The sequence below is a fragment of the Micromys minutus genome (genome assembly GCF_963924665.1).
Source record: "Micromys minutus genome assembly, chromosome: 2".
In the NCBI taxonomy this organism is placed as follows: Eukaryota; Metazoa; Chordata; class Mammalia; order Rodentia; family Muridae; genus Micromys; species Micromys minutus.
Window position 1 is genome coordinate 60307627 of NC_137971.1, and position 144179 is coordinate 60451805.

Genomic DNA, 144179 nt, shown 5'->3' on the forward strand with positions numbered 1-144179 from the left:
TTCATTTATGTGTGGTTTCTAGATTTTAAAATTTTTATTTTTTATATGCATAGTGAGTGCAGTTCCCAAGGAGGCCAGAAGAGGGCGTCAGATACCCTGGAGCTGCAGTTATAGGTGAGCGGGAGCTGCCTGGGTGCTGGGAACTGAGCTCTGATTCTCTGAAAAAACAGAGTGCACCCCTAATCTCTAAACCATCTCTCTCCACTCACCCCTTCTACACACCTTGTGTGCATGTGTGTGCGTGAATGTGTGCATGAATGTACGTGAGTGTGCGTGTGTGTGTGTGAGTGTGTGTTTGTGTGTGGGGGGGGTCAGAGGAATAATAAATGGACTACAGAGAAGTGGGAAAGGAAGAGAGGAAGACTCTGGAGAGTGTGCTCAAAGAACATTATGCACCTATAGGAAAATGTCCTTATGTAGTACAGCACCACATACAATGAGTGTATGCTAGTGGGATAAGACTTTTTGTTTTTTTGTTTTGTTTTGTTTTGTTTTGTTTTGAGACAAGACCTCTATATAGCTTGTTCTGTCCTGGAACTAACTATGTGATCTCCCCCCCCCCCCCGTCTTTGTTTTCCAAGTGCTAGAATTAAAGGTAGGCACCAGGCTGGAGAGATGGCTCAGTGATTAAGAGCACTGACTGCTCTTCCAGAGGTCCTGAGTTCAATTCCCAGCAACCACATGGTGGATCACAACCATCTGTAATGGGATCCAATGCCCTCTTCTGGTGTGTCTGAAGAGAGTGACAGTGTACTTAAATATGTAAAATAAATAAATAAATCTTTTTTAAAAAAAGGGAGCACCACTATGACTGGCTTTCGCAAATCCTGCCATAGGGCAAGGGGCATTCTTGTTATAGACCAGGGAGAATGGGTGAGAGAAAGAGCAAGTCTAGTTGGGTGATTCACTGACGTTGTTAGTCTGAATGTTCTCATCGTAGTTAGTATGTGTGTGGGGGTGGGGTGGGGCAGGGATGACTCCTGGACTGTGTCGTGGCAGCTGGGGCTGGAAAAAGCTAGCTAGCAGACTCTGAAAGCCTTCTATCTCTCTAAAGATGATATCTGCCAATTCATTGTGATTAAAGCCCTTCGAGAAGGTAAGAAGCTTGGGACCAAAGCATCCGAGTCTCAGTGTTCTATTACTCCACTGTCTTTCTTCACAAACGCCAGTGTATTTCTCTGAGGGAACAACTCACTAAGAAAAAATAAGATGGGGGCTGCATTATACACTACAATTTTGTACAAGAGAGTAAAGGAGGCCAAAGAAAAATGCCAGGAACAGATTGCCAAGCGACATAGGCTGTCCTCGTTTAGAGCTTCTGCTTCTAAATCCAGTCAAAAATAAGAATCCTTAAGAGCAACAAAGAAGTTGTCGGATCTTAAAAATCCATAGAGGGGCTGGAAGGATGAGTCAGGGTTGTGGCTTGCAGTGCCACAGTGAGGATGTGAACTCAAATCCTAACAACCATGTAACTCTGATGCCCAGTGTTTTCAAGTTCAGAGAGGAGAGTTCCTGGCTAGCAAGCAAAGATAGCAAGCTCTAGGTTCAGTGAGAGGCCCTATCTCAAAAAAAAAAAAAAAAAAAAAAAAAAGAAAAGAAAAGAAAAGAAAAAGAAAGAAAAGAAGACATCCACTTTAGACCTCTAGCCTCTACGTGCATGCATGCACACGAGTGGGCACACCACACACATTGGCAAGTGAATGCTCCAACCTAATGCATGCATACAACACACACATACACAGATACATACACGTGCATGCGCACGCACACTACCATTCAACTCACAAATTTCAGGCACATTTATTAAAATGTATCAGATATTTTAAAATGAGAGGTTTTGTAAATTCTGTGCCAATAAATTTTGAAAATTAAGGACATAATGAAAAACTCTGGAAACATAACAAAATTAGCTTTGAAAAAGATTTTTAAGATATTGAATCAATGGATTAAAAAAAAAAAAAAAAAAAAAAACTTTCCCCAAATAAAATTCTAAGCACAGATGGCCTCATTGGCAACTTTTACCAAACCGATGTGCAGGGGCGAAGATGAAAATCTGTGTGGGTTTGAGTTTTGTGTTGGGGGAATTTTTTAAAAAATGTTTTGGAGAGTGTGTCTCTCTATGTAGCTTGGGCTGACCTAAATTCTTCTGCATCAACTTCCTGAATGCTAGAATTATGGATGTATGCTACCATTTCCCGTTCAAAACTTACTGAATACAAAATGCTTACTAATGTGAAAGCACACAACAATATCAAAATGCTCCCAGCCCCTGTGGGCTGTAAAAATGTTGATCCAAGGGCTAGGGTGATATAAAACACGTGACTGACACTTTGAAGGCCAGAGATCATGACCTGCATTATCTATAAAACCGCCAAGCATCTTCGGAATGAATCTAATTTCTGAAGTACAAACTCAAATCTACACAGCACAGATATGAGGCACAGATGGTACTTTTCTAGGTTGTGTGATAAAATTATTATAATGTCATGGAGCTTTTTATCAGTCGCTTTTATGTCGCTGTAATACAATGCTATTACAAAAGAAAAGCACGTTAGGGAAGAATTGATTTTGGCTTATGGTTTCCGAGGACTTGAGTCTGCCATAGGCAGGCATGGGGGCAAGAGCAGGAAGCTGGGAGATCACATCTTAACCTCACAGAGGAAACACTGGAAACTGAAAGTGGAGCCAGTCTTTGCACTGTCCCTCAAAACAGAAACAACACCACTTAACTAACCAAAAGCAAGCCAAACAAACCAAAAACAAAACAACAACAAAAACACCTCACAAAAAACAACACGAACATCCACCAGGTGGTGCTGGTGCAAGCCTTTAATCCCAGCATGTAGGGAAGCAGAGGCAACTAGATTTCTGAATTAGAAGTCAGCCCAGGACTCGGAACATCTGCCACCAGGAAAAGCGGAGACCCAGACACACAGGACTGGCGAGAACCAGGTGAGAACGGATTCCGACTCTCAAGGGGGCAGAGAGATCCCAGCAGAGCACTCGTAAAGTGTGCGCCTGCCCGGCTTGATCCAGGGATCCAGGAACCCGGCAGCATTGGACCCTCTGATCCCAGCCACCAGGCACTTGGACCATCTGCCACCAGGAACAGTGGAGTTCCAGGGACACGGGCCAGGTATAAGGGAAAGGCGAGAACCAATCACTGACAACAAGATGGCAAGGGAAAAGTGAAAGAACATACCCCAGGGAAACCAAGACAACCTGGCAACACTAGAACCCAGCACTCCCATCACAACAAACAGCAGAATGCCAAACACTCCAGAAAAAAAAGACTCAGACACAAAATCCTACCTCAAGATGATGATAGAGATCCTTAAACAAGAACGGGAGGAAAAGCATAAAGAATTAGAAGCTTTTAAAGAAGAAACAAGAAAAACACTCAAAGAACTCAAAGAACTAGAATAAAACAGAACCAAAGAGATGAAGGAATGGAAGAAGGAATTTAAAATGGAAATAGACACAATAAAGAAAACACTAAAAGAGACAACCCTAGAGGTAGAAATCCTAAAAAAGAAATCAGAAGTCACAGATGCAAGCATTTTCAACAGACTACAAGAAATGGAAGAGAGAATCTCGGGGGCTGAAGACAACATTGAAAACATAGACAAAACAGTCAGAGAAGACACAAAAACCAAAAAGGTCCTAACCCAAAATGTGCAGGAGATCCAGAACACAATGAGAAGACCAAACCTAAGGATAATAGGAATAGAAGGGGGCAAAGAATATCAACTAAGAGGTACAGTAAATATCTTCAACAAAATCCTGGAAGAAAACTTCCCTACCCTTAAAAATGAGATGACCACCAGCATAAAAGAAACCTACAGAGCTCCAAATAGGTTGGATTAGAAAAGAAATTTCTCCCGACACATAATAGTCAAAACACCAAGTGCCCAAAGCAAAGAAAGAATACTAAAAGCAGTAAGGGAAAAAGGTCATGTAACATATAAAGGCAGACCAATCAGAATCACACCCGATTTCTCAACAGAGACTATGAAAGCTAGAAGAGCCTGGACAGGCATCATGCGAATCCTAAGAGAGCACAAGTGCCAGCCCAAGCTGCTATACCCAGCAAAACTATCAATCACCATAGATGGCAAGACGAAGATATTCCAAGACAAAACTAAATTCACATAATATATCACCACAAACCCAGCACTACAACGAATTATAGATGGGAAACCCAATACAATGAGGGGAACCACCTCATAGTAAAAACAAGAAAACTTCTAAGCAAGAAAACCAAAAGAAGAAAGACACACAGGCACAATTCAACCTACCCAAGCAACAATAGCAGGAAACAGCAACCACTATTCCTTGATATCTATTAACATAAATGGACTCAACTCACCAATAAAAAGATATAGGCTATCAGACTGGATACATAAACAAAACCCAGCATTTTGCTGCAAACAGGAAACTCATCTCAGAGACAAAGATAGACACTATCTCAGAATAAAAGGTTGGGGAAAAAACCTTCCAAGCAAATGGCCCCAAGAAGCAAGCTGGAGTGGCCATTCTAATATCGAATAAAGTAGATTTTCAACCAAAAGTTATCAAAAAAGATAAGGAAGGACATTTTTTACTCATTACAGGGGAAATCTGTCAGGAGGAACTCTCATTCCTTAACATATATGCTCCAAATACAAAAGCACCCATATTCATAAAAGAAACCCTACTAAAGCTCAAAAAATACATTTTACCCCACACAATAATAGTGGGAGACTTTAATACCCCACTCTCACCAATGGACAGATCATGGAAACAGAAACTGAACAAGGACACTCACTGTAAAAGTAGCAGAGACTATAAACCAACTGGAATTAATAGATATCTACAGAACATAACATCCTAAAACAAAAGAATACACCTTCTCAGCACCTCACGACACCTTCTCAAAAATTGACCACATAATTGGACACAGAATGAGTCTCAATCAGTACACAAAGATCGAAATACTCCCATGCATCCTTTCTGATCACCATGGTCTAAAGCTGGTCTTTAATAACAACAAAGACAACAAAAAGCCCATATACACATGGAAACTAAACAATGCTCTATTAATTGATAGCAGGGTCAAAGAAGAAATAAAGAAAGAGATTAAGGATTTCCTAGAATTCAATGAAAATGAAAACACAACATACCCAAACCTATGGGATGCAATGAAAGCAGTACTGAGAGGAAAACTCAGCTCTGGGTGCTTCCAAAAAGAAGCTGGAAAGAGCATACACTAGCAACCTGACAGCACAGTTGAAAGCTCTAGAACAAAAGGAAGCAGATACACCCAAGAGGAGTAGATGGCAAGAAATAATCAAACTTAGGGCGGAAATAGACCAAATAGAAACAAAAGAACCATTCAAAGAATCAACAAAACCAAGAGCTGGTCCTTTGAGAATATTAACAAGATTGGTAAACCCTTTGCCAGACTAACTAGAGGGCAAAGAGAGAGTACCCAAGTTAACAAAATCAGAAGGGAAAGTGGAGAAATAACGACTGAAACTGAGGAAATTCAAGAAATCATCAGATCCTACTACAAAAGCCTATACTCAACAAAGCTAGAAAATCTGAAGGAAATGGATGAATTCCTAGACAGATACAAGATACAAAAGTTAAACCAGGACCAGGTAAACCACCTAAACAATCCCGCAACACCTAAAGAAAAAGAACCAGTCATCAAAAGCCTCCCAACCCCCCCCCCCCAAAAAAAAAAAAAAAAAGCCCAGGTCCAGATGGGTTCAGTGCAGAGAACTTTATCAGACATTTATTGATGACATAATACCAATAATCTCCAAACTATTCCACAAAATAGAATCCAGTGGAACACTACCTAACTCATTTTTTGAGGCTACAATAACCCTCCTTCTAAACCACACAAAGACCTTACAAGGATTGAGAACTTCAGACCAATCTCACTTATGAACATTGATGCAAAAATACTCAACAAAATCCTTGCAAACCGAATCCAAGAACACATCAAAATGATCATTCACCATGATCAAGTAGGCTTCATCCCTGGGATTCAGGGATGGTTTAATATAAGGAAATCCATCAATGTAATACATCCACCATATAAACAAACTCAAACACACACACACACACACACACACACACACACACACACACGGTTATCTCACTAGATGTTGAGTAAGCATTTGACAAAATCCAACACCACTTCATGTTAAAAGTCTTGGAAAGAACAGGAATCCAAGGCCCATACCTAAACATAATAAAAGCAATAAAAGAAAAGAAAGTCAGCCCAGTCTTCAGAGTGACTTTGAGGACAGTGAGGACTAAACAAAAAAACCCATCTTAAGAACAAAACAGGGGCTGGAGAGATGGCTCAGCGGTTAAGAGCGCTAACTGCTCTTCCTGAGGTCCTGAGTTCAATTCCCAGCAACCACATGGTGGCTCACAACCATCTGTAATGGAATCTGATGCCCTCTTCTGGTATGTCTGAGGACAGCTACAGTGTACTTACATATAATAAATAAATCTTTAAAGAAAACCAAATAAGATATAGTTTTTTAAAAAAAGAACAAAACAAAACAAAATTAGCAAAAGAATAATAACATGAACAGTAAAGATTTTTAAGTATGCTGGATAACAATGTATACAATTATAAATATATAGCACTAGATCATATTTTAAAACTATCTTTTAAAAGCTATCTAAAGCAATACACTATATGTCACAAGCATGATTGGATACAAAGATAGAATAAAAAGCAATGGAGAAAGGCTGGGTGTGTAACACAACGGTGGAGTGCCTGCCTAGCATACAGCAAGCCCTGGGCATAAATTGGGTATGGTAGCATGTGTGGTAAAGGCTATGTATAGAGTTTGAAGCCAGCTGGGCTACTTCAGACCTTGTGTCCAGGTTTTGTTTCTGGATCAAATACCCTGTCAAAAACAATTTTGAGGGAGAAAGGGTTTATTCAGTTACAATTCCAAGTAATGACTCACCATTATTGGGAAGTCAAGGCAGAAACTTAAGTGGCTAGTCACACCTACAGTCAAGAGCATATGTGGAAACTAAGGCACACAGCCTGTATCAGTCCAAAGCCCAGTCTGTTAAAGCTGACTGGTGTCTTGTGGATCTATGAACAGGACGGCTATTCGGAGGTTCCAGGTCTGGATGGTGTGTCATCTATATGGATGACTGAAGTTCTTGGAGAATCATTTCCTTCTAGGTTTCTTTGGTCTTGTTGGTTTGTTTTGTTGTTGTTGTTGCAAGTGCTCTGTCACTGAGACACCCCAGCAGTCATTTTCTCCTGGGAATATTTCTGGTCCTCTGGTTTCCAGTGTGTCTCTCTCCAACCTAATCCACTTGTGATTACATTTGCCAAGGAACTCAGTGCACTCAAGAGCAGCTTTGTTTGCTGTTTCTCTGTAACCCATCCCTCCAACTATCCATTCCCTCTGTTTCTTCATCCCTTCTTCCTTCTCTCCCCTCTGCTCCTCGTCTTTTGGTGACTGCATCTCTATATCCTCTTCATCTTTTCATCTCTCCAGATCCCTTCATCCTTTCATCCATTCCCTATCCTCCATCCTCCATTTTCATCATCCATCCCCATCCTTTATCCTTCATCCCCCACCCTTCATCCTCCATTTTCATCCTCCAACCTCCACCCTTCATCCTCCATTCTTCATCCTTCCATCCTTTATCCTCCATCCTTCCATCCTCTATCCTTCATCCTCTATCAACCATTCTTCATCCTCCACCCTTCATCCTCCATCCTCCATTTTCATATTCCATCCTCCATCCTCCACCCTTCATCTTCCATTCTTCATCCTCCATCCTCTTTTCTCCATTATCCATCCTCCATCCTTCCATCCTCCATCCTTCCATCCTCTATCCTTCCATCCTCTATTCTCCATCCTTCATCTTCCATCCTTCATTCTTTTGTCTTCTATTCTTCATCCTTCATCCTCCATCCTTTATCCTTCCATCTTTTCTATCCCTCATACCCACCATTCCTATCATGATTTTCCCCTTGATTTGCTTTTATTGTGGCAGTTGTGGCCTTTTATAGTGGCAACAGAAAAATAAAATAAGCACTGGAATGTTGGTCAGTGTACCAGAACTTCCTAGTATGTGTGAGGCCTTGACTTCAATACAACACTAAAAAAATAAGCAAATAGCAATTTTTTGAAAGATTTATTTTTATTTTATGTTTTATTTTATGTGCATAGATATTTGGCTGTATATATGTCAGCATATGACATGTGTACCTGATGCTGGTAGAGGCCAGAAGAAAGAGATCCTATAATAGTGCAGTTACAGATGGTTCAACAGTTGAGAGCACTGACTGCTTTTCCAGAGGCCCTGAGTTCAATTCCCAGCAACCACATGGTGGATCACAACCCTCTGTAATGGGATCTGATGCTCTCTCCTGGTATGACTGAAGACTGTACTCACATAGAATAAATAAATCTTAAAAAAAAAAAAAAAAAGAGCAGTCTACAATGCTAGAATTGCCTAAATCCTCTGGAAGAGCAGCCAGTGCTTTTAATTGCTGAGCCATCTGCATCTGTTTAGCCCCTTATTTTTGTTTGTTTGTTTAAATTGTGTGTCTGTGCGTGTGCGTGCATGCACATGAAGGAAGCACACGTGCACATGCTGAGTTCAAGTACCTACAAAGGCCAGAAGCCCTGGATTCCTCCAGGGATGAGCTGTGAGCCACTTGGCACAGGATTGGACTCTGGTCTTCTGTGAGAGCAGTACATGTTTTAAATATCTTCAGTGTATCAAGAGTGGTGACACACACCTGCAACTAAAGAGCCTGGGGCAGGAGGATTGTACACAGCCATGAATCTAAGGACAGCCTACCTGGGCCAAGGCAGTCAAAGAGATAAAACAAGATCCTGTATGTATTGTCACTTTCCTTACTGCTTTGACACAAAATCTGACCAAAGCAACTTAAGGGAGGGAAGACAGGTTTGGCTCACACTTCAAGGGAAGTCTAGGGAGCTGAGGGAGCGAGGAAGGCAGGAAGCAATAGAATTAAGCTGCTGGAGGCATTGTGCCCATATCAGCAAACAGAGGATGATGGAGACCTGTGCTCAGCTCAGAAAACAGCTCAGAAATCTGTTTCTCCTTATCAGTCCAGGACCCCAGTCTATGGAATGATATTGTCCACACTTACAGTGACTTTTCTCATCTCAGCTTAACTAATCTATATCATAGGCCCAGAGACTTGTCTTCTAGATGATTCTAGATCCAGTCAAGTTAACTATATCAATCACCACACCATCTTAAACAAAACAGAATTTCAACTTGTGGTTGATTCCCACCCTACCCCCATTTCAATTTGTGATTGATGCTCAGCCCCAGACCTTACAGGCAATAGGTTAGCTCTCTACCACTGGGACTTGGTTCTGTGATTGACTGAATCCATGGGTTCAGAAGCAGCAGATATGGAGAGCTGATATGATCATGAACATGTCTAATTGCTGCCTACTTCTGTGGTTTGTTCTTATTTATGGCTAGGTGTTGTAGGTTGAGCATAAACTGTCCCCAAAGGCTTGTGTTGAGGGCTTGGTCCCAGATGGTCAGAGGCCTGTAAGTTCACCAGCAAAGCAATCCACTGACCAGTCCACAGCAGGATGGGCTAGTGAGGAAGTAAGTCACTGGGACCAAAAAGGGTTTGTATTGTTCTAGATCGCTCTGCTCTGCCTTTCCTTCCTGAGCCCCTTGTGATGAGAAGCTTTGCCCACCACGCATTTTGATGCTGTACCTCTCTTCAAGTCCAAAGTCATGGAGCAGGATGTCCAGGAGCCAAAATAACTCCTCCTTCTCTGTTATTTTGCCGAAGTGATGGAAAACCCTAAGGCACCAGATATTGTGATGCTCCGTGAAGTTCCCATTGTTTGCATATTTTCCTGTGGAGGGACACTGAGAAACATTCTAATCTGTGTCTGCTCTGAATAAAACGCTATGGACATTTTTGCACACAGCTCTCAGTTTTGGGCACTTTCTTGTGTTATTTTCAGATTTCTGCATCTCAGACAGCAGGAGGTGGCAGCGAGCCACAAATGGCCACCTGGAGAGCTCAGGGCTCAGATTTTCCCAGGAGGAAGCAGGGATCAGTGGTCCAACCAACATCATATCAGTTCTGAAACTTAGGAAGAATTAAGTACACAAATATGAAAGAATTCTGACAACTGCAGAATTTTAAGTAATGTTATTAATGTATTATCTTGCTTTTGTTTTCTGGGTTTTTTACTGCTGTTTTGTTTTGTTTTGTTTGAGGGTATCTCTGGGTAGCTCTGGCTGTCCTAGAACTCACTCTATAGATCAATCTGGCCTCAAACTCAGAGATATGCCTGCCTCTGCCTCCACAGTGTTGGGATTAAAGGCATGTGCCACCATGTCTGGCTTAATTTATTCTTTGAAAACTCCATCCATGCTTGCAACATATTTTGATCATATCCACCTACACTTCCTGCTCCAGCTCCTCCAAATAACCCCTCACTCCCCTCATATCTCCCCCAAACTTCATGTCAGTAGGTAATGTCATATGTCCTCCCAACCCCCAACTCTCTCACCCCTGTCTCTTACCCACTGAGTTCATAGTGCTACCGTTAAGCTCACTGAGGCTCCTTCTTTCAGGATCCAACAAGCCAATAGATTCTCAGCTCAGGGAACAGCCCCCTCCCATTCCATGCTGGAATGTTCAATTGGTGGATCTTACACAGGTAGCCACAGCTGCTGTGGGTTGATGTGTGCAAAAGCAATGACATGTCATGGCTTCCCTGCACTCTCCAGCACTTAGACTTCTTTTTCTGACCCCACTTTTGAGATGTTCCCTGAGGCCTGGGTGTGGTGACATTGATACACATCAGCATCCACAGCGAGACACTCACAGTTATCATTGCATGCTGTGTGGCCATTTTTCTTATCTTTCATTTGCACTTCTTTATACTGAATATCTCCCTGTGCTTTGTTTCTTCAGGGATGTCTTTTTCATCCTTTTCAGTCACGAGTCCATCGTGCAGCAGGAGAGCTCGTACGTGGGCAGGAACACAAACTCTCTAGGCAGGATCTGAATTCTCAAGTGCTTTGCCCACCTGGATGTGTCTAATGGTCAGAGAATAATCTATGCCTAAACCTGAAGGTCAACATTACTCCTGGCTTTTTCCTTTTCCCCTTGAGACAGAGTCTCATTAGGTAGCCTTGGCTGGTCTGGAACTTTCTATGTAGAACAGGTTGGCCTTGAACTCACAAACATCATCCTGCCTCTGCTCAGGAGTGCTGGGATTCAACACATGAACCGCCATACCTAGCTACCCTCTGTGTTTTTAAGTGTATGCAGCCAGTGATCCAGTCTATCCCCAGTATTTGACCTGGGCACACCTATTCCCTACGTACACTGCTGTCACACCTCTAGAATGGCACACCCTACCTTCAGAGGCTTGATGGCTTTCCTGACATGTGGACCCTTGATAGCTCCACAGTTATTTTTAAAGGGAATAAGAGGAGTCAACCCTTTGACTTGCATAATTGTGTGTTGTTTCTGGGGAAGCATTTACTTTCCAGGGTCACACAAGGTGCTTACAGAAAGATGAGCTGTTTCTGTGAGCATCTTTCTCATGGAGGCTGCCCATGCACCCCCCTGGAATTTTCAACTATGCTTTAGTGGGTCTATGCAGATGAAAGGCTTGGGTTTGTTTGGGTTGCCTGGATGTTTCTCATATCATATCTTCTTTGAAGCATTGTGTCCCCTGTCACTCCTGATTCCAGAGACTGGGAGATATTAAGATGGCTTCTGCTGCAGGGAAGAAGATCTGGAGTCAGTGGCTTTGACAACAGGAGTGGAGGAGCACTGCCCGTGGCCTCCAGAATCATCACAACCTTGCAGTCTAGACTCTGGAAGACTTCTAAACTCCAGAAGACCTGGGAATTTGTCATTTGAACAGGTACACCAGAAGAGGGTGCTATGCAGCCAAGCTTGGAAGCTGCTGCTCTGTGTGCCTGGTCCATGTGTTAGGGGCTCTGGATTCAGGTTCCCACAGAAGTAGTCAGGAGGGTACTGGCCAATGTTTTCTGGGGAGCTGCATCTAAGTTGAGAAGTGGTCTAGGGGAGAGACACATGAGGAGGGTAGAGGCAAACTGTCACAGTTGTGGGACACAGCTGCTGCTTGTTCTGCCCCCCCTCCACCCCTGTGTCCCTTCTGCTTCCTACTGCGCTTATGCCAGAGCAAACAGCGAGCATCCTGGGGATGTCTTCCTTCCATGCTGCCTCCACTCATGAGCAGGGAGGGGCCGTGCTTCGGTCTCCATCAGAGATCTGGCAAGCTTTCGAAGTGCAGGCTTCCTACCCACCCTAAATCTAGCTGAAGCACCAGCATTAGCAGCTACTTCCTCTCAGCTGGGTGTTATCTCTAACGCCCAAGAGAGGATCTGGAATGTATGGCCTGGGGAAGCCTTGTGCGGCCCTCTTTATCAGCCTCTGCTGCCTGGGCTAAAAGCAAAACAAAAACAAGGTAGGGTGTGGTGAACAGGCCTTTAATCTCAGCCCTGGGGATGCAGAGGCAGGCAGATCTCAGAGTTCAAGGCTAGTCTGGTCTAAAGAGTGCAGTGCAGTACAGCCAGGACCACACAGAGCTGCCCTGTTTCAAAACAACAACTAAACCCCTACTGTAATACATAAACATCAGAAACCATTACTTGTGCTTTTAAGATTTCTGGCCTGAGGCTGAAGAGATGGCTCAGTGATTAAGAGCACTGACTGCACTTCCAGAGGTCCTGAGTTCAAATCCCAGCAACCACACTGTGGCTCACAACCATCTGTAATGAGATCTGATGCCCTCTTCCTGTGTGTCTGAAAACAGCTATAGTGTACTTATATATAATAAATAAAATTTTAAAAAATTATCAAAAGAGTCAGGGAGGGTAGATAGGTGACTCAGTGGTTAAGAGCACTGACTGCTCTTCCAGAGGTTCTGAGTTCAAACCCCAGCAACCACATGTAATGGGACCTGATGTCCTCTTCTATTGTGTCTGAAGACAGCTACAGTGTACTTATATATAATAAATAAATAAAATAAGTAAATTAACTTAAAAAAAGATTTCTGGCCTGAGATCCTGTGACATCTTCTTAAAGACAGCACATAGCCAGAAATGCAGTTAACAAGGGAACCGTGCCAAGGAGTTGGGAAAATGCTTACTACTGTGTCTGGGGCAAAGGGCCAGCCTGTGGCCTGGGCAGGGAAGAGTTCTGTCAGGGGACTGGGACAAGACTGGGTGGGAGCAGAGTAGGGATAGATGAGGGAGAGCTCAGAGGAGGGTGAGGTGAGGAAAAGTAGAGGCTGCATTCTCAGAAGCTGTACACTCATGTTCATGAAGGCTGTGGTGGTCACAGTCAAAGCTCGGAAGTACCGAAGTATCCTTCAGTGGGTGAAGAAGGGTACGTTCTGTTCCATTCAGACAATGGAAAGGTGTTCAATAATGAGGCACAGAGCCAGGAAAAGGCAGAATAATATTACTGGAAGGCACCAGAGTTCAATGCCCAATAACCCACTTGGTGGCTCACAAATTTCTTTAACTTCAGTTTCATAGGATCTGATGCCTCTGGTTTCCTCGGGCATTTCATGCATATGAGGTACAGGTGGACACACATGCAGGCAAAACACCTACCCATAACCATGAAAAAATTCCTGAAGATAAAAGAAAACACACATTTAGGCTGAGCATGGTGGCACACAGCTTTAATTCCAGCACCAAAAAAGCACAGACCAATCTTTGTGAGTTCAAGGCCAACCAGATCTACATAGTGAGTGGCTAGCCAGGCAGGGCTACATAGTGAGACCCTTTGTAACATAAACAAACAAAACCCAAACAAAATACTGAGAGATGCTACTCTGATGCTGTAGATTCCTCCTGTCCATGGTACTCTGGAAAAGACAAGTCTGTGGAGTCAGGAAAAAAAAAAGTGAGGTTGCTAGGGGATGGGATGTTGGAACAGAGGGCAGGACTTAAAGTGGTAATCCATGTTATTCTGCACACATGCACACATCAGGTCCAGACAATAGGTACTAAAAGTAACATGGGCTGTGGCAGGCCATGGGTGCCAATGGTGACTCCATAGGTTTGTCGTTTAACAAAGATACCACTCTGGTCAGGATCTTGATAGAGGGACTCTAGTGTGTGTGTGTGTGTGTGTGTGTGTGTGTGTGTGTGTGTGTGTGTATAGGAGGGGGGTCAGGGGCATTTGGGAAATTTCTGTACTTGATGCTAAGTTTTTCTGTGAAACCGAAAGGTTTGTTTTTGTAAAATAAGCAAATGACTGGGATAGGAAAGGGGTAGAGTGGAGCAACCAAGCATCAACAAAGCCCTGGTTTGACCCCCTAGCCCCACATCAACTGGGAGTGGTCAGGCCTCCAATCCCAGTACTCTGCAGGTTCGCGGTCATCCCCCACTAAGCTGTGAATTCATGGCCAGCTTGGCATATGAGAAACGAACTAAACAAAAAGGCAATTATTACTGAGCCAGGCAGGGTAGGACACGCCTGTGATCCTGGCGCTCTGGAAGATGAAGCAAGAAGACAGATTGCAAATTCAAGGTCAACTGGGTTATATATTAATACTGTCACAAACAAACAACAAAGCGAAACAAGAAATCAAGCAAGCAAACAAACATTTGTAAAAAAGAATGACAGGAATTTGCCTCAAGAGATCAAGGTCATTGAAATGTTGCAGGCAGAGAGGAAAAGATACTTTTACTGGGGCTGGAGACTGCCTAGTTGCATCTTCTGGCTCACAGCCACCTTGTATCTATCTTTTCTCCCTTTAAAAGCCCTTTCTTTAGATAATCTCCTCCCATTTCACCACGTCAAGACCACCACGTGGCGACGCGGCTAGGGGCGTGTGCCCTGAGAGGCTTCATGACAGATCTGCGGCTGGGCACGTTTCGTCCTGAGACAGATGTTGGTCTCAGGCCACCTGACCTGTTACTCCACTTCTGCAATCTCTGTGAAGCAGGCCTGGAGCTATTGCCTCACCTACCAGGGACAAATAACCAGCAGCAGCCACAGCCCAGCACGCCCTCCTGGGTCCTTGGGGATACGGTCCGGCCTCAGCTTGGCTGTGCCTGACTCTCAGAGCTGGAGCTGCTTCCTGTTTTGAACATTCTCTGGCAACTACCGTCCAGGCTTTTATCAAAGAACACCCTTTCCCTCCCCAGGGATCTCACTTTGCAGCCAACTGGGGCGCTGCACAAGTACACTCGGGATCTAAAGCGTGTGCATGTTGTTTACAATTCTGAATATTTCATCACGCCAGTTTCTAAAAATAACTTCGTGTGGCACAGGCGTCACTGTGAATTCCTGGAAAAGTGGGTGCTTTCCTGGAGGAGGGGAGGAGGCAGAACAGAGTGGTCAGTACAGTCCGTTGCAAGAGGCTCCTGCCAGAAAGGCAGAAGGAGCCAGAAAGGCAGAAGCCTCTCAGAGGGCTCCTTGGAGCTGAACTGCCCTTCCTTCCTCCAAGACAGACGCACACCTCCTGCTCACTGCCAGCAGGGACTGCATTCATTTCAGTTTCCCACCTCTGATGTTTTACTACAGAGAAGCACATCCTCTTTATAATTCCCCCAATGCCCGGTGACTTCTCCCAGCTAGGTGAAAGTCACATCTGTCACTTCTGCAACCTTTGGGTCCACAAGCCATGCCTTTTTTTTTTTTTTTTTGCTCTGGGCTCTCACTACAGTAATTATACGTGTGGCCACCCAAACCCTCAATATTATTCTGGCTCTGAGTTCAGGCAAACTGTCCAGTTTATTAGAGAGGGCTACCGTGGTGATTAGTTTTATTTTTTTATTTATTTCAGAATTACTCTTGTGGGTATATACCTATGTAAGAGTCTGTCATGTGGGTGCAGGTACCTTTGGAAGCCAGAAGAGAATGTGGGGTCGTCTTGGATTAGAGTTGCAGGTGGTTTGTGATCTACCTGATGTGGTGCTGGGAATGAAACTGGGGTCCTCAGCGAGAGCAGCAAGTGCTCTAAACTGTTGCGCCATTTCTCCAGGGCCCCCTCTCTTAAAATATTTTATGTGTGTATACGTGTTTTGCCTGAATGTGTGTATGCACAACATATATGTGTATTGTTTATGGCGGTCAGAAGACGGCATTGGATCTTTTGGAACTGGAGTTACAGGTGGCTGTGAGCTGCCCCTGAGAACTGAACTCAGATCCTAGAAGACAGTCTAGTGTGTTTTTTTTTTTGTTTTTAAAGATTTATTTATTTATTATATATAAATACACTGTCGCTGTCTTCAGACACACCAGAAGAGGGCATCAGATCCCATTACAGATGGTTGTGAGCCACCATGTGGTTTCTGGGATTTGAACTCAGGACCTCTGGAAGAAAAGTCAGTGCTCTTAACCACCGAGCCCCAGTCTAGTGTTCTTAACTCCTGAGTCATCTCTCTAGCCACAATCTTAATTGTCAACTTGATACAACCTATAATTATGTGAGAGCAGAGTCTCAATGAGGAATTTGCTAGGTGGGGTTAGGCTGGTGGGAATGTCTATGAAGGATTGTCTTAATTGCCTTAGTTGATATGGGAAGCCCCGGCCTGAAGGTGCAGAGCAAATTTCTTGGTTTGGAGCCCTAAACTATATATGAATAGGGAAGTCAAGCTGAGTGTTAGCTGCACACATTTATTGTTCTCTGCTCATGATATGGCGTGACTAGATGCCAGAAGCTCATGCTGGGACTCCTTGGCCGTGATAGACCATAACCTGGAATTATGAGCTAAAATAAATCATTTCTTCCAAAATTGCTTTTTTTTTTGTTTGTTTGCTTTTCAAGACAGAGTTTCTCTCTGTAACTCTGGGTGCCCTGGAACTCACTCTGTAGACCAGGCTGGCTTTGAACTCAGAGATCTGTGCCCTTAGATTGAAAGGCCGGACTCCCAGGTCGGGTTCTCCGCACCTTCCAGGAAAGGCAACACCCCAAATTACTCACAAGAAATGGTCTTGATGCAAACTGCAAGAGGATTTTTATTCTGAGCGCACTTGGGGCCCACAACCTGTATGCCATGTTGGAGTAGAGGGCTGTGGACCACGAGGGCAGAATTGGGACAGATTTTACATGGCTCACAATAAAGCCTGCCAATCACGGCAAAGCCCGCAAATCACAAACCAATCATTGCAAAACCTGTGAATCACAAACTAATCATTTTTCTATAGTCTCCGAGGTCTGTATTTGCGTGGTCTCCTGGGTGGGGGTGGCAATGGCGGTCAGAAATCACTAGGGCAGGGGGTTCTTAGCGCGGGGCTAAGGCTCCTTTAGCTTGGGATCCTTGGAGCTATATTTTTTATTCTTTCAAGAGCTGGAATTAAAGGCATGCAGCGCTACCACCCAGTGAGTTTACAGATCTTAAGTGGCATTGTTATTTTTGATTCTAGGGTCCGACAACACCTCCTGATAACATAGAAGAAGTATGCAGAGGAGCTGGTCAGAGGAGCTGACTTTCAGAAGGGCTGAAGGGAGCAGAAGAAACAGAACTGAACATGTTGGTTACTTTCCCTTAATGTAGAGAAGAAGAGAAAAAAAAAATGTAGAGAAGAAAAGGTCCCCAGGAGCAGTGAGATAATCCAGCTGGCCAAAAATTACTAACCTGAGTTTTAGTCTTTAGAACCCACTACAGTAGGAGAGGGTGTACTCCACAGAGTTGTCTTCTGACCTCCACGTTCTGGCAAAACCCACCCTCCCTGCCAACCACCACAATACTACTACTACTAAAACAATACCAGACAAGGTAGGTCCCCTGTTTTTAACTTATCGAGTTTGGTTTTGCCTATTCATATGTTTTTGCATCATGTGCTTGCCTGGTGCCCAGGGAGGCAAGAAGAGGGTGTTAGATCCCCGAAACTGGAGTTCCCGTGACGAGCCTCCACGGCAGCCGTTCTCAGCTTGTGGGGGCTTGAAAGACTCTTTCACAGGGCTTGTAGATCAGATATCTACATTATGATTCATAACAGTAGCAAAATCACAGTTATGAAGTATCGAACATTTTATGGTTGGGGTCACCACAAGATGAGGAACAGTCTTAAGGTATCACTGCATCAGGAAGGTGGAGAACCACTGTTCTATGAATTGAATCTGGGTTCTCTGCACGAGCAGCCACCGCTCTTAACCAGTGAGGCACCAATCTCTCCAGCCCTTTAACTGCTATTTTCACATGGGTATTCCTAGGATAAAGCCTAGGGAGCGGAAGGGAAGCAGAGCTTACATTAAAGATCCGGGCAGGGCAGTGTCTGGCCTTGGCTGAGAACACGTTAAATAGGAGATAGAAAGCTGTGGGTCGTGAGCCAAAATGACCTTGGGCTATCTTTAGCTCCCAACATGTATTTACTAACTACTATCAGAACTGCCCTAACATCCTCCAAATTAAAGATAAAACTCTAGGAATGTGTAGCTGCCTAGCTTTCCTGCCCTCTGGCAGGAAAACTTGACAAAGATCAGAGATTCTACCCTCAAACCTCCTCACACCCAACTCTCCACCCATGTATTTTGTAAACACATCTATTTATTTTTGCCTTTCTTTTTGGAGACTGTACTGTCAAAGTTCCTGTAGCCTTTAGCCTTATCTGGGCATGGGAGAGCCTGTGCTGAACTCCTATGGTCGGAGGTCACCCATGAATTGGGAGTCCAGCACTGGCTTTGTATAGAGACCTTGATTCAAAAACATAATTAATAAATACATGCTTCCTTTGTGATAGGATGCCATTTAGGATAACTTGGTTATTGTTTTTGGTCTGTTATTGCTTTGCCTTTTTCTTTTTCAAAGTTAAATTTTGAACCCAGAACCTGATACACACAAGGGAAGAAATCTATATTGAGCTACATCCTTGGTCTTTCTTTTTTTTTAAGACTCATGTAACTTGGACTTGATCTTGAACAGTGGATGGCCCTACCTCTGTCTTTCACCTCATGCTTCAGTTACATGCGTAGGCCCTGAAACCTAGTTTTTTTTTTTTTTTTTTATTCAGGACTTCCTGCATGCTAGCCAAGCACCTACATTCAGAGCCCCTAATCCTCCTTTTACTTTCTGACACAAAGCCTCACTAAGGTCTGTATTCTGTCCTGTACTTGGACCTACTGTATGGCTCAGGTAGTCAGGATGGCTCCTCAGGTAAAACCACCTGTCAGCTTCTTTAAGTTGTCCTCTGATCTCAATACATGAGCATGACAGGAATATTCCTGCACAGGAGTAAATAAATAAATACATTTTAATGAGCTGATGATTCTGTCTTGGCTTCTAGAGTGTTAGGATTATAGGTGGAGTTACCACATTCAGTTAATAATTTTTTTAAAAAGAATTATTTATTTTATGTATATGAGTACACCGTCATGTCTTCAGACACACCAGATCCCATTACAGATGGTTGTGAGCCACCATGTGATTGAACTCAGGACCTCTGGAAGAGAAGTCGGTGCTCTTAGCCACTGAGCCATCTCTCCAGCCCCAGTTAATTATTTTTTTAGAATATATTACTAGCAGGGTGGTGCGGCATACCGTTAGTCCCAGCACTCAAGAGACTACATAGTGAGTTCAAGGACAGCCAGAACTTTACAGTGAGGTCCCATCTCAATAAATGAATAAATTAATAAATAAATAACAGCACTTATTGCATTTATTTTAAACATTTTATTACTGTTTGTATATGCATGCCCTTGGTACATATATAATTTGGTCAGGGGATAACTCAGGGGAGCCAGTTCTTCCACCATGGGGACTGAATTTAGGTCTTCAGACTTAGTGACAAGCTCCTTTACCTGCTGAGTCATCTCTGTTAAGGCTCCTGTTTTATTTACGTAATTTGTTTATTGAAACAGGGTTTCATGCAGTCCAGGCTGGCCTCACAATGTGGGTAAATCTCAGCCTAGGACTCATCCTTCCGGCTCCACATCCCAAGTGGTGGGGTTACACGTGAGCCTGGTTAGAGGTTGTTAATAATGTACCAGGCTTCTGAGCCACACTGGCATTATTTGCTCAGTCATGAATGGAGTGTGTCTGAGGCATTGCAGCAGTTGAGGGACAGATTCATTGAGACTTTCAATGGGGTTAAGGGTAAGTTAGGAAGGTCACTCTGGAACCTTCCATTTTTCCCAGACTGCTTTCCACAGACCCAGCTGGCCTCACACTCAGAAATCCACCTGACTTGAGGTGGAAAACCTTTTTCCCTTAAAAAAAACAAATGTCTCCAGAACTCAGGAGGCTGATGCAGGTTGGATCTCTGTGAGTTCGATGCCAGCCTGGTCTACATGTGCATTCCATGACAGCTAGAGCTATACAGAGAGACTCTGTCTCAATAAATAAATAGCCTCATACACACATATATAGAAAATAAAGAAGGATAAATACAAATCTCTACCTATAACATCCCTAAACCTTTCAAGTCCACACGTTCCTATTTCCTTTTCTTAGACTGGTGTAGAGAATTTCCACGGTTTGGGATTGAACCCAGGACCTTGGATATGCTGGACACGGAGCCTATCACCAAGCAGTACCACAGCTCATTTCTTTCTTGCTAGGTGTGCTGTATGCCTGTGATCCCAGCACCTGGGGGTGGGGGGTTTGAGCAAAGGTTCGGTGCTGCAGCTCAGTAGCTCTTAACTACTTGGAAGGGCCTAGGTTGCATCTCCAGTGCAGTAAGAAAGCTTTCAGTTAACCACAGGGAAGGAGGGGCAGGAAAACAAAAAGTTGAAGACCAGAGTAGGTTACAAAGTGAATTGGTCTAAAAAAAAAAAAGAAAAGAAATCAGATTTGGTCTGGTGACAGGGCTCAGTGAACTTGCCCAGCATGTGCAAGGCCCTGGTATAACCTCAGCACTCCAAACAAAACAAAAGAGAAATCAAGGCTGCACAGCTCAGATCCCAGCTCTTGGGAGGCGAAAGCAGTAGGATCAGAAATTCAAGGCTAGCTTTTGATACACAGCCATTCCACGGCCGGTCTGAGGTATGACACACTGTCTGGCAAAAAAGGAAAAACAAAACAAACAAAAAGCAAAACCAAAACACCAAATGAAGTTGCTTCTTGTGACCTGACCCACTGCTGCTAGCTAAGACAACTTCTTTTGATGGTCACACGCCCCTTCTCTATCCCAGAACTATATCAAGAGGGAATCTCAACCTCCAAGTACAGAGGATCTACTGGGTAGGTTACAGAGAGGATGCGGAATCCTTAACACCAGCCCTCTTAAAAGTCTCTCCAATTCCGTTCCTGTCCAAAAAAAAGCCCTATCCTTCCTTCCCTGCACGAAGCTTACCACAGCACTCCACAACTCGCCATTGGTGCTACAGAGGCATGCTGGCGATTTTTTGTTTTGCTTTAAACAGCCTCATACTTTGCAGCCCAGCCTGGCCACGAACCAGGGCTGGGACTAGAGTTATACATAAGCACTCCCGGACTGCATTTTATTCTTAAAAATGCAACCAAAAAACCCATCTGTAAGCGTGCGTAGAGACAGTGAGACCAGGCGTGCTCCCGTCGCTGACGCCCATAGGTTCTAGAGATTGGGGTACTGTGTAGGTCAACCGAGAGCAGGAGGGGCAGGACCTACACCCAATGCCAGACGCCCAAGACCTGGGCGCACGTCCTCACGCCACGCCTACCTCAGAGCCCGCCCACATCGCCCACTTCAGCCTGGCTTCAAGACCCGCCCCTAGGGCCTCTGCCCTGCGCGCACCTCAGAGTCCCAGGGCTCCGACATCGAGCTCCGCCCACAGCTCCTCCCCAGTCCTCCCAGGTCCCAGCTTCTCCAGCCTCAGGCCAAGTCCCCGGTCCTCCTCTGCACTGGATCTTAAAAACAGCCGCCCTCCCGCGCACTCCAGCCTCAGGCCCCGCCCCTGCTGCGCGCACGCGCCGCACGTGCCACACGCGCCCCGCGGTCCTCCTCCACCTTCAGGCCCCGCCCTCCAGCCAATGGGCTCCGCCGCTGTGTGCGTCCCGCCCCGCCCCTCCCCTTGTCCCTCAATCCCGTGTCGCCTGGCCTCAGAGCTGAGCGGTGCAGGCTACCCTGCTACCTCTCAGTGACTGCCTCTTAGGCCTGTCGCAGTTGGGCTCGGGCTCCTTTTCCGAGCCACCATGTCGCAGAGCGGGGAGGAGAACCTGCAGGGTAAGGCTGTGGACCGAGAGGGACCGCGGAGGCGGTAGGGTCGCGGGATGGGGTGCGGTGAGTGGAGGCCGCGATGCAGTTCTGTGCGGCCGGGGCTGGGCGGTGATCCTCGGTGCATCTTATAGACAGTACCTTCACAGGCAGGCCGGGCCTTTCTTTTGTGGTCTGTTGTTCACACTGTCATAATTATGAATTTTCACAGTCTCTGTAGGTCAGGGAAGTCTTGAACTCTGCGATCCTCCTTCCTTCCAGAGTAGCTCAGATTTCAAGCCTTTGGCTTCTCTTACGCCTTGTTCAGCGTTGTTTAAGTGAGCCTGAGGTTGCAGGTTGAATTTTCAGTACTTTGATTGAAGTCATTAGTATTTATGACTAGTGCGTCTCACTTTTCCCACTTGGTACTGGGGACAGAACTAGGTCTGAATGTGCTGGGCAAGTGCTCATTCCCAGAGCAACACTACTAGATTTAATTTTATGCTTTAGGACACTCTGGCTTTGAACTTGGGATCCTCCTTGTTCAGCCTCTAGAGTAGCTGGAATTTGGAATTTATAGGCTTGCCGCCGCGTCCCCCCATTCCCATCCCCCAATCTTTACCCCTGGCTTGCTTTGTCACCACTTCCTGATGGGAGAGGAGAATGTAGAGCTTCAGACCTCTGCCAGTTCTTAGAGTTAAAAGATAGGATAGCCAAGCAGTGGTGACCAAGCCTTTAATCCCAGCTATCAGGAGGCAGAGGCAGGAGGATCTCTAAATTCGAGGCCAGCCTGGTCTACAGAGTGAATTCTGGGACAGCCAAGTCTACAAAGAGAAACCTTGTCTTGAAAAACAGAGCGGGTAGGGCGGGTGGTGCAGCTCAGTGTGGAAGAGCTACAGCAGCTCAAAAAGGAGGGTAAATACCGTTCAAGGCAACCAGAGAAGTGATTGTAGGTTAAAATGGAAGTGAGGCTGGGTGTGGTGACACACCTTAAATTCTCATCATGTGGGTGGGTGAAGCTGAGTCTTGACAAAGTTCAGGTTAGCCTGGACTACACAGCAATACCAGGCTAGTTAGGGGCTCCGTAACCAGACCCTGCCTCACAGACAAAAAGCTCTCCCGCCTCCCAGCCTTTACTTGCTGATAAGCACTGAGCAGACAGCTGTTAACTTTTCAAGGCCACCCTGGGTGCTGTGTGCCACCTGATGGGACTGAATTGAGTCCTAATCCTGAGGACCAAGGAACTGAAGGAGGATCCTGTTGACCTTTGTGTTCTCTGAAGCAAGAGTTCACTAAGAAAAAGGAGCAGTAAGTAAACATGCTCTAGTGCTAACTTTTTTTCTGAGTCAAGTCTTTCAGTGAACTCCAGAGATTTGCCTGCCTCTGCCTCCCTAGTGCTGGGATTAAAAGTGTGGGCCACAGTACCCACTTCAGTGTGAAGATTTGTTCTTTACATTTTTTGAAAAGACGTGGTTTTTCTGTATAGCTCTGGCTGTCCTAGAACTTGTGTAGACTAGGCTGTCCAGAGATTCGTGAGATTCACCTGCTTCTGTCCTATAGGGCTGGAATAGAGTAGGGTAGTATTAAGAGTTTTTAAAAACTTGTATTAAGATATATTGAGTGAGCTGCATTTATTTAGTACCCTAAACGAGGTTTTAGTAGGCAGAATTTAATCAGCCTCACACATTACAGAATCTGTATTTTCAAACTACAGCCACATTTAAAAAAAATTCTTGTAATTCAGGTTTTACTCCCTAATGTTAAAATGTCAAACAGCTGGAGCTTTTTCTTGCTTGACAGACGGTTTTTGTCTTTTAAGTTTCTGTTTTCTGTTAAGTCACTTTTGTAGCTAGTTGAAATTTTATTTCTGACACTGTATATTATTAAGATTTCATCCATGGAAGTTTCCGAGTATTTCTGAGAGGTCTCAGTTGACATACTCGCCAGACTGCTGAGTCATTGGCAAATCGAGGTTGTCACTTGATGTTGCAAGGGTTAAGATTTGTGTTTTTCTGTTTTGCTTATTCTATAAAAAGATGGTTACAGTGTGGAAACTCGGGCTAAGGATTTGGGCCATTGTTTGGGGTGTACGTGCAGCCCGGCACTGGCTCACTGTCTGGCTCAGGGTAGGAGGGGTCACTTAAGTCACATGGGGTATCTCAGCTGTCCTATGAAATGTGAATCCCGGCTTGGAGTCCGAGCTGAGGCAGCTCCTCTGTTTGCCGATTCATGTTTACTTCTGGGGCTGAGAGCTGTGGAAGCCTTGTTGGTAGGTGGGACAGCAAATATTCCCCATAGCAACCTCTGGGACCAGTTTTCCTGAAGGTGTTACCCACAAAACTGACTGGTTCCGTTCCCTTTTTACCTCTTATCCATCTTACTGAAAGGTGTTGAAGAGCAGGGCCAGCTCTCTGTATGATTTCTGGCGTGCTGGAGGCCTTGATACTTATGTGCGTATTGCTGCCCTTACCTGACAGGTTCACTGTGGATTCAGTAAAGTCTTCACTCAGCCAGCTGCCCTGTCTGCAGCTGGTTCTGTTGGTTACAGGCAAACCGTCAAGGACAGGCTTGCGTGAAGAGAAGAACATTGGTACCCTGGAGGGGTTTCTCCTTGGCCCTAGCTGAACCTCCACAAGTAGTCCCAGTGAGATCCAGAGGTTAAGTGGAAATAAGGACAGGCCACAGATTGCTCAGTACCAGAGGGTTACCTGGAACCACCTGACTCAGGATGTATGAGACAGGCACCTGGCAATCGGCAGAGAGACAAGTCTTAGAGTCCAGTATGTACAAAGATGATGCAAGCCTGTATGTAGTCCCAGTGTTTGGGAGTTGGAGGTGTGTGTGTGTGTGTGTGTGTGTGTGTGTGTGTGTGTGTGTGTGTGTGTGTGTGTGAGACTGAAAAGGAAGCCAGCAGTCTAGGTTACGTACCAGGCAGATTCTGTTCAGAACCATTTGCAAACCAAGTCTCTTGTTCTCCTAAGTTAACCCAAGGGGCCTTTTAGGTGTTGAGACAGCAAAGGCCAGTTCTGGAGAAGCCCTGTGTGGTTTGGGGCAGTGCTTCCCCCAGACTTGGTGCTCCCTTGCTTGACTTTCTTGAAATGCTATAGCGAATGCATTGTTCTCCTGCGGCTTTATGTTCCTGTTTGGAGGTTGTTGGGTACCTGCTCCTCTCTGAGGACTACCAGCTCTTGCTGGATGCTGTCCCTGTTTGGGCTTGTCAGCATATTTGCTTGAACCTCTAACTCTGTCTTCAAGTTGGGCTTAGCTTCTGGAAACCTATGGGAAAAATCACAGAGGTCATTCTCCTTCCACAGCCGTATGCGGGAAGTGTACCCATAGGGATCCTGTGTTTCCTCTGTCTTCATGGGGTTCTTTTGGGTATAGTTACTGTTAGGCATCCACAGTCTCCAACTTTGCCTTGGGATATAGAGGTTAATACAGAGAAGGGGATCACTCCTAGGTTGTCATTATAAAGCAGTTTAGAAAGCAGGCTGGTAAAGCAATCCTCTAATCTCTGTACTCCAGAGTCTGATTGAGGTAAAGATAATTTAAAGATGAATTAAAAACATTTTTAAGGTGGTCTTATGTATCCTAGGCTGGCCTTGAACCTAATAAGTAGCCAAGGATGACTTTAAACTTTTATTCTTTCCTCAACATGGAGAGCACTGGAATTACAGGCATGTGCCAGCACAGCATTTATGTGGTTTCATAAACCTTAGCCATAAATAAGCATGCTAGTCAAACACCCTAATCAACTGAACTACACTCTCAGTCCCAAGGAGGATCCTAACTTGGATAGTTGTCCTAGTTTCACTTCTGACCAAAAGCAGTTTATGAGAGGGTTAATTTGGCTTACACTACATCGTTGAGAGGAAGTTGAGGGACCGATTCAGTGAAGCTAGGTACATCATACCAACAACCGGGAGCACAGGGAACTGAGCGCACCCATGCTGCCTGCTTGCTGGTTTTCTGTTTAGTGTTATCTGACTTTTAAACTCTTCAGGACCCCTTGACTAGGTAATCTTCTTTTATCAATTAACAATCAGGATAGTGCTCTTATGGGTAAATAAACCCATAGGCCAACCTCATCTAAATTCCTGTGGGTTTAGCAAGATAGCTAAGCAGGCAAAGGTTCTTGCTGCCAAACCTGTTGATCTGAGTTTGGTCCCTAGAAACCCACATGGTAGAAGAGAGAGCCAGTTCAAATCAAATACTTCAAAAAACCCTCTCTTCTCAGTTATTTCTTTCTTATTTTAAAGATTTATTTATTTATTATATATAAGTACACTGCAGCTATCTCCAGACACACGAGAAGAGGGCACCAGATCTCATTAAGATGGTTGTGAGCCACCATGTGGTTGCTGGGAACTGAACTCAGGACCTCTGGAAGAACAGTCAGTGCTCTTAACCACTGAGCCATCTCTCCAGCCCCTTCTCAGTTATTTCTAAGCTGTGTTGATGGTACCAACTAGCACAATGGCCAGCCTGGCTTATGGAGTGAGCTTCTGTCTCCAAAACCAAATGAAGGATTAGAGAGATGGCTCAGCAGTTATGAACACTTGTTCCCAATGGCCTATAACTTCAGTTCAAGGAATCTGACACACTCTCACCCTCCCCCCCCCCCCATGGGCACCACTCACATACATGATACACAAACATACATGCAGGCAAAACACATAAAATAAGAGCACATTTTGCTTAAGAGAACCTGAGTTCAGTTCCCAGCCACTGCACACTCAGGGAGATCTAAATAGGACTTGATCTTGTTGATCTAACTCAGGAGTGGGAGAGTGGGGTGGGAAACAGAAATGAGGGCTTTGGGGCCAGCAGTACTGCTTGCTGTCTTGAGGCCCAAATGTATTAAATTACATAAAATAAGCTGTGTGTTGACTGATGAAAGTTTTTCTTTTGTTCTTTTCCTTTTAAAAACATTAAAAAAATTCTTTTTAATTAACTTTTTTTTTTGAGACAAGGTCACACTCATGTTGCCTGGGCTGGCCTTAAACTTGCCTTCAGCTTCTAAGTGTTACTAGGATCGTAGGTTCACACTCCCACCTTTCTTGCTTGTTTAAAAAGATAAAACTGCAGGACATATGTAAGGGAATAGTCTTCTCTGTTTTCTAGCACTTACAGTTCCTATGCAGTTACAGGTTAATGATAAAACTTGTGCTTTAGTAAATCATTCCTGGAGCTTTTAGGCTCAAGGTTTTTGCACCAGGTCATTCCGAATGGGAGTGTTTCCCCCCTCAAACCTTTTGAAGATACTTGCTGCAGATCTGTGCCCTCTACTTACTCCCCCAGAGACAGGATTTCTCTATGTAGCTTTTATTGTCCTGGACCTTACTCTAGATTAGGCTGGCCTCAAAATCAGATCTGTGTGACACTGCCAGAGTCCCCTGGCCGTTTTGAAAGCACTGCTATGACATGTCTGTCTCTCCAGCAATGCTGCCAGTGTGAGGAAAGTGGAGCGGAGCGAAGTGCCCTGTGATGAGCCAGGGGAAGGGCCTGGTGGAGGGGAACTGGCTTCCTGACAGACAGCAAAGAGTTTGGGTTTGTTGGCTTCCACAACTTCCAGAGATGACTTTATACATCACCCAGCCTGTGGCTTATTGTTACAGCAGTATAGATCTGGATAGATGGTAGGATACCTGCATTTTTGGTTGCCTCTTGCTTGGGCAGTAGTAAGTGAACATTCATCTGCCTGTTGGCTTAGTTCATTATACAAGTTCCCAAAACTTGTGGGATTTCCCGAGTGTCTGTTTTTTTTTTTTTTTTTTTGATTGTTTTTTTGTTTTTAGTCTCCCTCCCTCTCTCTCTCTCTCTCTCTCTCTGAGAGGTCTTAACTTTATACACTGATTGGGTGTGTGTATGTGTAGATTAAACAAATTGCTTAGCTAGGAGTTTTATCCTGTTACTCAGTTCCACTTTGTAAGGAGCACCCAAGAATGAAATGACTTATTTGGGACCCAGAAGAGCCTCAGGCTAAAGTTTGGTAACTAATAAGTTGTCAGAGGGTGGAAACTTAGGGCAGGGGTTGGGGGGAGTTGGAGTTTGGGATATTAAAAATATAAGAAAATGCCACCATATCCCACCTTTGAGTTGGCAACAGGAAGGCGGTGGTGTCTGCCCTGTGTGTATACTTCCATGTGTCTGCTTCTGAACTGTGTTAGAAACCAAGCAGCACGTTTTCTTGAGTTCTGAACAAAGTATTAAATCAGAGAGGGCTGCAGAGACTTGAGATCACTCGTCTTTCTTGTTTTTGTGTTTAAGTTTGTAATGGAGCAGAAGTGTGGCTAGCCTGTGTATTCTGCCTGTGGCTGGTGTGTGATATGCGGCATTCGTGTGGGTTTCAGCCTTTAATTTATGGGATTTGCTACTAATCGTAGGAGATATAGTGGGAATATTGAATTCTTGGACTCCCCTGGTTGATTTTGGAAAACTGGTAGTTAGTGTAGAAAAAACTACATTTAGCATCAGGACTGGGTACTGGGAAGAAAATGACATGCTCTCAAACTGTTAGACACTAATGGGTAACATTAAAGCTTCATCACATAAATTGGGACAGTCTCAGATCTGAATACAAGATTGTCCTAGACAAAGGGAACTGCCCATAGCTGAGCTCTGTACTATGTAGTAGGCTAGGTTTAGGAGCTCACACTGTTGCCTAGGCTTGTTTTGAACTCACAGCAACATTCCTGTCTTAGTGACTTGGAACTGCAGGGACTCTAGGTATGAGCCAGTATCCCTGGCTTCTGGATGTCATCAGACGGTGAAGGGAGTGGGTATAGGATTTCCAGATCCCACTGGGGTCTGTGTGCAGCAGCAGAGGGGCTCTCAACCGTGCCCTTCTGATTTGGTGGTGTGTGCTTACTGTGGGCTAGGCCTACTTCTCTGAGGCAGTCTGACAGGCTAATGAGGAAAATATTTGTAGTGATTTGGAATGCTCTTGCTTCTAGAGAATATGTATGTGTTCTTTTGCTTTTAAGACTCACTGTGTAGCTTTGGCTGGCCAGGAACTTGATCTGTGTAACAAGCCGGCCTCAAACTTGAAACGGTTTTGCTTCTGCCTCCTAAATTTTGGGATTGCAGATACTCCATTGTACCTGGCTTTTCAAGGGAGGTATTGTTGGCTTTAGAGAGGTCACACATGCTACAGGGTGCAGGCTTCCTTGAACTGTAGCTGGAGGTGACCCTGAACTCTTAAGAACTCCCACTTCTACTGGATTATAGGTATGTGCCACCATGCACAGCTCCTTTTTTTGAGACCTGTGTGTGGGGTGGTTTATAAACAAAGTCACAATGTAGCCCAGGGTGGCCTTGAACTTGAAGCAATCCTCTTGCCTTTTTCTCCCCTTCCCTTTGGTACTGGAGATCAGAACTAGGGTCTCTTACAAGCTCTACTTCTGAGCTATATCCCCAACTCCGAATGAATTGATCATAAGTGGTTCTATTTCTTTCTTAGTTGCATCATCAAATTGTGCCATGCTAGCTGGGAGACAAAACAACTCAGTAATTACTACTGTACTTAGTAAAATTATAGTGGCCACATATTTGTTTCTTCAGGTTCTCTAGCACATATGTTCTTTTCAGTGATTGTCTTTACCCTTTTTCTGTTCTGTGTGTTACCAGTTATTTAATGTTTTTTTGTTAGGGATTCTCTTTGCAGTCCTGGCTGTTCTCCAATTTGATGTGTAGAACAGGTTAGCTCAAAATGATTTCCATAGGCAAATGGACCTGTGAGTCAAAATGGAGGCATAATCTTGGGCCCAGAATGAGGCATCGATACACACTCTTACTCTGCCAAAGAAAGTACCAGGGGCCAGTGAGGTGGGGCCCTGAGTTCAATCTCCAGGGCCCAAACGTTGGGAAGAGAGAACCCAACTATTGCAAGTTGTCCCAACTTCCATATGTGTACTGTGTGTGCACAGGTGCCCAAACACTGGATAAGCAAGTAAGCACCACAGGGTGGGAAGCAGAGGCAGTCTACAGTAAAAGATGCCTGTTCTAGAACATGTCATTCAAGTTAGACCGAGAGTGAAAGACTAGTAATAATCAAGGGTTGGCACAGCGTGTCGTAGCACACATGTTGGGATTACTTGCAGTCTGCCCGCATGGCTTTTAGTAGCACAAACTGACCTCAAGCTTGGCAGTCCTCCTGCCTCAGCCTCCTAAATAACTGGGATTATGGGTATGTACTACCATGCCCTGCTGAAAAATACACATGTACGCACACATTTGGCAGTATTGGGGATTGAACCTAGAGCCTTGGGATTTTATAAGGCACTCACACTTCTGTTGAGCTTTAGCAAGAACCCTTAAATATCTTAATAAATGCATTCAGCAGACCAAACTGAAAGCACGCCACAGATGTAGCAGTGCAGAGTTCATTTATTTTTGTGGTGTTGGAGAACCAAAGTGTACCCGGAGAGTTCGTTTTTAATGTGTGTTAATGCTGTACTTCTATAGAGTAAGTACCTGTGGACTTGAAAGGTAGAAAGAACCCTTTAGAGAGTGAAATGTAACCAGAAATTAACTATTTTGTTTTCAGAACTTGCTAATCTGATTTCTGGTATAAATGCAGAGCAGTAATCAGAATGAATTTTATAGAACCCCAGGGTCACGTGGTCTTCAATGTGGAAATAGCTTGAGCCTAAGCCTTTAGCTTGGCATATTAGCCTATGACTGTAAGCCTAGCACCCAGAAGGCTGAGGCAGGGGGCTGGACCTCTAGTTTTTATGCCAGCTTAAACAAGATCCCAATATTGGCCTCTGGTAAACCCACAGGTTTGTAGAATACCTGCATGGAATAAAGGAACAGCAAGAGATACAAACAGTGTTTCAGCCTATGAACTTTGCCTACTGGGCCTAAAAGAGAGGCCAGCAGACCAGAAATGCAGGGTCTAAGGTGGCATTAAAGTCGGGTCTAGAGTGATGGTTCATGTGCCATCTTTGGTATTTCCTGGGAATGTGAGTAGGCAGGTCTGTCTGTCTATCTTTGTTTGTTTATTCATTGATTGATTGGGACGAGTACTCATTGTGTGGTCCTGGCTAGCCTTGAACTCAGTACTGGGATTAGTCATGGAGCCCCATGAGTGGCAGATTTCTAAGTGCCCATGTTGTCCTCTTCAGGCTCCTGGGTGGAACTGCACTTCAGCAATGGGAATGGCAGCGCACCGGCCTCCGTCTCTATCTATAATGGTGACATGGAAAAAATACTGTTAGATGCGCAGCATGAATCGGGACGCAGTAGCTCCAAGAGCTCTCATTGTGACAGGTAGGCTTTCTGGGTATCTCTTACAGTGCAGATGTTCCTAGTAGATGGATAATCAATCACAGTTGTGCATGCTTTTGTGGGTGGGTTTCCAGGTCTGAGGCCACATTTGGGAGTAACTCTTAAGGAACCCTGGAGTCTGCTGGGAGGAAGTGGTTTGGGGTGCAATCTGGAGGGGCTATATTAAAGCTAGAGACAAATAAAACTGTTCACTGTGAACACAAAGCCTGAGCAGTTTTGTTCATGCCCCCAGCTGGCTTCTGTTCCTAGGCAGCACCACTAGGGAGCGAATCCAAGGTGTGTGGCACAGAGTCAAGTGATCAAAGGTCAGACGCTGCCAAGGGCTATGCCACAGATCATGCAGGGGGTGGGGCTTCTCTTTGGAACTGCCTAGCTCAGCTCAAAAGACTGAGGAATTGTTTGACACTGGTCTGGGGATAGGCAAAGGGGAAGAGACATGCTTTAAAGACTCCTGCCACCCCTTTAATGAGGTAAGAGCCCTTGCTTGGAATTTATGCATCTTATGACACAATTGACATGCTGCTCGTTTTGTCCGTTTCTTAATCAAGCCCACCTCGCTCCCAGACACCACAGGATATCAACAGAGCTGAAATAGACACCCACAGCTTTGGCGAGAAAAACAGCACTCTGGTAAGCATAGATAGGAACATGCTATAAGGTTCAGCACATCATCAGTCTGGTGACTCCTATACTTGCAACATATGTGAGTCTTTGCTCTCAGTTTTTGAGGAAGGGTGTCCCATTGAACATGGAGCTTACCAGTTTGGATAGATCACTGGCTAGTGAGTTCCAGGGATCTTCCTACCTCTCTCTGCCTTCCAGGCCTGGGATAACAGAAGTGATCTATCTACTCTGCCTGGTATTTTACATGAGTGCTGGGTCTGTTTTTGTTTATTGCTTATTGTCACATTATTATTATATGTTCTTTATGCTTATGTGTGTTTGAGAGAATGCCATATTATGGAGGCATTTTAAACCCTATCTTTTAGTTTTTATTTAGACAGGAAATCCCTATTCACCTGTCTAGCCTGGAACTTGCTATATAGACCAGGCTCATTTTGAACTCACAGAAAGCCACCTGCCTCTACCTCCAGTGCTGTGAGTAAAGGTGTGCACCAACTTATCCACTGTTGTTGGGGATCTGAACTGAGGGTCCCAATGCTTGTGCAGCAAGCACTTCATTTACTGAGCCATCTTCCCACCCACCACTTCCCCTTTCTAATAGAATTTCTAAAAAAATTTTTTATTGTGTGTGTCTGTGTGTCTGTATGCTATGTGTACATGAGTCCAGGTGTCCAGAAGCCAAAGGCATTGGATCCCTTGGAACTTGAGCTACAGGCGAGCTACAGGCAGTAGTCTGCCAACAGGTCTGGGTTCTGGGAACTGAATTTGGGACCTCTGAAAGAGCAGCAAGGACTCTTAACCACTAGGCCATCTCTCCAGCCCTAGACAGCTCATTTAAAAAACAAAAAACAAAAAACAAAAAAAAAAAAAACTTAGAAATTGAGGAATCACTTCTTTAGTGCTAGGGTGGTCACAAATATGTACAGCTACACCTGGCTTATGTAGTGTGTGCATGCGCGCACAAGTGTGTGCAGGGAGAGTTTTGAGCCCAGGACCTTGTACGTTCTGGGAAAGCACTCTGTAAACTGAGCTATATCCCAGTCCATGAGCTCACTTTTCTAATATTAACTCAGTAGAAACTGAAGAGCACCTTTAGCATTGTTATGAGATCAGAGCCTGTCTTAGTCAGTGTTCTACTACTGTGAAGAGATACCATGACCATAGAAATCTTAAAGCAAATCTCAAATTGGGACTAATTTATATTTTCAGAGGTTTAGTCCATTCTCATCATGGTAGGAAACATGGCAGATATGGTACTGGGAAAGTTCTACATCTGGATTTGTAGGCAGCAGAAAGAGGGAGAGCTTGGTTTGGGCTTTTAAAACCTCTAAGCCCATACACTCAGTGAGACACTTTCTCCAGCAAGGCCACACATCTTGATCCCTACCGAGTGGCATTTCTAGGTGACTAAGCATCCAAATGTTAAAGTCTGGGGGTGGCATTCTGTGATTTATAGGGACCTGTCAGGGGTCCCAAACAGCGTCCCTATCTGCTACAGACACCTCAAGAACCATTTGTCTTCTGGATCATAGTGTCTAAGTGGTGGAGCAGTTTGGACCTGTTGAGCCTTCTGCTGCAGGCTCCACTCAAAGCTGGGCTGGAGTAACCATAATACCCAAGAAAGGAATGTGCCATTTCCAGATTTTTAAAAGGCCCGCTAAACACTGTGTTCTTTCTTGGTGCTGGGAGGGGCCAGGTGCAGTTTCACCTTAGAAGAAATATCTCATGCCTCACATTACTGGACTTATACTTCACTGAGGTAGAAAGCCCTTGAATTCTGGATTTATTTCCCCATTCTCTGATGCATTTATGTGTTACAAGTCCAAAGTGGTTAGTTACTACCCCCTGCTTACTTCATCTAATCAGCATGTCATCAATATAGGGAATCAGTGTGCTATTTTGTAGAAGGGATCAAGATCTTTTTTTTTTTGTTTTGTTTAAAGATTTATTTATTATATATAAGTACACTGCAGCTGTCTTCAGACACACCAGAAGAGAGCATTAGATCTCATTACAGATGGTTGTGAGCCACCATGTGGTTGCTGGGATTTGAACTCAGCTCAGGAAGAGCAGTCAGTGCTCTGAAACACTGAGCCATCTCTCCAGCTCCCCTTCTTTTTCTAACTTCAGGATTATAAAAGGCTAGAATTATTGAATGGGAATGACCTGGGACAAGCAGGATTGGGCAGTACAGGACTAAGAATCCAAAGCCTAGGCAGCCCACAGCTCTCCACAGCCCCTTTCTGAAGGACACAACTGCACCCTCTTCCGAGGCACACATCATAGACTTGCAGCTTCCCATCGGACTAACCCACTATTCCTCTAAATTTAAAAATATTCTTTCATCTTCCCTGTAGTGGAGTCTCAGTCCGTGGTCCTTGTCTAGCACAGGTGCGGAACTGCTTTGTTGATCTCAGGATTTGTCCAGTTGCTCTGAATGTCATCTAGGTGATTATCAAAATCTACAAGTGTTTCATAGGAGCGGCTGTCTAGGAGTGAGGCTGAGGTCCTCCGCCCGATCTTTACAGTGGTTGTGGTGTGGGTCACCTGTTGTCTCTCATCCTGCTCGTACATGTGGATCGTGGGTGCTGCACAGTACATTGTGAACTTGGCAATGCCCACAACGATGAGTGCAGTATCACTGAAGCCCTCTGCGATCCTGGAGGCACCGTCTCTGCCCCCTGGTTTGGGCTGGCATCCTTCACAAGCTCTTTAGCTTGGTAATGAAGATCCCTTCGAATGAAGCCTGTTATTGGGCTGTAGTGGAAATTGAACATTTGACAATGGGCCACCAAGTTACCAGGTGACCTGAGTTGCCTATCATGAGCTGGTGTTATCTGACCCACCAAGTGATTGTGCACAGCAACAATCTATTATCAAATGGAAGTGCTATCTATATACATGATGGGGTCCAAGTAGGTCCTCAAGGCACAAGCAAGTGACATGAAGAAGCTGCCAAATGCCCATGGTTTCTACTCCTATTACCATACCATCTGCTGCCAAAGCATGCACCTATAGCCTTATGGGGTGAGCCTTACGATTGGTTGACGGAGGAAGAAAGTAGGACCTGGTTTACTGATTATTTATTACTGGTATATTATTTAGGCACCATCTAGAAGTGGACAGCTGTGGTGTTATATCCACTTTCTGAGACAACTCTAAAAGACACACCAATGAAGAAAAATATTCACAGTGAATGATCATAAAAGATTGAAAGACAAATGGCCAGAGAATGTGGGATTGTTAACAGTTCATGGGCTGTAGCTAACAGATTGGATTCGGAAAGAACATGATTTGAAGATTGGTGAGAACAATATCTGGGGAAGAAGTACGTGGATTGATCTCTCCAAATGGACAAAGAAAGCAAAGATACTTGTCCGGTGTAAATGCTCATCAAAGTGTGACCCCTTCTGTAGGGAGTCAGCCTCTTCTCAGACACCTCGCCACTGATCAGTGGGCTGTGAATAAGACAGCCATGGTAGAAGAGATAGAGGTTATTTGTGAGCTCAACATGAACTCCATTCACCAAGGCTGATTTGGCCATAGCTGCTGCTGGGTACCAGATGTACCAATAGCAGAGACTAACCGAGCCTCAGACACAGCACTGTTCTCTGGGGTGGCCATCCCGTGACCCAGTGACAGGTTGACTACATGGATCCACTTTCTCCATGGAAAGGACAATGACTTGTCCTTACTGGGGTAGACATTTATTCTGGCTGTTGATTTGTCTTAACTGCACATAACGCTTCTGCCAAAACCACCATCCATGGACTTTCTCACTTCCTTATCCACTGTATTCTTCTACATAGTATTGCTTCTGACCATGAAACTCACTTCACAGCCCGACAAGTGTGATCATGGAATCCACTGGCATTACCATGTTCCCAACCATCCTGAAGCAGCTGGCCTAGCAGAAATAAACTTTGAAGACACAGTGCCAATTAGGTTTCAGTAGCCTGGAGGGCTGATACAAGGTTCTCTAAAAAGTGGTATACTCTTTAATTCAATATCCAATATATGGTACGGTTTCATAACCGGGATCCAAGGGTTCAATCAAGGGGTAGAAAAAGGAATAGTTCCCAAGACCACCCCTAGTGACCCACTAGAAAATTATTTGCCTCCTGTGACCTTTAAATTCTGCTTGCCTTGTGTGTGTGTGTGTGTGTGTGTGTGTGTGTGTGTGTTAAGGTTTTGGTGGGGTGGGATGGGGGAACTTATGCCAGGAGACAAAACAACCATCCCATTGGACTGGAAGCTGTTTCTGATGTTTTTAAATGAACAGGCTAATAAAGGAATGACAGTTTTAAAACTGATTGATCCAGATTACCAAGGGGGAAATTGCATTGCTTCTTCACAATGGAGACAAGAAAGATTATGTCTGGGGTCCAGAAGACCCTTTAAGGTGTCTCTTGGTGCTACCTTGTCCTGTGATTAAAGTCAGTGGGAAGCTCCAACAATCTAATCTAGGTACAATGACAAAGGGCACAGATTGTTCAGGAATGAAGGAGTGTTTCTGTTTCATTTTCTTAAAAATGTGTTTATACAGATTTGTGTTTTCCTTTACCCAATTTATCATGTAATATCAGTTAAGAGAATATCAATGGTTTTATTTTAGTTTGAGATATTAAAAGAATATCCCTAAAGGAATTACCTCCTCAATGTCTAAATTTGCAATGCTGTAAAGTTGTGTGATACCATGTCAGGTAGGGTGCATGTGAAAAGCTCACCTGCTTTATTTAGTATTTACTTTTCCTTAGTCTGAGGAAGATTATATTGAGAGAAGAAGAGAAGTTGAAAGTATCTTGAAGAAAAACTCAGACTGGATATGGGATTGGTCAAGTCGGCCAGAAAATATTCCCCCCAAGTAAGTCTGTTTTCAGTATTCTTGGTCAAGGTTTTTTCTTTGACAAGGGGACACTGATTGGCAATTTCTTTCTACCCCAGGGAGTTCCTTTTTAAACACCCAAAGCGCACAGCTACGCTCAGCATGAGAAACACAAGCGTTATGAAGAAAGGGGGCATTTTCTCAGCAGACTTTCTGAAGGTTTTCCTTCCATCTCTGTTACTGTCTCATCTGCTGGCCATTGGATTGGGGTAAGTGATATCTCTATGGGAATATGTATACCCTATGACAGGTGGGCCTTGGTGATTCTAGGCCCCAGCATTTTATTTCTACATTGTTTATGGAGAGAGAGAGATAATTACAGGTGGGTGCATTTTCACAAACCTACTCCCAAGTCACTGTTAAGTAAAGATCTTGTGCCACCTCTGCAGTGGGTGGATGACCTGTCTCATGACAGGAACAATTAAGGCCTTTAGGTTTCTGCTTTTGTATCTAGTTTAGACTAAAACAGACCAGGGGACCAGGGTATACAGCTGTGAATTTTCTAGACGGGACCAGTGCTAAAGAGCAGGTCACCAAAGGGACACTAGGGACTAGGACTCATGTATTCTGGGCTGGCCTCACAGGGATGAGGTTAGGTTTCAGATCCTCCTGTGTCCACCTCCTGAGTGCTGTGATTATAGATGCCTGCCCACCCAGGGCTATATAATCTCATGGTCAAACACTACAAGCTGAGCTACATCCCCAGCCATTCTTCTTTAGACCCATCCATACCCTCTGTCCATGTCAGGGTGAGCTCACTATATGAAGCTAGTGCTTTTTGTCTGCAATCTATTAGAATGGCTGGGATGCCACTGTGGGCTTCTGGCCCATGTTAGTTGGGAATATGTTTGGGGCAGAAGGCTCTGTAGTCTGCTTATTCTTTTCCTTAGAAGCTGTTCATGTGGATGACGCTCAGTCTGTTTCATGTTTGATTTCTCGGGAGTTTGTGTGTATCATAGGTATATCGAGTCCCAGTCCACCTTGCCCTTTATTTCCTGTACTGCAGACCCTCAGTATGCCCACCTATAGAGCTGCCTATAGAAATGAAATGAAAGGTGTCCGAGGCTCCTCTTAGCTTGTTGGGCTGGAGCCCTACCTGCCTTCACTTCTCCATGTGTGGTTCTCTCCTGGCGCTTGGTCTCATGGACAGGTGCATCTCCATCACCTGAACCTTTTTCTCAGAACTAGCAAGCAGTAGGGTTCAGTGGCAATTGGAAAGCACAGGCAGGGGAATCTCTGAATTACAGGCAAGTCAGGGCTACTTATTGAGACCTGGTCTCAAAAGACAATAGAACAGAACCAGCAAGGGGAAAAACCTGTGGACAGAGCCTAGGAAGCTGAGTTTTCCCTCAGGGAATCATTTCTGGATCTAGTCCTATCTACTGTCTGTCTTTCATCCATCCCAGTCTTAGACCTTGATGATGACATCCCACCCAAGATCTCTTGGCAACCTCTAGTCTTTCATGAATACTACTCTCTTTAGGCCAGATAGCTCACTGCCCAGTCTTAATTCTCCTCAGTCCACACGGACCTGGCCAGGTAGAATTCTTATCTGTCTCCTTTCCTAGAGATTGTAGAGAAGGGAGGCTTCATCACTTATTCCTTGGTTAGTCTTTGATGTTAGTGGTAAAGGACTAGCTGGAAATGAAGCCAGCCTACCCTGAGCAGTGTGGCTCACTCTGGACACAGATGGTGTTGTGAAAAGATGATGATCCAAGTCACTGCACCAATGTTAGGGGAAGGATGAAGAGAGTGGGGGGGGGGGGCATATGGCCCATGGAGGCGGCGAGGCCTGGGGGCAAGGGAAATGCCTCTGGGGGGGGGGGGTCCATGTTGGGAATCCCTTCCCCCTGAGGGACCAGCCACACAACGGTATAGTACAGAATAGAGTTTATTCAGGTCATGGGAGAGTTAAGAGGGCAGTAGAGGTAGAGAGGGGGGAGGGGGAGGGGAGGGGAGGGAGGGAAGTAGAGGAGTAGAGGCCGGCCATGAGCACATGGGAGAGAGGGGGGAAGGGAGGAGGGGTAGGAGTGGGAGAGCAAGGCTGTAAGCACAAGAGCAGGAGAGAGAGGAGGGGTCAAGTAGCTCCTTTTATAGTGTCAGGTCACTGGGGAGGAGCATACCTGGCCATTGCTGGGTAATTGAGGGGACCTGGGTCCTTGTACATGGTAGAAGGTACTACATAATTGACTTTCAACTCCTGTTGTTAATATATTATTTTTTTGTACATTCAGTCTCTTGTACCATTAGAATAATTGAAACAATTTAAATTATTTTTTAAAGATTTATTTATTGATTTTATGTGAGCACACTGTCACTGTCTTCAGACACACCAGAAGAGGGCATCAGATCTTATTACAGATGGTTGTAAGTCACCATGTTGTTGCTGGGAATTGAACTCAGGACCTCTGGAAGGAAGAGCAGTCAGTGCTCTTAACTGCTGATCTCTCTAGCCCTAAAATTAAATTCAGATTTAAATTTAAATTCTAAGTAAGAAAAATTAGACCAATATGAAATACATATTAGATCTAAAAACACTTCATAAAGATTGCAGACATTTGGGCTGGAGAGATGGCTCAGTGGTTAAGAGCACCACTTGCATATCTGGAGGACTTGGGTTTAATTCCCAGCACCTACGTGGCAGCTCACAACTGTGTAACTCCAGTTCCAGAGGATCCGACATCCTCACACAGACATACATGTAGGCAAAACAACAAAGCACATAAAAACAGTAAATAAAATCATAAAAAAAGATTAGACAGTCATACTTTATCAAGTATAAGGTGGCTAGTTCCCTTCCAAAAGCTGTAACCATGCTGGCCTGGCTGAGCCATGCAAAGTCACCTAGGAATTGTGAGGCCTGATTGATTGCCATTCCTTTTCTGTCTAGGATCTACATTGGAAGGCGTCTGACAACTTCCACCAGCACCTTTTGATGAAGATTTGGATCTGACTTCTGTTCACACAGTGAGGATTCACGTCTGAGCAGTGACAGCTGACTGAAGAGCTAGCATGATCCTTGGGTGTCTGCACTGTGTGTGTTTATTTGTTCTGTAAATGCCGTGTTCCTGACTTAGTGAGACAGAATAGACTCTTACCATGACATATAATCATACCTGTGGGATCAATTAATAAGCATGTCAGACTGATGCCTATTGTAGCATTTATTAGTAAATTTCTTTGAATATTAGATATAAAAAGTATAAATAATTTTAACATAGTAGCAATGGTGTATTTAAAACTGATCTGTAGTCATAATCCAGTTAAGACACTTTACACTTCCAAAAGAATGACTAAGTGATTAAAATCATTAAAGGGTTTCCCCAAAGGAATTCTGTGGCCTTATAATCCTACTACATAGTATAAAATATAAAGGGTGTGGGTTATCTGTAAAGGCCTCTTTGTGAATTAAGTAGCAAGCAGAAGCTAAGGTTACCCACAGACCCCACCTTGCAGTCCCCCCTTTGCTTCAGGTTAAGGATTCCAGCCTTGCTGTCCACAATTACCTTGTGGTCAGTTTTGATGTGGGCGCCTTTATCACTCTGCTGGATTAATTCTACTGTTTGTACTCAATTTTGAGTGCTTTTAAAAATCAGCTGTATTGTAAGCAAATCTGTCTACTTTAAAAGACTGGAAATGAAAAAATAATCTTTGTCAAATCCTTTGGAGAATACAGGATTTGCACATGCATATAGTATCCAGAGCTTCTGTTAAATCAGGCATCCTCAGTCTTTTCTATAGCATGGTTTTAAAGCCTGCCTCCTTTACATGCTGTATATATTTATTCTGTCATTTGTTTCATTGTCCCACACTTAACTCAGGTGTGCTAAAATAAAAGTAACATTTTAACAGTCTTTTGTTTCTGTTTACATGATTACTGGACATAGGTATAACCCTTTCATTTGGATCAAGATGGTGATCTCTTGCAATCAGATCTCTCCCCCAACCCCACCTCTTTCAACTCATACTTGCTTCTGCTCTCATGGTTCTGAATGACAGAAATATACTTCCAAATGGCTGGAGTGAGATGACTTTTTATTTTTTCTTGGGGATAGGGTTACTCTATGTATCCTGGAGTTCTTTATGTAGATCAGCTGGCCCTGAATTCATACCTGCCCTCCTCTGCCTCCTGAGTGCTGGGATTAAAGGTGTGAGCCACCTTGTCCTGCAAGCTTTTATATTTCCATTCTATGTACATGTGTTTTATGAGATAGTTAGAGCTAACATATCACAGAAAGTGACACTGCATCAGTGCAGGTGGTTACAGCTGAGAAGACCTAGTGGGCAGAACCTTAACAGTAACATAGAGCAGGCTGGAGAGATGCTCAGTGTGGTTAGGAGCTCTGGTGCTGTCACCAAGGACTTCATGGCAGCTCACAGGACTCCAGTTCTAGAGGATCTGACACCTGATTTTTGTCCATACTTCATGCATATGGTATACAAATGTAGATAGATATAGCTAAAAGAAAACAAGCAAAACAACAACAAAAAACCCCAGCATATCTTTAAAATGTTAGAACTTAACCCTGAAGACCTCAAGAATTAGAAAGACTAATTCCAGCATTTGGAAGATAATGCAGGAGGACCACAACACTGAGCCAGTCTGAGAAAGTACTAATTAAAAAAAAAAAAAAGACTTACTTTACATGTAATGGTGTTTTGCCTACATGTGTGTCAGATCTAGAACTGAAGTTGAAGACAGTTGTGAGATACCATGTGGTGCTGGGAATTGAAGCCAGGTCCACTGGAAGAGCAGCAAGTGTCATCTAGCAGCAGCTACTAGCCATCTCCAGGCCCAGTAAAATGCTAACTTAAACAATAGATATTTAAGCCTCTGAGGTACCTGGGTTGGATGATGAGGCTGGTTCATGAAGCTGTGGCATAGGCAAAGGAGCTGCTAAAATACAAGGAACTGATTGACTCCCAGGATATAGCAAGTAACATGAAAAAATACAAGCAAAATAGAGTGCCAAAAGGGTGTTGAAGCTGAGTGTTTGGTCTAAGAAATCTGATGGCTCTAAAGCAGATTCACTCCCTGAAGTTCTGATGGGTGTACATGTTCCCTCCCCTGAACTCTGGACAAGTTGAGAACAAGACAAAAAGTGATGTGGCCCAGTTCCTGGGTCTATCCAGATTTAATGCTGACAGCTGCTACCTTTCTCTTAGACCCCAGACTCCCATTGCTGGGAAGAAGCCAGACTGCTCAGTGAAGAGGAAGCTTGCTGGCTAGCTCACCCTGCTGACCTAGCCTCAGTCTTCCAGCTCCAGCTCATGCTACATGGATCTGGCTCACAGTACTGCTCAAGCCAAAAGACATACTCAATCTTGGGAGAAAAGAGCTGGAATCAGTGTAGTACATTTCCTCATTTGTGTCAAAATCTGAGGTGAAAAAGAGAAATAAATGAGCTGTGATGGGTATTTGAGTGGCAGGTGGAATGGGCAGGCAGGAAGGGGTGGGAGGAGGAAGAGCAGACTGTTTGAATGGCAGTGGTGCTTGACTGGCTTTCAGGTACCAAGGATGACACCAGAGTTACAAGTGACTAGCAAAAGTATGCTGTAGATAATGGGAGACAACAGCAGGAGCCCACTTTGGCAAGCAGTATCTGGACTAGATCCTACAAGAATGTAATAGTTAAAAAGTTTTCTTGCTTTAGTAAAGTGTTTTTTGTAAGGGAATGCCCTATGAAATTAGGTTGCATATATTGATACTCAGCAAAAAAGTTACAGGTGGTAAAAGGCCAGTCTTCTACCCGATTTAATCCTTACACACCAAGAAAACTTTGACTAATTCTGGGTTACATCCTGTTTTACATGTACTTTTTGCTCATTGTAACTGTAAGACCTTAATGCACACTATCAAATCTTTGGGGGGGGGGGGAAGCCAAGCACTGACAAAAATGTATTTGTATACTTTTATGCAAAAATGCTTAAAATTTGTTCTTTTATCTTTGTTTTTTAAAATAAAGTTGTTCAAAAAAAAAAAAAAAAAAAAAAAAGTCTGGCTGGAGTAGGCTGCTTGAAGCCTTGATAGAAACTAGTTGGATATTTGAAAAGTAGGTGATGAAATGAGTTGAGCTAGCTCTGCTCCAGAGAACCCAGACACAGAGACACTAAACACTAGATTTGACACTTAGTATTGTACTCTGATGAGAAAAAAACACGTTTTCACCATAAAATGCTCAGTCAGAAATAATAGCTATATCCTGAAGAAAGTTGGTAGCGTGTCAACTGCCCATTTGATGAGGAGGCCCTCAGGTTTTTTTGTTTTATGTTTTTTTTTTGCCCAAAATGCATAATTGTAATTTAATCATAAAACAAAATTAGATAGTACTAAATTTGTCTATGAAACAGTTGTTTGTAGTCTTCAAAGTTGTCAAGCTCAGAGACAGACTGGCAGACAAGAAGAGATAATGCAGTGTGCTCCAAGACCAAGGACATTTAGGAACTGGTAAGACTAAAGCTGTGGTCCGAGTGAGACAGCGCTCCTCTGACACTACGGAAGCTGATGTTCTCTGACACTTAAGACAAAGGGAATGGAGCCCTTTACTCACAGTGGTCCTGGGCCAGTGGCAGCAGAGCTGCCAGGGACATTTCTGGAAATGGAGATTTTGGGGCACATGCTCTCTGGTCTGAGCTGTGTTCTGAGCTGCTGTAGAGAGTGGAGAAGCTCTGTGAAGTGACGGGTACTGTCTATACAAAACTGGGTTGTCAAAAAAAAAAAAAAAAAAAAAAAAAAAAAAACAAACAAAAAAACAAAAAAACCAAAGCACATTCAAGAAAGAAACAGTTACATGGGTCAGAAGCGGGACAAGACAGTACCAAACTCCTTTAGAGATCTCCAAAGTCTATACAGTATTTATTGCTATTTCAAAACTTAAAAACTGTCAGGTGGTAGTGGCCCACACCTTTAATCCCAGCATTTAGGAAGCAAGGGCAGGCTAATCTACATAGTTCCAGGACAGTAAGGGGTTACACAGTGAAACCCTGTCTCAAATCAATCCAACCCCCCCTCCCCAAGCCCACCCCCCTACCCCAGGCCAAACAACCAACCAACTAGACAAAAAGCACATCTTGGCACCTGCTTGTAATCTCAGTACTTGGGGTGTGTAGGTAGAAGGAACACAAGTTCAAACCAGCTGTGGGAAGCACAGCCAGATAAAATAAGGACTGGTGTATGTAGCTCAACTAGCAGAGTGCTCAATTGGCAGTCACAAAGCCCTGGGTTTGATTGCCAGCACCGAATAAACCAGGTGTTCACACTGAGGAAGTTCAGTCTCATGCTTGCTTTACATAGTGAGCTTGAGGGTGGCCTGAGATAAAGACTGTAAAAGGGTTTGAGACAGGGTCTCTCTGTGTATCCCTGGCTGTCTTGGAACTTAAACACAGACAAGGCTAACTTCAAATTCAGAGATCTCCTAGCATCCCAGAGTGCTGGGATTAAAGGTTTGTGCCACAATGTCCAACCTCCCTATTCCTCCATTTTTTTGAGACAAGATTTTATTGTATATCATACTGGCATCAAACTCACTGTGATCCTCTTGCCTCAGTCAACCAAGTAGAGGCATACATTACAATACTCAGTTCAGCCAATAACCTGAAAATACGCATCACTGTAACTGTGGAATTGGGCCAAGAAGGTGATGGAACATCTGGTCTGCCATTGCTACTATCCCAGTCTTGTGTCCTCCCAGGGTAGCATATGGTGTAGGGCCACTGCACAGTGCCCTCCAGGTCACAGGAGCCAGAGCCATGCTCCTCAAGCCATGCCATGAAGCCTGAGTGGGTGGGACAGAGTTCGGTGCCTACACACCTGAGATGTGAAAGACTCAAAAGTTGCAACACAAGCTTTGCAAAATCAAAAAGTTGTTAAAAAAAAAAAAAAAAAGGCAAACTGAACAAGTTGCTTTCAGTCACTCCTGAGCTCAGGATTGCCACCAAAGTTTATTTTACTTACGTAGCTTATCAAACAGCTTTCTTAAGAATAATGCTCCTGCACACCAAGACTGATTTTCAACATTAACACTTTATTTCAAGACACCTCTTTTAGTTCTATCCAATCAGTCTGATAGTGCAGCTTCCTGTCTGCTAGGGGCAAAGTTAGGTACTAGTTCCCATTTTTGAGGTGTTAGTTTTTTACTTAAAAATGTACACAAAACCACTGTGTAGGACTTTGGGGGAGAGCTCCAGACCACATCAGCTTTTCCCTGGAGAGATTACCACCCTTTTGCCCATTTCTTTGTTGCTTTGCCTCAAAATCCTTCTCCTGGGCCTGAGTGACATATGAATTTACTCAGACACTGTGTGACTTGAGGCACAACAGCTGATGACAGGTAGGAGCAGGCAGACTGGGTTTGAATGACAGGAGCATTGTTTTTTGTTATCTTTGACCGTCTGTGTAGTTCGGGCTATCCCCAAACTTGCTGTGTAGACCAAGCTGGCCTCTTAACTGCCTACATGCCAGTCACTACAAACGCCACTCAGCCCCCAGAAATGCAGCTACCTGCACCATCAATGCCCCAGTGTGGCCTGGCAGACAGCTTTCCTAACCCCCAGAATGGAACTTTTGCCCTTTTGCTTCCCCAGCCAGCACTGTGCTATGCCATGCAGTACCCTTGGACTAACTAGCAGCTTCAAGTCACATTAAATCAGACTTTAAAAGCATGGCAGCTGGGAACAGGGCCTCAGTACTGGCCTACAAGGGTGTCAGGCATGCAACAGATACTCACCATTTGTCCAGTGGGTCACACCGTGGGCAGCTCCCACCTGAGTGAGGCCCTCAGCTAAGAAGAGCAGTGCGTGACTTCTGCCACACTCAATTCTGCAGAGGAAGACTTCAGCTATGGCAGCTGAGCCAGGACCCAAGAATAACAGCAGAGAACAGCCTCAGGTACCCACCATCCCTCCACGTTCAACAGCAGGGAAGATGGTCCCAGGACCATAGCGATTATTCCCACTTGGCATGTTTTACTGCAACTGATGAATGCAACTATCAGTGTCTTGTCAAATGGCACGATTAATACATACCTGCATCACAGAAGCACAACTTTAATTTTCTTTTTTTAAAAGACAGGATTTCTCTGGCTGGCCTCAAATTCTGAGATTCACTTACCTCTGCCTCCCAAGAGCTTCGATTAAAGGCATTTGACACCACCCACCAGCAGAAAAAATTTAATTAAAAACCATTAGAAAGACAATTTAGTACGTATGAGTGATTAGCTTGAGTTTAGATTATGTGTATATGCATGCCTAGAACATCCAGAGCACCGGATCCCCTGGAACAGGTTGTGAGCCACATGTGGATTCTGGGAAATAAATCAAGGTCCTCTGCAAGAGAAGCAGGTGCTCTTAACTGCCGACTCATCTCTTCAGCTCTTCTTTTAATTAATTAAAAAAAAAAAAAAAATTGAGACAGGGTCTCACTTAGTCTTGGCTGGAACTCAAGAGATCCAGTAGTTCTCTACCTCTTTTGTGCAGGGATCAAAGGTATGGGTCACCATGCTTAGGTTCCCCCCAGATCTCATGTAGCCAATGTTGGCTTAACCCAACTCATGTTATCTGCCGGTGGAAAGCTTGTACTGCTCCTCCCAAGTATGTGGACCACATGCAATCAGGAATAATGATGTTTAAATTCTAATGTATAGTGTAGTTGTGGTGGAACACACCTTTGATCCCAGCACTCTGCAGGTGCCTTGGCAGGAAATCTTGACAACCTGGTATCTGAGGTGTTTTAAAACGAGCCAATAGGTACAGGTATCATACAGCCCATATAGCCCAAGTATAGTTGTTGAGTTCTGCTGACTGAGGTGCAGTATGAAATCTGGTGTGCATATAATTTTAGCAATATTTGATAAGTATCTTTTATTAGTTGTGGTGACTCTGGGTTGTACTTTAAGCCGGGTGTCTGCTCTAAGAGCAGCATGTCGGTTGCTCTTTCATGCACATTTCCTTTCCAGAGACTGACTCCATTTTGGCTTCCCCAGATGGAGTTTCTACAGAAACCAAGTGGCAATCTGGGATAGTTACAGTTAGAATCTTAAATTCTGTACAAACTCAACCATCCTGCTAAAGGAAAAAAGTTCTCAATTTATTCCAAAGTATAAATATCCTGAATAATTTCATTATGTGCAACTGAAACAAATAAAGACTGCAGTGGCATCTGGGTTCAAAAACACTTCACAGTGTGTTGTGTTTATTAAGTAGCTCCACAGAAGGTGTGATGGCAGGTGCAGTGGGTGAGTAGAGCTGCCTGAGCCTGCTCGGGCGTATCCACGCACTACGCACCAGCGGTGGGTGATGCAGCCCACTGGGGCTCCAGGGCGAGAGGAACGTGGGTGGTGGCCACACCATGTCCGGGATAAGGCCAAGGGATGGATGGCAGAGACAGAGGTAAGAGCTGGAGAGATTTGATGAGATATTTTTCCTCTCAGATGTTAGGTTTTTTTGGTCAATAAACTGGAAAGGAAGGCTCAGACTTAAATAAATACATTTGAGTAATGGCCTTTATTGAGCAGAGTCCACCAATTCAGCTTCGAGTAGGTTTTCCCTTCGGCAGCAGCACTCATCTCTCCCAAGACTCCAGCTGAGACCTTCTTCTCCTGTGTCTATGTGGAAGTAGAAGTGCATCACTATTCTCAATGGAGAGGACAATGCCTTTTTTTGACAGGAAAACAACCAGCTTATGTATGCAAGACAACACTTGGTCCTCTAGTCAGTTTCCTTAATTAATTTTGTCCTGGAATATATACAAGTTATTGGTGGCAGCTACAGCAATAATGCTCTCCATGGGGTGCCAGGCTGTGTGAAGGATCTTCTTATTGAAGTCCAAACTGTCCACGCTAATCTCATCTTTCTTTCTCTTACCCCCAGTACATACTTTCCGGGGCTTCAGGCTGGCTCGGGGTTTGCTGTTCTCTCTTGAGGCTTCCAGTGTAACATCCCTCCGAGTGTTTCTATCAAACATTCTAAAGAAGTTGTTGTAGGACCCCGTCATAATGGCACTGTTCAGGAGAGAAAAGAGGGGATACTCAGTACCCAGCTGGATCATGGCAATGGCATGAACCAGGGTAATGGCATGAAGTTTGAACCCTCTATAGGCTCCAATTTCTACATTATCAGGAAAGAAATGCAGTACAGATTTTGTAGTGAGTGTCACTTATTTTCATGTTCAAGTAAGAAAAGTATAGGATCGATAATTTAAATACATGCTCACCAAGGCCAGAAGAATGTGTCTGATCCCCTGCAATGTGTCTTATAGGTGATACTGAGCTGTCCAACAAGGGGGCTGAGAACAAAACTCCTCCATCTCTCTTGTCTAATTAATGTATAGAAGAGTTGGAAGAGAGAAAGGAGAGGCAGATTGGGGCGGATGAGTAGAAAAGTAGGAATGAGGAAGAAAGAAGAAAACTAATTCTGTCCAAATCACTTTTAGTCTAGCACTTAGGAGGCAGAGGTAGGAAGATTTCTGTTGCGTTTGTGGCCAGCCTGATCTACACAGTGAATTCCAAGACACACATCTGTAATAGAGATTCTGTATCAAAAAAAAAAAAAAAAAAAAAAAAAAAAAAAAAAAAAAATCTGTCTTAGTCACAAACTGAGTTTACCATAAGCCCAAGCTTCTCATTAACAATTAAGTTAAAACTGGTTATATTCTAGTCACATTTCCTAAGAGGTTAACTCAGTTATTAAATGTGACTAATTTAGTTTTTTCAAAGCTAAGTACAGTGGAGGTGCACATCTGTAATCCCAACATCAGGACAGCTGAGGCAGAAGGCTGTTACAGTTCAATCCATGACTTTAGAAGGGGTCATTTTTATTTTCTGTATTTTGGAATGTGTATGTGGTTTGCAAGTTGGTCCTAGTAGTGGGATTACAGGCAGTTGCAACACTGAGGGCCACCCCTTCTACCCCCAGGTGTTTTGTGTTTAAAAACAAGATTTCATATAGCACAGGCTGGCCTCAAACTTGTTATATACCAGAGGATGATCCCAAACTCCTGATTTTCCTATAAGTACAAGGAGCACAGCTATGTGCCTCCATGCCTATTTATACAAGTTACAGGTCAGCTTGAACTACAAAATACATAATGACGTTTCAAAAACAAGCAAACAAAACAAAGCAGAGCTGGAGAGTTGGCTCAGTGGTTAAGAACACTGACAGCTCTTCCAGAGGTCCTGAGTTCAATTCCCAGCAACCACATGGTGGCTCACAACCATCTGTAATGGGATCTGATGCCCTAGGCAGCAACAGTGTGCTCCCATACATAAAATAAATTGGTCTTGCTGTCTTATAGCTGCATGGATAGTGGTCTTTACAACATTAAGACTTAAGTCCTTCAAGTTCTATATTCTTCAGGGCTCTTCCTAGCTGCCTGTAAATATTTAAGCATCCAGTTCACCTTATCTCAAACTCCATACCAAATACAATTAGAAAAACCCTGTTACAACTATTCTTATATATTCAGATCTGTTTAAACAAGTGGCATCAGGGAGGCTGGAGACGAGAGCCATGGTTCGGTGCACTCTGGAGATAGCACCTGAAATGAGTGTGCAGAACTGTGTATGCAGCAGAGAGCCCACTGCTGCAGTCCTCTCCCATTTATTTCCATATGGAGTGCAATGCTTATGGGGGTGGGATGGAGCCAATAGCAATTGCAACAAGAATGCAGAGTACAGTGACCAAAAGTCTTTCTCAGGAAAAAGTGTCATCAGCATGGGCATGAACTGCTGGTGCACTATAACAATAATAGCAGGTGCCTGCACTGAGGTGGGCATCTCGTCTACCCAGGACCTGAATGCAGCAGGAGAATCAATGGTTCAGGTCTTCCCCATCCAGGGACAGAACATGGAGCAGGTGCTGTCTTTTTTGCTGATTAAAATGGAACACTGAAATGCAGAGCCTCATAGCAGCAGGCTACCAGACGTTGATAGAGACTGCACCAAAGATGACACTCCACTCCACTGAGACTCAAGGGAGAAGCTCCACAAGAAGATGGAAGAAGAGACTGCAGGCAATGAATGGATGGAGCAAACATTACTAGAACTTTCCATATTCTTGGGGATGTGCTGCAGTAGTTCAGATACAATAAAGACCATTAGCTATAAAAGCTCTCTCTGAGATGGTTACTTTCTATTAAGTATCTTCTAGAAAGATACCTTCCCAGAAAGGTTCAGCAGATGCTTTACCACTAAGCTGCATCCCTCAGTCCTGTTACTAATTCTGTGATTCAGGCCAGTCTAGTTTACTGATTCCCAGTGCCTTTTATGACACACATAAACAATTTAGCTGTGGTTCCCCAGTAGCCAATGAGCAGGTCGGCTGATGTTTCAGGTTTCTGTTTTCTTGTCTTTATGTGTAAGATCTTCCCAGCATACTGATGTTAGCAGAGTGCCACAGGAGGAAGAGGCCAGGCAGTACCATTAGCCTCATTCCCCTCCTCACTGTATTTTCCACTGTTCATTCCCACTCGTGGTCTTTATCATCACCGTTTTCTTCTTTTTTGAGGCAGGTTCTTATCGTGTGTAGCTCCAGCTGATCTGGAACTCACCTTGTACATCAGGGTGACCTTGAAGGCAAGAGGCCCACCTGTCTTTGTCTCTTAATTGGTAGGATTATAAATATACAGACACTATAGCCACTCTCAAACTTGTAATCCATATATTATGGGCATTATCACCATGGTTACTACTGTTGTACGTATATGTTCACTTATGTGTTGGTACATGTTGGCACATGCCCCTGGAAGCCACTGGTTGATCTCATACCCCTTTCTCAATCACTCCATTAAAAATATATTTCATGGGCTAGAGAGGCGGCTCAGTGGTTAAGAGCACTGACTATTCTTCTGGTAGGTCCTGAGTTCAATTCCCAGCAACCACATGGTGGCTCAAAACTATCTATAAGGGGATTTGATGCCCTCTTCTGGTGTGTCTAAAGACAGCTACAGTGTATCACATACATAAAATAAATAAATAAAATATTTCCTATGTGTGGATGTTTTGCCTTTGAGTCCACCTGTGCACCAATTGAGGCCAGAGGAGAGCTTCATTTAGATCTCCCTAGCAAGGAACCTTGTTCTTCTGGAAAAAGAAAGTGTTTTTAACGGCTGTGTAATTTCTCCATCTCTTCCCCCTTACTTTTTTTCCCTTAGGCAGCGTCCCTCACTAAATGTGGTGTCCACTGATTTGGCTGGGCCCACAGGAAGTGTTGGGATTACAATGTGTACTGCTATGCCTGGCCTTTAGGTGGGTGCTGAAGCCACAAACTCAGGTCTTCATGCTTGCATGGGAAGCACTTTATCTAGCTATCTCCATAACAATTTGTTTCCTTTTAAGAGAGTCAGGGTCTCTCTATGTAGCCCTGGCTGTCTTTGGCAGAAATGTGTCTGCCTCTGCCTCCTCAGTGCTGGGACTAAAATGTGTGCCATTATTCTGAGAGAGCTACTCTTTTTATTTTAAAAGTATTAAATTGTTTTGTGTGTGGGTGTGCCTGTACATCATATACACAAAGGAGTCTAAGGAGATCATTAGTTCCCAGTGGTTTTAAACTGCCAAATGGATGACAGGAAGTGAACTAGACTCTTTTGCAAGAGCACTGAGCACTCTAACCTGCTGAGCTATCTCTCCAGCCTCATGGCTACTACTTTTAATGTAGTTAAATTCTGTTTTTCCTGGGTTTCTTCCATCTCCAGACACTGCAAAGGTGCTCTCCTGGATTTTGCCCCCATTTTTTACTGCAGTGTGGGGAGGACTCTGTGTTTTTAGTGTTTTTTTTTTTGTTTGTTTTTTGTTTTGTCTGCCTAAGACAAGTTCATTTTGTCCATGAGGTCACAGGCATCAGCTTTACTTGCAACTGGAAGTCATGCTACTTAACAAGATCTCTGTCCTGTTGCATGACATCCCAGGGCAACTTTCTTCAGCTCTTACTACAAAACTTTCATGAAGAGTACTAGGGTTTCTTAACCCTTGACATGAGTTAGTTCTGTGGAAACAGGAAGTAAGTCTGGCTTTGCTTGCTTTCTTTTTCGTCTTGCTATGTGATCTCTGACATCTGTCATGTGATGCTCATTAGAGGTAGAACAGATAACGCTACCTCATCTACGACTTTCAGTTTCTAAAACTGTGAGCCAAACTGGAGACTAAACAAACCTTTTCTTTATAAAATCACCAGCCTCTAGGATTCTGGTGTTACACAGAATAGTCAGGCAGTTCCTATGGAGATACATGCTCTCAAGCCTCAACACCCACTCCGCAGAGACTATGTTTTCTTTTACATACCACTTTTAAGATTTCTCTATTTTATGTCCTGTAATTTTATGGTGATGTGGACAGGTTACCTTTTGCAGTGGAGTTCTGTACTTCCTGGATAAGCTGCTGAAAACCTCTGGTCATCATCACTATGTTTGAATTAGGATGTACTAACCACATAGTAGAATATTTAACATAAGTTTAATACAACCTTTCCACAGTCCTGAACTTTTAGGGACTCCTCTCCACTTGGCTGTACGGCACATCACATCTTCTCTGTACTTTATATTGTTTTCTTCTTTAAATTAAAAAAAAAATTATGTGCTAGGGTTGTTTTGCATGTGCACCTCTTGTATACCTATGGCTCAAGAAAGCCAGAAGAAAGTTTTCAATCTCCTGGAGCTAGAGTTACAGATGGTTGTGAGCTGCCTGGGAATGAAACTGAGATCCTCTGGAAGAGCAGCCAGGGATCTTAACCATCTCTTCATATTCAGCACACTGTTGTCATTTTTAGGACAGGCTCTTGGTATGAAGCCCAGGCCTCAGCTCCCCACTGTTGGCGTTAAAAGCATATTCCATCAGGTCTCCATATTTCATAACTTTCATGTTCCTGGCTCTTTGGGTTTTAGGGCTGTATTCTGGGTAACTTTTGATCTTCCTTGCAGTTCATTAATCTCTAGTTAGACTTTGATCTATTGTATCTTTCATTTCTAAAAAGTATTTGTGCTAGAATTTCTTAAAACATTTTATTAGTCTTATGATTATCTGCTCAGCTTTTTGATTCTGTTCTTTAATTTGTAACTATTTCAAATATTTATTATTTTATGATGTTACTTAAATACTTACTACATTTGAACTCTTAAGATGTTATGCCAGGTGTGGTAGTGCATACCTCTAATCCCAGCACTTGAGGTAAAAAGATTTTGAATTCATGGCCTTCCAAAGCTACAAACCAAGAAAATCTGTGCCAAAAATAAAAAGGGCTGAGGATGTACAAATATATCTTTGTTGGTAGAATGTTTGGCTAGAAAGCATGAAACCCTGGGCTGGATTTCCAGTACCACATACACTAGATGAGGTAACACATCTATAACCCTAGCACATGGGCTTAGGTGCTCAAAGCCACCCTCAACTAAATATTGAGTTTGAAGCCAGACTGGGATTCACCAGACTCCGGCAACTCAAGTAAAAATAAGCAAAATGATTCTTAGAAATTTGTTTCTGTTATCTGTGATATCATTTTCCTGAATATACATGATAATTTCCTTTTGTGAACTTCTTAACTGATTTCACACTGTAAGAGACCCGAGTCAAGCTGGGGAGGGGTAATAGTGATTGAGGCAGTCTTGCATGTTTTTCATTGAGGCTTAAAAGATCCATGAATGCTTTCTACCTGGGAACCTTAAGTAAGTATGAAATATAGGCTGCTTACTGTAAAAGCAGAGGATCCTCCAACAATGCCAGACTCAGTGCCTCAAGGTTTATAGCAGACCCACAAGTTACTTTGGGAGCTGCTGCCTGAAGCTCATGCTGTAGCCCAAGGACAGCAGTTTTGTCATCTGAAGGTCTAAACTGGAATGCTAGTTAATCTGTGAGCAGTCCAGAAAAGGTTTGTATAAGGGTGCTCACTTTGTCTCTGAGGAGGCATTTAGGTCTTTACTGTGAAGTCTCTCACACCACACAGCTAGGACATACCTCAGTTCTGCAAGTGTTGAAACAGAGACATACTGTAGGAATAAGCATGAGACTGAGGAAGCAATTCTAGTTTGTGAGCTCAACTATTACTTATAGAAGCTAATGTAGGCATTTAGAAAGTTCTGAGACAGGGGCATGCTATACAACCCAAGCTAGTTCTCACTTGGTGGTTCTCTGCCTTATTGCCCAAAAGCTGTGGTTAAAATGGTGCCACCACATCCCGAGCTATTTATGTTGAAGTGTTTGACAATGTCTAGTCACTTAAATTCTCAACAGATATTCTACAAAAAGATGACCCAAGAGAATCTGCTTATATCATGTGAAACATGTCTTCTTATGTGATGTTTCAAAGACTCTCAGCAACACTAAAAGCCAATGTGATCGGTACAGGAGATAAATGATACAGCCTATAGGAGGGCTGTGCCCTAGAGGCTTTTCCTTAAACCTCTCTAAACACAGAGGCAAACTGAATAGTGGCCTTTTGGACTAGTGAATGACGTGCTGCTTCCTTTCTTTCACTTGTCTGAGTACTCTACAAATATCATGAGCCACAGTGCACTGTCAGTGAGGAAAGGTCTGCTCAGAGATCTGGTTTTCTCTGGGATACCTCATGGGAAAATAAAAGGCCTGGAAAACACAATCCTGTCAGCATATTGCAACTGACCGAGTGAGATGCCTTCCCAGTCTGAGGGGCATGCTGGAGATCCTAAAGGAACCAGCACTTCTGAATGCCAGTGTGCTATGATGCTGGTAGCCTCACCTGTCTGAACCATTCCAGCAGCACTCAAACTTGTCAAAGATGCAGTCATTCTCATACAAGGAGCAGAGCTTGCTTCGTAGGTACTCATGTACCTGGTGGGTCTCGACAGGCCTGCCCTCCATGTTGAGGTCCCATACCTTCACCGACAGATAGTCTCTAGTCATCATGTATCGACCACTGTGGCTGAACTTGACATCAGATATAGATGAGATTATTTCTGAGAAAAAGGATCTACTGCTGGGATCTTCTGGTTCTTCAAAAACTGAAAAACAAAGTGAATACTTTTAGCTACTGTGCTAAATCAGAAGACTACCATCCTAAAATCAGCAGGGTCTTCTCAGAGACCCTGAAGGGCTCAGTGTCATCCTTACTTCCCTAGCTTTCTAATTGTCTTCTTCTTCAAGAGCAGTACACACTTAGGTGAGCCATCTCTTCAACCCTTTATTCATACCCTCTTTTTACAATAAAGTCTCTTCCTGGTCCTCACATGATCCTGCCTCCGTTTTCTGAGTAGCTGGGACTCCAGGCACACGGCACTGTATCTGTTTGATATAGACAACACAGTGGAACGTACTCTGATGGCTGTAGCCCAGGTCCTACTACACAGAAGAGGCTATGATGACAAGTGTTCCGCTGGAAGGACCCAGGTCACAGAGAGCTCACTGTAGAGGAAAGCTGCTGGAGTACTTTATTAGCATAGTCCATGGGAGCCTGCCCATGCTCCAAGCCTGCAGAAGACATGGAGGACCTCTATCAGTACTAACAGGAAAACTAGGGCATTCCCAGAAGACTTACACTTGGCATGCCTGTCACACAGGGCAGAAGAACGCATGTCACACAGTCTGATGGTCCCTTTGCTGCTGCTGTAGACGAATACGTTGCACTGGTGTGGGTGGAATTCCGCGGCAGTGATGACTTCTGTCAGCTCCTCCATGTTAGCTGGCTTGATGTCCACAATGTCTGGAGCATGATGTTAAGGCGCAGTGCTTAGCTGTCCAAGGGAAACTTGATAGAAAACTGTGCAGTGTGGCCTAAGGGAGGAGCTGCAGGAGAATGGCCATATACACTGTCACAGAGAAGCCCATGGCAAAGGATTTCAGGTGGATGCAAGACGTACATAAGACAGAGCACACTAAATGATGTCTACAATGAAGGCAAGCAGTGCCACCTACACACATATGTCTATGTATAATTAAAAAACACAGACAGTATCAAATTATAAATGATTTGGTCTTCCTAATTATTTGACTTTTAGAGGATGGGTTGCTAGAGCAATACAAACACAACAGAAAGTCAACCATGAATCAGCCAATGGAAAGGAAGGGAAAATGTTTCCTCTGGGCCATTGTGAAAAGTTAGTAGACAGATTTCTCTATGCCAGGAGAAAGAACTAATAAACAAAATACATACAATGTATGGGTCATGTATCTCATCACTTGATGCCACAATGGAGAGACAGGGACTCATCAGAACTAGAGACAGCATGAGTCTCAAGCTGCCCAGTCAGTGCCAGGGTGCAGTAGAGGGAACCCTGCCCAACTCTGATAGCCTCAAGTTAAGTAGATGAAAGTTGCTGGGGCTATAGGGTAAAGCACCACAGAAATAACGGGGAGCCAAGGCTCTTGAGATCTCACAGAGGTAGGTGACAACTCAACACAAGAACAGCAAGGCAGCCTGGGGGCAAGAACAAGTACTGTGATCTCTATGGTGACAAGAACTAGAGTGTCTAGAGTTCCCATGAACCTGATGGCAGAGCAACCAGGCAGGACATGAATGGTTCACTGAAGGGCAAAAGACAGGAGGCATACGGCAGTATTAGGAGCTAGAGGTAAGGCAGTGACTGATCCAAGGAGACTCAAAGTTTTTCACATGAACTTTCAGGCAAAGGTTTGTATCTTTAGGGACACTCAATGCAAAGACCTTCTGTTACCACTACTCTAGAAAATATTGCATTCAAAAGGTCAGTGGTCTGAGGGACAGGGATATAGCTGTTCATGAGAAGTAATTATACAGTAACCAAAGAAAGAGGCAGCACTTGGTAAAGGATACTGAAGCTTCTATCTGTGATTTCTAAATGCCATAGGTTAATTCTCAGATCATCTGCAGAGAGATATGTTTCATGATCACTATTTACTGAAATGGAATTTATGTGATATGTATGAGCATTTGCAAAAATTCGTCGTGGACTTGCTTCTACCATAAGGTCCATGGGCTTCAATATTGGAACCTAAAAATGGAATGGAGAAAGGAATTTAAAACAAAGGTCACAATAGCATAAGCGTCTGGTATTTAGACAAGAAAAGGGACAGGTTTCCTACAGCTGTGCAACACCTCAAACCAGAGGAGAGCTGCTAGAGAGTAGAGTGGAAAGATGTCTGTTCCTAGCTATTCCTCCTTGTTCCTATTACAGAAGCAATATGGTCTTGTTCTTGTCAGAAAAAAAGGTAAACCACCCTACCCAATCCTCTCTAGGTCAATGAAGCATCACTCTCGTGGGTGCTCTCTGGTGGCCACAGCTGAGATTAGACAGCAATTCCTTGTCTTTGTAGCTGAGGGCACAAATTTCCGCTCTCATGGCACTGGTGCTTTGATTCACAGTGTCATAGATTCAGTGGTGGGGTGTATGTGTGTGTAGGGATCAACAGACATTATGCAAGGGGTCCTTTGGGCTGAGACACCTGGACTGAAGCATTTATCTGTGATTTTTAAATGCCATAGATTAATTCTCAGAGCATCTGCTGAGGTCTGATATGTAGATCTGGCTATAGTCTGAACTGAAGTACAGCTAGTAACCTGATGGTGTAAGGGCCTTGGCGCCACAATCCCACAGACTTCTGGGGTATCAGTTGCTAGGTGCAGAGAAAAAGAGAGGGAGGGAAAGAGGGGGAGAAAGAGACAGACAGATAGGCAGATAGGGAGAAGGACCTGGCCAGACCTTGACATAGGCATACGAGTTAGTCTAAAGGAGCACCACCATGAGACAGAAGAGGAAAGGGTTCCCCATTTCTCTATTATTCAGGGAAGGAAAGCCTAAGGTTCCAGAGAAAGCCAAATATTTGAGCAATTTTTATTGCTGTAATTAGATACCAAGGTTTAGAAGAATTTTTTTAACTGAGTCTTCTCTAGCCAAATTCTTTAAAAATGTGCCCGGATAAATGTGTAGTGATGCTGTTCTCATTTTAGCCTAGGTAGGTGCTGACTATATCCTGGGTTTCATAGAACAGAAATGCGGGTCTAACATACACACCTGTCATAATCCTCTACTGTGTCCAGCTAAGCAAGACAGCAGTAACCACAATCCTAACCGAAAGAGCCCTTTTAATTAAATCCCTTTTCGTAGAATTAAAATAACAGAAAAAAAAAAAAAAAAAATCCTTAAAAAAAGGAGAAACTACAGTCTGGACCCAGAATATCAGAGTTGGTAGCCAATGACTGTCCTTATTCTGTGACAGTGCTGCACTCAGGCCACCAGACAGGTTTTATTCTGGTTAATTCTGTCAAGGAGGCCTGGTAAGACCTGAGTTTACCCAAACAAGTACATGAGCTTATAGAATATGCAGGAGTCTGAATGAGATCATCTCAGTGTGTGGAAAGGCTGTGTGTGCAAGTAGGATGAAGCTGGTGACAGGAGAGGTAAGAAAAAGGTTTCAGAGAACTTGTCAATAGCACCTTACAACATGGGAGATTTAAAAATATGTTCACACTAAGTCACAGATGCAAACACAGCCACTATGTCAGAACTGACCTATGGTATGGAAGAGAACAACTGAGTTTCTATGACCTGAACAAACAGCATCTCTTCTCTTGGCCTGGTATGAGGTTAAGTGTTAGTGGCGTAAGATTGCCTTTGGATAGACAGCCCAGCTCTCCTACTGTCTGTGTACAGGGACAGCTTTTACTTGGCTGTCACCTCTCTCTAGCTTATACATTCCAACTGCTGGGCTTGAGACATCATAGAGAAGGCATGTCAGAAAAAGGCTGCCACACCTCAGCAGCACCAGAGATGGCTATTTTCAAATAACAATACCACACGTTCACCTGGTTAACAGTATACAAAACCTGTTAGCCACTTATCTCAAAACACAGCTGTGGTGTTGTTCCTACTCAGGTACCATTGTTTGTGCTGAGCCCAGCATTGAAAGTATTACTGATCAATCCAACAGGTAAAGAATTAAAAAGACATCAGTATGCTCAAGAAGAAATTAACTCAAGAGGACATTTCACCAGCTCCACTGCTAATGTCTCACTGGTTTACCAGCCAATCCACCTACACTGTGTTACTACACCAGCTAGTACTCTGAATTCTACTACAAAAGCTCAGTCAGTCTGGGCACTTCTCAACAGAAGCTCTACCAGGAAACCAAATGCTAGATTTTCCCTCAGCATCATCTCATGACCTTGGTGACACTAAAGCATCCCATTTTCAGCAAGTACACAGCAACTAGGGCCACTACAATCGTTACAGATGAGTCAGGAAGGTAAAGCCTGTTACACTTGAGATAGTATTCTCAACAGCTGATGGAACTGTTTTGGATTATTTCTGAAAAGTGCTGGAAAGGTTAAAGAAAATGCAGCATATACCCGTAGTGTCGTAATTCTAAATGGGTCTCGAAGCCGTCCGTCTTCATCTTTCAAGTTATAACCTTCTGCTCTTTTATCCCGTTCACTTATTTTCCATAATTTAATAGTTTTATCTGAAAATAAAAACCTTATTCTTTATATTAGAAGAAAAATCATAAATAACATATATCATGATTATTTAACCATTCTAAGAAATTCTTGCCTGCCTAAGTTGTTGTCTAAGCTTAGGAGGCTGGGGAGATGGCTCACTGGATAAGAGCAGTTGTTTACCAAGCATGAGATTCCAGGGTCACATCTTTAGCCAAGTCCCTAAAACCTCAGTGCTGTCTGGGGTTATTCAAATGAGTAAGAAAGTGACAGTGCAGAACATCCAATGGCTTCCTCTGGCCTCCAGAAGCATGCATACGTAAGTATTCACTGCCTAAATGCATATGTACCATACACACACATACAGAAACTAAAGATGTAAACAAATATACGAAGTAATACAGGTTTTCTATACAGAATTTGAATTTTCTAGCTATTGTTTTTACTCTAGCTGACAATTCACCTTCTCCAAAGTTTAAAGTAGAAACAGCCTCTAGAATTATTTAAAATAAGAATCCATCCACACTAAAATTAAAAATAAATCAAACAGTCATTTACAATTCTCACCATTTGTAGAGAGTAGAAAATGAGCAGCATTCTGTTGCGGTAACCACCTGATTTTATTAATTTTTTCTTCAATTTCTAGACTTTTCAAATAGTCAAACTCTGGCTCATGACTCTGAAAGGTACTGTAAACATTGTACTCTCCCCTAGAGTGAGCGCGGCCTTTATTCTGCAAGGAAACATGATAGCTTCTTTAATTAACTTAAAGCACAAGGCAGATAGATTTTGACTATCAAATAAGCATTAAATGATCACACATTTTTAAGTTAAAAAGGTCTTGACACAAAAAACTCTTGACGAAGCTGGCATTGATGCACTTGGAAGAATAAAGAGCGCGCAGGCCTTTTCTGCACACTTAAGAGCCTTCTCTGACGTGTACAAGTGGTTTTGTGGGACATGACTAAGCCTGTCTGTGGAAGTGGTCCCTCTTCTACCTTTTTATTCTTAATTGTCAAGCTGGCCCCAAGTGCTCTGTGCTTACAGTGTAACCAAGCTTGAGGGCCCCTCTGGTAGCTCCTGCCAGTTAACCTTGTCTACCAGTTCCAATGCCAGCACAAATGAAAATGAGGCAAGACAAAGAAATGTAATGTGGCCATATTGGGGGAAGCAGAGAAGTCTAATGGCTAAAAGCTTATTTTTGGTATTGATATGAGTTTTAAATTTTAACAGAGGAAGGAAAAACTGAATCAGGGCACAAGAGGTATGTGTAGTCTGGCAGTCTTAGTCAGGGTGTTTTTGTCTAGTAATTTCCATTCTGGTTCCTATTGCTTGAAGAGATGGACTAGTTCTCAGGAGATGCTGGATTCTGCTCCATGGTGCAGCCTTCCCCTGTGGATGATTGTACATGCCTGGGGCGGAGTACTGTCTGTCAGCTCTGCTGTTCTCAGAATCCAATATATATAAATGACACTTATCATTGTGACTTAATCTTTAATGTGCGTATGCACACATGGAAGCAGGGAACCCAAAGGAAAGTAGTCAAATACAAGTGACCCAGAGATACCATATTCTTATACTCTTTCCAATGGCCTTATGGACCCACATAAGGAATGCATTTAAACAAAAATAGTTTCTGAGTGTTTATTGCAGTAGGATGAGGACATCGTCCATCAGCTTAGGAGTACTCACAGAGAGAAGATTTCTTCCTCATCTACCAAGGTAGTGCTCGAAAAAGTATTCTACATAATAATTGCAACAGGACTGAGTGTTAAAGAAAACTGGATACTGAACACTTTGCTTCCTTTCTGGTAAGCAGTATGTGTGGCATATAGTGATGACATGTGACTGACTGGAAAGCACTGACCTCTTGTTCCCGTTGGAAAATAACAACTCTGCCACCTTTGTCTCCTGTTGCAAGAAGGTCTCCAGAGTAGTTAAACTCAACGGTGGAGATGATGTCGGCTGTCAATAGAAGACAGAGTCAATCACAACTAATGTTTTTGGGAGGATCAAAAGATGAACATATACAAACGTTCTCTCCAGATAAAACATTCTATGAAAATGTATATACTTCTTGTCTGCTTTACATGGGAATTCTGAGAGTCTGAGTTCACTGATCCAATTTACCTCATGCTCCTGTCATATAGTAACTTATCAAGATTTGGATACTTTTATTTGCAAAGTAAGATAAGAACTTAGAAAAACAATTTTTAAAGGAAAACCACACCAAAAAACAAAACAAAACAAAACAAAAAAACAAACAAACAAAAAAAAAAAAACCCAGTTGGCATTAGAAGGATGGTACCAAACTTTAAAATGCATACTTAATGTCAACTTTTAAAATAAATAATATTTTTAATGTGTATGTTTGCCTGTAGGCATGTATGTGTGCCACATGTACGCAGTACTCCCAGACAGCAAAAAGGGTATCACATCTGGGACGGGAGTGGTTGTGAACCTCCACATAGGTGCAAGAAACTGAGCCCAGGTTTTTTTGCTCTTTAACCACTGATTTAGGTCTCCAGCTCCCTAAATTTGATTTTTACACAGTGATAGACAAACTGATTCTCCAAGATGTGGGAAGAGCCTCTGCAGTAAATGAATGGTGTGCATGCCACCCCAGGGGAGGACAATGGGGGTTAGGGTGATATGCTTCATGTCTGTGAATGGGAAAAGCTGTCATATTTCCTGATAAAAATCAAGGATAGGTTCTGGAGGATAGTCTTATGCATTTCAACTGTGCCATCTGAAGAACAAGGCTCAGACACACTCTGAGGCAGTATGGCATATCCTGTGGACTAAATCTGCAGTTGATTTGGCAATAAGGTCAGCTGATATTTACCATGAGGCCAGTGATGTTGCAGATAAGTTTCTGTGCTTCCTATACTAGCTACTAAAGTTGGATTTTTGGAGAGATAAATACTATACAGTTTCTCAGGTCAGAATCAGCTGTCAAGTTGACACAAAACTAGAATTACCTGAGAAGAGAGGACCTCAACGAAAATCACCTCAATCAAACTGGCCCGCAGCATTTTCTATCTTTTTTTTTTCTTGGCAAGGTGGAAGGGGTTGGGTGGAAAGGTGGGTGTTTGACAAGGTCTCTTTACATAGACTAGGCTGACCTTAAGTTTACAGAGATCTGCCTGCCTCTGGCTCCCAAGTGCAGGGATTCAAGGTATGCTCCACTACCAGGTGAAGCATTTTTTTAATTGCAGTTGATATTCAAGGACACAACTCACTGTTGGCCTTGGCTGTATAAGCTAGTTGAGCAAGCTAAGAGCAAACAAGCAAGCAGCTTCCTTCCAAGGTCCCAGCTTCCAAGGTCATTTCCAGCTCTCCATGTTCTGGTCCTGGTTTCTCTCAATGAGCTGAGAAGCTGAAATAAGCCCTTTCTTATTCATCTTATTCAAATAAGTCTCATTTATTTGGTCATGGTGTTTATTACAACATCTGAAAGGCAGACTAGAACAGAGCCTACAGCAGAGCTATAAGCACCTTCTCTACCAGTTAAGTAATAGAACCAAAGCTTGAAACTACTGAAAAGAAGTTTCAAATGACCAGAAACTTTTTGTGGGGAGGGGGCTTATAAGATAGGGTTTTCTCTGTTTAGCTCTGGCTGTCCTAGAGCTTACTCTGTAGATCAGACCAGCTTGTTTGTTTCTTTTTTTAAAAGATCTATCTATCTATCTATCTATCTATCTATCTATCTATCTATCTATCTATCTATCTATCTATTAATTATATGTACACTGTAGCTATTTTCAGACACACCAGAAGAGGGCATCAGATCACATTACAGATGGTTGTGAGCCACCATGTAGTTACTGGGAATTGAACTCAGGACCCCTGGAAGCAGTCAGTGCTCTAACCACTGAGCCGTCTCTCCAGCCTGACCATCTGCCTCTGCTTCCCTAGAGGTACTAAAGGAGTGCATCACCATCACCCAGCAACTAGATGCAGTTCTTAAGAGTTGTATGATGAGATCAAACTGTGCTCCGCCTCAACTAACTCACTTTATAAGCAGCGTTTGATTCTACTGCGAGAACGGGTGATGACTGCACTTAGGTAGACACTGTAAACAAACACTATCTGTCTGGCACCACACCACATACCCCACACAGAGCTAGGGTGATAAGCAATTATTCTTCAAAGTAGAAGGGTGCTGTCCTGTAAATTTATTAAAGTACATGAGCACAAACGTATATTAAAGTTATTACCAGGAAAGCCAAGTCTGGTATGTTTAGACTGGGAAAAAGGTGTAGCTCCCTCAAATGAAACCTATACAGAGGCAGACACCAAACACTGTGATGTGATGGCTCTACCAACTTGCCATCTGACCACCTGGGGTATGATTCAAGGCACCAAAAGCAGAAAACTCCTGACTGTCTCAGGAATTTCAGCTTGGTGTGGTCTGTGGTGTAACCTGCTCTAACTGCTGCCTGTTCATTCAACTTAGTACTCTTGTTTGGACCTGTCACTCGTCCCATACATTTACCTGGATCTGTCTTGTCCTTTTCCTCCTCCAGCTCGCAACACCTCACTTCTGCAGCTTAACTATAGCAGCATCTCCAGGAGGCCCCTCTTACTCCTTTGCCTCTCCACCTGCTTTTGTTTCTCAGGCTTCTTTGCAATTCCTTGACTTCTACTGGGGCCTCTAACCTCTGTAGCCATTCTGTAACCTATATACATGTATTACTAGATGATCTGTAATGCATGATTTGAGCATTACTATTAGTAACTAATGATGCAAACAAAAGAACCAGTGTTTACCTTAGCTGGCAGTCAAAGAAAGAACTAACTACCTGGCATATCGAAACCAATGAAACTACCACACCTAGTGAATCTATTGTCATTCAATAAACTGACACAGTGGAAAGTCAGAAATGCACTGCACAAGGGCTCTAATCAAATAGTTGCCAGAAGTTCCCTGAAGACACCTTAGAGTTGGCTTGACTACATTGGTATTACTTGTTGACACCAAGGGGTCAGCTCCTTTTCTCAAAAGGCTTCAGTTGGATGTGGCATAAGGACTAGACTATGCCCCCTACCCTTTTTTGACAGACGGTCTCATGTAGTTTAGGTTGACTGTGAACTCCTGATCCTCTTGCCTCTACTTTCCAAGAGCTGGGATTAACAGGCATAAGCCTCCATGCCCAGTTGAATGACTTTGATTAGCAACACCTACCCTCTCTCCACCTGAAGTCAGGGTCTCATGTATACTAGGCAAGTGCCATTCAGCCACACCTCCAACCTATCACCCTAAAACTACCCCAAATAACTTAATATGCTTGAGTGAAACTAAAACTTTCTTTTCTGTCCCGAAAGAGACTAAATCTATGTTATTCATTCATACTCAGAGGATATATAATATAATGTTCTTTGTAATGGTCAATAAGCTCTAAAGCTAAAATATAAACATGAACTAAATGTGAACAAATTGCAAAAACCAGTAAAATTTAAATGATCGACATCAATTTATTGTGATAGATGCCTTTTTACAATAGTAGACTGAAACTAAAAGCATAAAAATGGTGTTAATAGAAGGCAACCAGCAATTTCTAGATTACCACATTTGTTGAGGTTATTCTCTTTGCCCATTAGAGTGCCCACACATGACTCCTGGCTGCAATTTCACTGCACTGGCACAAAGGGGCTACTGAGGCTCTTTGTTGTGAGGTGGTGGTCTGGCTGATACAGAAAGTCTTGTTGGATATTTAGATGACTTTATTGTAGACGATTCCAGCTATTTTGAGCAATGTCTGACATTAAGTCACTTCTCTGCCCTAAGGCCAAATAGCTTCAGTTAGGGTAACATTCCCTGGGTCTATTCCATTTTATGTTCCTGTGATTCTGGGTGATGGGCTAGCACCCCCACCCCACCCCACGATACCTCTCAAAAATGCCGAAGATTGCAGAAGGCAGACAGTTCTCCAAGACCACTTGCTCACAGAACTGTCTTCACAGTGGCCCTACTTTTAAAACAAAGTCCACAACTCAGGTCCTGCAGATTTGAGAACAGCCAACCAAACGAAGCAGACACTTGGAAGAAAACAAGCATCCACCAATAAAGGATCAACAGTGACCACTAACATCTTTGGTTCTGTTGTCTACTAACAGCACTTATGTGCTAATGTCAGGGTAAGCTCTGCCTGGGAGGCAGCTATTGTCATCCCTGCCTGACTGAGAAGGCACTTTTACCTGAAATGTAAGAAGCCTAAAAACTGCAAGGAGCATGAACGCAGCTGGAAGATGGGTTTCAGTGGCTCATGGCCCTGTTGACAGTTGTAAGATGAGAGAATATCAGGGTTAGGGCCAGAGTTTCCTAGGTGCAAAGGTCTGCAGGCCAAAGGGCTGATGAGCCTGTCACAACCCATGCATAGGTACAGGACAAGGACATGTACAAAGCAAGAAAGACTCCGACCACACAAAAGGAATCAGAGCTAATAGCCACACAAAGGTTTCAGGGAGATGGATAAATGAATACTAACCACCCTCTAGGGAAAAAAAGGTTTTATACCAAGTCAAGGTTGAAGAAGGTATAAGCAAGTGCCCTGAGGGCAACTCAAATGTCCACTCATGAGAATGGATATATACCACAGAACAATGAAAGTGACTAAGTTACTAACATCCATAAAAAGCAGAAGCACCTACTCAGTGTTAACATTACTGATATAAAACTTAGAACCAGGATGATTGATTATGGAGGGGGTGGGACTAGGTAGTAACTATAGCAGTGCCACACCCAAAACCAAAAAAATCCTATTAGCTAGGTCAGGGCTGGGGTGGAGTCATGTTGGAGAGAGGAAAGTCCTGGTTGTGCTCACCCTCATAGCCCTGGCTATACTGCAGATGTTCCAGCTGTGTGGTCACTGCCGCATACCTGGGCCTAGGCCACTGTGCACATCTATCATGCTACTGTAGGCCTTCCTGAGTCCTGTTTACCCCAGCTGGCAATCTAGATCTTAAGCCCATTAGCTAAACTTACCCATTTAGACTTTACTCACCACAGTTTGACCTTTACCTCCTCCAAGGTTCTCTGTGCCTCCTTTACTCTATAACCCAGTGACACCTGGGAGCCAATAACCTAGCCTTCTCTCCAGCTCTGCTCACCTAAGCTCAGATTTCCTTCAACCCTTGGATGTTCCTTCCACAACTGCTCCTACCTTCATCTGTCACTGACTGCACCACTGGTAAACTAGTCACATACTGGGTTATAGATTCACTTAGAAACATACTAGAAGGAAACAGCCATGTCTTCACCCCCGGAACTTTCCCCTACTCTTCTGTAGCACTGTTCAGATCCTGCTCCTCAAGAACTTGGTCCTAAGATGACCCCATGATGGACCAAACATACCTTCTGTTTCTCAGTGATCTTTGCAACTCCAGAGAATGCTTAATTAAGCACGTGCCTGATCTCTACTGGCTTTGCCAGATATCTTGGCCAAGCAGCATTTCTTAACTCCCTCTCAGCTGAGGGCTCTTTACTGTCTTTCCTGAGCAGCTCTTACTATACTGATCAGAACTTGCCCACTGAAGTCCACTCATGTCTCTGGCTTGTGAAATGCAAGCGCAGGCCGAGGGGAGAACACTCTTCATATTCTGCAGCTGTACTAAGGAAACACACAATGCAGAAACTTCTAGGATAGATGACTCTAATAAAGAATCTCCAGAAAAAAGTCACCTGAACATCGGCACTTCCTCACACACAAACATTTCTATGAGGAAATCACTACATATCCACAACACAGACATTAGCTGCTTTTCAGTGATGCAGTTTTATTGAGAGTGTCAGGTAAGCCAGGCAATGCTCGCATATTCTGGTATAATCATAGAGGAAAGAAATCGTACGGAAAAATAAAAATTGTTCTACCAACAGATTTGTGTACAGAGTTTCTATGTGATATTTATTTGGGGGTGGGGGACAGGGAATCCCATGTCATCCTGGCTCAGTCTCCCAAATGCTGGGATCATAAGAGTATATATCATCAGTCAGGCTAATTTTGTCTTTTTAAATAAAAAAATTATATTATTGTATGATTAGGAATCTTGCCTCTATGTCTATGTACTACATGTATGCCTGGTGCCTAAGGAGGTCAGAAGAGGGTGTTGGAAGCCCTGGAACTGAAGTTACAGGCAGTTGTGAGCTGCCTATGGATGCCAGGAATTGAAACCAGGTCCTTTGGTAGGTCTATGCTCTTAATCACTAAATCATCTCTCCAAGACACTTCTAAATTTGCTTTATGATGTAGATCATTCAAAGGCAAATAGTATCTCTGCTCAAAAGCCAGACATAAACAGAGACAATAGCTGGTCAAGGTGATGCTTACAAGCAATTCCTGCAAACTGGAGGACTGAAGAGGGTTCAATACAAACCTTGGCTCCATGAGACCTTGACTTAAAGAACAAAAGAAAAGAACCACTAACACAAAACAGTAGAACTATAATCTTCCATCAAATATTTTTTTTAAAGGCAAACCAAGGATGTAAGAGATGTTTATAGGAACACTTTAATCTCAAAGCACCCAAAATCGAGTGTCATTAAATTGTGAATAGACTATATTAAAAACAAAACAAAAAAAGAGCTCTGGAGATGATTTTGACACTACAATATCAGTGTCAAATTTGAATTATATTCTATCAGTTAAAAGAAAAAAGGCTGAGATAAATTACTGCAAAATAGGAAAATAAGGGACAACTAAATCTTAGTTTCTGTTAAAGGAAACTTTTAATAAAAGGAAAATATATCAGAGGAAGGCAAAGTTAGCTTAGCAAATGGATATCACTCAATGTAACATATTAAGGAAGTTAAAGGACAAAAGCCAGTCATGACCACCAATGCAGATAGCACATCTGACAAATCCAGAACCTTTTCACAGTAACAATAAACTGAGAATAGAAGGAAACTTCTTCAAACTGTCAAATGACTTCTGCAAACCACAGAAGAGGTTACTTAATGTCTGAAGATTCTTCTAAAATCAGAAACAAGAATGTGTAGGTACTCTGTGATGTCTAGTACATATTCTTCCAAAGATGCTGGTCAAGGCAACTAGGCAAGAAAAAGAAACTGTTCATAGATGAGGCTGTAGTGTTTACAATCTTAAAACCTTCAGGATAATGAGTTCAGCTAATATTCAGGACACTAAGCCACTGCAAAGTCCACTTCATGTCTATAAAGTAGCAATAAGCAACCCCAAAACAACAACAGATTTCTAATTTTTATAAGATCGACAAAGAAATGTAAGACGCATACACTGAAATATAACAGTACTGTAAGATAACAATAAAGGCACACACTTGAAAGACTCAAGCTTTCTTATTTATTTCAAAATTCACTAAAAAGGTACAAGAATTAACAAGGTACTAGACTTGCACAGAGATATTACAGTCATATATTTTGGTCAACCAAAATGATGCATCTGGATACTTATAATATGAAAATTAAAGGTAACTTATTATATAGAAGTCATGAATATTATAAAATAATTTTATATGAAATAAATTTTTATTTTATATTTACTTCTTTGATTTTTTTAAAGACAGAGTTTCTGTGTGTAGCTGTTTGCCCTGACACTTGCTCTGTAGACTAGGCTGGCCTTGAACTCAGAGATCCACCTACCCCACCTCCTGAATGTTGGAAGAGGCAAAGGCACTGCCACCAACATTCCGCTTAATACAAATTCTTAAAATATCTTAAAGCCTTAAGCAGCTATGCTACAAAATATTCTTTGGAGGAAACAAAAGCTGGCCAAGAGGATGGCTCACTGAATAGTGTTTGCTATGCAACCATGACAGCCTGTGTTCAAGCCCCAGAACCTAGATAAAGGTGAAGAGAACCAACTCCACAAAATTGCCTTAGCTTTTGTATTCCCACAACATCCAAACCCACTACCTCCCACCCCCAACACACACAAAAGGGCTAGAGAGATGGTTCAGTGGCTATGAGCAACGGCTGCACTCTTCCATAGTACCCGGGTTCAATTTCCAGCACAAACATGGTAGCTCACAATTGTCTTCAGTTTCAGGGGATCTAACACCCTCACATAGACATAATACATGCAGGTAAAAACACCAACCAATGCACATAAAATAGATAAATGAATCATTAAAAAAACCCGAACAAAGCCGGTGTGTATAGCACACACCTTTAATCCCAGCACATGGGAGGAATGTTGGAGGCTAGCTTGATCTACATAAGTTCCAGGATAGCCAGGGCTACAAGGCGATAACCTGTCTCAAAAAACAAAAACAAAACACCAGGAACAAACCTCAGTCCTAGAACACTTGGAAGGTAGAGGAAGGAGGATCAGGAGATCAAGGTTTGAAGACAGACTAAACTACATCAGACCTTTAAAAGAAAAAGTAAAAGGTCATTAAAACTAAGAAAAGTGGGCTGGAGAGATAGCTCAGCAGTTAAGAGCACTTACTGAGTTCAAATCCCACATAGTGGATTACATCTGTAATCGGATCTGATGCCCTCTTCTGGTGTGTCTGAAGACAGTGAGAGTGTACTCATATACATGAAATAAATCTTAAAACAAAACAAAACAAAATAACAACAACAACAAAAAAAAAAACTAGGCAAAGTATTTGAACAAATGATTTTCAAACTCATGCCAGTATTTAGTAAGCACAGGAAACAGAGCTCAATAAATAATCACTAGGGATCTGCAAATCAAAACCATGAAATACTTTACAACAATCAAAATAGTTAAAATTAGATAATTATTAACAAAGACTGATGAAATGTTGAGAAATTGGAACCACTGTATATCCACGGTGAGAATGTAAATAACTGTCTTAGAAAAACAGTTGGGCAGATAATGCTGAACATAGCCAATGGCCAAACAAGTCCATGTCTAGGTATATGTCAAGAGAGTTAAAAATACAAGTCTACAAATACCTGTAGAATATTCTTAAATTGCATTATTCATGAGCTGGAGTGGAGGAATCTCTTTAGGCAGTGAATGGATTAACACATAGTAGTATATTCATCAGTACATTTGACTATTGTTTATTGGAAAAGGAAAAGAAGTGTTGATGTACCCTAGGATAGGGATAAAAGGAGCCAGATGTGAAAAACTGTCTCACATGACTTTATGTATTAAAGAACAGGAAAAGCTACAGAATTTCTAAGCATAAAATATACAATAAACTATTTAGCTGGGGTAGAGGGAGAAAAGTAATGAGTTTTTTTTTTTTTTTCAGATTAGAAAAAAATGTGAGTTCAAGGCCAGCCTGATTTACACAGTGAGGACTACTCCCTCTCAAAAGGTATCATTTAGTTTCAGGTAGGTGGTGTGTGCATCTTTAATCTCAGTACTCTTAGTACCAGGCCTGTCTGGTCTACAAAGAATGTTCCAGCACAGCCAGGGCTATACAGAGAAAACACATTTCAAACAAATAAATAAATAAAAAAGATGGCTATGATGGCTACAAACTCTATAAAGGGATAGATTTTATATATGTAGTTTATATAAAACTATTATAAACTGTTATAAACAAAATGTATCATAAAACAAAATAGTCATTATTCAGAGGGCCTTATAATAATGTAATTTCACTAGCATACTACAAAAAGTTCAGGCTATCATTTTTATATGGAATTTCACTTGTAGGAATTCCTTTATTAAATAAGCGTGTGTGTGGTATTTATGTGAAGGTCAGAAAACAACTTGTTTTGTCCCTTCTCTCTTTCCACCATGTGGGGCCTGGAGATTGAACTAAAGTTATCAATACTTGGTAGCAAGCGCCCCTACCTACTGAATCATCTTGCTATCTCCTTAGAAATTCTTTTAGTAAGTTCAAAATACATCAATCATGGCAAGTCTACCTACTGTCAGCCAGCAAAGGAGCACTACCCTGTAAGACCTGTGGTCTTATGATGTGAGGAGTTACAAGCTAGCTAACTGGATTCCAAAGTACCCTGGCATCATGAAGTCCACTGTCTGTAATGACATCAACATTCTTACTATACCCTTGAACATTAATGTATTTTCCACATATGTAACATCCTACCAGCCTATGTGGATTACCTCAGCCAGAGTAATCTTTGCTTTTTAACATGTTTGACATGCAATTTTAAACTCTCACTATTTTTGTATTGTCCCATACCTTCATTTTATTCTCCCGTTTACTTTCTATGACCTACTACTTTCAAGTATTTCTGCTACAAGTCTTCCTGTTTTCTACTTTTTCTTGCTCCTCTCACACATCAATCCTGTCATGTCACCCATAGTCACAACTCAGTCCAGGAAGGCTGTAGTGAGTCAGTATAAAAAGACTCATAACTGACTCCCCGCAAGCTCCCAACATGGTATCCAGTTAGCTATCTAGTAGTGCTCACATTTTCGGACCACATGTACATAGGGCAATGCCACTGCTCCTATCTAGCTAACACTATCTGTAGTGAGGAGTCATCTAAATCACTTTTCTTCTGGAAAGCCTCTCTGCAGGTGCTGGGAGAGTAGTTCAGGTCTGTAACAGCACCAGGAAGGTGGGGGCAAGATCTTAAAATGGAAGCTAGTCTGGGCTCCTTGTCTCAAAACATCTAGGTCCTGTGTTCAATCCTAAGCACCATGAAATTAACAATTAAAGTCCTCTTCACTCTCTCTTTGCTGTACTTTAGACACAGCCAGACTACCATAATGACCCCGAGATTTCCCTATCTATATAAAAAAAGTCATCATTTTGAGAACTGTACCAAAAAAGAGAAACATCTCAGAATTTCAGGATGGACCTTTAAACCTAACTGATTATATAGCAACGCAAGGCTGCTCATCTTTCCTAACTGCTTGTTTCTTACAAGAAAGACTCTGTTTCCTACACACTGAAGTATGTTTAAACATACATGCAGGAACTCAAAGCTCTGTCTAAATTGAAGAAATTGTACAACAGCTAAGTTTGCCAACATGTCAATTACTCAAAACACATTAGTTTTATCAAACTTCAGATAAAAAGAAAATTACCAATCTTCATTTTATCATTTGCCTTAGGAAAAAAACAGAAAAGTTACTTTTGATTAGTTCATTCACTCAATCTCAAACTGCTTTTAAGGAATACATCTGTTTGACAATGAAACTTTTAACAAGAAGAACAAGTTCTAAAAAACAGTATAATGAACAAGTATGTTGAATACTCATGCTTTCAAAGTTTTCATCTGATTGTACCATAAAATGGGAAAGTCTTGAAGCAAGTGCTGATGTTCCAACCAAGCAGAGAGAGCAGGATGAATAGTATTCTTCTACTTTATACACAGAATCCCTAGAGACTTAGTGTAGTATGCCTAGTATGCCTGGCAGGAGTGCAACAGAGGGGAGGAAGAGAATGCTCATGGGCACAAGGGTCTGGCTGGGGATAATGAAAAAACTATGAGGTAAAAGCCGCTGAAATGAGTGCACATGCCTGAGATCCAGCAACTCACGAGGCTGACTTCAGACCAGTCTACACAGTGCGAGCTTGACTTGGGGTAAAAACAAACAAACAAACACCCAAAGTGATAATTTAGCTCAAGACAGTGGCACACACCCACAGTTTCAGCTACTTGGGAGGCCAAGACAAGATCATTGGCTAACAACATCTGAAGAGACCTGAGGCCAATCTGGGCAATCAGCAAGAACCTTCTCAAAATAAAAAAGATCTAAGGATGTAGCTCAGCAGAAGAATGCTTGCCTTGTATGTCTAAAGCCCTGGGTTCAATCTCTATCTGAAGAAAAGAAATGAAATGATAATGTATACAGTGCTTACTTTTTCATCCACAAAGTTCCCCCTTCACAGAAGGCGGTCTAGGTCTGTTACCTAGACCACAGAGAGCTATACAAAAACGTTTTCTTGATGTATACTAATTATTCTTTAAACTGTTAAATTTTGATCTTTTTAAACAAAAGGTAAACAAACTGGAAACAGGTTAAACATTTTTAGTGTCTGTTTTAAATATGTCTCCAATTTAATACCTAAATTTAGCAGGATTCCAAACAGAGGGGACATTATTTCAAGGATCAGCTCTGACATCTTGAATGATTTCTGACAACTGCTTCACATCCTTTCTGATACAATACACAGTGGCACAGTCCATGTAGAGAGACATTTGGCACTGAATGGAATCAAAGTTAACGAGAGAGGAGATATGGGAAAATGTAGGAAAAGGCAGAGAAGGTGATCCTAGTCAGTCTGCTCAAGCAGAAACTATCTGTGCACTGACTGACCAGCTCAGGCAGGGGCAAGCTCTGCACACCACTGTATGGCAGACTGCTGCTGTGGGTAAGGAGGTATAGGCATGCAACTGAGAAAGTGCACTTATAGACTTCAACTCTTAATGGTAGCTTTTATTTCTTAAAGAAATCCAAACAAGACCAAATGTTGAATTAACTAGGTACTGAGGATGTGAGGACCTTCATTATTGCTATCACTACATTGCTACTGGTGTTTTTACTGACAAATCTATAAGGTATATCAAGATGTGACAAATGACCAGGACTTGAATACAGGTCCCTACACACAACAGTGACAGAACTGACAGGTTTTAAGTGTTTAAGACGGTATAGATTCATAGGTGTGCACCATCTTGCTTCAATGACAGTTAGGGCTTTAAATCTAGACCTCTGTATTAAACGAGCTTTTATAAACAGCTGTTTTGTTGTTTTAGATAACCAGAACAGGACAATTAAAAATAAAACCTTAAAAAGGCCAAAATGGCAGTCTAAAGAATCTACAAAAGCCAGTATGCCTTGGGAAAGTGGACTGTCAACCCCCAAGATCTTCACTAGGAATTCCCGGGAGATCTGCCACCTCCTGGCTATTACCAACAATCTGATTCTTTTGGCTGGCCTTTTCCTCCCTATTATTATAAAACAAAAGGCACCTTGGTATGCAACAAAATTAAAGAGATGTAAAATAAAAGCAAAACTCTTCAACTACAATCCCATCACCACCACAGGTGACATATGTTAACTGCCAAATAGCATTCTGACCTGGGCATTAACTATAATTTACACAGACAGGCTCACTGCTTGGCAAGTGCTCTCACTCAGCAAGCATATCATGCTGCGTTCACCAGGTATGAAGCATGACTCAACTTCCTGATTCACTGCTCTTAGAGGCAATTAGGTTTCCTTGTTCAGTAACTGCAAAGCACCTCTTGGTTAAATGCTAGCACATTTCTGTAGGCTTTTTATACATGGATTCATGAGGTGCCATGCATTTTACTTATTTATCTATGATGATGATTATAAACAGGGTAAAGTACAGCCCTGGTTGTCCTAGAACTCTGTGTAGATCAGATTGATCTTGAACTCAGTGAACTGTCTGCCTCTGCTCTCCCAAAGTGCTGGGATTAAAGACATGTGCTTTAAGTCAGACTTCATAGTCTGACTGGGGCCTCACCTTTTCAGACATGTCAACCTGCCCTTTAAAACATAAGTGAAGAGAGACTCTAGAATGTTAAGTGAAATGAATTCTTACCATTTGTACAGCTACTGATATGTGATTACTTCTCTGTGATGGCTGTCTAAAGGTAGGCAGCTGGATGAACAAGACTGTACTGTGGCAATCACTTGTAGTACCAAGTATAGTCAGTTTGATGGGTAAGGTCACTTATATTCAAAAATCTATGCATCTACCAAGAAAAATGGACTGAAACAGATGAAGGTGACCAAGCACATCTGAGAAAGATCATGGGTATAGCATCACGTGGACAGAACTCCTGACTGAAACACCTACAGCTCTATAGCATCCACAAGTGACTCACTCACTCTTTCTGGAAATCAAGTTCCTCGCATGTGAAATGACATTAACCCAGCAGTTTTAGCTCAATGGTTGTGGCCAGGCTCTAAGGAGCTACACACAAAGCTTCCTGGGAGGGGGCCTCAAATTATATACTAATAGGTTAGCTACAAACAGAATTTAGTTCATGAGAGCTGCTGCTTATGAAAAAAAAAGAATAAAATCACAAAATATAAACAGATGAATACAAAGGATGGCTGAGAACACACACACTGTTAATTACAAGTGGGGACTTATGAGGGATTTCAGGACTATCAGAGAACAGGCAGAGTCTCCATTTTTTTTCAGCTTCTTTGTGGCTCTAACATTTGGTTTTCTATAAATAACACTTTATTTTTTGTGTTCTGGGACAAAAACAATAAAATCTAGCCAGACAAAAGGGTGTGGCTGTTCTTTCAACCTGCCTTGTCCTGGTCATTCCACTGTTAGCAGCTTCCTGCATAGCGGTGGTCTTCAATGCTTGGTCTGTGGAACCCTCAGGAACCCTTGGAGGACCCAAGGGTCAAAGCTGTGTTGACAATGTCACATATATGTGATTTACGGTTGTCCTCTGTGTGTAGGCCACAGGCAGCCTAGCACCATGATGCAGCAGCACCCTCAAGTCCTGCAGGACATCCATGTGGCAAAAAAAAAAAAAAAAAAAAAAAAAAAAAAAGGGCAAAGAGCCAGTTTTCCTTAGGACTGTCCCTGGCAAACACCGCCGACTTCCACTTGCTCCTCATCATGTGCCTAGGCTTTTCTATACTCTCACAAAGCCTGTCTGCTGCTTCTTTGTACACACCTGTCTCTAGGAAAAGCACCTCACTGCCACTGTTTTCGGAGCGCTATCTTCTTTTGGAATGGCTTACCAATACTGGTCATTCAAACTTTGAAATGTGGTAGAGTTTTATTTTTATTTATTTATTTTTTTTTGAAAAATGAAGAGTGAAGTCTTTTACTTCAGAGGAAATTATGAATAAAATCTGTTGTCAGTAATAAAATTGGTGTTTTTAAGAACACATTAAACTTTGGGAAGCCTATATCTACTGCTGTTGTTGAACAGTTACCTGCTAAGAAATTTCTGATAAGATCAATGGTAGCATTAGCACATTTTCTTTCTCTTTCTTTCCTTCTTCTTCTTCTTCTTTTTTTTTTTTAGATTACTTTATTATGTAAGCACACTGTAGCTGTCAGACACACCAGAAGAGAGCATCAGATCCCATTACAGATAGTTGTGAGCCACCATGTGGTTAAGGGATTTGAACTCAGGACCTCTGGAAGAGCAGTCAGCATTCTTAACCACTGAGCCATCTCTCCAGCCCATACAATTTTCTTGAGTTAAACAAAGATCTTTAAAAATCAGAATAGCTCCATCTACAGATACTACCATAGGAGTAAGAACTACTAAGCCTGGACTAATCCTAGCACACAAGAGGCAGAGCCAGCAAAAATATCCCAAAAAGAACATCTCTCATAAGGATGGGTTTAAAAAAAAAAAAAAAAAACTTAATGAAACTAGCTACTCAAATTCATTAGTAAGTTTGATCACATGGGGGAAATATTAAAGGAAAATTGGTTAAATATTTTTAAGTGAATCCATTCAATTTATCACTATATTAATTTACTAAAAATAACTCAAAAGATGTAGAAGTGTCTGAAAACATTCCAAATACAGCTACCATATAAAATTTCAGCAAAAGCTGGATGACACATGATTTTAAATCCCAGAACTAGCAAGGCAGAAGAAGCAGGTTGATCTCTGTTGAGTTCAAGGCTAGCCCAGTCTAGATAGTTTCACAACATCCTGGGCTACACAAAGACACATCCCTGTCCCCCATCAAATACCTGATGGCCCAGATTCCAAGGAGCAGCTAAGAACAAAACCTTGACTAAGGAGCAGAACATCCACCACTCCCCAGAAAAAGTAATGGTTTCTGCTTGAGGCTAAATTTGCTTTATTAACTTCAACAATGCAACTATAAGAAACCCAACCCGGGAATAGATAAGAGGGTCAGCTGCATCTTAATAAGCTGTTTAAAGGAACCACTAAGTATAAGACAATAGTACTCTTTTCACCAAACCTGTTTCAGAAAAAAAAAAGTTTTTCTTTAAAGAACAGTATGTAGAGTGAGTTAAAGTGAAAAAAAAATTGAAAATTAAGCTGTACTAACTTCAAATAAAATAAGTATTGATAGGTCTAAGTCACACAGACAGAAATTCTAAAGGTCCTCAGTTCTGATGCCTGCCTGAGAGTCAGGATTTACAGTGTGGTCAGCAAGGTACACCTTTTTTTTTTTTTTTAAAGATTCATTTATTTTATTTATGTACACTGTTGCTGTCTTCAGATGCCCCAGAAGAAGGCATCGGATCCCATTACAGATGGTTGTGAGCCACCATGTGGTTGCTGGGAATTGAACTCAGGACCTCTGGAAGAGCAGTCAGTGCTCTTAACCGCTGAGCCATCTCTCCAGCCCAGCAAGGTACACCTTAAAGGTGACTATGGCAGCACAGGCCTGTTCATTCTGATGAGCTGCAGCTACTGTTTCCACCAAGGTTTGAAGTCAGCAGCTACAGGTCTGCACTCACATCTCTGCACAATGGCACAGTCTTCTATGTATCCTGCTTTTCTGTACTCTGACTGGCAATTAAGCTGAAGAAACAAGCATGACACAGGCCACTGCCAAACAATGTCACACCAAGTGAAGACACTGCAGGGCGCAAAGCCTCAACTATTTACCATCTGGCCCTTTGTTGAAAAGTATACAAATTCCTTAGTTTGACTTTTTCCCTAGAACCTGCGCTCCTCTGCCTGCAGCCATTCTCCAAGGGCCAGAGTAACCTTCATACAGCTACAGTGTTGCCATCAGTAAGGCTCATAACCACTGCGAACAACTCAAAGCCTTTGGCATGAGATTCCAGGGCTATAGCATTTTACTAGCTGGGCTGGCCTCTTGTTACCAGCACATTCCTGTCAAAGGATTAAACTGGGTTCTCTTAGAAAGTCATGCTTCTTTCTTATACCTCTCCTCAAACCACCTTTTACATCAAATATTCCTCTTCCCTTCTTTTTCTTATGCCCTGACTTTTCTCCCTCCATCCCTACCCTCCTGTGTGCAGTGGTCACATCCTCTCCAGACCTGGCAAGGATGCCTTACCCACTGACTGAATTTAATTTCTTCAGTGTACTGTGGTACTTCTTTAGCCCCACAGCAGCACAGGGTCAGCTCCTCTATGCTGCACCCTAGGTATCAAATTCTGTGTCCCTGCTTGCCAGAACTTTCCACCTTCTCTGGAAAATTCTGTAATGGTTATAGGTGAAGTCCCCACTTTCAGGACAGAAACAGAAGTAAGAAGGTGAAAACAGGGTTTGTATCCACATCTCTGCACAATGTCTTTCCATGCATCCTGCCTACTCTGATTGGCATCAACCTAGAGATACAAGCCTAACACAAGACACAGGACATGTCAAACAATGTAAAAGGACAGTCATGAGTCCAAGGTCAAGTGTGGTAAAAGCAGCTAGACTAGAGATCTTCCAACAAGGTGCAATTTGATGGAACAAGAAGGACTGGAGAAGTGTTGTGAATAGCAGGAAACAAAAAACAAAACAAAAAAAAAAAAACAAAAAAAAAAACAAAAAAAAAAAAAAAAAATCTAGAACAGGAAAGAAATAGGAGCAATGATTCACAGGTTAACAGTGAAAAAATTCAAGATGCCAGGCCCAGAAGATAGGATTCACTAGCTGCAGATGTAAAATTGAATCTATGCTTAAACAGTCAAAATCAAACATTTCAAGTTGGTTATTTAACAATCAGATCAGTACTTTAACTGGTAACAAGAGTACTGTTAACCCCCACCAATCTTTGGTCTGATTTTTAGACAATCAAGGTTCAGAAAGGGCCTTTATAAGTGGTAACTGCTGCACACACTCTGAACCCACAATCTCCCTCCCAACAAGAATTCTTCAGATCAAGGACTAAAAACAGTATTCAACTGATGCTATGGACAATCTTACAAACAACACAATTATGTAACTGTGACCTTGGTCACAGCTTGGTCATAGAGCCAACTTTAAAGATACAAGTAAGGATGCAAGTAAAGACCCAGTAAGGATGAAGAACTAAGTACAGGGATCTCGGGGGAGGCAGTGTCTGATCCCCTCCTAAGCCCAGTTCTGCTGCAAACTTAATACTACTTGCTCACTTGCTTCATTGATGCTCGCTCTGAGATACTTTCTTAGAGGCTTTTTACCAATGAAAATGCTGCAACGAAGTGAACTCATATTGGAATAATTCAACTAACCAAAGATCTTGTGCCACTAAGACTTCTAAATAGGGGAGATAGGATGAGGAGAAAGACCCATGACAAGCACCAATGTCCATTTTCTGTTATGTGGAAATCAATCCTGACACATAAAGCCTGAGACTAAGTGTTCCTTCCCTGATACCATAGTTTCCACGTTACTATCTCTGAAATGAGATATATCTATGTTCAATGAAACGTAGTTATCTCTTGACTTCAGTCCAACTTCCCTTCATTTTGTTACCTTCTGGGGTTTGTTTCTTTGAAAACACCATGTGACCCCTAAGGAGAAATTATCTATTTATCTTCTTTTTATTTATGCTAGATCACCCAGCCTGCTAGGTAACTTTTATAACCCTGAAGGTTCACCCTGGAGTTAAGCACATAGACCCTTAGTTTAACTCTGCTATTATTTCCTTAGGGAGAAAAAGATTAAAGTTGAATTTAAAGGAATAAACTACCTCATGGATTAATAAAGTATTATGTCAGGGCTGGCAAGATGGCTCACTGGAGAGGCACTTGCTACCAAATCTGATGAACCAAGGTCAATCCCTGGAGGCCACGTGGACTATTTCCCAAAATTGTCTTTGATGCCTGCTCTTCAAATATAAAAGTGGAAAAAATAAAAATAAAAGAAACAGGTTATCCAATCCCATGTGGTCAGTCCTAAACACAAATACAAGGGCAACAGCTACTAAAGAAAAAGAGCTCTAAGAGGTAGTAGGGGATTGGAATTGGAAGGGGATAAAGGTAGTAGAAATAATATAAATGAAGAAAAAAATTACTGCAACAAAATAATGAAACAAAAATACGAGACATTTACATTTTCAAGTTCTGAAATGAAGGAGCCAGACGTTTTCCCTCTGGGTGATCTTGTGATACCAAGCTCAAAGAAATCAAGTTCAACATAAGACTCTTTTACCAGCTGCCCATTTCTTCTGGGGGTGGGGGGTGAACAAACAAACAAACAAACAAACAAAAAAACCCACAAAACCAATAAACACAAAAGAGTAAGGATATGAGGTTCCCTTTGAGTGAGCTGACTGTAAGCTATCATTAAGCAGGGCTCCAGTTTTCAGTTTTTTATGATGCCTATTTTTTAAGTTTGAGAAAGTGACACAATCCTTGAACTCATTGTTGACCTTATTTTATCTGATAAACACCCTTTTTTAAGTCTTGCCATTTTCCCGTGTTTTTAAAGGGTGTTCAATTGCTAGTGGTACAGTCTCTGCTAACAGACAGCTGGCTCCTACAAGGCGCCAGGGCTGGCTAAAACTGGTTACTAGAGTAGTAAAGCACACAAGCCTTCGAGACAGGCAGAATCATTTCACGCTCTCTCTCTGCTCTAGTGTAGCTATGGAGCTGAGCTGACCACTCCTTGGTGCCTTGTTTGTGCATTTGAAACTGGGATGAACAGCCTCTCAGATGGGTAAAGACTAAATTAACTGACACAGGTAGTGCCTCTGTATAATTTCTGGAACACAAAGTACCCAATAATGTTAAGTATCACTGCTCTTTGGCTTGGTCCTGTGCAAGGCCTAGGAAAGGGAGGTGACAGCCAACCTTAAGAACTCAAGTCTACCAAGCACAAACATGCGAAAAGTTGTAATGTCATGCAATGGTCACTAGCAGAAAGCATGCTAAGGGTCAGAGAGCAGAGGCTGGTTACAAGTCATATCACAAAATCTTCTCAAATAAAGCAGTGAGTGGAAATTCTTAAGCCCAGTACTTACAAGTCCCCTGGCTTTGCCATTTTGGTTCTTGCTTCTTTTTTTTACTCTCCAACATGGGAAGGAGAGCCAACCACTACTCTCAGCCACTTGCACAACTGGGCTCAGCAGGGCAATTACTAATCTCTCTGTGAGCCCAGTTTGCTCCTATATTGGACTCACTGACCACACAATGAATCCTTGATTTTCAGCAAAAGAGCTGACCTGACTTAGAGCAAAATCTAATTCTTATAGACATAAAAATAATGCATCAAATTGTACATAGTTCAATATTGTATCAGGGGTAATTAGATTAAAACATGAAACTCCAATAGAAACACAGGTCTTTTCCATCCTGCTCTGCCTGGCCAGCCTATCGGCACCCTGCCCTCTGTCTCCTAGGCTCTCTGAGTACTGCTTGCCATGTCAGAAAACCTCAGACTTAATCTCTAGGACACATCTGATTGCCTATGCCCGCAGAGCTGAAAAGTCCTACAAGCTACAAGTTTCAACACATAAACTTTGCCATACCTTAAGATCTCAAATCCAAGCATCAGCACATGAAATACACCCCTTAAAATGCCACCTCCTAATTATCTTTTACCAACACTTCTTCTTCAAGCTTGAGTCTGAATAAGACTGGGGTAGTGCTTCTTGTTGGTACAAGTCCTAGGTGCCAATGACTACCTTTGCCTTTTTAAACCATTACTGACAAATCAAACAATATCACAGCTCTTTCTGTCTATCTGACAAAATGATAGAATGATAAATGATGGATTAAGAAGTATGTGAGTTAAAACAGAAAGCTGTGAATACATACAATTAAAAATATAGGCAATCACATAATATTATACATACAAAAGACTTGCAAACTAAAATTTCAGACGGTCTCAAAAGTTTTACTTAAAACAGGGGTTTAAAAACCACAAAAAGGTTGGGCAGTAGTGGAACATGCCTTTAATCCCAGCACTCAGGGAGGCAGAGGCAACTGTAGGGCTTGCCAATCATTTCAGAATCTGGGAGGTGGAAGCAGCAGGATCAAGGATTCAAGGCCACTCTGAGTTCAAGGCCAGCCAGGTCTATAGAGCTGGGACTACAGAGAATCCCTGTCTTGAAACAAAGAGTAAAAAAACAAAAACAAAACCAAAAAAACCAAAAGCAAAAAAAAAAAAAAAAAATCCACAAAAAGTTCTAATGAGCTTAAAACAAGCAACGAAATACTTCTGTTGTGGTTTTTAAGGGAAAGAATGATATTTTACAAAGTTGGTTTAACTTAACTGAACAATAAAACCCAAACCAAATCACACAGAAACCTGAAATTAAGGCAGATTAACCTTTCTACCACTATTATCACAAGTAGGATGAATCACAGGAGTAAGGCTAACCTGTCACCTACCTGAACATGAAAAATGAAACACAGTAATACATTTTATGCCAATACAGAAGAAACAAAATTAATAAACTACTCCATGTAAGTCACCTGACTTCAATCCCAAATCATGCACCTTGAAATAGGTCAAGATGACCTGGTCTGGCTTTGTCCCCTGGGGCCACAGACCTCCAGATGTTCTGAAGGGTCATGAGTCCAGCCGGACACTTCCAGAAGAGACAGGGTGAAGGAGGGAACAAGAAGTAGGACAGGACTTCTGAGGAGAGGCTGCTAGTGAAGAGGAAGGGGGGTGGAGTAAACAGTCTTCTTTTAAAAGAAAGTTAAAGGCCCATGTTTATTAGACTGGCTGAACAAGTTGCAATGACTCTAGTATAAAATGCTTATGCCAAATCCCTAAGAATAAATTCCACAGTCTTTAGGCTCTTCTAGTTCTTTGTCTACCTAACCATGGCACATTTAAACTGTGATTAGGGGAAAAAGCCTGGAGGTTCAGGAATAGTCTTAAGGAAAGCTGGGCTTTAACTGTAGGGCTTGCCAATCATTTCAGAATCTGGGAGGTGGAAGCAGCAGGATCAAGGATTCAAGGCCAAAGTTGGGCACAGCAGCCCACGTCTTTAATCCCTGAGGCTAGCCTGGTGTACAAAACCTGGGCTGTTCTGAGCTACATGAAATTCTGTCTCAAAAACCAAAAAACAAATAAAATTTAAGGGGGCTGATGAGGATGGCTTATTTGCTGTCAAGCCTGATAATCCAAGTTCCATCCCTGAGACTCACATGGTACAAAGAATCAACTCTGACAAGTTGTTCTCTTACCTCCATGAGTGCAGGGGCATATACAGGCTTACTACACTCACTCACTCACCCACCCCTACAGAGACACACAGACACAGTGTGTGTTTGAAATCCCACCAGTTGGGCTGGAGAGATGGCTCAGTGCTTTGGACAGGTCCTGAGTTCAATTCCCCAGCAACCACATGGTGGCTCACAACCACCTGTAATGAGATCTGATGCCCTCTTCTGGTGTGTCTGAAGACAGTGACAGTGTACTTAATATATAATAAATAAATCTTGAAAAAGAAAGAAAGAAATCCCAGCACTTAACTAGATAGGACGGAGTTTAAGACTTGGGCTACAACACCAAGAACCTTTTGCAACCAACCAATAAATCTAAAACAAAACAAAACAAAACAAAACAAAACAAACTAAGAACAAAGTCTGGAGAAGTGACTTTAAACAGCAGTGGAGAAAAACTCAGTGCCACTACTCCAGAGCTTCAGGAGATCCCCTGACAAGGTAAGTCCCTCTTGCTCAACACCAAGAGGTGGAGATCAGGGCTGACCGACATCTACCTGGCCAGAGATTGGAATGGATAGACTGGCACACCTAGGCTCACAATCAGGGCACCAAGAACAAGCCATCCCCGTGTTACAGAGCATGGGTCCCCCAGAGACAAATAAACATGCATGGATCTCCTTCCCCTTTTTATACGGCATGGGCCCCCATATTAGTATCTGGGACCTGATTTACCCCACAGGGTTTCAAGATCAACTGCCATGCCCCTCTTTCACAACAAGCGGGCCTCACCTCACCCTGTGGTACCAGCTCCTAGCTGAATCCCAGGGCCACTGCCAGAGACTAGTGTCTACAGTCCTGTCTCACTCCGTACAGACTCTGGAGAAGCATGCATTTAAGACGATTGCACACTCTAGAGTCCAAAGACTTGTGGCCACAGACCTATCTTCCTTACACGGCTTGATACCTGTGCCCCGGTCTTACCTCCTCAAAGACCCTCGAGGCCAGCGTCCATGGTCGTCTCCCTACAGCCTCCGGAGGCCGGCGTCCATGGCCATTTCCCCACTCTCCACCACCGTCTCCCCAACAGACCCCCGAAGCGGGACTCAGCCGCAGTCTCTCCCCATGCCAGCGTCTACAGCGGTCTCCCAACGGACGCCCCTCCCTCTCTCCAGCCGCTGGCCAGCCGAGGATCTCGCAAGACAACCCCGGTCCAGCCGGCAAAGGCGGCCGCGTCCGGACCGGCATCTGAGCGTGACCTTGCGCCCGGGGCTCGGTCGGGCCTCACCTTCCGCCACGTCCTCGTCGACAGCGCCCTTCACCTGCGAGAAGCACCACTGGAAGTCGTTGCCGCCCGCCGGGCAGCCGCCTCCTCCGGCTCCTGCAACAGAGCGCGCTGTCAGGCCGGCCCCGCCCCGCCACCGTCCGCCCGCCCGCCCGCTCGCGCACCGCACTCACCTGCCATGGCGCGGGCGGGACGCGCCCAGCTGAGCGCGGCCGACCGAGGCGCTCCGAGCGCTCAGCCCCGGCCGCCACCGCCGCTGCTGCTGCCGCCACCGCCGTCGCCGCCGGGGAGGGAATTTTTTTTCCCTTTTCAAAATGGCGCCCAATGCTTGTCGCCCCGCCGGATGACGTCATCCCCCTCCGCCTCCTCCGACGGTCAGTGCCGCGGGGGCTGCCGGGGGCGCACCGTGCGCCGACTGCGTCTGCGCGAGCTGTCTCGAGGTTGAACCTACGTAGCCGCTGCGGTCCAAGGAAAGAGCGTCTTGGAATTGTCGGCCAGCAGATATAGGCGGCCTTCTCGAATCGTGTAAGGTCTAGGACGTGACGCCCTCTGCGTTCTTAAGGCCTCAGACTTTCTTCTGCGGCCGGCTGGACTGGATGCTCGAAGGCCTGGACCTTTCCTCCAGCTGAGCCAACGGGAACGCGGAGCCTCCGTGGATCTGCCAATAGAGAGCGCTCGGCTGTGGGCAGGCGGGGCCTCTGAACCCCGGAGCACCTGGAACCCAGCACCTGCGTGCGTAATTTTGCCCATCATCCAGGCTTGCTTGCCCCCAATATCTTTGTCCGTAGCTTCTGAGCAGCGATCTTATCAGAGTGCTACTACAGGGGTTCTTTGAGCTCTCAGTATAGCCCTAGGGAACCATTCTGGACATTTGCTTTATTTGTGGGTGTGTTTTCCTAGCATGAAGAGGAATTATTCGTTCGTGGGTTTGACGTATCCGAAATCACTATGAAGTTGGCAGTGAGCGTATTGCACCACTAGAAGGCAGTTGTTTCAAACCAGAGCATTCTCCGCTTCACAAATGCTGTTCTGCCTTTTAGCAAGCGCCTTTTCTGTTCTCAGTCTTGGGTGGGATGCTGCTTCTGTAGAGGTGATGCGTCTGTCCTGGTGGAGCTTACTCTTCAGTGGAGAAGAGACATAGGAAAAACCTGAGAAAAGTCAAGTGGTGTAGAATTAAATACATCACAGAAGCAGGGGAAGGAGATTGAAGCAGTTGGTATTTTAAGGAGAGCAATTGGAGAAGATAAGTCTCCTGCCAAAGTCTTGGGCGGCTGCTAGAAGTGGGAACAGCCAGTGCACACGCAGGTCCACCCTGACCTTTTCTGTGTTTTAATTTATTTTTAATTCAATTGCACACACACTTTGATTAGGGTCTTGTCATGTAACCTGAGGCTGGTCTCTAACTTTTGCTTCCACTTTAATGCTGGGTTTACAAGCACGGAGCACACCTAGCTTGCCAGTGTGTTTAAAGGGCAGCAAGAAGCTGTGGGGAGAAGTGGGCAAGGAAGGCTAGTCATAGTAGTGGACACAAGGTGGTCGGGGACAGAGCAGCAGCACCCGGGGTTGTTTCTGAAAGAACTATCTTCAAGTGAAGTAGGACGATAAGATGAGCTGCAGGTGACTGGGTGTGTGAGAGTAATGGAGTAGTGAGGTAGTGAGGGTATAGGAGTGCCACTTGAGTGCCACCCCCAGAGCATCAGTAGAGTTAAGAGCATATGTATAGTTCTGGGAGGATATACTGGGTGGAGCTTGAGGAACTGGGGTCTAACTTAAGTTTATTCAGACTCCATGTAGGCATGGGCATCTTAAATAATGCCAGGGTTGCTAAACATTTCTTTCTGCCTAGTTGTAGCTGCATGTTTAAGATATGTAGGTAGGGTTGGAGAGATGGCTCAGCTGTTAAGAGCACTGACTGCTCTTCCATATGTCCTGAGTTCAATTCCCAGCAACCACATGGTGGCCCACAACCATCTGTAATGGGATCTGATACCCTCTTCTGGTGTGTCTGAAGACAACTACAGTGTGCTCATATGCATAAATAAATAATAATAATAAAAAGAGCACTTGTTGCTTTAAAAAAAAGATATGTAGGTAGACAGCAATGATTAAACGGTTCCCACTGTCACAGATGTGCGTCCAAATGCACTGGGATGCTGCTCTATGAAGAATGACAGACTGAATGGACAGAACTGTAAGTAGCTGCCCCAATAATTAGTGAGAGGCGGTACATTTGGCTTATGCATCTACATTATAGTCCATCATTGAAGGAGGTGATGGCAGGAACTCGAGCAGGGCAGGATCCTAGAAGCAGGAGCTGATGCAGGTCATGGAAGTGTGTTATTACTGGCTTGCTCCTCATGGCTTGTTCAGCCTGCTTTCTTATAGAACCCAGGACCACCTGGCCAGTGGTGGCTCCACCCATAATAGTCTGAACCCTTCCCCATCAATCACTAATTAAGAAAATAACAGGTTTACTCTCAGCCAGATCTGATGGGGGCATTTTCCCCATTGAGGTACCCTCCTCTCAGATGCCTCTACCCTGTGTCAAGTTGACGTGAAATGAGCCAGCATAGGCCAAATTTAACTTTTTAAAATTTATGCATATCTATGCCCAGACCAGAAGAGGGTGTTGGATCCTCTAGTATTGGACTTAGAGGCCTTTGGGAGCTGCCTGACATAGGTGCTTGGAACCAAACTAGGGACCTATGGAAGAGCAGCGAGTGCTCTTATCCACTGAGCCCTCTTTAGCCCCATCATTTTTCTATTGCTTACTCTAATGTGGAGTAGGATAGTACCTGTCCTTGTTCTCCACCTCTACTCTATCTATCCCTACTTTTCCTCTCTTGTCTCTAACGTCCTTCTCTCTAAAGATGAGGTTCTGTCTTACATGGAGAACCCTTGTGGGTCATTCCTTAAAGACCTTACTTAAGCTACTGTGCTCTAGCTCCTGCCTTCTGTGATCTTAAGGTCTCCACAGCAATTGTTAGTAACTAATGAGACAAGTGTTGTGTATCTGTTGCTAGTCTTTGTGCACAGGAGCTCAGAGTCCCTTAGGAGCAGGTTATCTTTGAGCTATCTCTGTCTACTGTGTAAGCAGGTTGACAGGAGGGAATCTGTGGGAGCTCAGCATGGGGTGGGGTCCTGGGCTTTAGCCAGAAAGGTGAGTGCTGAGGCTGTTGAGCTGACAGTCATGGCCTAACTCTGGGTTGGGTTGTAGAAACTTGCTTGACTCATAGCTATATACCAGCACTAACTTCAGTCTAAGCTCCCATTCTGAGTCAGACTTTGGGGTTCCTTGGGGCTGCATAGGAACCTAGGGGAGAGGGTAAGTGAGCATAGAGGAGCCCTGGGAACTGAGGGTTGGGGATCCTTGGACAATTACATGCTTTGTTGGAGTTGCTAGTCCAGTTGCCAGCTTCCATGCCTGGAATCCCTGAGCTTGTTTTTGGTTAGATTCTACTGACACTTCTAGAGTGTCTAGGGTGTCACCCAAGGTATCCGAAACAGATGTATATTACCTAATATGTACCCATTGGGTCTGGTAGATGTATGTGGTTGGCAAGTCAGAGGCCACTGAAGGGCTTAGAGTATGAACCAGGCATGTACTGTTAAGCTCCTCCCATACCCCAGACTGTAACATCCTCTCTAGGAATACAGACTCAGCACAAAGTTCTTAACTTTCAGGATCCACAAGTTCTGGTATCAGGAAAAAGCACTGGCCTTACCACTTACGTGCATTATTAGCTCGGGATGCCCAAGGCCGTGGCATTTACCTGTGGGAGTGCATTTACCCCTTCTGCTGCACACTGGCTTGGTGCTGTTCCTCCCATATCTGAAGGGAAGGCAAAAGTAGAAGCAAAGCACTGAGACCTGCTGTCCTTGCTGACATAGTGGGGTGTAGCTTGGTTTGTTCATCCTGAGCTGATGCATGGATATGCAGGCATTTCTCTATTTCACATTTTAGAGCAACATAGCAGGTTTTTAATTAGGAGCAGAATACATACTTCATCACATCCATGCACAGAAGGTCTCAGAGGCTAGCTAGAAGCTTGGGAACACTTTCTTTCTCTAAATTGATAGATACCTGGCATTTTCTTTTCTTTCTTTTTAAACATTGTCAGCTATTCGATGTTTTTGAATCATTTTAAAGTGAGAGAAAAAAAATCACTTGCTCATTTTAAGTGTTTTTTTTTTTTTTCCTGAAAGAGAAATAATTCACAGATGGGGATAACTTCATTTCAAGAACAGAAATACAGCTTCCCAATATTACACAATATGGCTTTGTTCTCTAAATTATAGAATTAAGGCAACTCAAGAGCAGCGTGGAACCGAAATGGCAACAGAAGGCATGGAACTGGAGGCACAGACCCAGCTCAGCAACTAGCAATTTTTCTTCACTGGGAACCTATTTGAACTTAAATTATGCACAATAAATGTCAAATCCTTCCCCATCTATCTTAGTAACTGAGGAATCCTGTATATTGGGGAAAGCTCTTTGTACATCAAAGCTCCTTAACAATGCAAGTTGTCTCTTCTTGTGGGAGGAAATGTCAGCTTGAGTGATGGGATCTGGGGAGCGAGGGCTTCTCTCTCCTGCCTCAGCTCTGATTGCTTGCTCTGTGGAAAGCCCTTTTAGGGCAGCCCCTTCATATTAGCATGAGTCACCTTTAGAAACAGGCCACCATGAAGATCAGAACCCACAGCAGGCCTAGTGACTCATTACAGCTGAAGCTCCTGCCCTTCAGTAAAAATCAACAAGGGAGGGACAGATATTCAAGAACGTGCTTTTCAACAGGCCCCATTCCTGTCCTCTGAGACCTTAGAAATAACACACTGTCCAAGAGCTTGGTCTTGTCAACTTGACAGTTGTGCATGGGACTCACTCTAATGTGTCCGGCTGGAGCAGCACCCCAGCTCTCCATACAGGAGCCAGGTGATTATAGAAGGTGCCATCCTAGTGGCCAAGGCCAGGAGTCCAACAAAGTCAGGAACTGAAGCTATGCCACCAGGTTGGAAGTCTCACCTCTGTCCTCCCTTTTCTTTTCCTCCCCTCCCCCCTTTTTATTTATTAGAGGCTTATGTGGGCCAATTTGACCTTGGACTCCTGACCCCACCTGCCTGTCTTTCTAATGCTGAGATTACAGGTGTACTCCACCACACAGGTATATGGTAACTCATAAGTGTGTGCCACCTGTGCCTTTCTAGTTTATCTGGACTAGTTTCTTCAGCACCAAGAGTTAGGAGCAACATTCCCTAGCCTTGAGCATAAGGAGTTAGGAGAGCTCCAAAAAGTAAACCAGGTCTGTGCAAGCCTTATTTGTGGTCTCAATTAGATATATGTTACTGAATTTCAGAGAGGTGGAAATCATTTATAGGTCCAAGTTCATATGTACAAATGTGTGTGTGTGTGTGTGTGTGTGTGTGTGTGTGTGTATGTATGTATGTATGTATGTATGTATGTATGTATGTATGTATGTGTCTGTATCTCCAGAGAAAGAAGTACCAGCCCTCGGAGGAGCTTCACTAGGCACAAAGTTGGCAGCAGGTGCTTTCTTCATTTGGGAGCTGCTGCCCTCTGCTGGATGAGACAGGGGAAGCAACTCAGTGATCACTGGAAATTGTGGAAGAGACCAAAGTAGATTCTGGTTAGAATTATGTGCTCACAAAAACATCCTGGGAAGAGAAATTTCTTTAGATCAGAGGCTGAGCTCTGTCCGTATAAACTGGCAGAATCTTTACACACTATCACAGCCACTGTAAGACCCTGGACAGAAACCTTTTAGCTTAGCCTTTTGAGTGGGGGTCATTAGGATTCATCTGAGTTGTAGATGGGTCCTAGCCCTGACCTTTGGCTTTGGCCCTCACATGCTGTCAGATCGGGAAATGGGAAAAGGAAGAAGGGAGAGCAGGAAAGAAAAGTGAGGGGCAGCAGGGCAGGTGTGTGTGTGTGTGTGTGTGTGTGTGTGTGTGTGTACAAGTTCGAATTTCTTGACATGACCTGGTCCAGCCGCCCTCATAAAGCACAATACTCTGGGGAAAATGCAGGGCTATCCCTAAGGCATGGCTTAATTGTTCTGTTCAAGGGCAGGACTTTTGGGCTCAGGTCTTCCCAGGAGACCCAGCTTCGTCCAAGCATCTTTAAACACAACCATGTCCCAAGAAAAATGTATCCCATGTACTCCTGTGGTTTACTACTATTTTGATGTAGAAATCACATCTCAACTTAGAGGAGAAGGCAAAGTATCCCTGTACCATGTGAATCAGAAAATTAGGCTGACTAAGACTCTTGATTTGAACACATATGTGACTGTGCCTGCTCTGAAGTCTGAGGTGTCCTGGTTCCTCCCAGGCAGAAGCTAAGCCCACGGTTCTTTGGGGGAAACAGCCCATTAGGCACCTTCTGCCATAGCTTCTCTTAGAGCTGGAATGTCTCTGACTGACCCTTCTTTAATGATTTTTATCTTCTTTTAGCTCTTCCGTTAATTATATGCTGGAGTCACCTTAAGAACCCAACATCTGTCTGATACTGTTAGTGAAATTTCCCATGATTCCTCATGAGATATGAGAACTTCTCTAACCCTTACCTAGATGCTGAAGCCAGCCAGTGGTTCTCAGCCCCCTTACACCTCCTTGTGAGATGATGTGCCATTTCTCCTTTGGCTAACCCTTTCCTGTGCTGTTGAGTTGATGTGTCTATACTTGCGTTCCCTGAGCAGTGAGGAAGTGGGGCCTCACTGGGACATGAAGTTTTGGATATGATTGAGATGAGAGACTTTTAAAAATTATTTATTACGTGTATGGGTGTTCTGCTTGCTTTATGTCTGGGCATCACATATGTGGCTAGCCTGTATAGGTCAGAAGATAGCATTAGATTTCCTGGGCCTGGAAGTACAGATGGCTGTGAGCCACTATGCTGGGAATGGAACCCTGGTCCTCTGGAAGAACAGCCAGTGCTTTTAACTGATGTGCCATCTCTCTAGCACCAAGTTGAGGGTCTTGAAACAATGGCATGGTTGTCTCAAGCCCCAGATACTGTGGAAAGTGATTTTATTGTAGAGGCAAAGAGAAAAACAGGAGCAGGAGACCGAGAGCTGCAGTGATGGGCTTTAGTTGTCCCTGTGGCTAGAAGGCAGAAGGAAGGACTTTAAAGAACGTTGTCTAGTCAGACTGCAGTGAGGCCGGTTGTGTATTTCTGATATCCTGATCTGAAGGAGAATCCATTTCTGTTACTGAAAGTCATGAAGTCTGTGGCAATTTGTTACTGTAGCTGGATAAAACACTATACCAACCTTTGGGCTCCTCTGTGGTTTTTGACACTAGCTCTTTCCCAGGGATGTTCTATTTAATTTTTGAGGTTATAATGTGCTTACATTTCTCTTCTTTTGCCTCCCTCATACCTTTCCAGGTGCTCTTTCTGCTCTCCCTCAAGTTTATGGCCTCCTTCTTAACTGTTATTGCATTCATGTATGTGCATATGTTTATATAGGGATATATAAGGTTATATAGGAATATATATATATCTATATCTATATATATATATATATAGATATACATATATATATGGTTAGTCATAATAGACCACTTCTCCCACCCCCAGATTTCCTTAGTTTCTTATAGTTTTGTGTGTGTGTGTGTGTGTGTGTGTGTGTGTGTGTGTGTGTGTGTGTAGGGTTGAGTCCTGTGGGCTTTTCTCTGTCCACTTCAGCATATCTACTAGTGCAGTCCTTGTTCAGCTCTTGTTTGAGAAGTCATGTTGGTGAACCTTATGGGTGTAGCTTCTGTTGTTACCAGGAGACAGACTCTCAAAGCAGACTAACTTCCTGATTATCTGGCTCTTAAAACCTTTCTGTCCTCTCTTCTACAATATTCTCTGAGCCTTAGGCGCAGAAACATTTTGTATATGTAGTCACTCAGACTGGGCTTCACAATTCTACATTTTGATTGGTTGTAGTTTTCTGTAGTCTCCATCTTGTGCAATAGAAGTTTCCTCCATGATGGGTGAAGATTATAATCTATGGGTATAAAGATAGACAAATGCTTAGATTATTGTTAGGATTATGGTGGTTTAGTAAATTTGTGGTTATACATTTTCTTCCAACATATATAACTTCACTAGTGCTGAGTAGTTAGCTAGGTTTCCAGTACCAGGCATCATTTCTTCCTTTTGAATGGGTCTGAAGTTCAACTAGAGAGCTGCTGGTACCACCAAGGTGTGCATGCCGCCATTGCACCCTTAGGGTTTCTGTGCCATGCTGGTCATTGCTGTGGCTCAGACATGTCGTAGCTGGGTAGGACTTTTGGTTACTTCCCTCATTTGGAAGCTTGTGTGGCTTCTTGTACCATAAAAACTTTCCCTCAGAGATGGGACATTTACATTTTAGAGAAATCCAGCTTAGTTTTTCTTCTACAAGTTGTGATTTGGCTTTGGTCCTGTGTCTAAAAATGCATTGCTAAACCTGATGTCACACAAAGGTCTCTCTTAGAGTTTTTTTTTTTTTTTTTTTTTTTTTTTTTTTTTTAAAGGCATCTCATGTGTTTAGTATGCCCTTGCCTTTAGGTCTATAATTGATTTGAGCTATGTTTGAGAGATGTCCATCTGTGTCTGAGTTAGATGTTTTTGGCTTGTGGACATTGGGGATTTCAGCAACTTTTGTGGAATAGACTTTCTTTTCACCATTGTTATGTTTTAGCTCCTTATTAGAAAACTGCCCCTTTTAAAAATTGGTTTACCAGACTATTTTCTAGAATCAGCAGTGGAGACATTTCTAGAATCATCTCTTTCCTCTTTGCTGTTCTGTAGATGTCCTGGCTCCTGTGCCCTATAGACCCTATGTATTAGCTTTTCTTTTTTATCCCCAACCTGTGCCCCATGTGCCAGCCCTTCTCTGTCCCCAGCCATCCAATCTCCACTACTTGAGTCTTTTCCAGGCCTTTTCCTCATTTTGGTAAAGTGGCCAGACCACTAATGATTCAGAATGTGATATAATCAACCAGTTGTTTTGTTTTGTTTTATTTAGGACAAATTTTCCTTTATGAAGCAGATTTAAACAATCAACTTGCTCAGGCTGGTTCTCCATTGCCTGTCTCATCGGACTCGTCACTACATTACGCTTCGCCTTGGTCTTAAATCCTGCTGGAAAAATACCACATGAATTGTCACTGGCAGATGTGCTACCTGAACACTGAACAGTCCCTGCCAGAACCTCTGCTGTGAGCAGTACAAAAGCTGGTAAATCTCCTCCAGGCTGACCAGGCTCCAGCCCCCAAAGTAACTCAAGAGTTTCACCAGCTGTGTTATCTGGACTCCCATTAAGTGCAGCACCCTCCACTGTGCCTTTTGGACCAGCACCAGCAAGAATGTATCCCTTTATCCCTCCAGCTAGGCTACTTCCAGGATCTCCACCATCCTTTCTTCCTTCTGGACCATCATGTCCCCAACCTAGTGGTCCTTATCCAGGCCCTGCTGTACGAGTCCCTGGCCCCACAAGGCCATATGTTACAACAAATATGCCCTTTCCAGAGTTACCTAGGCCAAATAGTGCACCCACAGATCCAGCTGGTCCTTTAGGTACACAGAGATCCATGACTTCTAGACCTTGGGCAGGAGTGGGAGGGCAGCATCCTAATGTGCCATATGCATTTCCAGGGCCATCTCCTACTCCTCCCCTTCCAGTGTCAGGAGCACCACCTGTTGCATGGGTCACAGTGCCACCAGGAGCCTGGGAACCACCAGCACCGTATCCTACTCCTGAAGCCTCATATCCCACTCCAGGACTCCAACATTCTCCAAATAATCCTTACCAACTGCCTCCAGGACCTTCTGGTACTTCACCAATGCCTGGTAACCTCCATAAAATGAATGAGATTCCAGGTGGCTCCTATTCTGATTCATCCAACCCAGACAGTACCTTGGAGACCACTGGACAAAAGAAGCACCTGAAGGTAGACAACAAATCCATCAAGAGGAGACGTTCCAAGAAGAAGAGCAAGCGAGTAACCTGGGGAGACATCAAGACTTTAACTCATAAAGCTGAGACCTTGGGGAAACAACAAGGACACAATACTACTGACCCCAAAATGATGTTGTTGTGTCTAATGACTATGTTACATGTTAATTCTCAGCATGAAAGTGAGGGGTCCAAATGACTTTTGTCAAGGAGAATAAAAGGTACACCTGTAATAAATGGTATAATGTTGTTTTGCCCCCCAAAACAAAAACCTCAAGACCTCCCAAAACAAAAAAAACCTCACAACCAGTCAACTTGTTTTGCTCTGGGTTTTGTCCAGCTTTGCAGCTTAGTTGCTTGCGGGTGGTACCTTTAAAGGGGTTAGGTCCTCAGGTTTCAGCAGTGTACAAGCAGCATCAAGTTCTGGCCCGCTCTAGATGCAGAAGACACAGAAGCAGTAACAGCTAAATGCCGGGCCTCAGTTGTAAATTAGGGTCTGCTCCCATCACTGCAGACCAGTGGTCAGGGTTGGTGGTGAAGACCCAACTTATACCACTGAGCACTGTGACACCAGGAATGAAGCTTTCCCCAAAGGGCTTGATGCCACATGCACCTTCTGGATAGCATGTGCTGGTAGCCTCAGGTGTTCACACACACGTTGTTAGAAGGAAAATACGGAACATTGCATGAGATAGTTATCACTAGACCTGGTGAAAGACTCACCACAGGGTGGCACTCTCGTACCTCATTTTAAGGGAATTTCCCCCCAATGTTACAATTTCTGTTACTTTTTTTAAAAACTAATTTGTCTGCCAGAGGAACAGAAGGAGTCCTGAGTGAGACACAATGCTGCTGGGATTCCTGACGTTTCAGGACTTGTCTTCCTCCTCCCCTTTCCCATGCCATCTTCTTTTATTTCCCCTATTTTAGGGGTGAGTCATTTGGCTGTCCCCTGCAGTACAAAGGGAAGTAAGATGCTCACTTCTCAAGGGTTGGATGCTGACACTTTCTGCTGAGCTGGGAAAGGACACCCAGTTCTGCGTTGGGAATCGAACTGTGGACCCTGAGCACGGAGCCAGTCCCTGCTGCTATGGCCCCTAAGGAAACACTGCTAAAAGATTTCATACAGGTTTTATTCCTTAACAGGGATCTGGTTTCTTCTAGAGTTCCTGGATAGAAAATTGCCATTAGTTTTCCAAAAGGCCTTGTGACAAAGGATTTAGAATTTTTTTTCACATTGGTGATAGAGGAAACAGGCTGTGGGGGTGGGGCTTGGACAGCTCACAGTGCCCTGTAGCTCTGGCTCCAGGGGATCCAATGCCTCTGGCTTCCATAGGCATTTGGACTCCTGTATATACTCACACACAGACTTGCACATACACATGTATACATGACTACAAATAAGAAGGCTAGGGCTGTAGTTGTTAAGAGTGCTTGCTTAGCGTGCAGAGACCCTGAGTTTGTTCTCATCACATAAACCAGGCATGATGTTGCACATCTGTAATCCAAGCACTCAGTAGGAGACAGGAGGATCAGGAGTTCAAAGCCATCCTCAGCTGCACAGTGAGTTTGAGGCCCTTGGCTTACCCGAGCCTGTCGAAAACACAAAGCAGGTGTGAGTCCTCGAACTGATGGAATTCCAGGCATACTTAGTGTATTCTGGGCACCCCCACAGTTCCCAGGGCCCCACTGTGCAGTGCTGCAGGTATAGGACTGGACCCTTGGTAACCCAAACTGGGTATGAGAAAGTCCTGAGGACCCGGGACATCTCATAACCTGAGGTAGTACCAGATGACTAATTCTAGGGCAAAGCCATAGTGGGCAAGCACTATCTAGACTGTAGTACCTAACAGAGACACCGAAGGAATGAGAAGGAAGGTCCAGAGCAAGGAGAGACTCTGCTGTTACGGGCAGGGTTGGACTGTGCCCTGGGTCTCCCTCACCTTTTCACTGTCACCTGGTTCTTAGGCTGGGATTTTGGTTTCCTGAATTTCCCCCCATGCCTCTAGGAAAACTCTGCTTACCAAGACTGGCTTCTTGCTTCTGTGGCCTCAGGCTGAGTGTTTCCAAGCCTGGAACAACTTTGTACTTCAAAGGGATTCGGGAGTGTCTGTTGGGTAGAGACAAGATACAGCCTCACTGCAATGGAATATGTGGCCGTTGGCTCAGAATGGGTCCCAGTTCTTTAGGTCTCTGCTAAGGGCTGCCAGGGACCTGGACTTGGTAGTGTTTGGAGCAAGTAGGAGCAAAGCCATTGTTCAGAGCCCTACACCACCAGTCTATACAACCTGCTCATCAGACAGCTTGCCCAGCGTGTCTAGTACCATTATTTGCTCAGGAAATAGTTTATTTTGAGATAGTCTTGTATGAAGGAGCCATGGGGGTGTGAACACATCAGGGATCATGGCTTCCCCCAGACTGGCCAGTGGGCCTGTCTGATTGGAAGGGTCACAGATGCTCTGCCCCTCAGGGCATCAGGGCCAATGTGGCTCAGTTGGTTCCACATATGCTGAGCTGAAGAATGAATGTCCCGTTCTTAAGCCCAGAACCACAAAGCTCTAGGCTGCCTCTTAGGGCCCCTTAACACCCGGTCACTTGAGTCCTAGCCCATGTGGAGATCCTCTTCTGGTTGTGGATTGGTTGACTGTTTAGATACCTTCCTAGCATGCTTCTGGGAATCCTGTACACCACAGACAGGCCACTTGTCCCCTAGCATATCCTTACTACACTGCCCAGCAGTGAATCTGACATCCCCATGTTTCTCAGGGCTACAAATGGTGGCAGAACATAAGTGCAGGCCCTTTGGGAATCCTGGGCCTGAGGCTATCCTAGGAACTGAGCAAAACCGTTTCTGAGTGACTGGCCAGGTCACCTGAGTTACCCACGGTTAGATGTGAACAGCTGAAAAGCCTCTAACTAGAAATAAGCAGTGTTTGTGGTGTAGGCACATAGGACCCTCTCCTGCCTGGGTGCTTTTACAGTCTGAGTAGCCTTCCTGGAACAGAAACTATTTTAAGGAATTTATAATAGTTATGCCTGTAACTTATAATTTGTACTAACCCTCTAGATTACTTGACATTTTAAATATGAAAACTTCGAATGGGCTTCTGGGCATTTCTATCCCCACATCTGGAGATTCACATCTCTTTAACTTGGAGCTCATTTTATGTTTCGTGTTGAATGTGGCAATACTTGTCATTTCAAACTAATATATCAGAGTCAGGGGAGAATAATTTACTTGGAAAAACTGAGACTCCATAAATAAAATGAAAAACAGCACATGGGCAATTTGAGTACATTTCCAGAGTTCTGAGGTGGAGTGCCAGCCTCGGGCTGTACGTACTCTTGTTGTTAGTTGACAACACAGGACCCGTGCTGACCTGTGCTGGAAGTAGAGGATTTGTAGAGGCCCCACAACATCCCCTCCCTCCCTTGTAGATCTTGGGTCATATGGTTGATGGCAGTGTTGTTTGCCTCTGACTTTGGGGAGGGATGAGAGGCCCAGGACAGGTGTGGAAGCTTCCTGGGCCTTGTTGACAGCACCTCTAGGGTTACTAGGAAAGTTACCAGGAGAAAGTTCCTGCTTGGCTTTAACTCTGCTTGCTCAGCGGAGCTCAGTCACATTTCTGAGTGGATGCTGTCCTCTATTCTGTTGTCACAGAGACACACAGTGTCTCGGAGAAAACAATGAGCTCTTCAGAACACCAATTGTACTCGAGGAGAACTTGCTCACTTACTGTTTTACGTACTATAAAGATGGTGCCCAGCATGGTGGCTTATACTGTTATCCCGGCACCTGGGGGGATGGTGAGTTCCAGGCCAGCTTGGGCTACACATTGAGACTGTCTTAAAATAAATGAAGCTAAACAAAGACCTTACCAGTAATAGTTAAGGAGTATGTTATAGGTCACAAAATCCTGACATTTCGAAAGAAAGTACTAAGTTGTTTTCTTCCTATGAGGGTGAGTTGCAGGCCACAGCCCAGATGCCTGTTAAAAGTGAATCTGGCTATCCCTCGGTGTCCTGACTTAGTCATCATCCCCAGCCATGCTCTTAGGCAAGTTGTTCAGGGTCTGAGAGCCTTAATTTCCAGGCTCCCATCCCTGGGTACATCTGTGCCTAGTGTTCCTTCTCACCAGCTTGGAACCTACTACTCTGGTTTATTTAGTTTTTGTGGAGATTAAACCTAGGGCCAGCTTTAATCATGGAAGGGAATCTTCTAGGACTTTTCAAGTGCTAGGTAAGCACTTTTCTTTGAGCTACCACACCCTGCACTTGACTCTGACCTTCTGTGCTGTGTTGGGGCTGAAACCCAGGGTCTTGTCTACACTAGTTGTTTTGAGTTACTTTTCTCATTGTTATGATAAAATGCCTGAACAAAACAATTTAAGGAAGGCAGGCTTTGTTTAGGCATGGTCGCTGGGATCCATATTTTTACGGCAAACTTTCTCACCTGCTGAGTGTGTAGTCCATCATGACAGAGAGGGCATGGCAGCAGGAAAGAGGCAGCCAGACACACTACAGCTATTGTCAGGGAGTGGAAAAATGAACAGTTTACTCCCATTGTTTTCTTTCTCCTCCTCTGGCTCTGCTCCTCTTTTTGAGACAAGGTCTCACTGTGTAGCTGTGGCTATCCTGGAGCTTGCTCTGTAGACCAGACTGGTCTCAAACTCACAGAGGTCCTCCTGCATCTGCCTCCCAAGTGCTAGAATTAGACGTGTATGCCCCTACACCTAGACTAGACTTATTTTTATTCACCCTGGGATGTGATAAAGTGGTGCCACCCACATTTAGAGTGGGTTTTGTCATTCAGTTAAACTCCTCTGGAAACACCCTTACATGTATACCTTGGAGTCTTTTTCCTAGGTAATTCTAAATCTAGTCAAGGGGACAAATGGAGATTAAAGGCCATACCAGGCAAGCTCTCTACCATTGGCTACATACCCAGTGTTCAACTATGTGCTCTCTATGTACTTTCTCTCTCTCTCTCTCTCTCTCTCTCTCTCTCTCTCTCTCTCTCTGTGTGTGTGTGTGTGTGTGTGTGTGTGTGTGTGTGTGTGTTTGAGAGAGAGAGAGAGAGAGAGAGAGAGAGAGAGAGAGAGAGAGAGAGAGAGGAAGAAGGAGGAGGAGAGGAGGGAGGGAGATTATGCACTCATCAGTGCAAACTTGATGTGTGCCTGTGTGTGCACCTGTGCATGAGTGCCTGGCCATTTTTATGTGCACATATGGAGGCCACATTGATTGTCCTCCTCTATCTCTCTCTACCTTATTTTTAATGACAGTGTTGCTCATTGAACCTGGAGCTCATCATTTCAGCTACATTAGCTGGCAAGCCCCGGAATCCTTCTGTCTGCCTTGCACTGGGATTATAGATGTTCATCACCAACCCAGCTTTGACATGGGCGCTGGGGATCTGAACTCAGGTCCTCATGATTGCATAGCAAGCACTTTACCCACTAAGAAATCTCCCCTGTCTTCCATCTTCGGCCTTTTGATCTCTGCATCAGAGATGTAGCAGGCTGAGTATGTTAGACCTTTGGTCCGTTTGGAGTTTACTCTCAAGGTACATTTCTACCATGTTAGGAGGAGAGGGGCAGAATGGTTGAGAATGAGTTGATCTTCACAAAGGGCTGGCAGGATGTGTCCAGAGCTGCATGGCTCCCACATAGCTTATCCATACAAACACCTGCCAGGGGATTATATTTATTATCATTGTTACTGTGTGTAACTGTGGTATATGCATGTGTGGTGCATGTGTACAAGTATGTGTGTGCATGGGTGTGCCTTGCACCTATGTGCACACTTGTGCAGAGGCCAGAGAAGGATGTCAGGTGTCCTGCTTTACGATTTTCTGCCGTACTCCTTTGACTGAATCCTGGGCCGGCTGTCAGTAAGTTACTGTCTCGGACCCAACTCCTACCCCAAGTGCTGGGGTTACAGGCTGCACACCTGGGCATGTTCGGTCTTTTGCATGGTCACTGGATCCAAACTCATGCCTTTGTGTTTGTCCAGTAAGCTTTCTTACCTGCTGAGCTACCTCACCAGTCCCTGGCAGGCCCTTTAAAAACACCGCTTCTCAGGTCAGATGTCTCATTCCAGCACTCTGGAAGCAGGCACAGGAGGAAAAGAAATTCAAGGCATTCCTTGGCTACAGAGCAAATTTAAGACTAGGCTAGGCCACATGAGGCACCTTTTTCCTACCTTACTCATGCATACACACACACACACACACACACACACACACACACACACACACAGAGTTTCTCAGGAAACCTGCCAAATGCATTTTGTTAGCTTCTCTTGCACCTTCTTGCGCTCCTTCCCCCCAGGGCTCCACGGCCTTCTGTTTGTCACCATAACTGAAGCATGCTAATTTGGGCCAGCATTAACATGCTCATCAGCTCCGACTTTTAAAATATTTAAGTTCACAGCAGTTCAATTTCCCCCCTCAAATGGACTAAGAACCAGTGTTGATTTATTCAGCCTATTCAACATAATTGTGAGGTAAGGTTTTAAATGCAGCTTATTAACACTTTTAATAGGGTGCAAAAAAAGAAACTTTCAACTGAGATAAAATTCCGGCAGAATAATGAAAGCAATTACGAAAGCTTTAGGAGGTGAAAGGTCAATGCTAGGCCTTATGTGAATGAGACTGGAGGTTTAATCGGTAAACAGGGATTTATGTCACCTGAGATTACTCACCAGGGAACGGCAATTCTGTTCTCTCTAGCTAGCCTTATGAATTCGCCTTCCACTTTTCCCGGGGCACCAGCATGGTGGAGACCCGATTTGCTGTTTAGTGGGTACATCCCAAGAACCTGCCCCTGAATTGGAAGGTAACCCTTCTGTGTTACTCACTTCCTGCCGCTGGGATTCCTCAGTACTTGAGAGCTGCTGAGGAGACACGAATCTACATGTTCTCCAGATTACCTTAAACCCACACGTTTTGAGCATGTGGTCTCAAGGAGCTGGAGTGTTCCATGAAGGAACTGCGTGGTAGGAAGTTTTGTGTGCAGCCCAGTGTGTGCTGCTGTTGAGGACTTGAAACGTGACTTCTGAGACCAAGTTAAACACTGCATTTTATTTGGCTGTAATTAATTTAAATTTAAATGTACTGGCCAGGGGTTAGTACTGGAATGTGCAGTTTTAATGGGAGGCTTGAAGTGGACCTGTTTTTATAGAACTGCAAGGAACCTCCAAAGCATCTGGCCCGTTTTCTCCTTTTAACGAAGACCCAGTCTACCACTTTGCATGCTGGGAAAATCGGCTGCCCTGAAGTTGCTTCCATTTGAGTGACTGCCATCTCTGTAGTGGCAAGACCACCCTTCACCAACTCGCTCTTTGATTCTTATAATGAACCAGTTTTCTGTTATCTCCACTGATGTACATTCAATATCATTTGTTTAATAATTATGAACAAATGTTATAGGTTGAAATTACGATGTTCCCATCAAGTGCTTGTACTGAGGCTTGCTGACCAGAAGGTGGCGCTGTTGGGAAGGCTATTGATGTATTAGGCTGGATGTGTTAGGTCCTAATAATGATTAGGAGGTGGGGCATGGCTGGAGGAAGAAGTTTGCTGGGTGGTGGCTTTGAAGAGTGTACCTTGTTCTTGGTCACTTTTATGCTATCTTTCTCTTTATTTGCCTCAATGAATTGAGCTGCACGGCCCACCATGAGGCTCTGTCTGACCATAGCCCAGGACGATGGAGACCAGTGAGCAACTATTGAATCGTCTGAAACTGCGAGTCCAAACAAACCTGTCTTTCTTTAAGTTGTTTATTGAAGGTTATTTTGTCACAGTGACAAAAGCCCAACTAATAAACCAGTCTCTGGAGACTTGTGACCCCGTTTGTTCCTAGCTTCTTTAGAAGTCTGGAACGGTCTCTTTCCGGGCTCTCGCAGCAACATGGCACATGTTGGTGAGGGCAGTGGGGGGGGGGGGTCCCCTGCAGGTATCAGATATCGAGTTGGATCCTGGGAAGAGATAAGGCTGAAAACCCAGTGCGGATGGACTTTGTCAACCTGAATCAGACTTAGGGGTGTCAAATAACAGGTGGTTTATTCCCAGTTTATTTAAGCCCAGTATAATCTGGATAAAAGTTTCCTGGTATAATACAGTCCCTGGTGCATAAGGAGGTGTAATTACACTAAAAATCAACTCAGGGTACTTATGGTCTCAGTCCTAGAGACAGCATAGAGGTCAGTTTGGTTATCAGCCACCTCTTGTCCTGGTTGTGGGAGATTAGAGGAGCCTCTGCCTAGACAAGAAATATTAGGGTCATTTAGATTACTAGCCACCCCTGGTCCTGGTTGTGGAAGTTTGATGTGACCTGGCCCAACAGATAGCACAGGTCGCCGGGCTGTTAATTATCTCCAGTGCTCAGCTCTCAGGATAGAGGAACAGGTTTCACATCATTCCCATTGCCTACTTAACATTCTTGGTTTGTCTGGAGATCTATGGACACAAGGATCTTCGCTCTGTGATCCCAACAGGGCAGGACTTGAACTCCATCCTGTACAGTTCTGGGGCTCCAAGGCCTTAAGGAGCATCGGGCAGCGTTTCATAAAAATGGTCTTAGTTGAGGAGTCCATAGTTTTCCCTTTGTCTGGCTCAGGTCACGCAGCAGCCTCTCGTCCAGGCTCATCCACACATTAGCATTTCATTTCTTCTTAAGGCGCCATAGTGTTACAGTGCGTGGATAGGGTAGGCTACACACACGTGCAAACACACACACACACACACACACACACACACACACACACAGACCTGAGTGTGTTATTCTCACACATGAACCCCAGCACACTAGTATCAAGAGACTGAGCCTCGAGGAGGCAGCTAGGCCACAAGGACCAGGGCCTCAAGAACACGGTTTGTGTCCTTGCAAAAGAGGTCTCATGTGAAGTCAAGAGTGAAGCAGAGAGCAAGCCCACTAGGTGCTGAAGGTGTTGGTGACGTGATCTGTTGTTATAGCAACCTGACCAGATCAAAGCGACATATTCTTTATTCACCTGTCACTCACCTACTGATGGGCACTTGGACTCTGCATATTAATGTTGTGAACAAGGTCTACAGATATGTGATTCAGTCCCTGCTTTTAAACCTTTGCTCTTCTTCCTCAGAATTGGGAATTTGCAACAAGGGTCACATGAGTCAAGTGCTCTAACCACTGAGCAACACCCTTGGCCTCTCTACTTTCAATTTAACCAGAAATGGAATTTTCACATCATAAAGTAATTGTGTTTTAAATGTGTGTGTGTGTTTATGTGTGTGTGAGTGCACACGAACGTGTGTGTAGGGGGTGCATATGCATATGTATGTCTATGCGCTTACACAACATGTGTAGAGGCCAGCGGCTGACTGACAGGAGGTGTTTTCCTCTATTGCACTCCACTGTATGTTTTTTAAGACAGGGGCTCTCTCACTGATTGGCTAGACAGGCAGGCCCACTATTCCCAGGGATTTTTTCATCTTCAGTTCCTGAGCTGGGGTCACAGATGTGTGTCACCATGGCTGACTTTGTGTGGGTGCTGGGGATTTAAACTTGGTTTCCTGATGTTCGCACAGCAAACGCTTTACCCACTGAGCCACCTCCCGGCCCTGGTTTGAATTTTCTGAAGGGTTGTGTTCTCTTCAACCTGGCCAGACCGTTTTACCCTCTCAGCAGTGCGCAGGGGTTCACTTCCTCTACATCCTTACACATTCTGTTTCCTACCTTTTGGCAATGCCCATCTCACGGTGGGAGGAAGTGCCTCGCTGTGGTTTTGGTTGGCATTTCTCTGGCGGTTGGTGGTCTGGGATGTCTTCCATGTACTCATTCACCATGTGTGTGCCTTCTTTGACAAATGGTATGTGTAAGTCGCTTTCCCCATGTTTGAATTGGCTCGTTGATTATTCACAAACATTGCAGTATTTTCTTACCTGCAACGGGTTTGGGCTGGAATTTCTAATTCAGGTCAGGAAACATCCAAAGAGGCCAGGCCAGGCACTGTGAAGGGTGACTAGTTAAACACCAGTTTGGATAACCAGCTGGGGGCTGATGCGGTAGAGCCATAAGCAGACACCAGAGCAGGGTTCCGTAGCTGTCAGCAGGGGGCGCCTCAAACCATCCCAGGCTTCATGATGAGAAACTCTGCTGATGGAACGGGTTTATTTAGTGTCCTTTAACTGCAGAGAAGATTAAAACCCAACCTAATTATTTATAGAACTGCAGTCTCCTCCCCCATGAAAACGGCAAGCTTTGAAAAGTTGGCTCGAGACGTGTCTGCTTGAAGATAGACCAAAGGTGATTTGGTGGTATCTGCCAGGCCAACCAGTACCCACAGCAATCACAGGTGCAGCCAAAGGTGGCTTGCCTTAGGTTGGTGGTGTCACAAAGGTGGGGAACACCTAAACTGAGTGATCCCTGGTCATTATTTAATCAGGGGAGAGACTAGGGAGCTAATACCAGCTCCGGGAACAGGACTTAATGAGGGGAGAAAAGGGCAAGAATTAATGCAGAGGTCGGCAAAAGACACGGAATCGCCTGGAATTTCTAATGAGCCCCGGTGTCCAGATCTGCTCTGCTCAGGAGTGCTTGACAATTAGAGAACACAGGTGGGCAACTTGCTAAGAAATAACAACCCCAGCATTTATATAGCTCCTGACAATTGACAAAGCTTTTGCACACACTCGATTGGTTCCTGGGCAAACCTTTCCATGGAGACCCTTGGCCTGGAGCCCAGGAGCTGGGTGGTCAGATCTTCGTGATGCCTCAGCATGTTACACCCAGCTCCTGTGGCCTTGCTGTACTTCACACTGTCACAAACAAGATGAGCCGGGGCTTACTCTAGGCTACCTGAAGAGTGAGAGGCAGAACCAGGGCCTTTTCCCGGGTCTTCCCTATCCTCCCCACCCCAGAGTGCCCTGAGGGCAACCGTTAGACTCTGTTGGCAGTGTCTAGTTGTCTCCTTTAGATAGCAGTAGGATCTGGTGATTGGAAAGACTCCGCTGGCCACAGAGTCCAGGCAGGTGGGAGTGAACCATCCTTCTGACACCCACAATGGCAGCTGGGTGCTGCAGTCTGTCCTGAGTATCCCAGAGGAGCTCAGTGTTGTGTCATGCCTGCTGGAGCATGCGCACAGACTGGAGCATAGCAAAGCACCGGTCCCAGAGGGCCCTGGAATGACAGGCAGGGGCCCCCGGAAAACAAAGGATGGGTTAAAATGTCTGCCAATATGGGGCTGGGCACGTCCAGCTTGTACACTGGCTCTTCATTTTGCTAGGCCTCCGATGACATCTCATCTGCCTTGAACACGGAATGGCCTGTCTGGCATTTGTGTTTTAAAATAACCAAGCAGGGGTGGTGTCCTAATTAGGGTTTCCATTGCTGTGAAGAGACTCCATGGCCAAGGCGACTCTTATAAAGGACAACATTTAATTGGGGCTGGCTTACAGGTCCATTATCACCAAGGTGGGAACATGGCAGCACCCAGGTAGGCACGGCATGGGAGGAGCTGAGAGTTTTCCATCTTGATCCGAAGGCTGACAGGTGAAGACTGGCTTCCAGACAGCTAGGAGAAAGGTCTCTCAAATCATACTCAGTGATGCACTTCCTCCAACAAGGCCACACCTCCTAATAGTGCCACTCCCTGGGCCAAGCATATGCAATAGTCACAGGTGGCTTTTTGCTTGCCCTGGAGCACAGGACTACATTGCCCAAGTAAAGGTGACTAAGCTCTCCTTTACCTGACTCTCCTGAATTCCACCTTCTCAGGAGCTTCCTCTTGACCTCTGACCTGGGGTCATTTTGCTATTGTGTGGCTGTTTCGTTCCCAGAAGAGCAGGAACTGTATCCATGAATATTGTTGGCAGTTTCTTAATTTATCTTTAATGTAAAGCTTCCTTGCATTTTCTGCCAGGTGACAGGGGAAGTAGGGTCATTCAGAGACGTGGGGGGAAAGGAGAGAAAAGGGGTTCTCAGATTAGTCAGGCCCTGAGTATGGTGATTGTTCTTCCTGTGGCTGGGGTGTGGATGAGAATTCACTAACTAGTCAATTGACAAATTCACTGACTGCTTCCACCCACTGACTGCTTATAGGAAGGCAGTGTGTGTGTGTGTGTGTGTGTGTGTGTGTGTGTGTGTGTGTGTATTTGGGTGGGGTTATTCATCTGCCTCAGCCCTGCAGGCCCTGAGGTAAGGCATGATGGGTGGTTCTTGTTGCTGGCCTATCCTGGCCCCTGTGAGACATGGATCTCCGCCCTGGGAATGGGGGAGAGTCTCCAAGGAAGTGCTCCTCAGGAGCTAGGAATGGGGACAGTGAGCCTCAGGCTTGTTTCACAACCCCCTCGATGCAGGGGAGGAACGGTGATGTTTTCGTAAACTTTAATTTTTTGAGACAGGTCTTTTGTAGTCCAGGTTGACCCTAAATTTCTGATTCTCCTGCCTGTTCCTTTTTTGGTGCTGCACTTACAGGCATGAGCTACCATCCTAAGTTTAATTAATTCGGAGGATCAGTCTGGAACCTCATGCATGGTAGGCAAGCAAGCTACCAATGAGTGGCACCCTCAGCCTGAGGCGGTGTTTTTAATGATCACTTTCTCAAGACCAGACCCGGTTCTCTAACCTCACAAACTCCAAAAGTTTTCCTGAATGAGGCTGGGCCCTTTATCAGGGTCCCTTAGATGTGGATAACTGTGAAAGTGTCCCTACTGTGGGGCACTTTCTCAAGGATGTAAATTGAACATCTCCTTGGAAATAGCTTTCCATTTCAGAAGTTATGTATCATACTTTGAAATAGAGACCAGGAAAATGCCAAGAGACTGGTAAAATTGGCTTCAAGGTCCCCAGAGACAGCGGCTGCTCTGCGTGTCGAGTGGGGATTTAAGTCATCCATAGCACGCAGTGTGAAGAGTGTGGTTGTCTCATTGCGCTCGTGGGCTGCCATCTGAGGACTGGTTTCCGTAGAGGAACTGTGGGCCAAGAGCAGATTCTGTCTGGGTCATCAGTGCTTGGGGACATCTCATCACCTCAGCGTAAAGCAGGATTTGGTTGTCAGCCCTGAGTGTCTGACCTCGAGGTGCTCACTGGGGACAGACATGCCTGATCTGTGAGTTACAAGTTGGATCCTGAATCACATGATGCTCAAAGACCCAAAATTGACCTGTCATTAGGATGCAGTGACCGTGTAGCTGGGACTCGGCAGAATGAGCAACACCTCACACCTGAGAATTGTCCCTAGAAAGAAAATAAGTGCCATGAGGCAGGGGACAGGGGAAGGGAAGCCCTACCCAGAGGGGTTCCATAGATACAGTTAAAGGAACTCCAAATTCTCCTGCACAATAGCAAGCATATTTAAGGCACACTGGCTCCTAGGACAGACTCCTTCCCTGCCCCAGGATACTGAAATGCACAGGGTAATGTCTGTGATTGGATGTTTAGGCTGCCTTTTACAAATTGCTAACTCTATAGTGTCTGTCTTTATAGTGTCTCTGTGAATGTCCATTCTATTCTAAAAAACAATTCCAACAGACATAGATTAAAGCAGTTCCTCTCTAGAGGAAATAATCCTTAAGCTGGGATTCAGGTTGAATCAAGTTCATAAGATCTCAGCACGAGATTCCTTTGCCCACTCTTACCCTTTCTTTCCTGAACAGCATCTTTCAGATGTGGCTTGAGGTACAGTTTATCTTCCTGGTGTTTTGTCTGCTGGTCCTTAGACAGGACCTGATGCCTTGTAGTCAGGTCTGGGGCTCTCTTAATGCAGAACATCCTGTCATTAGAAAGCTCTCAGAGAGATTTTCACGGCCCCTTTCACATCTTTACCCTCATATATTGTGTTGCCTTGCACGAAGCCCAGTTTGCCGAGTCCTGCAGCACAGTAATAGCATTTTCAAATTCCATCCAGCCGCTGGCTTGATGCTACAAATGGTGAGCCTGCTTGCCGCTTTGACCTGAGTCCCTTCTACTTAAACTTAGCCTCAGTGTTTAGCCAAAGTGTGTTTAGAAAGATTGCACTACATTCTAAGGCAACAGACAGTGTCCTAGAGCCTTATCCAGTCAGTGGCCTTCCAGGCAAAGCTCTTCAGAGTCTCCCTGCAGTGTCTGTGAAGCCCGAGTCTACTCTATTTGGTTGGGAACTCTTTTCTGAGTTTTTCAGCCTCCAGCTCCAACCTGGCTCTTCTTGTTCTTCCATGCATTAGTGTTGTCTGAGGATGTTCCCAATCTGTTCCTTTCTGGATTTTTTTTTTTTTGCCTCTTTCCTGTGTCCAGTCTCTTGTTTTCTTACTCTCCTACCCCGCCCCCATCCTTACTCTGACTTCATTCCTTATTTTGAGAAACTGTATCTTCCATAACTTTCTAAATATATATGTACAACAGGTAAGGCGGCAGCTGCTTCTGTGCACTCTTCAACCATCACAGCTGGGGTTGGTCCAGTTGAGGGATGCTAGACTGAAACCACCTGTTGTTAGGTTTGGTGGTTTGAATATGCTTGGCCCAGGGAGTGACACTATTAGGAGTGTCAAGTGTGGCCTTGTTGGAGGAAGTGTGTCACTGTGGGGGTGGGCTTTGAGACCTTCCTCCTAGCCACATGGGAAACAGTCTTCTGTTGCCTTTGGAACAAGATGTAGGAGTCAGCACCTTTCAGGCTATGCCTGTCTGGACGCTGCCATGCTCCTGCCTTGATGATAGTGTGCTGCCCCTCTGAACCTGTAAGCCAGCCCCAATTAAATGTTGTTCTGATTAAGAGTTGCCTTGGTCTGATATCTGTTCACAGTAGTAAAACCCTAACTAAGACAGTAAGGGAAGGGTTGTGAGGGCATGTGTCTGAGGAAGAAAGCCCCTCCTGAAGTCTGCTCTGGGCTGCTTGCTGGCTGTATCACTGTTCTCATAATGGGAAGCAGTTGCTCTACTGCGGCATGAGTGAGTGCATGAGACGTACAATTATTTTCATTTTCATTTGCCTGGCTTCTGGGGGCTCATAAGTGGGCAGTACTTCAGACAAGGGCTTCTGAGGGGCAGTGGACAAGTGGCAGCTGCCACCATGGTCACCAAGTACCTGGTGGGTAATTCCGGTTTGTCTTGATATGTGCTGTTTTCTCAAGAGCATCTATTTTCAGGGTAGCACATGTGATCAGCTGAGAACAAACATCCCCAGTGGACAAAAATCTGAGGCTGGGAAGTAGAATGGTTTCCTTTTGTTTTCAGTGGCTGACTACAGATAGCCTGAGTAGTAGATGCATGGAGGTGGCAACCCCCACTTTTTCTCAGGAAGACTCCTTTTGTACTTCTTCTGCATGGGACAGCAGCCATGCCAGGAACCACTCTGTCACAAATGTGATGGGGTATATGGTAGAAGGTGGCTAGTCTCAGGCTGGTCAGTCATCTGTGGCTTCCACTCTAGTCAGGCTGTCTAACGCTTGCAGCTTTGATGTAGGTGAGATGGAAAGTTTGTGCTTTCCTTTCTTCCTCCTTTCTTCCTTCCTTCCTTCCTTCCTTCTTTTTTCCCTTCCTTCCTTCTTTCTTCTTTCCTTCTTCCTTCTGTCTTTCTCCCCCTCTCTTCCTTCCTTCCTCCCTCCTCCCTCCCTTCCTTCTTTCTTCTTTTCTTTCTTCTTCCTTTCTCCTTCCTTCTTTCCTTCCTTCCTTCCTTATTTCCTTCCCCCCTCCTCTTTCTTTCCTTCTTTCTTCCTTTTTTCCTCCTTCCTACTTCCTTCTTTCCTTCCTTCTTTCTTCCTTTCTTTTCTTCCCTCCATTCTTTCCTCCTTTCTTCTTTCCTTCCTTTCTTCCTACTTCCTTCCTTTTTTTTTCCTTTCCTTCCTTCTTTCTTCTTTCCTTCCTTTCTCTTTCCTTCTTTCTTCCTTCTTTCTTCCCCTCTCTCCCTTCCTTCCTTTCTCTTTCCTTCTTCCTTCCTTCTTTCTTCCCCTCTCTCCCTTCCTTCCTTTCTCTTTCCTTCTTCCTTCCTTCTTTCTCCCCCTCTCTCCCTTCCTTCCTCCCTCCTCGCTCCTCTCTTTCTTCTTTTCTTCCTTCTTCCTTTCTCCTTCCTTCTTTCCTTTCTTCCTTCTTCCTCCCTCCCTTCCTTTCTCCCTTACTCTCTTCCTTTCTCTCTTGCTCCCTCCCTCCCTCTGTTCTTCCTTCCTTTTTTTCTTTTGTTTGTCAACTTGAATAAAGTGGAACCAAAAGTGAGGATATGTCTAAATCAAACTGGCCTGATAGGAAAGTCTATGGATATATTTTTTATTAACATTTGATATGGGAGAGTCTAGTACACTGTGAGCAGTGCTAGCTCTTTGGTCTTGGTCCTGAGTTGTTAATAAAAACCAAACCAAGAAAATCATGGAGAACATTCCTTCATGGCCTCTGCTTCAATTCCTGCCTTGAGATTCTACCCTGACTTCCCTCATGCTGGATTATAAACTATAATGAATCTCTTGCCCATGTTGCCTTTAATCATAGTGTTTTATCACAACAATAGAAAAATAGTTAAAACAAGAGCTCTGTGTATCAACCCAGCTTGCTGGTATGAGGAACCCTGGCCAAAGCCAGGGCAAGGCTCACAGGAAAGCCTAAAACAAGAACCCATTTGAGAAAAAGGGGCAATTTAGGAAGAGGGAGACTGAGGTAGCTGTTCCTGAAATGAAGATGCTGAGGTTATCCATGGCTAAAGCTGCCCAGCCCAGAACTTGGGCATCTTTTCAGGAAGGTATGCTCTTGGCTTTCCACTAGGGTGAGCTAAGATGGCATTCTCCCTGAAGACTCAGGGCAAAGAGCAGGGACAAAAGATGCTTCTCCAGGCACCTTTACACAGCATAGTCCACATCCTGGAGCCATCTTGGAATGTCTAGAACTAGTGTATTTGTGTGCATTATTTTGTGTGCCTGCACGTATGTGATGTTGCACGTATGCATGTGAGTGTGTATGCATGCTGGCCTGTGGAAGTCAGAGAATGGCATTAGGTGTCTTCAGTTATTCTCCACCTCATTATCCAAGACAGGGCCTCTCCTGGAACCTGCAGCTCACCGGATTGGCTAAGTTGGCTAGCCAGAAGGCCCTTGGACTCCTGCCTTGCCTTGCCAGTGCTGGAGTTACAGGCATGCAGAAGCATGGGGCTTTTAAACATGGGTTCTGGGGACTGAACTCATATCTCAAGCTTGTTGTGTGGTGACTGACCTATCTCTCCAGCCAAACTGGTGTGTTTTCAGATCCCCGAATCTGCATGTGCCATCACTGCAGACACTGGGGTCCTGAGTGTGGCCAGGAGATCCCTGTGTATGTTACAGCCTAATTCTTGGGGTGTACTTGTAGCTAAGCAACCTGACCTCACAGTGTGGAGGAAGGTGACCGTGAGCTTCACCCTCTCCCCTCCCGTCCTACAGTGGGGTGGCATTCACCACAATTCTGCTCGAGACATTTTTTCATTCCAAAACAAGAGTGACAGCTTCCTCCGCCCCCTCATTTTCTCAGGTACAAGACACATTTCTAATTGATCTTCCCCTGTGGTTTGAGCGTTTGTGTGCAGCGTGCATGTCTGAAAGCCTGGCTATGCTTCCTATGGTAAATAGGCTTTTCTTTCAAAACACCCCCCACCCCCAGCCTGTCACACCTCCAGGTGCCAGATGGGGAAGGAAGGCAAGCTTGCCTGCTTCACCTAGGTTCCTAGGAGAGCGTGGCACCTAGTGTCAAAAGGTATTACTGCTTCTGCCCAGGACGGGTCCTGCTGGAAGAAGCTGGATGTGACATTCCCTGGTCTTCTCAGAGCCCGAGGAAGGGTAGTTTGGTTACTTCAGCTCATTCTACCTCCAGCCCAACAAGACAGCCATGATTCTTCACTTGGCATCCTGTGCTGGAAGTCAGTGTGGCGTCCAGGTTTCTGGAGCACGCCCTACTTCTGAAGGAAGGTGAAAGGGAAGCAGATCTGTTCAAGTCCCAGTATTGGTTGTAGTTTGTTTTGTTTGTTTTTAAAATTTATTTTAGACATGGGCTTGCTATGTGGCTCAAGATGACCACAAATTCAAGATATTACTGCTTCAGCCTCCCTTGTGCCGGGATTATAGATCTGTACCACCACGCTCAACCTTTGAACCCTTTAGTATATAAAATTTGTAAAATACTTGACTTACATCCCTGCTTCCCAAGAGAGGCATTAACTTCTTGAGGATATGTTTTCAGCACTAATTCCTAGGATGCTTCAAGGAATGCATAGAGGTGAAGTCCCTGGCCAGCACAGGACTGGGCAAAGCAGGTTGGAAGGAGAGAGTGGCTCATGCACTTGGCTGTACTCGGGGTCACTGTCTGCCCTGGGGATTGTCCCTGTGGAACTTTTGAATGTGTTCGTCCTTTCTCTCTGATCAGAGATAGGAAAAAGGGTTCTGCTCTTGTGTCTGCTGGCTGTGAGCCACCTCTGGGTGCTGGAAACTGAGTTCGGATCCTCTGCAAGAAGAACAAGTGACTGAGCCTTCTCTCAAGTTCCTTATCCTATTTTGAGGTGCACAGGGGACCGGAGAAGAATATGACTTCTGATAAAGTTTGTTTCCGTTTCACACTCTTCAAATGCCAAATATTTTACACGTTGTTTTTAACTTGAGAGGAGGAGTTAACACAGCTCGGTTTGGTGACAGAGTGACAGTGGGGATGGACTGAGACCCCTGTAAGGCTGGAGAGCAGCAAGAGGCCCTGCAGCAGTGATGCCATCCACACCATGCAGGAGCTCTGTGTTGTCCCAAGTGTGGGGGGATCTCCCTCACCTGTCATAAGATCCCTCTCTTCCTGCCTGTGTTCAGCTGTGAGCACACAGAAGAAGGCTTGGGGCCTCTTGCTATGTTGGGGTACAGGCTAGACATGGTCTGTGGCTTGGACACATCCATATGCAATGAGAGCTGCTTTCTACCTATGCTCTGCACTGATGCTGAGCACCTTGACCTAGGGTCTGCTGGAGGACCAGGCTCTCCTCTGAATCACTAGCTCAGATGACTCCGTGTGACTAAATAGCTTCCCAAAGCTTTTGTTTGTGAGATTCAGCGTTACCAGAAGCCACAAACCAACGTCTCGGTGGTATTACCTGCTTCCCATATTGGGTTCTGTGGAGACTTTTTTCCTCAGCTGCCCATTCTTGTTCCTGTTAACCTCATTGGGGAGAAAGTAAGCACATTTAAATATAAGTGCAGGGGTTCAGGGTCATGCACACGAAACCTTTCCTGAAATGGGTCAGGGTGTTGGGGTCACAGGTGCGAAGTCTTGGCAATGTCAGGAGGACTCACAGGTGCCTTCAGGGGTGGGCAACGGCAAAGCAGCTGTGCTGTGAGATCCCTTGTGCCAGGGCATGTGTTCCTGGAGGTGAGAATGTCACAGCTAGGCCATGTCCCTTTTTATTCTCTCTTCCTCCATCCTGCTCTGACTGACAGTCCTTGTCTCCCTTCATGGGCCATCACAGTTTCTGGGACTTCACCTTTCTGATTGCCACCTTCTGGCAAAGCCTCTCCTGTGTGGATTTCTCACTCAGTGGCTCACACTGCCCACTCTTAGCCCAGAGTCACCTGACAAGCAGATAGAGGAGGAGATGTCCCTGTGACTGGCACTTAGAGAGGCTCTGGAACAGACTGTGCTTCCCCCTGGGAACACATCAGGCAGAGGCAATAGAGTCATGTTGGCGAGTGCCACGACAGGCTTGCCTGGGAGGAAGGACCAGGGAGGCTGCAGAGGACATCCAGAAGCACCAGCCCAAGCGGAGACTGGAGAATCTATCGAGCTATCAGATTACACTTGTCAGGGTTGGAAGCTTCCTTAAGGCTTAGTGAAGACCCCATGTCCCAGGCTCTGGGACACAGGAGGAATGTGGCACTTGGACATCTGTGCCCGTGTTCATCTTAGACCTGCCAAAACCTGAGGATGGTGCTGGAGATGGCTGTCACCATCTCTGACAGTGATGGGGTTCATGTGCTGGTCTGGCTGCTTAGAGTCACTTTGTAGTGTTGCTTTAGCTTGTACCAACTGTCAATATTAACAACACACAAACACCGAGGTAGGTAACTCCGCTGGGAATCTGTGCTTGCAGCAGGTATCTGTCCCACGATCCTGGACTGACTGGTGCAGTGAGACCCCCTAACACCAAGAATGTGATACTTCAGGGGTTACTAGGGGAGAAAAGTTGGCTTCGGAAAAATGTACCAATCAGGTTCTTATTTCCTAAAATCAAGGACAAAGCCCCTCTAAATGTGCACTTGCCCAAATAGTGGCACACTCATGTTGGAAAGACTGTGATAAATTTATATGCCACTTCTGACGAGGGCTCCCTGGGGGAGGTGAGAGACCACCGAGGGATGGAGGAAAGAGCATTAGAAGGGAGAAAGGGGCGGGCAGATGAGACAGTAAGAAAGAGAAAGCTAGACTTAAAGTCTGTATCATGCAGACACACAGATGCATTTTGCCAGATGATATATCTGTGGATGTATATATGAAGACACTTAAAAACTTACTCTGCCATTGGATTGTATATCCTGATTATTTGGCTGCAAAGCCAAGGCTGTGCTTGGCTGGGAGAAGGCTGATTATTACTCTCTGGGCCCAGAGTGTCCGGCTTCTCCACATCACACATCTCCTGCCTGCAGCCACAGCCGTGTGTTCATCTTGCAGGGGCCTTTGACTGACTGGCCATGTTGCACACACCATTGCTGAAGCTCCCCACTCGAGGGGACCAGAGGGAGGGAGACCATGTTACTGGCATGGATGCTCTGAGCCCATGGTGGGGGGGGGCTGCCCCGGCCCTCAAGAGTTTTGTCCAGCAGAATCCTGTTTCTCCTGGACTGTGTCATGCACTGCTTTTTAAGCAGAGGGTGGCGGTGGAACTAGGCAAAGACAGAAAGTTGGCTTCTGTTCTCCGATGCTTAAGTGAAAACTTATGAAAGCATGAACTACACAGCACAAACCAAAACATCTTCCATTTCCTGGTAATTAAATGTTTAAGCATTTAGATCATCCATATCTTATTACGCTTATCAAATTGCGAGTAGCCTTAAGGCTGTAAAAACACGTGTCTCTCAAGCTTCCCAGATGTTTCATGGCTGTGCAATGGCAAATCTCAAGTTGTCAATTAAACCCTCCCGGTGGAACGGCACGGCAAACGCAAACGTTAACTGCAGCGTGCTGTAAAGCCTAGCTGCATCAGGGTCTCCATTATTAAGAAAGTAAATCTTCCTCTGTTACGGTAAAGACATAACTACCATGTATCTTTTTTTTTTTTTTTTTTTTTTTCTGGGGGAAAAACCTGACGTGGGAAGATGGCCTCTAGAGATTGCCTGTCAAACACCCTTGAAGAAACATCTCTGTGTTACCGCAATAAGCATTCTCTAAATGGAGCGCCAGCTGAAGCTGCTGTGTTAAATGCTTAGCGCACCCTCTTTCCCATGCTGAATTAAGGCCTCCGCTTTCAGGAACAGACTTAGCCTGTCAATATGAAACTGCCTGAGGCGGCCACAGGGAAGCAGGGAGAAGAGGAGTGAGATTCCCTGGAAACCCGTTGAGGATGCTGCTTCATCGCCCAGCAACCCGAGAACCAACTCAAGCTCAGAGCCACAGTGGAACAGGGTTGGTTGGTAGCGCCCCCTGCTGGCCTTTGCTGCCCTCCTCTTTTGCAGCAGGGAGGAAGGGAGCTGAGCAACAGCTGGGAAAGCCTCACCGCTTCCAAACAAAGGAAGCAAAGTTAAGATGACTTCTCCAGTCTCTCGCCCACAGTACTGCACCTCTGGTGTGGAAGGAAAGGTGGAACAGCTGCCGTTGCACACAGTGGTGCAGTAGCTGCTGCTGGGTAACAAATCGCCCCACCCACAGTCGCTATTTTATAATGCTTTCTGGTTCTCAAGGGCAGAGATGTGCGCAAGGACCCTTGGGGATTGGAGGTCTCCACTGCACCATGTCTGTGCTGGGAAGACTTGAAACCTGATAAAGGCCCCACGTGGTTCTGTCGTTAGGAGGGGTCGCTCTTAGTGTCTCAAGTGTGACTGGGGCATTGAACAAGATGGCAGCAATATCATCTCATGAGACCCTGGGTCAGAGGTCACTCTTTCCCTTCTGTAGTAGACTACACCAGTCTGTCCTTAGACTGGTTTTTCAGGAAATACGGTTGGAGCTTTCATAAGCAGCACTGGTGACCTAGAAGCCAGTTCTTAGGGTTTCTTCTGCTGTTGTGGGAGGCAGTGTTAGGGGACCCCAGGATCAACCCCTGACAAGAACTTTACTGGATCTGGGGGCTTTAGTGCAGGCATTGGTGGAATAGGGGAGAATAACTTTTTGGAGGTTTAAGTGAGATAGTAGTATGTGGAGGTTTAGCTTGCCTCTCCCCACAAATGGCTTCATAAATGGAGGTCAGCTCAAAGCACAGAGCCTTGAACTTGACGAACTTGTGGTCTGGTTTCTCAAAGGGTCTCCAGGAAGGAAAAGATGCCAGCTGGGCCTGATAGGGGGAGAAGCATCGAGGCAGACTGGAGAGCTGAACATGGCGGAACTGCACAAACTCTCTGTGCTGGCTGACGAGTTATCTCACCTAAGGTCACCCCTAGAATCTATGCAAAATATTAGGCGTGGTGGTGTGTGACTGTAACCCCAACACTTTAGAGGTGTGATGACTCCCTGAAACTCAGTGATGAGACAGCCGTGTGTATGACCCTCAGGTTCTGTGAGAGACCCTGTCTCAAAGCACAAAGGTAGAGAGTGATGGAGAAAAGAGAAGTACAACCTCTACTTCTGACCTCTACACACACCTACATAGGAACACACTTCCACTAGCAAACACGTCGCACACATGCACACACACCAGAGAAAAGAAAAGAGTGGTTAGATTTCTTATGATTGAGTGAGTTATGAATATATTCTGGATGCAATTCTTTTATCTCATGTGCTATGTGTGAACGTTTTTTTTTTTTTTTTTTCTTTTTGGCATTCGTGACTTGATTTTTCTCTCTTCTTATGTGCCTTTAAATTACTGTTTCGCTATTTTATGTGTATTTACACATGTATGTGTGCCATATGTGTGCCTGGTGCCCATAACGACCAGAAGAGGGCATTGAATCCCATGGACCTGGAGTTACAAATGGCTGTGAGCTGCCATGTGGTTGCTGAGAATCGAGCCTAGGTCCTCTGGGAGAGCAGTCAGTGCAGCTACCTGGTAAGCCATCTCTTCTTCACTGTCTCTTATGTGTCTTTAAGTAATCACATATTCTAACTTTAATTTGTACTGTCCATCAACTTCTTCAGGATTAGAAGTTCGGGTTCTCATTCAAAAATTGTTTGCTAACTTAAAAGAGTTTTATTTTTCTCCTGGGTTCTTTTGAAAATTTGTTGTTGTTGTTGTTTTGTTTGTTTGGTTTTTTTTTTTTTTTTTTGGCTTTTCAAGACAGAGTTTCTCTGTGTAGCCCTGGCAGGCCTGGAACTTGCTTTGTAGACTAGGCTGGCCTCAAACTCAGAGATCCACCAACCCCTGCCTCCACAGTGCTGGGATTAAAGGCATGTGCCACCACACCTGGCTAAAAGTGTTATTGTTTCTAATTTGTCTATGACTCAATTTTATTTTTTATTTTACTTTTTACTTATTTATTTAGTGTGTGTGCATGTGTGAGCATGTATGCGTATGAACTCTGGTCTTCCGTCTTGGCAGTAGGCACCTTTACATGCTGAGCCATCTTTCTTGCTCTTGGTTTTTTATAGTGTAAAGTACATTGGGTCCCGAATTACTTTTTCTTGTGTGCATATATATGAAGATGGTTTAATTGTTCCAGAAACATCTATTGAGAGATTATCCTTTCCCCCTGCATCACCTTCACCCTTTTGAAATAGATTAATTGAGCATCTCTGTGCTGATCTGTTTCTGGATTGATTTGTGTCTTTTACAGCATTGACATCATTTTAATCCTTACAGCTTTGTGGTAAGCCAGACAGGGACTGGCAACACATGTCTGCCCCCTTTCTTTTCTTGTTCAAAACCATTTTTGCCTTACCATAATACATGTTTTTGTTCAGCACCAGTATGCCGGTAAGATCTATAAGTCTATAGGAAGCAGTGCTAGAAATTTATCTGGGGATGTGTTAAATTTACAGGTCACTTTAGGGAGAGTTGGCATCTTAACTAAATTTTGGTGTTCCAAGCTATGGGCTGTGGTGTACTTTCCAATTTATTTAGGTCTTCTTTGATTTCTTTCACAAGAATTTTATAGTTCTTGGCATATAGATCTTTTATTTATTTTGCTAGATTTATGCTGACCTATTTCATTTCCTGAGCTATAGCACCTTCTCTCAGGCCCTTCCATCTGGGCTCTGGCCAGAAAGCCAGCATTTCTACCTCCTTGTGCTATTAAATATGCTCTCAGTAGGGTGTGCCTCAGACAGTGTGGGGACTGTGGCCTATGCCACCCTGTGAGATTGGCATTTCCATGGTGGCAGAGGGATGGATGGTCATCTGGCCTCAGGCTGTGAGTCTTGGTTGATTGAACTTGCTGTGTAGCTGGGGATTTGGGCCACCATAAGACTAACTTGGGAGACAGGAGGAAACTGATGTGTGACCTGCTGCATGTTCTATCTCTGCCATCACTTCCAGGGTTCCTTTGTTCATTGGGCTTTGGGCTGTTGCTCTGTCAGCTGTGCTGAGGGTTTAACTGTGGTCAGTGAGACAAATGGTGTCGTTGGCTCCCCACAACAGGAAGTGGAAGCTTCATCATGGCAAAGAGCTGTCAAATTTATCACTGAATTGGATGCTAACTTTCACCCTTCCTGTCTTAGTGTTGTACTGCTGTGAACGGACACCATGACCAAGGCAACTCTTATAAGAACAACATTTAAATTGGGGCTGGCTTACAGGTTCAGAGGTTCAGTCTATTACCGTCAAGGTGGGAACATGCAGAATCCAGGCAGACATGGTACAGGAGTAGCCGAGAGTTCTACATCTTTATCTAAAGGTCCCTGGAGGAAGACTGGCTTCCATACAGCTAGAAGTAAGGTATTAAAGCCCACACCCACAGTGACATGCCTACTCTAACAAGGCCACACCTCCAAATGGTGCCACTTCCTGGGCCAACCATCTTCAAACCACCATACTTCCTTTGTGTATTTTTGAGTCAGAATCTTGTCATGGAGTTCAGACTGCCCTCAAACTCATGATCCACCCACATCTGTCTTCCAGGAACAGAAGATATGAACCATCATACCCAGTTTGATTGAATTTCTTTTACAGGTTGACTTCCATTGAGCATTATAGGAAAAGTATGTATGCCCTTGTTCATTGCTATTACTCATGTCTCTTTGCCTCCAGCTTCCTTTGAACTTGCAGCCTGAAGCAGTAAGCTTCTCCTGCAGCATCCATAGACCAGCTCCACTTGGGCTCAGCAGGTTCCTGGTCCAGGTTGCTCCTGCACTAGAGATGCATGGCTACAAGACAGGCTGCCCTTGTGATGCTCTGCAGCCCAAGTAAGCTTTTGTCTTCCCAACTTCTGACTTGTCTGTCACCATGGTTTCAGCACACCCTGACCTTAAATTTCTCTCTCCCTGTCATGTTTCCTTTCTAACAATGTGAATTGAAAGGCTAGGGGTGTTGTGCTAATGCCTTTTTCTGAACTGAGGTGTGTACCTCAAGAGATGTAGGTGTTGGCCTTGTGAATGGCAGAGGAAAATTCCTCAACTTTTAACAGAAGCAGAGTCAGCCTGTGAAGAAAAGAATTCAGAACCAAGGCCCCAAGAGACTCAATTACTCAATTACCTCTTCTCTATCAGCATCATCATCAATGCCTGGGAATGTACAGCTTTCATTAGGAGACTCTGATCGCTGGATGGGACTGCCTTGGGAGTTCCTCAAAGTGGTGGTGGAAAGGGCTGGTAAAGGGGCTCTCTAGAGATCAGCTGATCATGGGCAGGGCCTACAGGCTGTCCAGCTGATGCTGCCCAGCTTTGAAGTCTTGTGGAAGGTTTCATGTAATAGCTGAAGCGAGATGTATCTGTGTCCTCCAGTCCTGGGCCAATATTCTTGCTTTCTTCTCTTCCCTCAGCCTTGGAGGATGTGGTTTAGAACCAGCATCAGGATCCATGAGGCTCCTTGGGGTCTTCACATCATATAAGTAATTGTGTATCCTGGATCTAGGCTGGGGGAGGTCTGGAGCCATCAGTCAAGCCCTCACAATGTGGTGAACATTTAGCAGGTACCTACAACCCCATCATCTGAGACCCATCCTCGACCACTGAGTAATTTCTGATCACCTTCTGAGGGTCAGGATGGTGCTAAGACACTGAAGACTCATCTTTCGTCTGAGGAATATTTCATCCTCTGAAAGAATGACACAGATATCCTAAGCATTTGTTCCTGGTTCTAAAAACCCATATCAGAACCATTTTTGGTGGGGTGATTTGAATAAGAATGGCCTCCACAGGTCCATATCATTTATGTACTATTGTAAGACCCCAGGAATCTTAGCTCAGGAGCAAGACCCACAGAACACAATTAGATGACAGATCGCTGTAATAACAAGAGGTCTACTTCCATACGTATGGGGTTGCTCATCCTCGCAGGGAGAGTCAACCTGGAACTCAAAAAGCACACATCTTTTATTCTTCACAGCAGGCAGATTTCAGCAACAACGTGGGGTGGTGATGTCACATTGGTGGGTTATAGTGACCTTCAGATTCATTGGATAAGGGGGTTTAGGCTGCTGCTGATGTATATTTGGGTCTTTTTTATGAGACCTTGTGGCTGTCAGCCAGCAAATTCTGTGGGTTTTTGTCTTTGTGTTGTTTCTCAGAATTGGGTGATTAGAGTATGAGTTAATTATGACATGAGTCAGGATGTCTAGGGCTTTCTAGAGGGCCAAGTGGCTATCAGTCAGTATATTCTGCGGTTTTTCTGAGAATTATTCTGGGCCATTGTGTTTATTTATCAGGCACAGGCGGGATCTCACAGCCTTGGGATGACCGGAAAGTCTCTGAGTCTGACTTCAGCCATTCCTGCGTCTTCAGGGTCCCAGAGTACATGTGACTTTTATTTCTTCAGATGAAGTTATGAAATGAGAGCCATACCCAAGCTGTACTTCTCTGTTCTGACTATTTCTGGGCTTAACCCTGGAAACTTCTAATCTCCATAGAACCTAACTTTCCAAGCTGACTGATTCAATCTGGCTTCTCTTGCTCTGCCTGGCTTTATACGAAGTTTGGCACTACGTTTTAATCTTCTGGCTCCTTATCATTCTATGTCTCCTTCTGTCTTCACCCATGTCTAGCTTGTTCTATCTGTAGCCTGTCTCTGTAAAACTGCCATATACACACACCACGTACTATACCCTAACACCCTGCCCTGCTCTCTCTTAAGTAGCTTCCCTGTCCTATGCTGCTTTGTATTGTGTGAGCTGGGCATATCCCATATCTGACTCAGTCTATCAAATCTTTCTCTGACTTGTCACTTTAAAACATGGCTGCTTCCTTCTACAAACTAACTTTACTTCACTGTTAGGGATTAAAGGTGTGTACTAAGGGCATGTCTATATTCCAGTCAGATCATACAATAATCCAGGGTATGCCTGCATTCTAGCCAGATCATATGTTTGGATATGATCTGGATCATATATTTGCTACAGCAGCTGTGTTGCTACATTAAAATTCTCCTACACATTTGAGTGACTATTTGAGAAGTATTTGGAAGTGTGGCCTTGTTGGATTAAGTGTGACCTTACTGGAGGAAATATGTCACTGGGGTGGTCTCAAAAGCCCACACTTGGACTTATCTCTCTGTCTGTCTGTCTCTATTTCTGTTTCCGCCTCTCTCTCCCTGCCTGTAGATCAGGATGGTACTCTTAGCTACTGTTCTAGTGCTATAAATGTCACCATGCTCCTGCCAGGGTGCCAGGATGCCTCCACCATGATGGTAATGGTCTAACCTCTGAAACTGTAAGCAAGCCCCAATGAAATGCTTTCTTTCATAAGAGTTGCTTTGGTCATGGTGTCTCTTCACAGCAGTCAAACACTGGCTATGGCATGTGGGGAGCACAGATACAGATTCTGTCCTATCTTCTCTTATTCTAACACACCAGGGTTCAAATGAAGCCAGAGCTCTGGCATCTTTCCCTGGATGACTGTCTACTCCATGCATGGCTCTCTTGTCCTTGTTGCCAGTTTGAGGGCCATCTCTGACCTTTGACCTCCTTTCCTTGCCTGTGATCTGTATTCCCATGTGCCCATCCCTCATGGTTAGAGTGGGAAGGAGGCTGGTCCTCAGCCCTGGTTTGCGCTATCAAGTGCTTCCAGCTTCCTGCCTTTGGTAAGCACCGGAGCTGTCCTTGGAGGAATGGTGACCTTGCTGTGCTTCACTGCTGGATGAAAAGAGGCTGGGCAGCAAGTGTCTCAGAGTGGCTGTCATGGGTGGAGACTTTTCCGAAGTTTTCTGCTATGATAGAGATGTCCTGGAAGTCTGCCCTGTAATTATTGAGGCAGTTTGAATCCCACTCTTTACTCTCTGGTGAGACTGGCTCTGACCTTTGGCCTGGTCTGTGGGTTCAGGAGGAGAATCAAAGTTTAGGAAGTGGGAGCTCTTGCTCCAGCCCTTCCCTAGGAGGAACATCAGGCTCCCAGGCAAGGTAGAAGCAGGGCTGGACCACCTAGGATAGCCTTTGCTGTCTTTGCTTTCTTTGTCTGAGTATGTGCTTTTTCTTGTGGCTAGAGCATCTCATTTTCCTCTCCAGCAACCTCATCTTGGTTGACAGCCAAAACAACAATAGTAATACTCTTGGGGCTGCTCAAAGGAGCACTTCTAGTAGCTGGTAGGCCATATAACTTTGAAGGACCAAGGAGTCTGGATTTAGAAGTTCCCACCTACTCCTGCAGGAGGGTAAAGGTAAGCCCACTCTGGCCCACACATTCTGGTCCCTACCATGACATTGGTTCTAAGAGTTTCATGGGCTAGGGGCTATGGAGGAGAGCGTTGAGCTGAAGGAACCCATGCAACATCCAGTTTGTGAGGGGAAGGGTGGCATGCTGTGGAGAAGCCTGCTTCTGTGGCTACGGCCTCTGGCTGCCTTCTGTGGCCACCCATGTTCCTCCCGGAGGGATATCTGATGGGTCTGACAGTGTCATTTTAAAGTTGATAGCTTTCTATGATGTCACTGGGATAGACAACATTTCTACTCTCTTGGCCCAGGGAAGCTCAAGACTTCTTACTACTCACTCATGAACTCTGGGAAGAAGGGAAATGAGGGGGAGGAGGAAGCTTAGGGTAAAGAGGGACACTGTCAATGCAGTGCGGGTGGGGTGGTTCCCACAGCAGGAGAGGAAGCCCACAGAGGCTTCTCTCCCCAAGTGAGTGCTGCATTCTCCGCCATCACCAGCAGCAGGGGCAGCGCTGGGCTGCACAGCCTTGCTGTTTTTCTTCCTTTTGACTAGTATTTTATGTGTGAGTGTTTTGCCTGAATGTATTATGCACTGCATGTGTCCTTGGTGCCAGTGGGGGCCAGAAGAGGGTGTTGGATCTCTTGGGACTGGAGTTACAACTGTGTGAGCTGCCATATGGGTGCTGGGAATTGAAACAGGGTCATTTGTAAGAGTAACCAGTTCTCTAAACCAGCTTAGCCATCTGTCTAGTCCCTCATTTATTTTCTTAATTATTTGTATTTGAATGAGGGGCTGGCAGAGAAAGTCATAATTTGGGTTTTCTTTTGGTCAGATGTTTCAGATGTTTTCTTCAAATGAGCAATGGAAACTTGTGAACTGCTGTGTTTTTTTTTTTTTTGCCAGTGATGAATTTTGAGCTTTCAGGAAAAAATTAGGCTTGTGGTATCTACCCCAGCAAGTGTAAAGACTGCTCAATGCTCAGTGACTTTCCTGGCTAAATCAGTGGTGAGTTAACAAATATTAAGTCGAACAAAGTGAGTCCAAAACAGATAAGGTGTACCAACACAGTCCTCACCTTAAACCTAGAATACAAGCGCAGGGCAGACAGGGCAGGAATAATCCATTAGAACTGTGATGAAGCCTACCATGAAATTCAGTAAGTTAGCCTGTAGGGAGGTGTTGCATGTGACAGCGTCCACAGCTGTCTGAGAGCTCTGTGACATCCGTCCTTCCCTAAGCTTGTGTCTGCATGAGGCTGCTGTGCTTAAAAATAATTTATTTCATTATTTTTATGCATGTATGGATATATATTTATTAGGAATATATTCTATGTATATAGGTGCATGCGTGTGATATGTACATGTGTATAGGCCAGAGGTCAATCTTAAGTGTTAGTTCTCTGGAGATGCTAGGATTTCAAGCACACACCACCACTCCTGGATATTTTACATAGATCATGGGGATTCGAACTCAGGTCCCCGGGCTTGCATAGCAGATGCTCTACTCACTGATGAATCTCCCCTGAGTTTATGCTGTTAAGCAATATTTAAAAGTCAATCAGTAAGGTGGTGGTGACACATGCCTTTAATCCCAGCTCTTGAAGGCAGAGGCAGGTGGATCTCTGTGAATTGGAGGCTAGCCTGGTCTACAGAGAGTTCCAGGAGAGCCAAGGCTATGCAGAGAAATCCTGTTTCAAAAAAAAAAAAAAAAAAAAAAAGCAAAAACAAAGCAATGAATCTATCAATGAAGTTATTTATTTTGCCGCATGTATGTCTTGAGTGCAGGCACATGAGTGCCGTGGTGCATAGACAGAGAGGGCAGAGGACAAATTTCAAGCGTCAATCCTTGCTTTCCACCTTGCTGAAGCATGGTCTCTCTTGTTTCTGCCACTGTGCAGTATACTCCAGGCTTGCTGGCTTTCGAGCTTTCATCTGGTCTTCCTGCCTCCATCTTCTATCTAGTGTTACAGATGCAGGCTACCAACCATATCCAACTTTTTACATGGGTTTGGTGGAAGAACTGAGTTCATAATCTTCTGTGTCATCTTACCTACCGAACCATTTCTCTGTCCAACAAAATTAACGTCTTCTTTATCACCACCACCACCACCATCATCACCACCATCATCATCATTTTGAGATGAGGTCTCTCTAATTGGCCTCGCTGTCCTAAACCTCACTATGTAAACCAGACTGGCTTTAAATTCTTAGCAATCAGCCTGCCTCTGCCTCTGGAGTGTTGAGATTAAAGGATCAGGTTACCAGGTCAGGGCTATTTTTGATCGTTGGAAGAGTTATCTCTGTTGAGGTCTAAGGGTACATGTCAGTGCTTCCCTTCCTCCAACTCATTATGTATGAGCTTTAGCAAATGCCCAGCTCTGTGGACCTTCTGTCCGTCATGTGATTTCTGTCACCTCACCAGGTTTTCTCTGCTCATGGTTCCTGGCTTTCGGTGAGCACCGTCTTCATTTTTCCTACGGCCCCACAGAGCCTGCTGCTCGGCGTCTTCATTCCTTTACATCTGGCTCTTTCATCTGCACACCTGGGAGATGTATTTGTGCTGTCGCTTTGCCTGCAGCTCCTTGCTTTTCATCCTAACCCAGTTCTCTGCTCTGAAACCCACAGCCACTATTGATTAGGGCCTTGGGGGTGTCTCAATGGCAGAGTTTTGGCCACAAAACCACGGTGACCTTTAGCACACAAAGGCTGTGTGTGTGCATATGTTTGACACTCATTTTGGTAGATTAGTTAGAACCAAGTTGTTGAGTCATGTGCTAGATGGTGAGATATAAAAGGTTGCTGGGTAAGATAGTGGAGATTGGAAAGAAGACTGAATGACAAGGTGGTACAAATTTGCAGTCTCCAGAGGCGGAAGCAGGAGGATTGCTAGGATTGCTGTAAGTTCAAGGCTAATGTATTCCAGCCCAAGAATTGTCAAATGGAATTCCAAAAATTTGAAAAGCTTCTAAACAGCAAAGGAAACAACCAACATGGCAAAGAAACATCGTAGATATTGGGGAAAATGGTTTTCCTGCTACAGAAAGGGGACTGATATCCAAAATATACCAAGAATTCTGAAAGTTAATGGTCAAAGAATAAGGAATCTAATCAACAGATGAGCCATTGATATAAACGGACACTAACCAAAGGAAGAAATTCAGATCGGACAGCAGAGATGGTTCAGAGACAGCTCAAGAAGCACTTGGTGGGCAGACATAAGACCTGAGTTCAAGTGCCCAGCACCCACACACAACTAGTTGTAGTCCTGCATGTATCTCTAACACCAATGATTCTGTGTGGAGGTGGGAGGCGGAGAGGAGGATTTTGGGAGCTCTTGGGCTAGTTAGCCAGACATATGTACTAGAAAAAAAAGAGCCTGTCTCATAAATGGTGGAATGTGAGGACAGACCCTGCTTTGACTCCCACACCTGTGCTCTTATGAACAAATGTACACACACACACACACACACACACACACACACACACACACACACACAGAGAGAGAGAGAGAGAGAGAGAGAGAGAGAGAGAAAGTAAAAAAATAGTACAGATGGCCAATAAGTATAAGAAAACTACTTGACATCCTTAGCCATCAAGGAAAAGCAAGTCAAAATTACATTAGAATCCACTTCACTTTACTCAGAATGGCTACCAGCAAGAAAGCAAGTAACAACCAGTGAGGATGTTGGGTTGGGGGAGGGAAAGTCACTTGTATGCGCTGTGTAATGTCATGGCACATACAATGTCACATCATATCATATCACATCACGTTATGTCGTATCCTCAGTTCAGCCACCATGGAAATTACTGTGAAGTTCCTCAAAACCTTGGAAACAAAGCTTCCCTGTAATCCAGTTAAACTCCGGGAAATGAAGGAAGCAGATTCAGCATGCAAAACAGATACCTGCACTCACATGTTTATCAACATTCTATTAACAAGAGACAGGCTGTGAAACTGCCCTAGGTTCACATCAGTGGGGGAGTGGTTAAGGAAAATGCGGTATGTATACAAAATGGACTTTTATGCAACCATAAACAGCAGAATCATGTTTGCAGGAAAACAGAACTGCCAAGCATTATGTTACGTGAAGTAAGCCAGACTCAGACAAGAATCACACATTTTCTTTTGTTATAGATAGAAACAAACAAACAGAAATAAGTGGTTGGGAAATAAAAGGTGGATTATTAAGAAAATGGATGGACGAGGGGGAGAGGGAAAGAATGAAAATTGCAGGGTGGGTGAGAATAATCGAAACACAGTATGTGCGTGTATAGAAATACCACTGTGAAACCCATTAACATGAACACGAATTAGTAACTAAAATAATGAAGCTATGTTCTGGTGGTGATGAGATAGTTTCATTTTCTTTGTATTTGGGTCAAACTCATCATTGTTTCTTCTCAAATCTCATTTAAATTTCTTGTAAGGGATGATGAGAGTTCCCACGCCTGTTTACTCCAAACGTGATTCTGCCAGAAGTATCGGTCACTGTCCTAAACCCCTGGGGTTTGCAGAGGTCACTAGGCAGGTGGATGGACCATGAACATGTCTGAAGGGCAGGAGGTCCTGCAATGTCCACTATTCTAGGTGTCAGGAATGAAAGTCTCAGTCATCTATGCCTGACCCCTGTAACTTTGCCCATCCTCCCTATGATCCTTACACTGTACACCAGCTCCTCTAGCTACCAGAGGGAGGGGCCATGGAGAGGTGGAGTCTTTATGTGGTTTTGTGACATGCATGATAGCTGTCCCTCTGCAGAGAGGCCTTGTGAAGCCTGTTGGCATTTCTGGTTGACCCTGGGTATTGGAAGATAGTAGAGAGGTCAGTTAGTGTTTGTTAGAAGATAGACTTAGCATAGTTCCCCACAAGTGACTTAATAGAGCCCTGTGAGGTCTGGCGTACATTCCTAGGCATGACCTCTTCCTGTCACCTGCATCTTAATGTTGCTCACACTGGGTTAGTGTGCTGCAGTGACTGACTGGTCCCCATTGACCTTGGAATGTCATGATGTAGTTTTCAGAGACATGGAGGAGTGATCCATCAAGTGATTCTAAAGCTTCACCAAGCTGACAGTGAAGACTAACCCTAGAAGGTGTGATAATTATACCCACCACCAAGAACATCAAATGGGCAAGCACTTGTCAAACTATATTTAAGCAAACCCTGTTTACAAAGTCACTTCTAGTTTACACAAAGCATACCATGTCTACATGGACAAAACTGAGAATGATCACCTAATCAATGATTAATAAGTGTCTCCAAGCAGAGAGTCTGGATGTTGCCTCCCAGGTGCTCACCGTAGAGATTCAACCTCATAAAGCATGGTGAGTCCATGTGAAGACTTGGGTGCTGTCGAGTGCTAGACTCTCAGTCACAACCTGGGGGGCTTTCACAGCTGTGTCTGTATCAAGTGCCATGGCTACCGAGGTGGCTCATATCTCTCAGCTTAGTTTCTTTCTCTTGGACACCACTGAGAATGGGGGAGGGGCTCTTTCTCATTTTGGAGAATCATCCCATAGGGGTTTCAGAGATTTCCTAGTATGAGTCCTGCCCTCCTGGTATCCTGAGGATGTAGGTTTGGTTTTATTTTATTTTGATTGTGTGTGTGTGTGTGTGTGTGTGTGTGTGTGTGTGTGTGTGGTGTTATGTACTTGCTAGTGTGGATGTGTGCACTTCACTTGTGTATGTGGGTGAGTGCCCAAGTGTATATGCATGTTGAGATCAGAGGTTTTGTGATAGCAGGTAGCTCTCCTTAACTGCATATCATATTTATTTATTTATTCACTTATTTTGAGCAGAGTCTCTCTCTGAGCCTAAAGCTCATTGAATTGGCTGGGCTGGCCAAAGAGCCTCAGGGATCTGCCTGTCTCTGCACAAGGGCTGGGATTACAGATGTATGCTGGGCCTGTCTTTTATGCTTTAGTGGCAGACTCTCAACCAACTGAGATGTCTCCTCTGGGATTGTGTTATTTTAGAGATATTTTTAGAACATTTTGAAAGTTCTGCTTACACACAATATATATAGTCTAGGTGTCACAATCCCTTTAGGTACAAAAATTATTCATTGTTAACATTAAGAGGAATGTCCTTGTACAAAGGTGCTGAGTAATTTGGTATCTATGTGGGAGAAATTTTAAAAAATCATCTCAGTCCTTCCATGATATATTGTAAATCTAAATGTGCAACCTGACACCATAAAACTTCCAGAAGAAACCAGGAAAAAAATTCTGTAGATTTAAGATAGGCAAGTTCCTAGATACAACAACATAAAATATGTGCAGATCCATGAAAGTTAACAAATAGAATTTCATTAAAATTATAAATTTTGCTCATCAAAATACATTGCTAAGAGCATGAGATAATAAATTCCAATAATCTCTGTTGAAGGGTGTGTTAGTCAGGGTTCTGTAGAGGAATGGAGTGGATAGAAGTGTCTTACTCTAAATGGGGATTTTCTAGAATGGCTTGCAGCCAATAGGAGCTGGGTAGTCCAACAATTCCTGGCTCTACACAGGAGAGTCTGAGAACCCGACAGCGGATTATTTCATAAGGCTAAATGTCTCAGCAGTTCTCATCTGGGGCTGATATCCTGGAAGATTTCTGGCGAGACTTCAGTGCAAGTTCTAAGGCCAAAGATGGATGTTTTAAAAAGAGAAACTTAAAATTTGATCCAGTTTTTCTACTCTCCTAACTCCTTCCAGAACTCCACACCTTCTTTTACTCTATCCTCTCTTCTTCTTTCAGCTCTCCCCTATGAAAGCACAAACATGAAAATAGAAATAAACAAATTACCAATAATACAAAAAATGCCCACACAAAACAAAAAGTTTACATATACATGCATCCCCTCCCCCCAGTTTGTTTTGTGTTGGCTAACTACTCCTGAGCATGGGACCTGCCCTGAGGTGTGGCTGATATCCTCAGTGATTTTTCTCTTTGTCAGTGGGTATCAATTGCAAATAGCTTCTTAGGGCGGAAGCCTGTGTCTGCTCTCCCCCCCCCCCCAGTGCTCTAGTCAACTCTGCCTGACTTGAAGCTGTGCAGGTCTTGTGTATGCCATCACCTTTGGCTCTTGACACGTTCTGTCTCCCTCTTCATAGATCCTGAGCCTTGTGGGGACGGGGAGGGCTTTAATGAAGACTCACATTTAAAACTGAGTATTCCAGAGTCTCTATCATCCTCTGCACATTATCCAGTTGAGTCTCCAAGTTAATTTCTATCTACTGCAGGGAGAGACGTTTAAGAATCTTGATTTTGACATCATTAAAGGATGGCGGCAGCAGTAGTAGCAGCAGCAGCAGCAGCAGAATGGATGTACTCACCATCAAGAAGTAAACGTGGAAATCACTGGCTTTTTCCTTAGATCTCTTTATATCTAGGCTGCCTTCTGAAGGTCCTGCTCAGTCCGAGAGGATGTCCTTTCCCTTTAGTTAATCCTTACAGATGCCTGGAGGCATACCTCTTAGTTGTGTTCAGACCCCATCGAGTTGACAGTGAAGATCAACCATCACAAAGGGCTTGCACCCATAACATATAAAGCACAGTAAAACACAACAGTAAGAAAAAAAGATCCATAGTAAAAAGTTTGTGTAAAAGAGAGGATAGGAGATGAGAGAGAGAGGGAGGGAGGGAAGGAGGGAGGGAGAGAGGGAGGGAAGATAAGCCTCCATCAGTCCCCACAGAAGGCCATTTGTTCTTCTAGTATTTAAAATTGTGAGCTGAACACATCATGCTCCTTTATAAGGTAAACAAAAACTAAAACCAAACCCCAAATAAAATCAAATTGACAAGACATTTGAACATATGCACCACCAAATAACACATGTACATTGAACAAAACAAAACAGAATCCCACACCCCCAATAGCACTTGTTAGAAAAATGTATAAGTTATATCCAAGTGTCACCATATACCTGCTGCAATAATTACAAAGGAAGACGGCATGTGGGTTATTTTTCTCATTTATGTGACCAAATACCCAACAGTAAGCCACGTAAGGGTCACTGTTTGCTTTTGGTGTGTCTGTCAGTCACAGTGGGGAATGCTTGATAGTGGAAGCAGCTTCAGGTTACATCAGTAGCCAGGAGTAGAGTAAGCCACTGGCGTGGATAGAGCTATGACTCCAAACTCCTCTCTAGTGACCCACTTTTTCCAGTTAGACCCCCCATCTCCAAGAATCCACAACTCCCAGAACAGCACTTACCAGCTGGGGTTGGGTACTCAAGCACACGAGACTATGGGGACATTTTACATTTAACCCATAACACTGGCCAATGACAGTAGTACCAACTACTGTCAAGGATGCAGGGTGACTGAAGATTCTGTCTCACGGGTGAGAAAGATGGAAATGTAAAACAGCCTTTGGGAAGCACACAGTGGTCGCCTCCCAACTAAACATGTTCACACATGGTGCCTACTTTCAGGGTTGCATCACGTAGATGTTTACAGCACCTTTCTTGATAATTTCTCACTGTCTTAGTTACTGTTCCATTGTTACGAAAAGCAATAAAAGAAAGCACTTCATTGGGGCTTTGCTTACAGTTTATAGTTAGTTCATAAGCATCATGGCAGGGAGCAGAGAGGCATGTTGTTAGAGCAGCAGCCGGGAGCTTTACATCCTGAACAGCAGGCAGAGGTAGCAGGCAAAGGGGGAAGTACTGGGCCTGGCATGGGTTTTTGAAAGTTGAAAGCCTGCCCCTGAGTGACACACCTCCTTCAACAAGGTCATACACACTAATCCTTCCCAAATAGTTCCACCAGCAGGTAACCAAGCATTCAAGCATAGGAGAGCCTATGGGGGCCATTCTCATTCAAATCACCTCACTGACATTGGTACAATCTAAACAGCCACGGGTGGGAGTGAACAGCTGAAAGCACCAGTGACCTTAGCCATCTTCCCCCACCTCTGCAGAAGAGGAGAGAACCCCTGTTGTACATGAGTGAATAGCTCAGAGTCAGGGTAGGCTTGAGGCTGTACACAGGGTGACTCTATTGTACTTCAGAACAGGCAGAGGGCTCCAGGGGGACACATGAGGGTGGTTAGAGACCAGGATGGGGCAGGTCAGATGAAAGGCCCATCAAGAGTGAAGCTTGGGGGCATTGTGGAGTTCTCCCATGTATAATGGGAGGGGGGACTTTCTTGGCCCACCCTAGCTATGGAATAATGACATGGAGACATATTTATAATGAATGCTTAAGGCCTTTGGTTACTCCTGTTCCCAACTTGTTCTTATAACTTAATTAACCCTTGTATTCCATTCTGAGTCCTGCCATATGACTTGTTCCTCTTCCCGGTTCCGGCACTTGCTTCTTCCTCCATTTCTAGCTGGTGAGTTCTCCCGTGACTCCCATTCTTCCCCAGCTCTGCCAGAAATCCCGACTATTTGCTTCCCCCTTGCTACACAGGCCATCAGCTTTTAATTAAACCATCAGAAGGGGAGAGAGGGAGTGTATACAAATCCTGGAAACACTGGAAAGAGGTAATCCAATCAAAATAACAATACCAGACTCTGGTCTGCTGACACAGAAATCAGTGCTTCAATAACACAAAGACAATCTTTACATGGTGCACAATAATATTATCCCAATGCCCATATCTCGATGTGTTTGTTGTTGGACACAGGACAACTGTCAGAACAGTGCAGTGAGCAGCTTGAATTCCCTTGATATCAACAGGCCCTGAGTGACCAACAGCGGCAATTTATCTGCCTCTAGACATGAGCCTGGGGCCTGCATGGCTCTGCTGCTGTGTTACCTACTAAGCGTTGGGATCATCCTTCTACCTATGGAGGGTACAATGGGCAGGAAGAAAGAAGGCACCAGAAACAACCACAGGGGAAAACCTCAGCCTTCAAGGTCAAGCCAGGGTTTTTGCCCTGCATTGATGCCCTTTTCCCTGGGCTGTGAGATCTGAATGAATGCATGACATCTAGATTGTTCTTGGAAACTGGAAGGGCACCAGAGTAGGTGACCTTCCTTTCTGAAGTGACCTTTCCACCAGCAAGCACTGATACAATGTGTCCTTTCTCATGGTCTTCATGGACATGAGAGGAGCTGAGGTCTGCACCCTGCCCCAGGGCCTACCTGCAAAAGACAAACCATGAGATCTCTCTGTATGGAACAGGGAACAACAGTTCAGCTCAAAGCTGCAGCGTGCTAAAGAGAGGTTTAAGTGAGTGGAGCTGTGAGTGAAGGGTGTCCCCTGTTTTGAGAGAACACAGTGTAAGTCAGGCTTGCCAAGTAATGGTTAGCAGCCATAGCCCACATGGTACTGTTTGACCTTTTTGTGTAGTAGAAATTCACCAGTCAGAGTTGGGGACCCGAAGGTCACAGAAACACAGGCTGTGATGACCTCCCTGACTAGAACTTTGGGATGGAGATGACCGTCTCAATTCTTGCAGCTGAGAAGAACCTTGATGGGCTGGGTCTCCTCTGTGGTCTGAGAAGCCCTTCCCTTCCCGACTGCCTCTGACTGTCTCATGTGCTGCACCATAGAGGATTTGCTTCTTATTAGGCAGAAACAAGTGGGGGAAGAATATTGTCATGGGTTCTTCCATGGCTTTGTGCATACAAAGCTGATGTCAATGTGGTTTTGTAAATGAAATATACACTGGTCAGTGTGTGTGTGTGGTTTGGGAGTGGTGTGTGTGTGTCTGTGTGTATGTGTGTAGTGTATGTGTATGTAAGTGTGCATGTATGTAGTATGAGTGCGCTCGAGTATGTGTGTGGTTTGAGTGTGTGTTAGAGATTTGAATTCAGGTAATCTAACTTATATAGCAAGAGGTCTTATCCACTGAGCAATTCCCCATTCAGACACTGGTCATTTTCAATTGTCTGATGTAGCCAAGGCAGATCTATATTTTCAGGGTTCTGTCTGCACAATCGGCATCCTTTCTTAGGTACCACTTGGCTTGCATTTTGTTTTAAAAGAATGGAATCAATAGTGTATGTATGATCTGGCTGCTCCAAAATCATATATAATTCACGCTTTTGGAAAGGCAAGACCTTAGATGTTTAGCTTGGAACTTCTTGGTGGCATTTGGTGGGATAGAGTGTCAGCATGCTGGCCTCGAGGTCATCAGCTGAGCAGGGAGTGTGGCAAATTGAGTCCTGATGGTTCCTCCTATGGGAAACTCCTAAGATCATAACTGCAGAAGGACTGACTGTTCCCAGGGGATCGCAGGCCCTCAGCTGTCCATGCTGGAGGATGCTCCGGCTTGGAAACCAACCCCTCCATGGTCTTCTCTTGCTCCTTTGAAAGCTGGGTAATGAAACACGTGAAGTGCCTCCGGGGGCCTGTGAGCCACAGGGCAGCACCTGTACACATGCCACCCATTCTCCTGCCTTGGTTCTGTAGAACATATCCGTGGATTCTTTGCCCCACACCTCTTGAGTTTGGGCACGCTCACCAAGTGGGCAGCATTGTCTTTGAAATGTCAGCCTCTCTCCTCTTCTTCCTGTCATCTTGGAAATAGAAGATGCTTCCTGCAGTTTCTGTCTGCTGCTCAGTCTCTTGAGGCCAGTTAAAACAGTTCCCGGTGTATTTGTTTAGGCATCATGTAACTGCAATCAAATGGACTTACATATGGGTCTCATCTGCTTTTTCTTTTGTTTTGTTTGTTTGTTTGGTGTGTGTGTGTGTGTGTGTGTGTGCGCCCCGCCCCCCGTCAGTATCATAATATTTTTAATGCAATTACCCTGTGGTATGATTTGAAATCAAGTATTATTTTGTTTAGGATTACTTTGGCTGTCTTTGGTCTTTTGTGCCTCCATGAAGATTTTTGGATTGCTTGTCTGTGTTTTTGGAGCATGGTGCTGAAATGTTGATTGGCATTTGGTTTTATGGATATTTTCACAATATTAATTCTGATCCATGAGCATGGGGACCCTTTGTGTCTTCTCAATAGCTAGGAAATAGAATCAACCTAGATGTCAATGCAGAGTCCCAAGGACCAGACCTTGAGGAGAGCTGGGAGCTGCTGAGAGCTGAGAGCAAGGGAAGCTCTTGGACACTGGAGGGACCAAGACCCCAGGGATGAGGGCCTCTGACCCTGGAAAGCTTTGAAGAGGAGATGAGATTGGCTGGGCTCAGTGAACTAAGGCTTTCTCCTACTTGAATCTTCTTAAAATATTTACACTTTAAAAAAAATTGAAAATATAATATGTGTACATGGAAACAAATCTGAACCATAAAGAGCACGTGTAAGAACTGAGAATTATCCTCATTCATATTCGAGGGTTTCCCAAGTCTCTGTTGTATGTAAATATGTGTGTATGTGTATCCCTTTGTTAGGAGGGTGAATGGTAGTGTATTATTTATATTGTCTTGTACTTTGCTCTTTTAACTTATGAAATATTTAAAGCATATAAAAAATGGAAAATAACACCAAACATCCCCGCACTCTCCACTAAGCTTACAGAAGAAAACCAGGCAGACCGTGTAGGGTTTCCCTAGACACCACCTGGTTGCCAGCCTCCCTCTCCCTCAGGGTTAGTAATATTCAGATTTGGTGTTTGTTATTCCTTTGTGTGCTCTGTGCAGTAGTCTTAATACTGTGCATGTGCTCATGGACATTACATAGAATCGTCCTGTGTTTTTCTGGAGTCTGTACTTAGATGCTACATGTATTATGCATGTTGTACAGAGCTTGCCTTTTCTGTTCAACACCTTTACTGTATTTCTAAGACGTAAATCTGATACTGTCTCTCAGGCTTCCCAACTCTATGGCTGTGCTTAGTCCGTAAGTATTTACTATGTGCTGCCTGCTTCTGGTGTCATGCCCATGCCTTTGGGCTGGCTCTCCTCTCACCCCGAAGATTTTCTTATGAGCAACAGTGTTTTGCCTGCATTTGTGTATGTGTACCATGTGTGTGCCTAGTGCCTATGGAGGTCAGAAAGAGGATGTCAGATCCACTGGAATTGGAGTTACAAGTTATGAGCTATCACATGGGTGCTGAGAACTGACCCTGTGTCCACAGCAAGTATTTGTAACTTCTGACCCATCTCTCCAGCCCCATTTACAAAAATTATTTACATGTATGTGCATTTTAAATGTGTGTAGTTGCCCATAGAGGTGAGCAGTAGGTTCCCTGGAACTGTAGTTACAGTTGTAAGCCGTCAGTGTGAATGCTGGGAACCAAAGGTGGGTTCTTTGGAAGAGCAGCAAATGTTCTTAACTGGTGAGCCATCCCTCCAGCTTCCGGTTCTCTCTCTTGACCACCAGAGTTTGCCATAGCTGGGATATTGGTATGATTGTGATTTCAGCTTCCATTGCTAAGGAAACATTGCGGGAGGCTGAAGGTTCTCTCAAGCCTTCTCCCACACACTCAGTGTGCCCATGGCTGTGGCATTTGTGACACAATTATAAACCTGCTGATCAGTGGAATGTGCAGGTAGTATTGCCCTAAGATAAGGTGCCAACACGGGAAGGAGGCTCGTGTCATAGGATGATGGTGTGCCAGATCAGGGTGAGCTGTCTGATGACAGCAGAGATGGGGACATAATCACATTCCACAGTGGCTCTCTTCTGCTCCTTTGAAAGCTTGGACATTTTGGGCATTTATCTTTCTTTTGTTTTTAATTGATTTTTTTTTAAAGTCAACATACAAAGTAATGGTTTTTGTGATGACCTCTTATTATACCTTGTTTTAATTCATTCCCAATCCCCACTGCCCTTCCTAAGCTGAAGTAGCAAAAGCCAAATGCCACTGGCACAAAAGTATACATAGACAATGGTATAGAATGGAGGGCCTGGAAGTAAACTCATACAGCACAGCCACCTCATCTTTGGCAAAGCTGTCAAATACCTATGTTGAATAAAGGCAGCCTCTTTAACAAATGGTGCTTGGAAATCTGAGGATCTGCTGACCTTTTTTTCTTTGAGTTACTACTTTGTCATTTATTGATTAATGTAAAAGTGAGGTCTCTAATGTTTTTTAAACAATCTACTTAAATTGGGCTGATGTGCATGTGGGTGCTGGCCCTTCTCTATTGCTGAACAGACCTCTATGTAAACGCTCTGTGTCCATTGTCCCTTTGCTTGCTGAAGGACTTTGATGTGTTCATATGCACACATGTTGCCTGACAGAAGTATGCTACTGTGGGCATAACTTTGTGTGTAGGTTTTGTGAAGACATGATTTTCATTCTTCAGAGGAAACACTGAGCATGGGTCAGCAGGCTGTGAGCACTTTACCTCATAAGAAGATACTGTCACTCTTCTCCAGAAATTTGGCACTGCCACCAGCTTTCACTTGGGTCTGTCTCACCTGTCTGAGGCTGTATGCTTTCTGTCTGGATACCTGGACTCTTCAATACCTGGAAGAATATAGAACCGATGGGTGGCCAGGCTGGGCTGACTGAACCACCAATCATAGAGACTCTGGATTTTGGTCGCTCATACTGATTCTGGACCCTTTGTGGAGCCAAATGGGAGGAAAGCTAGACAGGACTCCTCACCTGTTTTGATGCATAGAATAACAGATAGGACCCGGGTAATGATTGAGGTTAACTCTAACCAACCTCACAGGCAGGATGGTACTTTGAGCCAGATCTAATGTAACTAAGGAAATTGTATGGCACCCAGGGCATGCCCAGGTCTCTGGCAAGGCTAGTCTTTGCCATATAGTCACTGTCACACTGTGAGAAGATTAGGTGACGTCAAACGATTGCAGCCTCACAATAAGATCATTTTATAATAAAATTTAACATATTCAATTTTAACTTGAGAATCAGGGTAAAAGTGGGAGGAAATCACAGTGATGTCTCATAAACTCTGCCTCTAGCACATGCAGTTTCTCCCAGTACCAATAGATCTATATCTTGTGTGTTTGGTTCCATCAGTGAGTCCACACTGACTGCTGTTGTCAATCAAAGATTAGAATGAGCAGTAAGGCTTGCTCTGTGCTCTGAAGTTGATGGCTTTAGACCATGATGAATGTCACGGAGCCTATGGAATAGTATGGTGCTCTAAAACTCCCAGGTCTGTTCAACTGTCCTTCCACACCCTGAAAACCCACTGACCATCTTATTACCTTCAGTGTTTCCCTTTTACAGAGCATCCTACAACTGAACCATGTTGTATGCAGCCCAGTTAGAATGGCTTCTTCAGTATAGGAATATATAATAGTTCCTCCATATTGTTTGACTCACAGTTGTTTGAATCAAATTGTGGTTCACAGTTTTTGGTTACTAAATAACATGCCCTGGTCTAAATGATTCTTGGTTTATTGAAATCACTGGCTGCTTCCATGTTTGGCATTACGAGTAAAGGCACAGTAAGCAACCACAGAAGGTTTTGTGCTTTCAGGTAGCCTTAGCAACATACAGTCCTGATTTTCCCCATTGTACCTCCAAGTGTGTTTCCTGTGTGGCTTATACACAGAAACTCCTAGAATTGGCAGAACTCAGCTGCAGCTGGGGGAGGTACTTTTGTAAATCACACAAGATGAGACTCACAGAAAGTTTACTTGTCAGAGGAGTAATGTATCTGTGGAAGGAAGATAAGACTCAGGGAGGGAGAATCTCACATCAGAGGGAGTGTGTCTCCTTTCTACTCAGCAGTGTGGTAGAGGGATGCCCTGCTAAGGGAGGGCCAGCTGTGGGCCTGAGAATATGTGTCTGACACATGATGGGAGAGAGAGCAACCTTGCTCACACAGTGCTTGTGGAAGGTGGTGGACATCTGGTCCAGTGAAGAGAAAAAAGCAGTTACATGTCCCACAGCTGAAGGACCAGATGCCTGGGAGCCAGCACCACACTGCTGTGCCTGGTGAGTCCCACCTGCCTGCAGAGCCTAGTTTGTTAATGACCTTGAATGGGTCCAGCTTCCTCTTCAAGGTCACTCTCAGTCAACTTATTTCTTTAAAGCAACTAGGCTCAAAAAGTAGCCTTAGGGGTTGGGGTAGGGTGCTTGCTGAGCTTGCAAGCTGTTCTAGGCTGGACCTTAGCACTGCAGAAGTCAGGTGCATGTCTATAATCCTAGTACTTGGGAGGAGAAGATCAGAGAGCCAGGTGGCCAAGATCTGGGTAAGTTTAAGGTTAACCTTGGGTAGGGAATCCTGTCTAGATTAGTCAATCAATCAATCAATCAATCAATCAATCAATCAATCAATCAATCAACCCATCCATCCACCCACCCATCCATCCATCCATCCATCCATCCATCCATCCATCCATCTGTCAATCAAGTGAGCCACATGGTCCCCAGAACTGTTCAAGAAGTTCTCTCTAAGGAGATTCCATCACTTGGGTCGGGAAGGAGGTCTTTTGCTCCAGGACTAAAACTTAATCTTCACAGATGGGACCAGTCACCTGCGGAGATGCTGCAACCTTGGGCTGAATGGGCTTAGAGAACTGTCCAGGGAGCTGCAGCCTCTAACCATGCAGTTTGCTTTTTCTGCTGATTTTTAAAAAGTACCCATTCTAATTTTAAAATAGAACAGAAAATGGTATTAAGCTCAGTGCTTTCATTAGTGAGGTATATTATTTGATTTACCTTAAACTATTTCTGTGGCTATTTTCTAACAGATTTTTTTCTCTCAGGGAACATTAATATATTCAGACATTATAAAAATGTGAGTTTCAAACTACTCAGAGAAAGCCCAAGTGAGCAGAAGCGCCTGTAGAAATCATTGCCAGCTCTGAGGGCTCAGTGTCTCTCTTTCCTGGAGGTAGATCATTGACCTGACACCGTAGGAGACACAGTGTGTGCCAAGTTTGTGGCTGCCTGCTCAACACACACTCACACTCCATACACACACATTTGGTGGTTTTGTCCCAGAGTCACAGACTTGCCATTAGAATCCTACTCTAGGTTTGGGCACACACACACATGTTGGTTATTATAGGTGATGAAAATCTGAAATGTCAATGTCACATCCCACTGAGGTTTGAAGGAGACCTGAGGATGGAGGCTTACACTCAAACCTAGAAGCAGACCATGGGGCCCTTTCAGTGCAATGCTGTATTCAGAGTTTCCTGTCTCTCTGACCCCATGTTTTCTGGAAGGACAGGGCGATCTGATAGGCTGTTACCATCTTGATATCTTCTTGGCACCACCGATGCCCCACTTCTGGCTGTGCCAGACTTTGTGTCATCTTGTGTCACCTCATCACCACCTACACACCTTCTAGATTTATTCAGATGGTTCCTGCTGCGGGAGATGTGGCCTCATCATATTGCCTGCAAGTGGCTCTCTGTTGTCTCCTACACTGTGAGACTATTACCTGTTGAAGAGGTCTGGCCTCAGGTCTCCCATGTATGGGAGATCTCCAGAGAAGAACTGTGCTTTCTCACTACAGACCAGGGCAGGAGTAACAAGGCTAGAGACAACCAAGTGGTCACCTGACCCTAGAAATAGCACATTTTATTCTTTAAAAGCTCTTTGAGGCTGGACACAGTCACATGAGGTTTCAACAGTCAGCTGAAAAAAAAGACTCTTCTTGGGAAGTCTTGCTTGGGCATCCTTATTTCCAGCCCCCAAGAGAAGTGTGCTTGATGTCAGAGAGAACAGGACAGTTCTGGGTTGGAACACCCAGCTTGGCTGTCTCTTGAACATGTATTTTATTCACATGAGTGTTTTGCTCACATGTGTGTATGTGCACCACATGCATCCTGGGTATCCCTGGAGGTCAGAAGAGGGTGTTGGGTGCTCTGAAACTGGAGTTACGGGTGGTTATGAGCTGCTGGGAACTGGTTCTGGATTCTCACAAGAGCAGCAAACACCTTTAACCTCTGAGCCATCTGTCGAGTTCTAGTTTATAATGTTTCTGTGGTCACTTCCCACCTGCTGAGCTGATTCACACGAATAAAGGTCTGAGAGATAGAGTCTCAATGGGTATATAGAGACCAAGCCAAAGCCATGGAGTTTACTGCAGTGGGCTACTGCTGTGGCCAAGGACCTCTGACAAGGGATGCCCTGCTCCTCTGTCCAGTCCCCTGGTGCTTTTGCTCTGTTGAACCTTAGCTTGGCCAGCTCCAAGCTCTCTACCTGCGTCTCTAGCTTCTCACTGGGCCACCATGAGTTCCATTTGGTTTCATTTATCTGCACATGTAATTTAATGAAGTAACTCTTATCATGGAGATGGACCTGCTACAGTGAGATTTACAATGCTGAACTTGTCACTGTAGATGTAGTCTATTGATCAGCTTGGAAGAATGTTTCTGTAGACGAGGGAGGAATGTTTCTGAGACGTTTTGTATAGGGAGGGAAAAAAATCTAATGTACATGCAAAATGGTCTCAGGCCAACTAATGATGTGGTGGCTGAGATGGACTAGAAAGGAGAAACTTAAAAACAATGCAGGCAAAGCAGCATTGTTTTTAACAATTGCAGAAACAAGTTACCACCGGTTTAGTGGCTTAAAGCAAAACACATTTGTGGAGCTGAGGAGTGTGGCTGGGGCTCCTAGGCCAGTTCCTTGTGGAGGAGGGGCACCTGTTTCTGACCTCTTGTTCTTGTAGAGGCTGCTGCTCCTCTTGGCCTCTGCCCACAACCTCAAGGCCGGAGTAGAGCATCTACCTGTCTTCCTTTGCTGGTACTTCTTACCAATCTCTTGCAGGGACCCCTGTGTTGAAACAACCCCTTCCCCAACCTCAGGTGACCCAGTGGCTTGGTCTTATCTTTGATGTCCCGTTAACTACACAAAAGAATGTGTTTGTGGGTCAGGATATACAAACGTAAGGATTGTTATTCTAGAGACCACAAACTAGTTTTCCAAACCCAGGAAGAGTTTTGCTTAGGAGGGTGAATGCTTTGCTCTGTAGGTAACAAGGCAGATGGGTAGGTCCAGTGAACCACAGAAGCCCAACTAGATAGCCATTCAAAGATTTCCCATCATGAGCACGCCTACCAGAATTCGTATGATAGATTCCTTTTAATTGGACACAACTGTAAGTTTTAGTGTAACACCTGGGAAAACCAAAAACTCTTGTCAGCCTCTCCCCAGCACTCCCCTGTGGTCCTGAATCCCAGCCTGGATATGCATGCCCACTTGCTTATGCAAGCTTTACCCAGTTATTAGGCTTTATCTCTGTGTGGATTTACTCCTGTGTGGACTTACTCCTGTGTGAAGTTCTCACAGCAGGTTCATGCCACCATTTCTACAGTCAGCACCCAGGTCTGTCACATAACCTCCAGTCATCTGCTCTTCCCTAAGCATCCTGGTTCTTTCTCAGAAGTCTGAAGAGATGTTGCCAGTGGGGAAGAGCAGGCAGCTGGTGAGCCAGGGCAGGTAGAGTGCGGGGCTCAATCAGGCTTGCTCTGTTCCTTTGTCTCTATGACCCATGTGGTGAACTTAATGCCTGAGTTTCTGCCCTGATAACGGCCTGCCAAGACAGAGGCAGACCACAGTATCACACAGTACCAAGAGGCCATTTGGAATCCAGAACATTTGGTGCTAATGCACAGAGCCCATGAACCTTCACATTGGCTGCTGGGACACTTGACATTTTTCTTAAAGGTCCTCTTCAAGAGAAAACATGAAAAGATGACAAAGAAAGGCCAACTCTGACTGCAGGGGAGGTGCCCAGTCTCACTGCTGTGTTGGCGTCTTAAGTGGAAGGGATTTGGGGGATATTTCTGTGCTGTCTTATCTTCTGTACCAGTTTCTGTCAAAATACAGTCCTTTGTCTGCTGTCAGAACAGTTGTCCGTCTGGAAGCTTGCAGTCTTCCTCAGGTGGCATGGAGGAGCTGCACAGCTGAATGGGTGGTGGGGAGTGGGTTCCAGCATCATTCCTGTGTTGAGGATGTGTATGAAAACTTGTATATGGAGACCTCTGTGCCTCTAGATTTTACCTGCCCGCCTCAGTCTCCCACCCATCCAGCCTTGAAGTTTGATTAATCCAGGATTTCCTTTAATACATGCATATTATGCTGTTTCAAGGTGATGGATGCTCATTCCCTTTTTCCTTCCTTCCTTCCTTCCTTCCTTCCTTCCTTCCTTCCTTCCTTCCTTCCTTCCTTCCTTCCTCCATACCTTCCCAGTTGTTATCCCCTACCCCCAAGTCTGCCCTTCAACAGTTCCTTATCCCTGACTTTTCCCCTAGTCTCCAAGAGGTTGTCTCCTCTCCCCTCTCCCAGCTGGCCCTGCCAGGCCCCCCACTCCCTGGTGCCTCAAGTCTCTGGAAGGTCAGGTGCCTTTCTTTCTCACTGAGGCCAGACCAGGCAGTCCTCTACTGTATATGTGTTGGGGGCCTCGTACCAACTAGTATATGCTGCCTGGTTGGTGGCTCAGTGTCTGAGAACTCTCTGGGGTCCATGTTAGTTGAAACTTCTGTTCTTCCTATGGGTTGCTCTTCTCCACAACGTTTTCCAGACTTTTCCTAATTTAACCACAGGGCTTCCCAGCTTCTGTCCATTGGTGGGGCATAAGCATCTGCATCTGTCTCAGTCTGCTGCTTGCTAGACCTCTCCGAGGGCAGCCATGCTAGGCTCCTGTCTGTTGTCCTGCACAGAGCTGATCTTCTGGGAGGCCTTCAGAATGTGGGGTCTTCAGAGGACCAGAAAAGCTGATGATCTGCCCTGGTGGAAGGCCCACCTTGAACTTTCGATCCTCCTGGCTGCTGGGATCCTCCAAAGTGCTAGAATTATAGGTATGCAATACCATGTTTAATTTTTTCTCACGCGAATGAATGAATTAGTTTACTTTATATTACAATTTTAACTTGCCCTCCCTCCTCTCCTCCAAATCACCCCTCTTACACCCCCCCATGCCTCCTCCCTTTATCCTCACTGAATAGTTATCAACACACTTTGGCATATCAACTTGTAGTAGGACTGGGTGCAGCTTCCTCTATGAATATAGTTAAGGCTGCCCAGTTAGGGGAAATGGATCCAAAGGCAGGCAACAGAGTCAGAGACAGCCCCTATTCCTGCTGTTAGAGTTTTCACATGAGGACTA

General features: G+C 44.3%; 3 protein-coding genes across 5 annotated transcripts; 2 read left to right on the plus strand and 1 right to left on the minus strand.

Moving 5' to 3' along the window:
• The first annotated feature begins 22008 nt into the window (after nucleotides 1-22008).
• Nucleotides 22009-40765, plus strand: BNIP3 (BCL2 interacting protein 3). The gene is made up of 6 exons (XM_080912218.1): nucleotides 22009-22141; nucleotides 31240-31384; nucleotides 31951-32032; nucleotides 36784-36890; nucleotides 36971-37120; nucleotides 39802-40765. The coding sequence occupies exons 1-6, from the start codon at nucleotides 22111-22113 to the stop codon at nucleotides 39845-39847; spliced, it is 561 nt and encodes a 186-aa protein (XP_080768344.1). The 5' UTR covers nucleotides 22009-22110; the 3' UTR covers nucleotides 39848-40765.
• A 6256-nt stretch (nucleotides 40766-47021) lies between these two features.
• On the minus strand, nucleotides 47022-84825 carry PPP2R2D (protein phosphatase 2 regulatory subunit Bdelta). Of its 2 annotated transcripts, XM_080912659.1 has the most exons (9): nucleotides 84687-84825; nucleotides 84517-84609; nucleotides 61144-61241; nucleotides 59844-60009; nucleotides 59190-59302; nucleotides 56658-56835; nucleotides 55404-55568; nucleotides 54609-54870; nucleotides 47022-47908 (listed from the first exon to the last, which is right to left on the minus strand). In XM_080912659.1, the coding sequence occupies exons 1-9, from the start codon at nucleotides 84691-84693 to the stop codon at nucleotides 47629-47631; spliced, it is 1362 nt and encodes a 453-aa protein (XP_080768785.1). In that variant the 5' UTR covers nucleotides 84694-84825; the 3' UTR covers nucleotides 47022-47628. The 2 variants fall into 2 exon arrangements, with proteins under 2 accessions (XP_080768785.1, XP_080768786.1); XM_080912660.1 differs by lacking the exons at nucleotides 59844-60009; nucleotides 84517-84609; nucleotides 84687-84825 and having other exon boundaries at nucleotides 61144-61190.
• A 124-nt stretch (nucleotides 84826-84949) lies between these two features.
• Nucleotides 84950-94674, plus strand: MAPK1IP1L (mitogen-activated protein kinase 1 interacting protein 1 like). Of its 2 annotated transcripts, none has more exons than XM_080911232.1 (2): nucleotides 84950-85038; nucleotides 93531-94674. In XM_080911232.1, exon 2 carries the CDS (start codon nucleotides 93871-93873, stop codon nucleotides 94657-94659), a length of 789 nt encoding a protein of 262 aa, XP_080767358.1. In that variant the 5' UTR covers nucleotides 84950-85038; nucleotides 93531-93870; the 3' UTR covers nucleotides 94660-94674. The 2 variants fall into 2 exon arrangements, with proteins under 2 accessions (XP_080767358.1, XP_080767357.1); XM_080911231.1 differs by having other exon boundaries at nucleotides 84956-85245.
• Nucleotides 94675-144179: the final 49505 nt, after the last annotated feature.

Excerpts from the sequence above, each read along its gene's own strand:
- BNIP3 (XM_080912218.1), top strand. The coding sequence starts at position 22,111 with ATGTCGCAGAGCGGGGAGGAGAACCTGCAGG. Across the intron at positions 32,033-36,783 it reads GCGAGAAAAACAGCACTCTG|TCTGAGGAAGATTATATTGA; the intron begins GTAAGCATAGAT and ends ACTTTTCCTTAG. Across the intron at positions 36,891-36,970 it reads CCAGAAAATATTCCCCCCAA|GGAGTTCCTTTTTAAACACC; the intron begins GTAAGTCTGTTT and ends TTTCTACCCCAG.
- PPP2R2D (XM_080912659.1), bottom strand. Across the intron at positions 60,010-61,143 it reads TTTTCCAACGGGAACAAGAG|AATAAAGGCCGCGCTCACTC; the intron begins GTCAGTGCTTTC and ends GTTTCCTTGCAG. Across the intron at positions 56,836-59,189 it reads TTAGAATTACGACACTACGG|GTTCCAATATTGAAGCCCAT; the intron begins GTATATGCTGCA and ends TTCCATTTTTAG.
- MAPK1IP1L (XM_080911232.1), top strand. The coding sequence starts at position 93,871 with ATGTATCCCTTTATCCCTCCAGCTAGGCTACTTCCAGGATCTCCACCA.